This window comes from Chaetodon trifascialis, chromosome 1, assembly GCF_039877785.1.
Source record: "Chaetodon trifascialis isolate fChaTrf1 chromosome 1, fChaTrf1.hap1, whole genome shotgun sequence".
NCBI lineage: Eukaryota > Metazoa > Chordata > Actinopteri > Chaetodontiformes > Chaetodontidae > Chaetodon > Chaetodon trifascialis.
In genome coordinates this window covers 17,782,395-17,893,651 of record NC_092056.1, presented here as the reverse complement: position 1 = coordinate 17,893,651, position 111,257 = coordinate 17,782,395, and the positions used below count along the sequence as shown (strand labels likewise).

The 111,257-nt window shown below is 43.1% G+C and overlaps 2 protein-coding genes across 3 annotated transcripts; one reads left to right on the top strand and one right to left on the bottom strand.

Moving 5' to 3' along the window:
* Window positions 1–42,943: 42,943 nt before the first annotated feature.
* On the bottom strand, window positions 42,944–55,388 carry immp1l (inner mitochondrial membrane peptidase subunit 1). 2 transcript variants are annotated; one of them, XM_070963715.1, is made up of 6 exons: window positions 55,310–55,388; window positions 48,882–48,992; window positions 48,688–48,776; window positions 48,315–48,441; window positions 43,760–43,870; window positions 42,944–43,104 (listed from the first exon to the last, which is right to left on the bottom strand). In XM_070963715.1, exons 2-6 carry the CDS (start codon window positions 48,984–48,986, stop codon window positions 43,018–43,020), a joined length of 519 nt encoding a protein of 172 aa, XP_070819816.1. In that variant the 5' UTR covers window positions 48,987–48,992; window positions 55,310–55,388; the 3' UTR covers window positions 42,944–43,017. The 2 variants fall into 2 exon arrangements, with proteins under 2 accessions (XP_070819816.1, XP_070819807.1); XM_070963706.1 differs by having other exon boundaries at window positions 42,965–43,104; window positions 48,896–48,992; window positions 55,310–55,371.
* Window positions 55,389–55,480: 92 nt separating this feature from the next.
* elp4 (elongator acetyltransferase complex subunit 4) lies at window positions 55,481–110,516 on the top strand. The gene is made up of 10 exons (XM_070961387.1): window positions 55,481–55,673; window positions 57,195–57,230; window positions 61,761–61,882; window positions 63,226–63,360; window positions 64,798–64,934; window positions 67,730–67,814; window positions 70,426–70,614; window positions 75,371–75,479; window positions 77,724–77,830; window positions 108,398–110,516. Exons 1-10 carry the CDS (start codon window positions 55,496–55,498, stop codon window positions 108,524–108,526), a joined length of 1,227 nt encoding a protein of 408 aa, XP_070817488.1. The 5' UTR covers window positions 55,481–55,495; the 3' UTR covers window positions 108,527–110,516.
* The last annotated feature ends 741 nt before the right edge of the window (window positions 110,517–111,257 follow it).

The following is a 111,257-nucleotide window of genomic DNA, read 5'->3' as shown; positions in this document are numbered from 1 at the left end:
CATGAGAAAAGAAAAGAAAAGAAAAGAAAAGAAAAGAAAAGAAAAGAAAAGAAAAGAAAAGAAAAGAAAAAATAAAAGAAAGAAGTGGAAGATTTTACATATAGCTCAGGCAGATTAGTAGACAAATACACATAACACTAAAATACATTTACATTTAACAAACTAATCAATCTTTGTACAGTCATATTAAATACTGCAATATGAAACACTCATGCATGAAAGATTCACCACCCTCATTTCACAACATGGAAAACTGTATGAAAGGTGTCACATCTCAGTCCAGCGTGTGCACCTGTCACATCAATGTGTTTTTCTATTCAACACACAGGGTTTGTTTCCAAGCTTGAATAACTTACTCTCATTGATATATATATATAATGCAATATTAAATTGATCATTAATTGATTTTTTTAAGTTCAGTGACTGCGTTTTCTCTCTATCCATCATAATGTGGCAGCAAACACTCGTCAAAGCCACTAGATGGCAACCAATCGTAGCCAATGCTCCCACTTTCTCTCTCTCTCTTTTTCCATTTCTTACCAGAAGTTGTCCCTTTAAAGCCATAATCCCCCCCAAAAAGAAGAAGAAAACGCTTTAATTTATATCAACCACCGGGCTCACGCTCTGTTCTATAAAAGCTTTTAGCAGGCGCTGAGCTGATGTGTCAGGTGGGTGTGGCAGGCTCATCAGCCCTGACATTTAAGTGCAGTAGTGTTCAGAGCAAAAGGGATTGGAGGATATGAGTAGATACAGATGACAAGCCCCCCTGCGAAGATGATTGCAGTGGAGTGACAAGAGGAGACCAAACAACAGATAGAGGAAGGAGAAGGTGTCGGGAGGGGAGAGATGAAAGGCAAAAGAAAGAAAAAGAGCTTCGAGAAACAATAACTCAACCCAACAATTACAGCTTTCTCAGAATTTAGATTATCTTTCATGAACTTCAAAATTGAATTTTCTCATCTTATTTCAACACATTATTTCATTACAAGTTAATATCTCAACACTCATGAAGCTTCAACAAATCATTTAATCTTACTTTGGCATACAATCAAATCAGTTCTAGGGTCAGGCTCTGGTCTTTAGTAGTACTTAAAAGTGAGCACATACAAGTGAAAGTGTTTAAAATAATGAGCAGGAAAACTGGTTCGCACCTAGCCAGCTGTTAACCGCACAGCCAAAGTTCAGGTCCAAACTGCCAACGTGTCCTTGAGCAAGTTACTGAATAGTTACCCTCTCTGGAGGTGCTGTTTTGAAGCAGGTCTTCACCTCTGACCTTCCTGCAATGGGAAGAGAGTGAAAAGAGATTTAGAGCATGTTACAGCATATGGAAGGTGTTCCTCGCTCGCTCAATATTTAAGACAAAGACAAAACACTGTCAGATCAAGTGAGCAAATGTTCGGCAGCGATCTGCAGGCTACAAAGATGACATGCGTAACGTTATATTTTGCAGGATTAAAGACTAAACAGCTTATTTAGAGATCAACGGCGCACTGCAATTGCACATGACGAGAAATGAATACAATATTACTGGACTATTACCAGCACTTAATCAGTTTTCTTTTCCCTCGGATGTCAAATTATGTTTCGAATAACCTTTTTTTGTGAACACAGGGGAGAAATGATTTCCAGTGTTGCTTGTTAATTTATGAGCACAGGGATCAGACACAGCTCTATGCAGAAAGTGGAGCCATCTAGTGGAAGGCCATTTCCAATTTAACAGTATTTCCCACTTAGTTATCACAGAGTGCTGATGTATGTCGTGCTATATTGCCTGCAAAATAAGGAAAGAAGAATATAGATCCAAATATGGTAGAGAGGGTGATACTGATTTGGCCTTGAAATGTAAAATGCAATCATTCCCTTTTGTATCTGTATCTGTGCCTGTGCTGCTCAACATTGCTCTTCCCTCAAAAAACAGAGTTCCAAAGTCAAGCGATATACACACTCTGACAGCGACGGAGATCCCACCACCTATGGCACTGGGTGGGCACACACACACACACACACACACACACACACACACACACACACACACACACACACACACACACACACACACACACACACACACACACACACACACACACACACACACGGACACCCTGTGGCACTACAGCTAGACCTGCCACTCGGACGTTCACCGAATCAGACGGACAAATCTGCAACAGACGGCTCCTGACAAAGAGATTATCACCGTGACAGGAGAAGTGTGTGCAGCTGTGGGTGGTGGAGTTTACAGCGGGGGAGGTGGGGGTGGGGAGAGAGCTCTTGTACATTCACACATTTGGCTCCTCGCTCTCACCATACCAGTGTTTGGAGTCAAAGTCAAACTTATTTCAGCCTGTGTACGTGCTGACTGTCCATCATATGTATGTGTGAAAGAAGGTGAGGTGAGGATGGTCTGAGATCAGAGTCACACATCTGAGACATGCAGGAGGTTATTCCGCTCCCCACTATCATACTGTACACAGACACATGAAAGCATTTTCTTGGATTAGACTGAACACTAATGGATGGATTCTACACATCACAACCAGCTTAATCCAAGACTGTACTCTGCGTCTGAGACAGCAACAGCCCTCGGTCATCTTGTTCCACGAAACAGTTCGTCACAGCTTGTCTCGCTAACAGTCGGTCAGGGGGATTTCAGCCATCTACATAAGACATGCAGAGCTCCTTGTCTTCCTCTATACTCGTGCAAACTCTTCAGAACTTCAGAAAGGCTTTGCAGAGGAATAATCAGGTTTATACTTGGCGTTCTGCAGCTGCTGTGACTCATCTTCATTCATTAAATCCACTGTGGACACATTCCAGCTAATGCAAACAGTGATTTAATAATTATGACTTCAGTCACACTTTAGATTGCGTGCCTGACACGTAGAAAACAATTCCTCCCAATTTCCAGTGTGATGTTTTGTCCTACCAGTGCAGTATATACTGGTACATACTGGATGTGAAGTTAGGGGTGAGGGGGAGTAACAATGTGGGAACTTAAAATAAGCTTTTTTCCTTTCATTTTACCACATAAACCTGTCCCACCTCAGGCTGCTGAAGTCCACTTGCAGTACAGTGTTGGACCCCAGACGTAGGCCCACTTTACAACAGGCTACCGGCCTACAGTGTTTCCTGACAATACTCTTTTCCCTTGACTTTCATTTGTTCCACTGTAAATAAACAAATGGACAATGCAGTTTTTCAGGGACCACATCGCCTGTCCCCATTTTGTGATGTCTGTATCTCTCCAGTGAAGGTAGTTAGCGCACAATTACTTTAAAATGAATCACATCAGATTTAGAAAATGCTACAGAGCTCACTGTCTCTCTCGAACTTCTACAGTAGCTGGGTTGCTCAGCAGGTCATATTATATCTGGTAATACAGACAGGATACATATTAGTTGAAACAAGCCTACAGCATAAATTCTTTTTCAGTTTCCACATCGTTGCCTTCTTATTCCCTATCTTCACAACTTGTCCCTTTGTACTTCTGTACTTACACTGTAATCTAAAGCATTTCTGGGACTTCTGATACTTCTGATCCATAAGGTAACAAAGAAAACATCTTCGACACTTTGACAACACACTCATCACACTCAAAAAAACATGTTGCAAATAAATGAAATACATGCAAATCAATACAAGCGAATTTAGAAACATATTTAACAATTAAGACATCTATGGCAAAAAATAAAAAAACAAAAAACAACAACAATGCAGCATCTCTACAAGGAAGTTTCTGGAGGACACTAAAAACTGATGAACACAACAGTATTTGGTAAATGGCTGTAGGAGTATGGCTATTGCCTTTAGTGGTATCAGACCCATACAGTCACAATGCTGAAACCAAAATAAACCTCGTTAGCTCATTCACAACATACTGCTGAAGTGGACAACAAATCACACATTGCGTGCTGTGTTTGATCTGCTGTGCATCTACGTGTGTTTTCTGTGTTTCTGTACGACACAGGCAGAGTGTGCTGTTGTAAATGTATGTGTGTTTTGCATTGAGCTCTCAGCCACAACATGAGAGTAATATGAGATTTGTTTGGCAAGTCTGTTGCTTAGAATTTGATGTTTTGCAAAGAGTTAGGATCTTAACAGGGACAGGCATTATCAAGGGACAAAAAATGAGAAAGATGAATATCATGTTATACATGTACAGATAATGTAATCTGTATTACTGTGGTTATTTTTTTAGCCATTTAACTGCACAAATTTGGAAATACACAAAAACTAATGACTTCAGAATTGTCTTTATTACATTAATAATCTATAATCACAAAATATTTTACCAACAATGCCTCCTAATTGCTACCAAGCAGCTACTGTGGACAAAATGGTTGATGGGACACAGTTTGATATTTCCCAACACAGTTTTGATCAAACCACAAATTGCTGCAATAATGGTGATATAATCATATAATCCAAACACAAATACACTCACAAGTCAAAGGTGCCAGTGGAGGATAAGTGAAGCTCTGCAGAAAGTCAATTAATCTTTTCAGTGGTCCCCCTTCCCTCCACCCTGCTTAAAAGCTTCATTTACCTCCTATGGAGAAGAGATAGAAACACCATTAGTAAGATGATGGCAGGACTGGAAAGGGGAAAGGAGAATCTCACAGTTGGATGAGCTGAAACAGTGTAGGCCCCCGTCTCCTCAAAAAGTGTGTGTGCCTGAAAAGGCGAGAGCATCTTTCGCATGGATGGGCTCAATTAGTTTCTATCTTGATTATCAAAGGTAGCTGTGTACAACTTTTAAGGCGGAAGTGTGCCTCAAATCCTGGGGGCTGTCAAAGGGTGGGCTGACCTGCACAGTCTAGCAAGAGTCGCACTGATAACATGGGAGATATGGCTGACGGGCTTTCTGCTGCACAGAGGTGCGATGCAAGGCGTACATTAGGGTGTAAGACCCCGACTATTATTTCCATATCCAAGCCAGTGTCTGTGTGTGTGTGTGTGTCGCATGGGACCCCAGCTGGATAAATGATATTCATGTGTGTTTACATGCACGCGTTTGGGTGTGTGAAATGCCACTGAGCATATAGGCTCCGCTTCACTGAGCTCGGCTGGCTACTGGAGCACAATTGGGGGTCTCTCTGTGTGAAAGAGGTCAGATCACACACACACACACACACACACACACACACACACACACACACACACACACACACACACACACACACACACACACACACACACACACACACACACACAGAGGCACAAACACAAATAAGGAAGTTTGGCTGAATACTCAAGACCCTGATAATCACACAGTATGCAAATCAGCAAGTTCCTTTTCGATGCAGGGAAAAACAATTCCCGTATGAATGTCTGAGTTAGAATAAGTCACACCATGGATGCTATTGAAATTCCCGTCACATACATGTCACAGTATTGTTGCATTATTCTGTATATTTCTTGACATTTCAATTCAAGCCACCTGAGTTCACCAGTTTTAAAGTTATGTCAGCAACATGCTCCCTGCTGATCTTAATTACTGTAAATCTGATCTCAAGGCAGCAGGGTTTTACTGGGGTTAATAAAGTTGCTGCTAAAGGAAGGTCAAGTTGAATCTGTAGGCAGGGAATGGACAGAAATACCCAGGGCTGAAGGCAGGAAGGGGTAGCTTAAGGCAGGAGGCCCAGTCTCTAGCTTCTTAATTACAACAAGCTTCAAGTGTGGACCCTGAGGACAAATACAAGACAATAAACATGCGTGCCGTTCAATATGTGCTCTATTACATGCTGCGTGTAGCTCAGACTCCTTCAGGGGACAGGAGGCCCCAAGCTGACATCAGGACTGGCAAACTAATCACTTAGGAGCCTGTAAATGGCAGCGGAGAATAGCTTTCTTTATGTGAATATGGTACTGTCCCTCCATCTCCTGCCATGTGAATGTGTGTGTGACTCAATGTGTGCCTGTTTGCACTAGTGTAGTGTGTAAACAAATGTTTTGTCCCAGTTAACTAGGTCCCAGTCGGATCAAACCTATTTGGCATTGGTCCGCTGATGCTGGTGTGCATGCATTCGAGTTGCAGGGATATTTACGCGGACATGTGTGTGTTGTGAATGTGGCAGCCGGGGGGACAGCATGCTGCTGCTGCTGCTGCTGCTGCTGCTGTTGCTGCTGCTGACACTGGGCCTGTCTGCCTGGTGTGCCCCTTTCTGCACCAGTAGAGCTGGCACTGCCTCCTGCCTCTGCCCAGCCGATTCGCAGTGCGCCAGCTGGGCGCTACCAGGAGAGGCCCTGCAGAGAGAGGACGCAGGTCAGCCGTGACAGAGGGGTTCAGAGAGAGGGAGAGAGAAAGGTGTGGAGTAAAGTGGCAAGGTTTAGATACAGAGCAGGAATACAGACATAGTGGGAGATGAAAGTTATGCAGGGATTGAATGCAAAGGGCAGGAAGATGGTGTGAAAGCAATAAAAGAAAGAAATGTAGGGGCTGAAGTTAGAAGAGAACCTGTGAATTAAGTCTTATTTTCATACTTAGCGGAAGTACCGTTATTTGGACCACTCTGGTTAGAGCAATTACATTGCACTGAACACTGTAAATATAGTGCACCACAAATGTGATGAGGAAAGTAAATTACTAAGGAATTGTCGCAAAGGAATTACAGTAAATGCATCTTGGCTGGGCTATCTGATATTTACTAACAAAAATCCAGGCACAGCTGTTTAATCTCTAATAATTAAAACCAAACATTTGAACCAATTCACTTTACTTTCACCAATTCATTCACACATTACTTGGAAAATCCTTACCTGTATGAAAATGGTGTAATATATAGATGACTGAACTTTTTTAAAAATTAAGTTGTAGGAATTATTTCAATAATGACATTTCTCAAAACATTATTTCAACATTTCTTAGTGTACATAATCCACTGACGAGTAGTTTTCCACACTGGTTAATCTAATTGAAAGTTCTGTCATATGTAACTACTGTATGTACAAGTAAGCTTGCTGTTTGACCAAACCTGTAGAACACACACACACACACACACACACACACACACACACACACACACACACACACACACACACACACACACACACACACACACACTTGTTCCTTCACTGGATACAGTACGTAAAATAGTGCAGAGAGAAACAATTGGTTTTGTTGTTTATGTCGTTTATGTTTGTTTGAATGGAGTCAAACTGGTTATTAAAACCTGTAACATGGATTGGCACGTTGGTAGTTAGACTGTCAGGCTGGGTAAATGAGCAGTAATTGACCTGAATTCAGCCCCTGATAGAGATGTCTTGTATTGTGGGAAAACATTTGCTCCCTTTAACAGGTTTATTCCGGTTCTATTATTCAATTAGACCAATTTCACGTCACCTCCTCTGTTTGCATATTTGTCGCCTGCTTGCAGCCTGCAGTGAGGTGGGACAGATGAGGACTTATCTTTGAAACAGCTGATGTAAAGGACTCAAAGGGATTGCCACAGATGTCAAGATGGACATTTTTCAAATGACCGCTATAAAGGAATTATGCATCCTATTGCTCCACTCTGGCATTTTCAACTTATAAAAATAAGCAAAGTGAGACACATGAGCTCATTTGATGCTTGGGAACACCTCCAGAGGAGTCACACTCCTGTGTTTCTTGGTTTGCTCATCCATGTGTAAAGAACACTTTTTGCAGTGTACAGTAATTAGAGGAATTAGAGACCTGCTTAAGGAAATCACAGTGTGTCCTCTTCCACCAGTAAGTAGGGCTGTTGCAGTGTACACTGTCAGACACTGATGCTGGGCTGTGTGACTTTTTCACATAATGAGAGAAGCATACTGCTCCTCAGAGGCATTTTGATGTAGTTACTTATACTAACTTTTAATTATTTTCCTTTTCCATTTATTCTATCATTGATTTTTTTTATTCAATAATCTGCTCAATCTCCAAAAGACAGTTTCACATCATAAATCAGGACAGCCTGAAATCATGTCTCACAGTTGCCAACTTATTTTCAGTTACACCTTACATGTATATGTTTGTGCAGAGGAAACAACTGAAACTCTGTTTATCACAGAAGTTGAACAAACACAAGCAAGCATGAACACCTCCCGGTCGGTGTGCCCTTCATTCTTAGTAGCTCAGCCAGTGCGATACATAAATATTTCATTAGCTTGTCTTTTTAACAGCACGTTACTCCAATCATGTGTGGTTCCCCACAGCCAGTGTTTGCCTATATGTGTCCAAAAGAGCCACACGCTCATTTTGTGAAATGAGCGAATTAGTCCGAAATACACAAGTATTACACTCCTGCATCACTAGACCACAGCTCACACTGATCAAATCATTTTCACATTGATTACCTGTGAGCTAGTTTTGTTTACTTGACTTTGTGCGAGCTGATCAGTGAACTTAGACGGCCTGAGTTATAAGAAATCTATGTTTCAATAATGTTTCAAATGTCCTCTGTCTCATGTGTGTCTACAGAATAATTTTAAAGTTGCACATACACATTATTATCTGAATGGAAAAATGGAAGAAGAGACAGTAAAGTTTGCAGTGAAGTATCAAAGGACAAAAAAAAAAGACACTGAGCAGGAGGGAGTGTAACTTAATAAACCTCATCTGGATTTAGACACCAGCGCTTTCATCCCTGTGGTCACTCCACAAACTAATGAGTTTATCAAGGTGACAAAGAACAGCACAGGCATGTCAGAGGTCTCTGACCCTTATAGAGCCTTAATCACAGAGATCTGCAGAGGACGAAATAGAACAAAATCCTCATGAGGTTCAGTATAGCCTCACATTAAAATGAAAAGTGACAGAGCACAGCCTGTCATGTATCCTGGTGTCTTTCACTGCAGACCTGAGGAAGATCAATAGGACCGAAATGTTTGTGTCTCACATGTGCTTGATGAGGAGGAAACACTTCTGACTGAGAAGAGAAACGGACAACCAGGAAAAGACAAGTCACAAAGTTATTTGAAGTTAATGTATGAAACCCCGCTGGCTCAAAGGATACCAGCTGGTCACCTACACCTCTACCATCGCATCCCCACGTCGTCCTGCAGCTCCAAGCCCAACTGTGGCGGCTTTGGCACTGTGGAGCCGCGGGGCTGTCCCTTAAGCACCAGAATCAATGGAGAAGCCATTACACCAGTAAGAGTAAAGGCCCCGAACACCCTCACCTCCTTTCTCCTTCTACTCCTGCCCCACCACAGACACTCTCCAAGCACCCCACCCTTGCCCGCGCCTTCTCCAAAGCGGCCTCTCTCCCGCCCCCTTCTCCTTGGGCCCTGGGTCTCTGGCTGGGGCAGGCTGGCACAGCTGTGCCGGGAGCCGTGCTGTCACAAGCGGTTAGGGTGACAGCCACTCACACTTCATAATGTCCCTCTCACAGGTCACCGAGCGACAAGCTGGGTCACCTCGCTCCAGCAGGCAGCCCCAGGGGAAGCAGAGTGCCCCCCCACCACCACCACCGCTCCATCTAACTGCCGCCCCTCCCCACCTCCACCCCTCCACCCCCCACTGCCCAGGAAAATAGAGAGACGGGGGGGGCAGGTGGAGGGAAGAGGTGCTCTATTGTGCCGGGCCAGGCTACAAGAAGCTCTCCACCCTGGAGACTATGCCAGGGTCACGATTAGGGTGGGCACGCCACTGTTAGTTCCTCCGATACAGATGATGCTGGCAGTGTGGGTTAGGGTCACTGTGAGCTGCTTAGATGGTAATTGTGGACCTCAGAGGAACAAGATGATGTACTGCCACTCCATCATACTGTAGGTCTTTAGGTAAAGATGTGGAATGTAGTGAAAGCAGTTGTCATACAATCAGGTTGTACAATGCAGCTACTAACTGTGATCAAATGAATTAAAAGCTCTATCGCTTATATGTCATTAAAGGAGGAATTCTGTCTTAAATTAGATTTGACTTCCTTGTCATCCTCCCTATGGGTGGAGGGACAGTATGAACTTGGTAATGGCCATAGGAGAGCACCATATGCTCCTGATGTCTGCCATCCAACTGTCATTAATGTGCATTACCTCTGCTCTCAGCCCCACTGTGAAGTCTAATCTGATAGCAATACAAGACTGAACAGACAACATTAAGATTCACATTAATGGGTTCGCAGTGATGCTCTCTCTAATTGGTTTGCCATTTTCACCTAATGCACAGCTTTCAGGTCATCACTGTGAAAACTGTCTGTCTCAATATGTCACTTGAATTAAGTGGTTTGCCTTTAATAATTCTTCAAATGTATAATATTAAATTACCTTTCAATTAAATAGTTTGTTGTCCTGAATGACAGATTTTAAAAATTGGTCAGAGAGGTGTATTGTCTGCATGAGAACCAGAGAACAGAAACTACATACGATGTGTTGTTCATGAAAAGTGTTTTCCTTCTTTATGCACTAACAGACGACAAGTTAAGCATGTGAATTTGGGGCCACATGAGCTAATTGGATGCAATGTCTGCAGTTGGCTTCAGCTGTGAGTGAGAGGCCTCATACCTAATTCCCGTTATTCAAACAGTCACACCCCGAGAGCGGTTAATTCACTGAAGGTGCGTACACACCCACTGAACAATGTGTAGCAATTAATTTCGCTCTCCCTCCCACATCTGGCGCTTCGGTGTGACCCTGCCTCTGCTGTGCCGTGTCGCTCAGGCTAGGCAAGGCTTCGCAATTTCACACGTAAAGGACTCCAATGAAACGTGAAAAGAATATGTGGCATTGCTAAATTGCATTAAAGAGTTTAAAACAGTAGATCTGTGCTGCCCCCCTCCCCCTGCACTCCCAAGAAAACAAAGCAGTAAACGTGCTCCAATGCTCAGTGATGAGATGTGACATAATGCAATATGCACCCAGGATGCGTTTTCACAAAGGGGAGAAATTCATCATGAGGCCTCACCCAATCATGATAAACACCTCGAGAGAAGGATGAGCATGATGCCACAACAGGAATCACACCACAGGGACTGTCGGGCCTCTCTGGGTCATTCATCAACATGGCCCAGTTTATTTTGAGCTTAAAGTATTCACACTGCCTTCAGAGGCTCAATCTGAGAACAGGGAAAGTTCAACAAGCAATCAGAAACCATTAGTCACTTAACTGATGAGCAACAGAAAACAACAATTCTCCCGATCAAAAAGCCATTTATTGAGCAAAAATGATACATTTTGATTGTTTTAGCTCCTCAAATGTGAGGTTTTGCTGTGAAACTGTGTTTTATGTAAAAACAAACTAAAAATCTGTGGGTTTTGGAGCTTTGGTTGACAAAAAATGTGGAGACGTTGAAGGCACTATGTGAAGTCTTGGACGCACTATGACCAGGTTCCAGTGTGCGCACATAAAGGGCATGCATGCATTTGCGCGAACGTCCTTGTGGCATGATAGATGCTCCTTGGTATCACTCTTTTCACTGCCTGGCAGCTATGGTAGGTAACATGAGACAAGAAGTTAAGTGATGTGACAACAAAAGTAGTAAATGTTCGTGAGAAACAATAACCATAAACATAACATGTTTGTTTACAAGAAAACTCCATAGTGCAGTGAACTTGGGCTCTGGAAGTGGATTGCCATGGGCCTTTTTCACTGTTTTCTGACTTTATAAACCAGATGATTAAATAATTAATCAAAAATAATCAAGAGTAATCAATACTGAGAATAATGGTTGAATCCCTGGACGCTACAGTCTGCTGCTGTAGACAGCACAGGCACCTCGAGTGTTCTGCAGGTAACAGCTCATCTGTTGATTTCCTGCATTTGCTTTTCGTATTTCTATTTATTCTTTTCCCCTTGCCCTGTGCACACCATCTCCTCCTCTGCACCACCTCTTCCTCCCTCTCTCTTGGTGCCACTGTGCCAGTCACCCTGCTCTAGGGCTCTGGAGATATTTCAAACATATCTGGGAAATCAATCTTACAGCAAACTGATGGAAAACATCGAATGTCATTGAGCAATAAGTATGAAGCCTGTCAGAGGTAGAGCTGAGAGCTGGGCCTGCGGCGACTTAGGCCTGCCAGTGTCCCAGTGAGAGGCCTCGTCAGCTGGGCCCCCTGCCTCTTCACACACACACGTACACACACACACACACACAGAGACACACATGCAGGCTTGCATAAACACTTCCGACAGAGAAAATTAGACTGCAGTTTATGCTGTTATGGCATTTTCGACTCACACCACTTCCACCGCTGCTCACCCTTTTTGGGATACATATCCCTAAAATACAGGTTTCATATTTTAGCTTGTTATATTATGATTATGAATTCAGTTTCTGAAAGTAAAATTGTAGTGCATCAAATCAATCATCAAAAATTCTATTCAGGCAGCAAATGGCAATTGCTTTCTTAATTGGTTAATTGTTTTGTCGCAATCCACAGTGACATCATGAAATTGCTTGTTTTGCCCAAAACCTTAATGATATTCAACTTAGTTTCATAGCAGACTAATAAACCAGTAAACACCTTTTGGGGCAATTTTGCTTAAAAAATAATGACACAAATGGTAATTCGATTTCAAAAATTATTACTGATTCATTTTTGACCTATTGAGTATTTGGTTAATCAAATAAATGTTCCATCTTTAAGTCAAATAACATAGTATATCTACTTTAAATGGATTTATGTTATGATGATAGGATCATATCATTAGTATACAAAATTCCTGTCCAAATGACTGATTCCAGGCAAGTTTTTGTTCATGTGCAAAGATTTTGGTCTCATGTAAACACTGGAAACAGTTCAGTGTGCAACCCTGATTCTAAAACAGTTGGGACGCTGTGTGAAACGTAAATAAAAACTGATTACAATCATTTCCAAACAAACTGTGTTTTACGAAATGTGTCCCTGTGTCCTTGCTTGTGAATGACTGAGCCTTTCCAGGATGCCCCTTTCATACCCAATCATGATACTATCACCTGTTACAAATCAACCTGTTTAACTGTGAACGTTCCAAACAGTCTTTAGCTGCTCCTGTCCCAACCTGTTTGAAACATGTTGCTGCCATCAAATTCAGAAAAAACATATCTTTACAAAATCAATGAAGCTGATGAGGTCAAACATTAAATATATTATTTTTGTGCTGTTTCCAATAAAGTATCAAAAAAGGACTAGCAAGCTGTCATACGCTGTTTTATTTCTGGTTCACAGTGTCACAACTTTTTGAAGTTGTATGAAACATAAGTTTGATCATTTTAGAAACAATTTTCTACAGACATTTGCCATAATTGCCATATATACTGATATGTGATTTGGATTTCAACCATTACATAACACTGTATCATAAAACAATCCCACGCTCTGAATCTGGATGTCCTCTAGTACATGGTTCAGGGTTATCCTTTACATCTAGCAGAGGCACACTGGCACTTACACTGAAATGGAAAACATGAGAGAGGAAGATGGATTTCAGGAGGCAGGAGGGGAGAAGGGCAGGAGAAAGGAAGAGAGAGCAGGCCTAGACAGACAAGTGAAGGCAAGCAGAAGTTGATGAAACAAGATGTCACCACTGATGGGTCATTACACCCAAGTAAGCATGGGACACTAGCTGGGCCTGTACTGACCCCCCACCTCTCCCTCTTTCTCCCTCTTTTTTGTCTCCCTCCCTGACCAGGAACTACAAGATATGCTATTTCTTCAGTTTCTCAATATTACTCCTCACCGTGCAACAAATCACTGCGGTTCAGTGTCGAAACACTCCTAATTGGCCCTCTTATGTGCACATACACATGTGTTTACATCTCCAGGTCAATTGAATTAGGTCTTATAATGAGCCTGGCTGCTGAATATCTAACACAGCTCAGCACATTGAGGCATAAACTGGCACAAATCAGGTGAATCGAGTTAAGAGTGTCTTCACTTTACAGCACATGCACCCAGTATTTGTCACACGGCCCCTTGTTGCACTCATCCTGTTGCTCATTATCATGACTCCCAGCCTGCATCAACATCAGGCAACGGCGTCTATGATGCCACATCAACGGGTCGAGGATATGAGATCAAAAAGCGACACTAATCTACAGATCCCTAGTTTGAGACTTTAATAGTAAAGCTCAACCATTATTGGCTTTAAAGCTCATTCATTATTTGGTGACTTTGCACTCAATGTCCATATCACACAGCCACTGACCACATCCCAGAGATGGACCAATTAGGACTTGAGGGTGCAGAAAGCGAGATGTTAATATATGGAAGAATTATGTGATCAAAAAAGTGTCTGGATTTGAGTGTGTGAGGGATGAATTAACGATCTGCCAGTGATTTAGAGAGATTGTTTGTGACTGTTGATGGACGGGGGAACCTGGATAAGCGCTGTGGCAGAGTGGGATCGGGATTTGATAGTCCTTAGGCTGTTCAGTGGCAGGGAACAGAGAGGTCATCGTTTAAGTAACAGTACTGGAACAGATCGAGCCACTCGACTGTGAAATGTAAGGTTTTATGTGTGCTCACTGTTTTGCATCAGCTACTCACTCATCATTCTTATTGTATTGTATTGCATAATGCACAGAATATTAACACAGTTTAGTCACGTAAAACCCCAATGACAAGTTTTATGTACTTGCTCTATGCAATTGATTAATTCTCATGTCATGTTTTATGTGTATTTCCCGTTATATATATATAAGCCGGCAGGCATTATTTTGACTTCTCACACAAAATAAAACCATTCAAACAATGCGCCCCAAATATTTCGCACCCAGGCCTCGCCATCTCTATCAATCATATAAAAAATACTAAACTAATGTAGTCAGTGTCGGATGAGAGTGTCAGGTTTTCACACGCTGAGAGGGGAGCGGCCCAGAGAGACCTCACATCAGCCTTGATGTGTGCATTTAGACTACTGACTGGAACTAAAACCTGGCCCGCGAACCAACGCGCCTTAGCTCCATTGGGACACACATAAGCGACAGTAACAACCAAATTAACCATACACATGCAGGCGCCAGTGTGTTGAGCTGATATTGGTGAGCCGTGGGCTCAGTCAGCAGCCCCGGGTCCACTGTGGTCCACTGATTCCAGGCACTACAACGAGCCATCACGCAGCCAGGAATCTGTACTGTGAAATTAGACTGGGGTGTGAAAGTGGAAAAACCAAATAAGCATGAGGTTGGAACACGGTATCACGCTCTCTCGCTTGTCTCCTTCCCACGCCTCAACACTGTCAAACTCCATAAAGAAGAAAATTGTCTGCGATCAGAAGTATCTTGGTTTCTCTGTTGTGACTAATGTGCCATCTTTGCCTCGAGCTTGTTGAAATTCTGTCTCTTTTACCTCTTAACTGAATTATTAAGCCGTGCACATTTCTCTCAGCCATTATACACTCAAAATAGAATAATTAAGTAGTTTGAAATGCAGTGTGAAACTTATTTTTTCTCACTTCTATTTTACTTTGAAGCACCAAAGGTCAAGAGACTGCAACAACATTAATAATGAATGACTTCCTGCAGTGCCACTTTTTTTTAACTTTCTCATAAATGAATTTCTCTTTATTTCTTTGTGTCACTTTTACATTTACTTTGACACAGCTGAAGATCCCTTGGCTGTATTCCCTCCGATTTTTTTTGCGCATCTGAAATCCCCCTGTGACCCTTGACATGCCGCTGCGCTCATGCTGGCAACTCTAATAACATCCCATCCACAGAGACCTGAGTAACACTGCTTGATCCACACAAAGACACACACAAAGACGCACAGGCAAAGTTGACACACATAGAGGTCATAGGTGTGTTCAAAAACAAAGATACACATTTAAAATCAAATTTTTCCCACCAAAGACACTTTTTCTTGCTTTAAAAAACACAACACACTGTGAGGAACAAACACACATGCTGACGCGTCTCCCTGTTACCTTTTGGGCCTTCGGTGTCTTGGTGGCATCTGAAGGTGGGATCTCCAATTTTAGTATCCATGACCACACCCACACACACACACACACACGCAGACATACACCACACACACATACAGTAGCTGAAACAGTCAACATGGACTGGCAGAGAGCTGGTCTACAGCACTCCCACCACACCAGGCCTAGTTATACTCTGCCTGTTTGAGGTACACTGATTACTGATATTACACACACACACAAACACACACACACTACCTTCACTGCAGGGTATGTGTAAACTCACCATGCAGAAGCAGGTCGCTGCATTAAACACAAGCATATGCTAGCAAGGAGTCTTACTATGATCTTGCACACAGCACTTCACTAGACTGGGCTTCAGCACGCTACACTTGTCTGTATTCCACTGCATTACATTGGGCAGAGCTGGCTAATGCTAGCTGATGCACTGCCACAGTGGAACAAGTGCAGGGCCTTGCTAGCAGGATGCTAGGTTAGGCTAAAGCAAATCAAGGCCTCCTGCAGTCATTGGTGTGAGAGCCCATTTTCACAGTTCACACCCGACCTGCTAATGGCTGATCATTCATTCACGCTCTCTGTTGATTGTGCAGGCAGGGGGTTGGCCAATCGTACAGTTTGCTAATGTAGCGTACATAGTGAGGATAATCGGTGAGAGCAATAAGCATGCTAATGTTCCGCTGGCCATGAAAACTGAGGTCTGGTAATACGTTAGAGCAGGTTCATGACTAAGTTGTGCTTCGGGTGGGAGCTGGAGGTCGGGACTGTGATGGACATTATTTTTGATCAAGACACACAACTTTGCATCAGTGAGTGGAAAAAGTGCCTTATCGTTTTCATGGCTACTTCTGATGATAATTTTACTGTTTAAGTTTTCCTGAAGTAGGTCTTCCATCATTTTTGTCATTTCCAGCACATAGAGTTCACATAAGCTATTCTGTTCTAGATGTGATGCTGGGTAGAGATGCAGACCTCTAAAAGACACTGCTTTATTAGTGCCTGTCCTGATTTATCCATAAGCACACTGAAGACACTGTTTATCTCTGAAAACTGTTGCTTGACCTTTAGTTTTGGTATCAACCCTGATAACATAATATATTTCTAAACAATGTTTGCCTCATGAAACTTCTGAGCAAATATTTCGTGAAATCTACTGACAACTTCGTCGTTTAGGAAAACGACTTGTGATTAGGAATAAACATATGAAGCCAGAAGGGTTACTCATGCACATTTAACACTGACTGCAAACTGGATAGATAAATGAACTGAATTGTTACTGTATTGTCAGAGTAAGTGCTCATGTTGAAGCCAGTTTCTTGTCTTTTCTTTAAATCATTTCTGCTTTATTGATAGTGACAGCTGGAGAGAGACAGGAGAGGCAGGGGAGAGATGAGGATGACATGCAGCAAAGAGCCCAGGCTGCGATCAAACCCAGGCCACTGCCATAAAGCTCAGCCTTGATACATGCACATGCTACCAGGTGAGCTGGTCGGGCTATTTGACACTGGAAAATATTTGGCAAATGGCTATTTGGCTAGATCAGGAAAGATTACCAGAAGCCCCAACAGTCAAAAAGCTGCTATGCCTCAACATTTCACTTTCCTCTCTATGTTCAGTTACAAGAATGAACAGCTATTGGAGCTATTAGCCGCTACACCAACTGATTTACAGATTAGCACAACTTAAAGCAGACAGGGGGGAAGTGGTGAGTAAAATCAGCTCAGTGAAAATCAGTGAAAACACAGACTCTTGGCCCTCTGTGGGCCATGCTTATTTCAGCTGTATCATATCATTTATGTAAGCCCCAAATAGCACACCAATAAAGAGACTGCACAACATTTTATGGATCTTAATTGTCTTAATTTAATCAAAAACTAAACCTACTTTATGTCATTAGACTGCTGTTATGTCTTGAGGTTATGTCCTTAATTGAAATGTATTTTTGTGAACCTGTAAAATGTCACACTTCTAAAATCAGTTTTTGCATAGTTGGAAGAATGAAGTCTTCTCTAAAGTAACAGACACTCAAGCTAATCTATGATATTTAGCAAACCTGATGATGTTACTAATTAGTGACTGGGACTGCACAGAGAAAGGAACCTCACAAATAAAACTCTTTTATATTATGAACCCTTATACATTAAGGCAGCATACCTCAGGCAGAATGGGGCTGTTGACAGTAAAAGCACATTTCACTCCCTATAATTAACAACGGAATATATAGATAAATACTGCACACATTCTCCACAGCTTTCCCACTTTCAGAGTATTTAGAAATTCTAATTGACATTAAGCCTGTATCAGTTTAGCATTTTCTGTGTCAGTTAAGAGCTGTGAGGCATGCTGATGTGAAACATGTTGCATCTGCCTCCCTCACAGGTTTTTCACAGTGCATTAGGAGAACCTTGTAGAATCAGTTGTTGAGATCACGGCGCATTTTCTGTGCGACTTCACATCTTTACCCTGTGGATGAGCTCAACTCTGCTACCCTGTCCATCTGGATATCCCAGCTCATCCCAGAAAGTCCAGTTCTGCCAAACATGACAAACTTCCTCAACTAGATTGGATTATTGCACGAGAGGGAGCGTGCAGCCACGACCTCAGACTGAAATGCTCTCCGGGCTAAAAAGAGAGTGATAGAGTTAGTGCCAAGGAAGCATAATTAATGTTCATAATTGGGCCCTTCCTTACAGTGGCGACTGATAGTCCACTCATAGCCAGCCATGGCTCCAGGGCCGCTAACATGCGTTGTTAATGACATGTGTCCTGTGCTTGTCTGATCTCATACAGTTGCTGGCCTTTCTTAGCAAAGATCTGTGTCAGCCGACACTCAGCCGTGCACTGTGCTCAGAGGAGATGCACTCTCAAACATCATCAGACTGCAGAACACAAACTCCTTACGTTTGTTCAGGCAAAACGTGTTTTTCATGCTCCTCAAGCTCACCATGTTTTAAAATGATCTACTCCTGCTGCTGAACGCTGACTTGAGTCATAACCAGTCCCCTCTGTGTTCCTTCTGATTGAGCCTTTGTCCACTACAAGATGGATTTAACCTCCTGAACCTGCTCTCCCCCAGAGGTCTTACTTACAAGCACTCTCCTCCTCCCTCTGACCCATAGGTTAGTGACGTTGAATGGGCAACGAGGTGTAAATCCGTTGCTCTTACAGACCCCTGCCACAGTTAAATCAGGTGTGACACACAAGCCTGTTTGGCTGGGGAAACGTACAGTAGCTATATCGACATGTGCCGAAAGAGTGCGTGCAGAAAGTGCTGCAAAGATTTGTTTTGATGTTTCTGGTGCTGTAGAGGTTAAAGGACTAAATAGATTTAACTTGGGGCGTCTTGGTTGCCTAATGGAGAAGCTGCAATATCCTTGATTTGATTTCAGCTGGAGACCTTTGCTCTATGTCACACTCCACTCTCTCTCCTCATGTTTCCAGTGTGTTTAGAATAGTCAACCATCCAACAAAAGCAATAATCCCCTAAAAGCTTCATAAAAGATAATAATGTAGTGATAAAATAAATAAACATGAATGTTTTTTTTACATGCTCAATCCTGCAAAAAAAAATCAGTCTTTCAAGCGTTTGCCAATATAATGGAATAACATGGATTTATTGAGAAAGACTCTCCTGTCATGTATGATTTATATAGATTAGGAAAAAAGTACAGTGCGTTTTGAAAAGTCAAGGAAAAGACTTTTGTTGACATTAACACAGCCGACTGCTGTTTTTCTGGACAACATCACACCAGCAGGGGTCAGTAGTGCACTGCTCTCAGAGCTCCTTATCACCAGCTAAACGGGTTTCCTCTCCCAATCCAACTGCACCATGCTGGTGCGTGGGTTACACTGATTATTTTAAATATATAAAATATTTTTCCGACATTACTTCATTGTCAGTATTCCACACAGTGGAAAGTGATACTAGACATCACTTGTAAAATCACTTGGACTTTAACGAAAGAACCAAAACACAGATAAAAGATAATTATTTTCATGCTTACGGCTCATATGAAAAATGTCGATGAGGGTCAGCAATTCAGCCATGGAGTGCAGAACTCTCATTTTTCTATCATAATGAACACAGTTTAAAGTATGAGGCTGAGACATCGCTAATGCACAAAGGTAGAGACAGACATTACCTTGTAATTGTTAAATTTAATCATCATTTATAATATTCACCTCAGTGAATTCATATATCTCATGACAATCTGGCCTAAATTTAAATTCACTTTATTCCTGCGTCCAATTAGATACCATCAGAGTGCATCTCTAAATGTCTGTTTTCGCTGCCTCTGCATAAGGTTGTTTATTGTGCAGAACTTGTATTGAGTGACAATTTTAAAATGACAATGAACAGATAAAAATGAGACTTCAAAACAGTCACCTCACATTTAAATAAATGAATAAATAAAGGCCATTTAGCTACATCTGCACATGATTCGGTGTGCTGCTATGCCTCGTTCCTTGGCTTCCATGGTCAGAGGGATGTGGTGGCATCTTAGTGTCCAACACGGAGAGAGACTGACACACTTTCTCTCTGTGTTTTCAGCCTCAGGCAGAGAGCTAATTAAGAAAGGACTCTGGTTTTATTTACTGTCAGCCTCTGGCCTGTGTGTGTATGTGTGTGTGTGTGTGTGTGTGTGTGTGTGTGTGTGTGTGTGTGTGTGTGTGTGTGTGAGTGTGAGTGAGAGCAGGACTGATTTTGCCCTCTCTGAGACCGTTCTCAGTCACACCAGTTTAGTCGGGCTTTGCCATTTTGCCCACATTCAGCCAGCGGCACTATCATAGTATTAATGCTGACCGTTATCCATTAGCTAAAGCTTCTCTTAGAAGGGTATCTCCACAGCGATGCAGGGAGGTGCTGGGCACTGCAGCCAGCCCTGCGGGGGGAAATGTAATTACTATGCCCTCAATATGATACAGATATCATAGATACATCAAAGATGTGATGTGAACATTCACTGTGCATCAGAGTGAGGCCTCACAGCAGAATTAGCAATCTGATGGAGCTCATTTTTGAATCTTAACTCATTGAATGTACAGCACATAATAATTAGGGACATGTCAAAGTATTGTAAATAACGTTAATGCTAAATAATCCAGCTGCTTTTGTCCAACCCACACATTGATCTTTAATTATTAAACATCCAAAGATCTGCTGTTCTTTGTCTGCATCACGTCATTTATCATTCATAGTTTTACCACAATTAGGGAAATCAGTGAGTTAAAATGTCCTCATAGACCTCATCATTGGACTTCTTGAAGTGTGCATAATATGTTCAGTCAGTACATGTCTAAAGTACTTTATCATCATGGGTCGACATAGTTTTAGAATATATTATATTTTAGATTCAGACTCAATCATGTTTTAGACTTCTTGATTGGTCCCCTCTTGAACCTTCTTAGATGATAAAAGCCATTGTTCATCTAAAGCACTTGATATCAGCAATAGTGCACACGTTTTTTTGATTCACATTCAGATTTTTACTCACCTAAGACCAGAGAATATACACAGGTTTACCACAAGTAATAATGTCTCTATCAACATCATTAATGTGCTTCTTCAAGTGCTCCTAATGTTCTAAAGCACCGATGTCATGTCATCTTAACAAGTGCAATATTTTAGATTTAGATTTTTATTATAATTCATGTGTGCAACAAAAAATATCTTAAACAGAGAGGAAGCCACCTAACTTGTGTATGACCACTGGCTTACCCAACTAAAAAAACCAAATGAAAGTCATCCACCACTGAAAAATGTTGCTTTTTGTTGCTTCACTTAGATGTTTGACCATCACTGCAGAATGATGTATGTTTAACACCAGAAGTCTGATTTCACCGTTCATCTGCTGAAAGGGGAAAGTTTCTCTGCGCTCACCTTAAATATCAGTTTAAGATGTGTGTGGGAGAAGGAGTAGATGTGGATTTATGGATTTTTAACTTTAACTTTTTTTAGGTGGAAAAAATCTCACAAAAAATATTATTCAAAGGAGGGTATTATTTTATCTTAAAGCACTGGAGGGGATTTTTAAGCATACTGTAGGTGGATGCTTTAAACAATTTGGGAAGTAATCGTCCCTGCTATACTGTATTCTAAGATTCGTACTAATTTAGATACAGGTCTAGTAGGTCATTTCAATTCTTCATTTCTACCAGTGACCCTGTGGATTCTGATCTTGCTGAAATTCGCCTCTCTCCTCTCCTCCTCTCTAATATTACATGCTCCTCTCTTTAACCTTGCTTAAATATACAGCCACTTATAATAAATACCCACTGTCTGTGTTGACTGTGAATGGTCATTTGTAGTTAAGCTGACAGTGGCCATCCTCCCAACATCCGCTGATGTTGATCAAACAGAACCTGCAGTCCCCCACTGGCCCCAAGCTGATTCAAACAGTACCTCAGCAGGACTCTCTTTACAGGGTTCCACTACAGCTCCATTTGTCTGTGACAGCACTGCTGCAGAGGTGACACACCGCAGTGACAGGGGCAGCCCCCCCACTCCACCCTCTCCACTAACATCCACTCACCCAGCGGTGGTGCCCCAGTGAGCCCTGTACCTCAGCCACGTCAGTCAATAAACCGCAGGCGGCCACACACACACACACACACACACACACACACACACACACACACACACACACACACACACAAACATCGTAGACAACCTGAAAATGTTGAGTGGAACGACAGGACGGAGGGGGAAAGGAAGTGAAAGAAGGGAAGTGATGGATGGATAGATGGAGGAGAGTGTTTCAGTGGTATCTGAACAGCGAGCGCAGCGAGGAGAACTCTCATTATGTGCTGTTGTGTCTGACAGCGACGGTGCTGTAGCTGTTATGGGGAGTTGATGACCCAAGTGACCCAGAAAGCAAGGCGTGGCCCACACAGCTGTGGTCACTGTGGTGATCTCACACAGTGTAATTAATGCACACAATCAGAGGTGTCTGCATACGTGTGTGTGCGTGAACACCCGTGCAGGGGTTTGCCTGCTTATTACAACCAAACAGTGAGTTACAATCTGACAACAGAGAGCTCTGGGTAATTTCCCATCATGCCTCATCAGGAACAGCAGGGGGCCAAGAGCCTCGCCACATCAGCTCACACTCGGACCTGGGTAGAAAATTACCATCATTAAACAGAGATGTGCGAGAGAGAAAGAGGGAGGCAAAAAAAGAGAGTCTGTGATAGACAATGGGATAGACAGACAGGATGGGAGACAGACACTTCATATGAAAGGAATCAGATGAAAGGAAAGAGGGAGATTGGCACAGTGAGTCTACAGTAAATGACAAAAATCAGGATGCACTATTGATCAAGGAAAAACGGAGAACTCGATATCTCAAGACAAATCTATGATACAGTTCCACTTCGACCAAAAAACACAGTTTACCAGTTTCCTTGCCTCATCTTTCCCTCCCTCTGTCTTTTTCTCCCTCTCATTAGCAAGTGGCTCTGATCGTATTGGATTGAACGGTGTCTCTGTATCGATTCGGCCAGGCCTCTGAGGACTAATGTCATCAGTGCCCTCTGCCTCTGCAGGCTGAGAGGCAGGTGGTGGAGGGTGAGATTAGCAGTGAGACAGGTGGGAGAATAGGCAGGAGTCAAGCAGTGAGGATCCCTTATGAACAGCGTATATTTACAGGTTATACATTGTGCTGTGCAAGGTGAAGGAAACACAGAAACACAGCTTTCTTCAGTGGTGGAAGACGTACTTTACTTAAGGAAAAGGAGAGGAGAATTAGCTTCAAAATACACTTCTGGTTCTAATTATGCACATTATTGTATTATGTGTATTTTACCAGCATCAACATGATAATTTTGATGCTGGTAAGAGTGAGTTCTATCAGGCAGTGTAATCAGAATTTATCCTGATTTATTTGCTGATGCAGAGGAGTAAAAAGTACAATATTTATCTGGAGCATAAGGTCACATAAAGCAGATTTCATTTTATTTTTATTTTTGGAAGTTACACAGAGTGAAAGCTCTGCTTGAAGCAAACAGTGGCAGTCTCTTACTTCTCAAATTTCAATCTTTGTTTCGTTCAACTGAAATATAACGTGATGGACAGAGGATCTGAGGGGAAGCTCCGAGCTGAATTCCAGCCCCTGACGTCTTATCTCAAGCTTGCTAAATGAAACAGTGACGTGCAAATATTTGAGCAGAATCCACGAGGAGACATTAAAACAGTTGTCTCCTACTTAAAGACATATCTGTAAAATCACAACCACGCTGTGAGCTGAGACGAGTTCTGGTTGTTTCTTGGAGGAACACAATGTTTCCTGACAGTCTGCAGTCCCGCAGCTCCCCGGCTGTCTTGACAGCTCTACGAGGCCCGTGGCTCTCCTTAACTCCTTCTGTCTTCCTATCTTTTTCTCAGCCCTGTGCTGAAAGTGTTTACCCTCCCATCCCCTACCATTACCTTCAGTGTCCCTGCACATATGTCTGCAGCTCGCTGTAACCCACCTTGACTCTCTCTTGCTCCTCCCCTCTGCCTTTCTACTCCCACAGTGCTCTTTTATTTTCTCTTCTGTCTCTACCTCTTCCTATAGTTCTCTTGTGAAAATAGCAAAAAATAGCATCACTTGATCACTTGACTGAGTGTTCACCTGGCTGCTCTGCTGGCTTGAGATGAGAGGAGGGAAGAGATTAAAAAAAAAACAAATGAGATGGAAAGTCAACAGAGAAAGGAGAGAGAGACTGAAAGACCCAGGAGGAGAGATGGACATATGCAGAACAGAATTCATGTTTTGTTGAGGAGCGGTCGCACTTTGCCCAGCACCCCCAGCCTTTCTATAACACATACTGTCTTTACTAAAGCCCCCCCCCCCCACACACACACACACACACATTCCCCATGTAAAGGCCTACACAGATGCGCTCTTGGTGAGGAGGAGGAGAGAGAGAGCCTTTGCATGGATGACCCAGTTGGGTTTGTGCCAGTTCTGGAAGAGCCTGGAGCCAAAGTGTAGACCTGGAGACACACACACAAAAACACACACACATGCAAGCACACACATGCAAGCACACACACGCACGCACGCACACACACACACACACACACACACACACACACACACACACACACACACACACACACACACACACACACACACACACACACACACACACACACACACACCATCTGGTCCCGTGCCTTTTAATAACTGAAACAAGGCACAAGATGTAGGCAGCATGGTGCATGGTTTCCCATCAGCCTGGCAGCGAGAGAGCAGTAAGTAACAATAGCAACAATAGCCCTGAGAACAGTAAATACACAAAGCATTACAGGTGTAGATGGAAACACAAGGCAGCGGATAAAGCCTTTGTTTGCAGAAAACTGGAGAATTTGTTGAAGGGGAGCATAATGCTTTTATGGGTTTCTAAACACACTTAGTTCAAAAAGCTGCAGCCACGCTTTCTCGCCATACCCAGCATAAATTCTTTCTCTTCCTTTGCTCTCCCTCTCTCTTTTCTTCCTCTCTGTCTTTCCCCCCTGCTGCGTACAGGAGTCAGTCTGACTTTTGATCCTGACATCTGCGTCTTGCAGGAATGTCTGTGTGCTCTCTCTGCCCTCTGATGTAGCTCCAGGAACTAATGGAATGTGAAAGAGACAGACGGGCTTCTCGTCTGAAAAACACTGCCCTCTCTCCATACACGTGTGTATATATGTGTGTGTATGCGTGTCTGCATGTGTGTGTGAGTTGAGAGGGCACTCTTGCTCCCACACATATCTACTGTCTTCTTCAATCCAGCCATTTCCCCAGCATCCCCCAAAATGAAATGAAATGAAAAAGGATGAGACGGGGGAGAGAAGCAATGATAAATGAGTTGAACAGCTCAGTTTATGATGTTGCACATGGCAGTATGGAGCGTGGTTTTACATCGGCTAACCTTTGAGCTGTGGTGTATGGGTTAATCTCACAACTCTTTCACTTTCTCTCCCTCTCTCACTCTCCCTCATTCTGCGGAGAGAGTCTGAAGGTCTAAAAGGGTGTTTACAATTCACTAATCTGACTTCAAAACCAGCTTAACTCTGGGAGACATCAAAGGTGCGCGCGTGATGGCCCCACTGATCCCAGTAAGGGGGGGATGTATGATAGACTGGAAACATAGTGAGAAGGAGTGGGGGGAGAAAAAGGAACTAGAGGAAACTAGATATTTCTGAGATCTTGTGATGACTGTCTCACTTGATCCAAAAAAAGAAAAAAAAAAAGGGAAAAAGAAACAGTTCCAGACTTATGATAAGGCTTAAAAATTAAAAGCACCTCATGAGGATGCCAAGAACACACCATTAGTTTTTGGATCAGTTGATCCAATGAAGTAATCAATCGAACACATTGGTTCATTATCAAGGCTGTAACCTTCGTGACACACACATCTCACAGTCTAGATATAAACTATTTGTACCCCAAAAATAACTGCATCCATCTGGCTTTATCATCCTTATCAAAATCGCTCATGCCTCTGCTTTTCACAAACATATTCATTAAGAATTGATAGCTGGATTTTCAAATACTGTTCCAGGAAGTGGATAGGGAAGTCTTTGTCCTGGTGAGGCTAACTAATGATGAAGAGCTCATTTAGACAAGACTTGCATGAATATCTGCGCAGGAGAAAATGCAGGCAAGGTAAAATTAGTCAGTAATAAATGAAGACTGTGGAAATACATCTGGCATTAATTGTCATCCAAAGGTCACGGTTCATTAAATTACCATTAAAGAGTTTGACAAAATATATTTGGTGCTCACTGAGGTATGCTGGCTTTGTGAAATAAAATATATAAATAACTGTAATAACTATAGCTGTGTTTCTAAGACCTATTAATATCAGATGGAGAGGAGAGGCCTATTCTGCAGGGACATTATCAAGGGATTTGCACTATTAACAGATGTATTTTTCCTCCTCCTTGAACACATAGAAATAATGCAAATTATAATAAATTGTCATGTAATGAATAGTCAGGCCAGAAATGAGGACAGTATGATTTGATGGAGAAGAACTGATTGCAGTCATATTAGTTATTCCGTATGTGTGCTGAATGCATCTCAATGCAAAGTTCTTTTGTGATTTCCAGTTTGTCCCACATTTCTGTGGAGCCATTGCAGGGACGGACATGTGAGACTGCCCCGAGCAAACATCTGCTCACACATGTACGCATATGTATGAACATACACAGGCTGACATACATGCCCACGCCGGACCCGTTGGAGCCCAAACACTTAAAAAAAAACAAGAAAAAGACAAGAACGCAGAAGAGATTGTACAGTAGGCGCCAATTTGATTAAAAGAAGGAGGAAAAGAAGGAGAGAGGAAAGAGAAAAAGAGGGAATGTATGTGTGTGTGTGCGTTCGTGTGTGTGTGTGTGTGTGTGTGTGTGTGTGTGTGTGTGTGTGTGTGTGTGTGTGTGTGTGTGTGTGTGTGTTAGAGAGAGGCAGAGCAACATGAGACAGAGAGACTCGGGTGGACAGACACTGATTCCCCCAGGTGCATGTTGGGTAAGTCTTCAATAATATGGAGTGACAAGGAACAGAAGGAGCCGATTTCTCCCCATGTCATATCCTCTTTCTCTTCTCGCTTCCTGCTTCTTGTCAACAGGACTTTAAACTGGTGTTTGTTAAATTGGATGTCAGGGTCAACAGAGGACTTTGTTACATCGAATGCTTGTCTGTTTGTGTGCATGTGTTACCCTGGGCGTGCGTGAATGTGTGTGTGTATTCAGTGCAGTCGTTTAAACATGGTAACGTGTTGTCGCTTGGTATTAAAGGGTCTGCATCAGAGAATGAAATGCTTGTGAAAGACCCTGACAAATTCCAAACTTAACTTTAATATGTAATGGTACAATACTACAACACATGCGATTTAAGCACAAAAGCCTCCGTGACACTGATTGACCGAGCTCACAAGCACTGCAGAATCCCCACTGTATTGGATGGCAAAGCCCCCGGAGCCTCCACTGTTCAGCCATGCCACTGTAGCAGGTCTGCCCTGCCTTTCCAGGAAGCCTCAGATGAGTAGGAAGCCCCTGGACATCTCTGCTAATCACTCATCCCTAAACAAGCACTTTCTAAATGACCTTAGAGACAAGGAAACAAGAGACAGACAAACCACGCAGCCAAACAAGGCCCCCAGGCCTCTAACCAATTTAAAATCCCAATTAGATTTTTCACATAGTCTCAAGAGGTAAGTTTATGTTTGTTCATGCTTGTGCGTATGTTTGCGTGCACAAGCTTGGACTGTCAGGCAACCAGCTCTGCCGTACAAACAACAAAGGTCATTCCCTGTCTGAGTTGGTATATGTTATTGTTGCGATTAGTGTGTGTGATTTTGTTTTGACTGTTATTGTTGCAATCGTGGAAGCAGCTGACCTTTGACTGTAAAAAATAGAGGATCGCATTATTGTCATTGTCAGAGGGTTTCCAAAAAATTTCCTATCATGCTATAGCGAGTCAATATTGATACTATAAAAGTTTACTGGTAATATAAACTACAGCTGCTTTTAGAAACACTTCAGGTCAAAGGTCGTGCGCGCACACACACACACACACACACACACACACGCACGCACGCACGCACGCACGCACGCACGCACGCACGCACGCACGCACGCACGCACGCACACACACACACACACACACACACGCACACACACACACATTAAGTGTCTATCTTGTAAGCTACAGCGTAACTATACTCAGGATATTAGCTGAATTGTGTCATGCAGGGTTATATATAAAATGTTAAAACATGCAAATTCTTTTATTTCCATTTGCGCCCTCTTACTCACATTCTTCCCACTGAAAGACTTCACAGACTTCAGATATTTTGCCTTCAGTTTATCAGAATATCATGTATATAAAGATGCAGAATAAGAGGATGATGATGATGATGATGATGTGTCTTTGAGACTCAAATCACAAGCTCTATATATCGTAAAATGAGTTCTACATATGGTCCGTTCCCATATTATGGCAGTTACATACATGAAAAGTCACACGTTAGATGAAGATTTTTCATTTATGTTTTAAGTTTTGTGTCATGTGTTTTGATATGAAAGCGACTGTGAATTTCCCCATTGAAGTTTCAAACTGTTTATCATATTTCCATGTCGTTCATGGTAACAGCTGCTTGAAAAATCCATTGGCCTTTTTAATGCCTTTAGATGGCTCCATAAACAAAAGCAGATACACTGACAAACGCACACCAGATGGACACTCCCCCCGCCCTCTCCCACCTCACCTCTTACATTAGGGTCCCTGTGGCAACAGGTCAAAACAGGTCCCACCTGAACAGGGCATTTCTGGTTCACAGGTGAGGCCTCTCTCTTCCTCCGCTTCTCCTTTTCTTTTTAGTCATGTCCCGTGTCTCTGTCTCTCTGATAGCAAATGAGAGCAGGTCAGTATGTGCCGGGTTACTTCTGCAGGCCAGATGGGATTCAACGGAGGTGGCCTTCAGTGGATGACCCACCTGATGTAACCATAATGCAGCTAGAGATGCCTTTCCTTTTGATAAGCACAACAGAGACATGCATGAAAGCAGGCGCACACAAATGCGCACACTCACAAACAAAGCCTCAAATTCATGCTAATAAATACTGTGAAAAGGAAGCCGCACATGCACATAGCTGAGCAGTGGCCTTTGTCATCAACTGTATCAGGACCGAATGACTCTTCGTTCTTGTGCTCCTGCCCCATGTCTCCCCACGCCTCTAGGTGGCAGTATTGTCATATCAACCTCTGAATCCAGTCTGCTGAACAACTCCACAAAACAATCTCAACACTCTTCATCCACAGTGGAATGCTATGACTGCTGCTAAAAGCTGATCATTTACCTTGCACTACATAAAATATTCCATGTGCCAGACACTGCCACAGGGTCATTCTGTGCGCATTTGATCCTGCATAAGAGCTTAAGTTGTTGCAGTCATTTGTTCAAAAAACACTGAATTTACACAAAACCAACAACTTAACATCCATTGGCATGTACATTAACAGGAGAGCATCTTTTTATCAATGTTATAGGCATTTATTACTAATTAATGTTGTTTGAGTGAAACTCTCAGCTGACCTCGTGGAGTAAAAAAAAAAAATCTCTTTCAATTAAATCTCTAATGTAATATAGTACTTGTTCAAGAGGGTGCAGTATACTGTACATGACGCATAAGTGAAGTCATCACGGTGCTGATGGCGATAAAAAAAAGCAGCATCACAACCATGTAGTCATTTCACTGTGTGTGTGCATCTCTCCTCCGTTATATGGAGCAAGGTGTTTGGTTTGAGGCTGTCGGGAGCTTTGCGTGCAGAGCAGCACTTGTTCCGAAGCTGAAAGTGAGTTAGAAAGAGAGGCGATAAGAGCCGCATGATGTGCACAAGTGCAAACACACAATTAGACTCATTATTGTATCCTGGAGATGAGAGAAGTGCAACGTGGGCATTCCCCCGCTGTGACTTGGCACCCTTTGGAGACAGTGAATCATGTACACATGTACACATTTCCCAAAACAATACACCAGAAGCACTTCAAACAGCCTGCCCCATTCATACACTCCTCAGCCAGCCAAGCACACAGTTTACATTTGTCAGTCATTGGGCAAATGGTATTTAGGTTTCTGGCCAACTCACCACTTCACACAGGTAATGGATTCTCAACCGCAGGCCCGTTTTCCATTCGATAATGTGATATGAGCAGCACATCCTGCATCGGCTGATTCAAATCCTTGATACACTCTGGTTTTAATTCTCAAAAAAAAAAAAAAAAAAAAAAAATCTTTCTCCATGTTTACAGGCCTCAATAACATACATGTGGTTAACAGTGGAGATGCAAAGAAAGTGGGCTCCAGCTAATAGCCACCTTTGATACTGTAGTTTGGGTATTTATACACACAGTCTGCAATACGCCTCCTTGTGCCCCTGCTTTACCCTCCTTCCTTGGCTGCAGGAACGTGGGTGCACCTGGACTCCCCCAGCAGAGTGCTGGTCTGACAGCTAACACTGCACTATGTCACGGTGTGCACTGATTGTCTTATCTGCCCATTTATCACAGTTGAATTGGAACCAGCCTTCCCTGAAACCTGCTTTCAGACTTTGTTCGGGTGACTTGGGATGCATGATGCTGCAATTGTTGAGCTTTCAGAAATGGGGGTTCCATTGCAAATGTATTCAGGGTTATTTTAACATACTGGGATACTTCATGTGTTTCATACTATATTTCACTGACCTGAGATAATAGTGACAATTAGACTGGCACCAAGGCATGGAAGGGGAACTGTTACATGTCAGCGGTGCATGCACATTGTCTTGTACCCATGCTGTTTCTGCAAACTGACACAAAATTACTTCCTGACAAGTGAAAGTTGCTCCAGCCTCAAATAGCCTTAAATAGGATCTTGCATGATTGTAAAAAATGCATCAGTGCGGCTGGCTCCATGAGACTGTCCACACAAGCTGTTTGCACACAAACCAGCGCTGATGTCTTCTGTCAGCCCTCATTTTGCTGAACACTGACGTCTACGTGAGGAAATGGAGTGACAGGTGCATGATTGAGGTACTTAAAAGCAGACACTCTCAGCGACTCTCCTCCTCTCTCCTGATCTCCCAGGGTTGCTGTGATTCTCCTCATGTGTTTCTTTCCTGACATTATGTGCTCCAGCTCTCTTTCATCTCCTTCCACATTTTTTTTTTTTTTTTTTGGTCTTGTTTAATCAATGTAAAGCACCTTCTTCAAGCGTTAGTGTTAATTGAGAGATAATGTCAACTCATTATCATTAACAGAGGCAGAATTTCCTGCGTCTTCATTAAAAGAACAGCTTCACTTCTTGGAGATCCAGGTCGAACTTCTCGTCATTCTATCAGGCAGGCACTGGCTTCACATGGACTTTGCCACCTTTTCAAAGACTTTGCTTTACGAACAGGTCCGCTTAAATGAGATCTGTAAAAGATAAACATTAAATATGCATCCAGATCTTCTGCTTGGGCGAGTGGACTGAATCTGTATGAATGGCTAATGTGTTGCTGTGACGGCAAGCAACTAGATTGATCACTCATTACGATATCTGCTCCATTGGCCATTATCACCCGCAAGGAGCCTAACCATGGGCCCCATCACACACCAGGGTTAAATTGAGAGTGAAGAAGTGAAGTGTGCTCGTGTGTGTGTCTGTGTGTGTGTATGGTGGGGGCTGTAGGAAGAGGGGTTGCTGCTTGATCCAAATATGGTCAGCTATAGGCGGCTGCAGGCTGAAAGCTGGGGTGACAGTGTAGGTGAGTGGGTTCAGGTGTCCTGCTATACATAAAAGGTGCAATACATCTCTATAGTTTCTCACTGGGGACTCTGTCCTCTATATTTATCACACTCACTAAGCACATTAGGCCACAATGCTGCAGATAAAAGCGTGGCCATTTACACAGATGGCTCTACAATGAAGGAAAATCATATGTGTAATAATATTAGACATGGACTTCAAACTGCAGCCGCCTGCACTCACATGTGTCCTGCCTGCAACTTTCCCTTCTGGTGGCCTGTTCAGAACAACACATGTAAATGTAAGAGTGAGTCAAGAGGCTCTCCACACCCACTGCTGCAGGGATGTTGTCAAAAGAATAAAACTTAATAAACCCATCCATGACACCTGCACACACACTTTCGTTCTCTCTGTGTCTCTTGAGTTTTCACACACACACACACACACACACGCACGCACGCACGCACACACACACACACACACACACACACACCTGCCTAAGTGAAGGATTTACTTGTATTATACACAGTACATTGAACATGCCAATCACCCAACAGTGCAGCTGTCTGTGTGTTGTCTATGAGCTGTCTGCATTCCTTTAGAAATTAACCGTGCACCTCAAATACTCTCAGACACGCAGCTTTAAATGCTGAGGACAAATGTCGTGACAAGCTGTTCCATCAGTTACATGCCAGAATCACTCAAATACTTTTTAATCACCATAACTGAATGACTAATGCTGACCAGTTTTTGAAAGATATTACATTTAGAATGTAATGATTCATTCAGCACACAAATGAGAGCTGCCCTGCTACTGTGTAGTCCCACACCCCCTCATCGCATGTTAATTCCAAGATTAATTTTGAGATGTCATACCTTTTAAGCTTAGCTAAACCTTATAGTGACAGACAACTGTTGTAATTTCTGCTTCTGAACCGCAGCTGACAATAGTGTTGCTGTAAAATCCACAGGTGGATAAACTGTAAACACTAGTTAGAAGTCCAGCAAAGAAAAACTCATTAAATATATTTGTAATGTATTATCCCAAATACTATGTCGGGTTGTTCTCACATTAAAAACACAAGACTGAAAACATTTAAAACCTGGAGAACTATGATTTGAATGGCACCTTCTTCAACAGCCTCATCACAGACAAATTCCAGAAATGGACCATTTTGACACCCAACAATCGGAAGGCCAGTAGTCGCTTTGAGGTGGCATGTTTTCTGCGGAGATGTCTGAGATGCTAATGTTGACATAAAGCCTGTTTACTCCACTGTGCTCCCTCTGTAAAGATTCTGTCCACAGAGACCTCATACGGGGTGAGGGGACCCCTATTCATCTCCTCCCAAATGGGATAGCATCCTCCAGGGGAGAGGGGTGACACAGGCCCTGCCAAGGCGATGGGGAAGTCCTTCTGCTGATAATAGCAGTCGACGGGGGGAACAACCTCAGCAGGCACCAGGCCAGACAACTGTCAATCAAAGTACCTCTCCTCTTTTTCCACTTTTGGTTGCTGCTGCCCCTCCTCTCTATGCGTCTCTCTTGCTTCCATCTCGACTCCTCTCCTTCACAGTGTGCACACTCCAGAAAACTCTGGTTCAAATCTCCAGCCTGGGGATCCTCACGGTGAACATAATGGCCATGATGCTCTGACAAGGATCGGTCGGGGCACAGATGAAGACAAACATCAGTTACAGATGTGTAACTGTAAATAATCAGGCATTTTAATGGGGCCGCTAATTGCCTATCAGTAAGGACAGCAGCCACACAAAAGCAGAAAACAAACATCAGAACATTCTGTCCAACTATTTTTCTCTCGTTCCTTAGTGCATTAGATGACAAATAACAATCAACAATTGTGGATCCCTTTTACCTAATTAGTAATTACCACAATGATAATTACACGACTGTGCAATGGCATGAAACAAATTGTTATGAGAATAAAGTGCATTCCCCTCTCAATTTGTTTAATTTGTAACTTTGAGTCTGAATCATCCATCCATCTCTTCTGAAAAATAAATAAATAAATAAAAATAAGCTGCACGAGGAAAGAAGAATTATCAGGAAACTGTGACTGATATTTTGAACAATAAATTAATACAAGGGCCCACCTGAAGATTTTATAGGAGTAACCAGTTATGATATTGATTTACATAGCGAAGATAAATAAATAATAAGAAAGAGCTAATAACATTTATAGACAGGAAGGCAAAATCTGAGAAAGGCAACTTTACTGTGGTCAGAGACACAGTTTTACAAAACGGAGCTGCAACAGGCTCAAGCTTTCATTTATTCCATGTATAGTCAGGATGTTGTAAACACTCACTGCTGCAGTTTTAGTTTGCTTTAATCACTTGGACCTCTTGCTCTATCATGTATTGTGTATATACTGTTTCTTGTGTTTATGCTACCTTGCTGCAAAAAGGGTTTCGTCTTAAGGGAGGAAACTGTAAGAAAGAAACAATTGTACATTTTTCTACGCAAAGTTTGTATTTGAACATAACAAAGTGCCTTGATCATAAAGTCATAAAACATTGTTGCTGCAAAAATTTGGGCAAATACATTGAATTATCTTACATTTCATCAGATGGAAAGGTGCTATGAGGACTGTGAGATATTTTCTGGTTTTGAATGTCTGGTTTTTACATAAGGAAGCATAGAAAGGCTGTAGTAATGATGCTTTCTTTGTGGAAGTTAAGCATTTCTCACCCCATCTCTGTGTGTTTTCTCTTACTTGTTTGTTGATTTATTTGTATCTCTTTTAGCTCAAGGCAAGTTTCCCCAACACTGTACATTAAATCACCATAAGATCATTTTTAGAAACACTATATAGCACACATGTACAGTCTCCTGTTGGGAGTATTCTGGTTAAGCAGCTTTATTCTGCTCCATACTAGCTGTTTGTCAGTTTCAGATTCAGTTTCCCTGACAATGACAACTTGTTCACTATTGTTGTACCTTAAAGTGCACCCTGCATTAACACATGGACAAACAAAGATCTATTTGATTGTATTGTAACAGAAACTCCCAGTGTGAATATTCTGAGCGATGAACCAGGGAGGAAAATGCTAGTTGATTAAAGGAGAACTGTCACCATGGCCCAGTAAAAGTGGGAGAGGTAACGCCATTCTGTTGCTGCAAGCCATCTATTAATGAGACATCACTCCATCAGGGGTGGTCTGTTATGACAACTACCAGAGGCATTTTTGTGTGTTTTTGTTTGTTTGTGTATAACGCGCGTGTGTGTGTGTGTGTGTGTGTGTGTGTGTGTGTGTGTGTGTGTGTGTGTGTGTGTGTGTATTTGGGTACTCATAGCCCAAAGCAAACACTGAATAATGCAAATTTCTAGGATTTTTTTTTAAATTGTCAGACTTACAGTAGATTTGTCATGATGGACATGAAAATATTAATAGAAGGGAAGGGACGAGAATAATGATCACACCCTTTTGTGACAGATGACACAATCAGCAGGAAGATTTCATATGCTGTAGAACTGTATCGTGTAAAGAATGCCACGGGAAAATAAAGGATGGACCGCATTAACACTGTGTCTATAAAGTAAATTCGAATTATTTTTTTGCAGTAATTAGGATACGAGTATTGTCACATAAAACATCTTTCATGTTGGGAATATCTACATCAAATACACATGTCCACCAGATTTGCGTGAGCTGCCTGCTGTGCATTATCGAATGAATCCGTCTTCTCGAGGTGGACCAGCCACTTTAAAGTGAGCCTTTTACATTTACTAGTCACTGTATGTGCGTGTCTTAACCAGTTGTATGTATAGCAGGTATTTGCGTGTCTAAGAGTCATATGGTATAAAAAGAAACCCCCAAGACTCATAAAATATATAACACAGCCCATCTTGCAGATTTTCCGATTGGAAACATTGGCACACACACATTCAACACGCACTCACACACTGATATCATATTCTTAAGCAGCAGCTTTCAGAAATGGCCCTTGAAACAGTTCTTGTCAGTTGTACAGCACGCCTGTTAAATCTGTTCTTTCTTACTATGACAAAACACAGCTCATTCATCCTCAGTGTTACTGTAAAGACACGTTATCAACTCTATCAGTGCATGTAATAGATAACTTCTGAGGCTATGCAGAGAGTATGTACAGATGTACAGTTTTCTGTGGAGAGTAAAGAGAATTACTACATGTTGCACAGTAATTATTGTTAATTAACTTGTATACAAACTCAGTCAAGTTCATTTCTTGGATTTAAGATGAATACATTTGACTAAAGGTAGTTTTTTGTGGTATATCACACAGTTAATTTGTTTTATGAATGTGCACTATAATATTGACTTGAGTCACTCAATTGATATCACAATATTAATTTGAATGTATGAATATATTTACACATATATAACAGTATATCTGTAACTGTTACAACTTTTCCAAACTTTATAATTGCAAATGTGATAATCACGTACAATAATCTTTCTGATGCACAAAGCAAAGAACTGTTCTTGATTCAATTCAGTCCTCATAGTCCAAAAATGGTAGGTTTTACTATCGTCTTCTTCAGTTTTTTACAGCTGGAACCAGCACAGACTGATGCTGTTCTGTGACAAAGTCTCTCCTTCGCATCGATCTCTCTATCTCTCCGTCCAGTTCAGAGGCTCCACAGATCTGTGGGCCGCTTGCTCTCTCACAGAATTTCAGCTGACATCACCAAGAACTCATTTTACCAGTCTAGCAAAGTGCTGGGCATCAACAGAATGAGCACAGCAGTCTCTCTTACACAATGGATTTCCCCAAGCCCACCAAAGTCCCATAATGACCAAGTCTCTCAATCCATGGCTGTGGTTGATGTTTGGCTTGCACTGTTGCTGATATTGCCCCCTCCTCCTGCTCTCTTCTTTCAAGTCCACCCATTTGACAAAGTGAAAACAGCAACAAAAACACAAACAAAAACCTCCCCCAAGCTCAGGCACGCACAGCAAAACCTGAGATTCTAATTAGTTTTAAAAGTAATTGCTCGAAATGATTAGTTGAGTTGGGCCACTTTCCCCTGTTACCTCTGAATTGGAAATATAATTGCGGTGGACAGTAATTGGCCAGCGATAGACTGTTGGTTATTGTAGTCTGTTGTGGCCGGCTGCATCATTACCAAGGCTTGGACGCGGTTCAGCTTTTGAACTACAGTGACCGAAGAGGAACACAAACACACACGCACGCAATGCTCTGCTTCTCCATGCCAGCTCTCCATCACCACTCGGGCCCATGCCCCGCTCTAAGGATCTAAGTTGTTTTCCATCCTGACCTCTCTTTTTTCTTTCTTTCTCCTCTCCCTTTCTTTGCCCCCTTCCCTCCTCTACCTCAAGGGCAAATGGACTTGGCTTGTTGAGAGAAAGGGAAGCTGCAAGCTCTAATCCGGAGAGGAGAATCTTCAGCTTGCAGTTAAGAGACGGGGAGTGGAGGAATAAGAGGCAGGACTCGGGTGGACAGCAGAGCGTCATCAGACTTAACAGGGCAGTGCGTTTGCTTTTCTGATCCATGTGGCATATACTCAACCGTGCCTTTCATGTATCATAATTACTATGTCTTTTGTTTGCATATCTACACGTGTGTCTGTGTTTGTGTTTCTTTGTGTGTGCTCTCTCTTGTTATTGCCTGGATCAGCCTGCGTCTGTTTATGTTTGTTGTGCAGAGTTTCCTTTGCTAAATTGTCTGGAAGCCGAACAGCCCCCATCAGTAAACCAGGCAGAAAGGGCTGCGTATCCTGCCACAGGATCCAGGACATGCCAGGGGGACCACATACACACACACAAACACATACACACACACAGTGTACCTTAATCTCTCTGACTCATAAGCACATGCACACAAACACCAACTGACTGACTAATTGACTGACCGTCAGAGAGAAAGACAGACACACGCAGTTAAGCTTGTTTCAGTTATGCAGCCGTTAGACTTCTGATCACGCTGATGACACGCGTGACTTTTTTTGTGTCTGTCACATCAGGATTAACTTGAGACAAGGCCCGTCCGATTAACTTGAGTCTTTTCCAAAGGTGACAAGCAAATTTCCCAAAGAGACTGAAGAGATGAGGAAAACTCCACACCCTTGCTTCCTCCTCCTCTGTTGACCATAGAAAACACTATCCAGAAAGAGAGCACTCTGAACTGCAAATGTGTATCTGCCAATTACTCTCTCCCGCTCTCTATCAAGCAAAGGGGAGATATAGGTCAGGCCTGTCAGACCAAGGCTTCTGTCACCCCCCCGCCCCCTTCCCCACTCTCCCCTCTATGCATCACTCCTTGCCTGAGGATAGAGGTCCCATAGCTTTCCATTAGGACCCTCTGTGAGTGTACTGTATGTACAGCAGTGGCCCCCCACCCCATAGACACACACATAATCCCACCCACGCGCACCATTAGAGGCATGAAGCACTAATAGTGTTAACTGCCTTCAGGGGGTAAAAACACCAAGGCCAAAGGCAGACTATAATGTTGCTCAGCTTCGTTTTTCTTATTGACTTCATTCACACAATGCATTAAAACAAGCAAAAAAGTGCAACTTCTGGACTTCACAATCTCACTTCTTTAATGAAATCCAGCAAAAGTTAAGTTTTGCCTCCTAAATAGTCTTTGTGTTGGGTTGTTTTTTTTATCCATCCTCTTTGATTAGTGGACTGTGAGTATTGACAGCCTGGTGTGTGTGATCATCACAACAAACTGACAGTAGGGAGCTCAATAGCCCTCCTACCCAGCCTCCAATACCATCTGTCTAGTATGGATCTCTGGAGGTTGACGCCTGTTGGCTTGGGAGATGTACACACCGCCAGCCTCAAGGGCTGCAGAACAGAGTTGGAGGACGTGTATCTGCCCCAATTGAAGCTGTTCAGTCATCTTCACACACAGATTAGGGACTGGTAGAGTATCTCCACTCTTTTTCATGCTCTCTTTATCTCTCTCTCTCTCTCTCTCTCTCTCTCTCTCTCTCTCTCTCTCTCTCTCTCTCTCTCTCTCTCTCTCTCACACACACACACACACACACACACACACACACACACACACACACACACACACACACACACACGCACAAACACACCACAGAAAAGCAAGAGTGATCAAACGCTACTGTGATGTCTTAATTAAGAAGTACTAACAGGCTTGATTAAAAGGAGAGAATGAAAGGATCCGTCAATGAAAGGAGCAATTCCCTTATCAGCCAGCAGCTACACAAGTGGACGGGAGAGGAGGGAGTGTAAAGAGAAGGTGAACAGGATGCATCAACAGAACAGAAATATGCAAAGAGAGAGGGAGGAGAACTGAAACATGATTGAATTCATGCAGCAGTGTGACTGATCTGGCTTCAACTTGGACTGACAAGCAAAAGTTGCTTTGATAAAGGCTACATAGGTTTTCAGAAGAGACCTGCTTGTGGTGTGCATTCAGGCTATTTTTGTTTGCAGGCAGCATGAAGAGAGACATTTGGTTTTCAGAGTAATGCTGCAGCATTACTTTTGGGTCACGTTCTCTAACATGGAAATGAAAACAAACAAACCAGGCCATTACCAGTGGCGGGCGGTTCTCTTACTCTTGCTACTCATATCTCACGCTCCCATCTTTCATGTGTCTCTGCACTTTTAAAGGATTCAATTAACCTGAAATGAACTATGGAATCAAGCAAACAGATACTGCCTGTCTTACTGTCTCCGGCCCATATTCGACTATTCTCCACTCCCTCTGGCCCCTTCTGCCCCCTCCAGTTCTTTCTCTTTGTCCTCTTGTTTAACTCCTTTATTTTGTTTGCACAACAGTCAACAGATATTCAGTGGCAAGGGCACGTATGAGGACCCTGTGCTGAGTTCTGATTCACAGTATGACCTAACCTGAAAAGATCTGATAACAAAGGTGGTAACTCTGCTTTTTTGACTCATTGTTGTGGCTTTTAGTAAATATGCGAAAACAAGCCCAAGACAATAAACCTACAGACACTGTTCATTAACTTCATAATGAGCAAATTTCAGGGCAGTTTGCTGTGCTAATGTTGTCTCTGCATGCAATAGGATGATTGCAGTATTATAGAGGAACCCTTTTTAAAAGGCTCGTGCACACACCGTGACAACAACAAAGGGCTGAATTTGCAATGACTGGCTCGACAGGCACTCCAAGTAAATCATAAATGTTATCAATCTACATCAGTGGTTACAGCCAAATGCAAAATGGCATGAAAAGTGAAAAGGTGCCAAAGCCCCAAACTCCTCCCTGTCTCTGATAATGATTTTAATTTGATCAAAAATGCAATACGTTCATGGAAACTTAACTTCTTTCTGTAATGATTTCCACTGCATAAACCGTAAAGGGGAACTCCACTGATTGAGCCTCTTCTGGCTACTCTCCACCTACGAGGCTTGAAGCTACATTAGCCACCACTAGCACAACAAACGCAAATATCCCACCAAACTGCTGGCAGTTGAGCATAAAACACAGTAGGCTATCTCTGGTTCTGCATCAATAACAGAACTAAAGTGATGGAATACTTTTCTAAAAGTTAAGCAATTGGCTTGGAACAAACATGTGATAAGGATTGGGAATAATGTTATTTTCACGTTTCACTTTACACATGGAAAATACAAAACCATTTACTTCAGAATCATACAGAGAACTGAATCTGAATTTCCTCTGCCACAGCAATTACTTACATGAAATAACTTTAACTATTTAGTCAATCCTAGTGCCCTTATGACTTCAGATACTGAGCACATTTCAGACACAACTACACACTGAAGCACCATTATGACAATAAACTTTGGTTCTGTCCCCCTCTTCTCTAACCGAGGCAGCAGACACACCTCAGCCCTGCTGACAGGCCACAGCCTGACTCTGTGGTGCTGCATAGCTCAGCACAGCTGTCTGTTGTCCGTTTCTTCCGATCTCTATCTCTTCCTGCCTCACTCCCAGCTTTGTGCCCACTCAGCATGATAATGATATACACCTCTGCCCTGTCATCTCTTTGAAACTCTGCTCTCCTGTCACAACTCAAAGTATGACAGTGAGAGCAACATACAGGATGTATCTGTATAGCTCATGTAATATGCAGCTCAAATTTAGCCTCTATGTGAGGAGAGTCTGGTCAGGTATACTTGTGACAAATGGCAAGCATTTGAAGATACACTGGTTTCTCCTCAAGAAGAGGAAATAAGACAAATGTTTGTACTACACCTGTGGTGGTGTGAATCCACAATCTTCAGCTTTAGCCTTAAATCCTAAAAAGTTTTTCATCCAATACAGCTTGAGTTACATTAGTAAATGGTCAGAGCTCCCTCTATGGGGCAGTATCTTTAAAGGGACATGCTAAGATTACTTGTGTCAGCTTTTCAGCTGAACACTGGAACTGTGTTGACACGCAGCAGATGAATATTAAACCTTGAGAAACAAAGATGTGCTTGAAGCAAAAGCCTGCATAAATATTTTTCATATGCACACATACACACACTCACACAATCTTTAGCGTCCCTCCCAGCAGGCACAATCACACTCAGGCAGATAATTCAGTGTCACAGGGAGCCTTGTCTCTGACCCTCTGGCCCCCTCCAGACAGAAGAAGCAGCTGGACAGGGACCCACGGCTGCCTGGAACTCACTTCCCCTGGGGAACTCCAAGGAGAAGAGTCCCTCTCTGCCTCGGACAATGACCAGCTGAGCTTCCACGGCTCAGTATGCGATTGTGTCGTTATGTCCCCGTGTCCTGGAAGGTCTGAGCAGGATGAGCAGAAGTTAGAAGCATGCAGCAGTGGAGGGCTTTGAAAAGAATGATATCACAACCAGTTTGTTTTTTCTCTTCTGGCCAGATTATCTGTAAAGTTGCTGCTTTCATGAAGTCGGTCTGCTCTGCTCTGGGCTCTGTGGTGACAGAGAACACTGTGTGTGTGCTTGTGGTGGAGGTAGACACTGCATTACTTAAGACTAATCTATTAGGATTAGTTTTTTGGACACCTCTACACTAATGCCACTTCCCCAGCATGTCTTTGTCATGCAAATGCACTCCTCTTCCTAAACCCTGTTAAAACTTAGTTTAATGTACATGAGATCACAAAGTGAAGTTTCTGGGGCGGAAATCTGAAGTGGCCATATTTACCAATTTTCTCCTCATCCCTTACCCTGACACCAGAAACCACATTTACATGATGTTTGGTTACTATAGAAAGCTGACAATAACTCTGTGTCTTGAGTGCATGTAACATACTGAGTGTGAGACTCAGGTTTGGTTCCACACACACACAATGTATTCAGTGGTGAGCGAAGCCCTTACTAAGTGCTTATTAATATTGTATGCTTAAGTGGGAAATGTTAACATTTTTTCAATTGCCTTGGCAGCCTAATGAAATATTAAACAATAAGAGAGCTTTTGTTTTACCATAATACCAGGAAAGGGTAAACATGAAATTAATAACATCTTTTTTGAGGGAATGAGACATTGATGAGGGCACAGTTTGTACATTTAGGAAGATTACACCACATGTACAAACATCCTGCAAATATGTGGTTTAGGGGCATTTCAGGACCAATTAAAAGTCAGAATACATGCACTGTTGGCTATCACTGGGCCTTCATTTGTTGATTTAAAACTGAATGAGCACAATCATCAACATAAATCTTGTGCATCTCATTCATGCATCTGTCCACTGTCTGCCATTAGCAGTTCCACAGAGACACAGCTTTTCTCATTGCTCACGCAATGCTGATCCTACAGTGCTGCAGCCACAGCCAACGCACAGTAAGACGACAGGGCTGTGACAGTTATTAAACATTAAAATTCATCTAAACATGAAGCATGTATGCTTGCAAAGGGATTTTCATATCTTTAAGTAACTGGACCGAAGACAGATTAACCACAATTAATAACCACTTCAAATAAAAGCTTAAATAAATATCAGCTTTATTAAAAAATGACTGAAAACAAAGTAACAGTACAGTACAAAGTGAATGAGTCAATCTGAGTCTGAGTCACTCTGAGTTTTAATGATCCGTTTTGTTGGGCTTTTACTGAGAGTCCCGACACTGTGCAGCGGCCAGAGCTGTGTAGGACAAAGGGTGCAGAGAAACAATGGGTTAAAAGAGAGCTGAGACTCACATAATAACAAAATAAAGCACTTGCAGCCATTATGTACAACACTTTATCGCACGTCTTGGACACATTTGCTAATGTGGCTTTTAATGATGTGTTTGACTTCATAGAAAAGCTTGTTATTTCATCAGCTGTCGTAATAGGGCCTCCAGTGGAGTGCCGCTGTCCAATCAGATGGACAGAAGGTTGGCTGACCTGTTTCCAGGGTCGTGCTTGCTATGACATCCAGTGACATGACAATACAGCAGAATGGAAAGCTAGACAATATGTTATCCAGGCTTTGGTCAATCAGACACACTTGCTTTGAACTTCCAACTGACTCATGTCTCTGAATTGGGCTTAAAATGGCCATACAGGACTGACAGAAAAAAAACAAACAAACAACAAAAAAAAAACAATGAAGAAAAAAAAAAAAAACATAGGTGGCTCAACACTCATATATGGAAGATTTAATCCAAACTGGTTTTCTGATTTTGCAAAGAAACACAAACAAAACATATTTCTCACATTTTCCATATTTCTATCTTTTTCTTAAAATAAATAAATAAATAAATGAAATAAATAAATAAAAACAAATATCAACATACAGTACACCTCCCCGTTACCTTTAAGCAAACACGCCCTCGGATGAGGGCATAGGGAACTGGGCCATAGCTCCTTGAGTCACTGGAATTGGTAAGGTTATCCCCTTCTAGCCATACATGGCCTTTTGGAACCTAAAAACCACACCACACACAGAAAGAAGGCAGACAATGATTAAGATGTAGACCATTTTACCTCACAACAAAGAGATCAAATGGAAAGTAGCAGTCCTTAACTTTAACATGTAAAAGTGAGTTGACCTATAATGTACTGAGAACCCACCTTAACCCCACCCCGCTACCCCCGACGAGTTGCCTAAGCCATCCCTCCCTCCTCAGCCTCCTCCCCCTGTCCCTCTTTAACCCCGAATCGTCTTAGGAGAGGGGTCATGGGTAACGGGCAGGGTCGGGGGGGATTTAGAAGAACTTCAAACGGGGTCATTAGGCTGTTGGCTGAGATCTGCGCCCCTCTTACCCAGGGAGGGTAAAGCAAGACAGGGGCCTAAGATAGCTGGGCAGAGAGAGAGAGACGGAGGGAGAAAGAGGGAGCTAGAGAGGGCTAAGCTGCGGCTAGCAGCAGTGTCCAAGGGTCTCCACCGCGGTCCGACCTGCCAGTGGGGCGGTCATCCAAGCGGGCTCTAATTCACAGTGACACCAATTATGATTAATCTCATCACTTTAGGAGAGTAGGCTTGTCAAGGCCCTAATTAAGTGCGCTGTCCCCCCTATATGTGCAGACAGGATCAACAACACATTATATTGTCATAATGGGCATCACAATCCACGAGTCTATTTTTGTGTTGCCTAACTTTTTAACGGCAAAAGTCCTCTGGAGGAAAGAGAATATCACGAATAAAGAGACTGAATATTATCCAGACTGAGGTGACGTCACGTCTTCGCCTCTGCTCGGACTCCTGATTCCGATCACCCTGCTCTCTGATTAGAGTCTTCAGTCCTACTGTGAGATGCTGCGTTTTGTTTCATATCCGATAATTGAGACAGATGATGTGACATAATCACGAGCCAGTGACATGTTGACCTAACATGAGGTAAACAACTCGCTGAATAACGACGACACAAATGAATATCATTAAAGGAGTCATCTGAGAACCATATGTCAGCATGCTGGATTCCCACCATTACACCTCATTAACATGGTAACATATGCTGGCTCCCAAGCACAGGAAAAAGAAACACCACCGTTTGTCATCTGCCAAACGAGAACCCCCCGTTTCTCCTCATCTTCTATTTAATAAAAAAAAAAGAAAAGAAAAAGCACCATCTTCGCTTTGCTCATCCTAAAGATGTGGAGATATGATTATGAAAATCCGTCTGTCCAGAATTTGGTGAAACTGCAGCACCCACATACTAAAAGGAGTAAGCCTGTCATGGCAGCTCTTGACATCACCTCTGTTGTATTTAGGATCCCAGCCTAAGAGAAATCACTATGGAGGTTGGTCAATCAGTCCTATCGACAACGCATAAGGAGCACTTTGATTTGGAAAAACGACCTCAGAGAAACTTCAGGATCAACCGGGCCGTATTTCAGAAAAGTGAGAAAGTGAAGAGGTCTGAAACTAGATCTGCTGTACTGAGGCCAGAGCGCGGATAAAAGCTTATGTGTATCACCTTGCAAGTTGCAGGTGTGTGAACAAGGGGGGGGGGGGGGGGAGTGAATCAAAGGCAAACCTCTGAATTAAAACTAGCTGTGCTGTAACCAGATAATGCACCATCCTTGACTATGCTTTTCAAAGATAACTGCTGTCTCAGGCACCCGTAAATAGCCGCGAAACCACTTGACTTTTGCGTGCACATAAATTTTGTGTTGAAGAAGAGCAGCATACACATAGAGCCGTCATCAACACATGTCGTTTCCAGCCACACAGACTTCCAAAGATCCGCGTAGGCCCAGCACAGTGTAGTCAGAAGTGAAGTCGCTTGGATGTGTTCTGGCGTAACGGACGGCAGACACTGCACCCGTCCTGTGCTTGTAGGCTGGGTCGACGCAAGGCATTGTGCACCTGTCAGAGACGTGTCGAGATGCACTGAAACTAGAGCCTCTCCTCACGGTGGAGGTGTGTTGTTTAACAGCCACACCATTATGGTGCTCATTATGTTAACATGATTGAGGCTGTGAAGTATGCTCAGTTTAAAACCACACGGACTTACCGAGTTCATCTGTCACCATATTTCTCTCTGCTTACTGCAAAGATACGAACGTATGGGGACATTTCATCTCTCTCTTGTCACTCTCTCGCTCTCTTTGCTATAATATTAGGGATCAAGTGTCATTGTTTTGACACAATAGCTCTGACACAGAAATGATTCCTGAAAGGTGACAGGGCAATTAGTCTGCTGTTGGATCTCTGAGGGTGGAGAGGACCTGCCTGTCTGTCTGAACAAAAAAGGAGGTGATGACAGGGTCTAACACCGCCTTCCAAAATTCATCTTTACAGGTCCACCCATAATGCCTCACACTCTCCTACCAGTCACAAACAAACACATACATCCTCTGGGGGGGAAGAAAAGTCCCTCAGGGAGCCCAAACATTTATGTGAACAGCGGGTATTTTGTCAGTTACCTCAAACGCTGTCACATAAAGGAAGTGATTTTGCTCCTGGGAGTTACAAAAATTAACATGTGGCAGCATATATTAGGCTGCATGACATTATAAAATGCTTCATGACAGTCAGTTTTGGAAAGACTAGCATAGCAGTTATTTCAAGCTTCTCATCTGCTTTTTTAAGTTCAAGTGTAAAAGTTTAGAGTAGCAAAGTGTTATGATTAAGCATGTCACATTTCCTTCATTTTTCAAGAGGTAGCTGACAAAAACAAGACACACGCTCACACGCTTATCCTTACAATGCCACAATGTCTGTCATCAATACTTCTATGAATTAAGCTCTCTTACATTTTCAAAGATAAGTAGTTCAACAGCGTGCGTGGCAAAAATCCAAAGCAGTGCAAAAACAAAAACAGTCTGATGAGTTTGACACACCGGCGCTGTCGTTCAACAGGTTCTAAACTACAGCTGAAACACATGTAGTCAATTAATCAATCAACAGAAAATGAATCTGAAGCAATTTTGACACTCGATTAATCGCTTCAGTTGTTTGATCAAGCAAAAACATCAAACGTCCAGCTTCTCAAATGTGTTGTTTAATGTCATTGTAAAGTGAGTATCTTTGACTTTTGGACTGTTGAAGACGTCGCCTTGGACTCAGAATCTGTGATGTGTGTTTTTGGCATTTAATATAGAAAATGATTAATCGAGTACTTGTTGACAAGAAGAAGAGTCGTACTGAACAGAAATCTTGCACTGAAGTGTGTCTTTTTTTCACACCATAACTAATACAGATCTACCTCAACTGTAGTTAATCGAAGTGATTTTTTGAACCTTCACGTTGATTCGAGTCAAGTTGCCACAGTACACGCAGCCACAACGGGCGATATGTTTGTCCTGGTATAAGCGAAGAAGAAACATGCTACACGCCACCAAGACATCATTATCTATGGATTGGTTTCAGCGTGCTGAGTGAAGAAGCCTTCAAAATGAATGGAAGTCAATGAGCTTCATCCTAAACTTGATAGACAGACCAAAAATATTGCAGTTGTTCACCTGGTGGCAAATTTGAAAAGGAGTCAAACTGAAACTTCTGTCGCTTCATCCTGGGATCCTGAATCACAACGCAAAGACGTCACCTATTACAAGTTCAGTGCTCCGTATGTGCAGGTGAAGCTAGTAGAAGAGGAAGCCTCTTTATTTCCTGTTTGATTTGCTGACACTTAGGGGCTTGGCCTTATGCTGCGTTTGGCTGAACTCATTCAGCAGTCTGCCCATAGTCTATAAAATACACAAGAAATTCAAAAACATGCAACATAAATGCAACCTTTGGTTTGTGGATGTATGCACACAGACACACTCTCTCACACTCAGTCACACACACCCACACCCACACCCACACACACACACACACACACACACACACACACACACACACACACACACACACACACACACCTCCACCCACCCATCAGTCTGTCCATTCGGCTGGCACTAACTCTAACAGGCTTCAGAGAGATTGCAGGCCTGAGCTGTGGGCGTTGGGGAGAGTAGTAATAGAAAAGCAATGACAGTGGTTTCAGCAGCAGAACCCCTGCTCACTCTCTGGTTTTATCACTGTTCTGAGGAAATATAGGTGTTGTCAAAAGCTGATATTTTGACCAATGACACAAAATGGATGTGTGCGGTCTAAAATGTAAACAACTATGATAGTATATAGGCTGCGGTACACACACACAAAGGAAACCATTGACTGAAAGTTTTGCATTATGCATAGAGATCCTGTCAAACTATCAAATGTTTTGTTGTCCTCATTCAGTCTCTATTTTACTGTATCTTTGGTAACACTTTTTCTTCCAAAGAGACTCTGAGTTGTGGTTGTTGGAAGCGAAATAATAAAGCTGCCACCAGGAGCCTTACTTGGTAAAACAGGTAATCACAAGATGTATAAGAAGGGCAGCTGGAAAGAACGACACTGTCGACAAATAGGGGCTGGTAGGATGTAAACATACTCACATATGTGTGGCTCTTGAACAGACTGGACGAGCCACTAGTGCAGACCTTGTCGCCCTCCAGTCCAATGACTCTTTTGCAAATGTTCATATTTGGGTCAAATGGACTCTTTGCAATTACTATATCACCCCTGAAAAAAAACAAAAACCACAATCAATTTGGAACAATTCACAAGAAATGCCTAATGTCTCGTTTCATCTATGATGCATGCTTGTAGGAAAGTGCCAGTCAATGCTTTCAACTTGAGAAACAAAAAAAAATGAGCACAATTGTTTTTTGCTTTAGGTCAAAAATGGAAATTGTGAAATGTTTATGCATATTCCAACATGTGTGCTCATTTCGCCTGCTGAATACGAATCCACAGACTGGAACCCACTTTTGTATTTTGCAAAGATGACGGCTCATGCGCTCAGAGAAGACAACATCATGGTTGACAATGGTGGGCTCCATGGATGGACCAGAACACTGAAGCAAAACAACAACAAAAAACACACTTTTTCCATGTGCATTGATGAATTAATTTAATTTGAGACAAAAAGTCATGAATTCTGTAATCGTAATTATACGAACCACCACAACTTCACCAATGTATTCGAAGGCACAATGTGCAATGCAACCATACTGGACCGTGTAGCCCACAAACCCCAACGTCTTCCCCAGCACTTTGCGGAACATCTCCACCTATAGGACAAAGCACAACCATAGGTTATGGCACAATGTCAGTGTACATAGCTATCAAAGGCTCTATACATAGAGTGGTGAAGGGATAACTCTGTTCTCCATTTATGGTAGGCGTATGTCCTTCATACGGTTTCTGAAAACAGAAAGTTGTGTGGGGTTACATTTTACAGGTGTGGACAAGGTTGTCACAGTTGGCCTACTGCTGAAATGGCACATTCCCTGGTGTTTCATTCACAGAGGCTGAGTGGCCAGTTGACAGCAGAAAACTGCCCTGAACTTTGATCCTGTGTAGGATGGACCAATCAACACCTTGCGCTCAGGTGATGGACAAACACAGAAGCTGTGACACGTCCAGCCGAGCAGCTCCGCACTGTCTACAGCTAGTCCCTAAACCTGTGTTGCCTCCGCTACGGCCAATCATTAGAGCAGTTATCAGCTTCTGTCAGCACCATAGAAACACAGAGACACCCCCTGCACCCACCCAACCACCCGCCCGGCAAACACTCTGTCGCACAAACACACACGAGGACAATCCGTGTGTCTTCTAAGCAAACATCCCAGCCACACTCAGGTTATTGACTTTTACTCAAGCTGCAACCTGTTGGATGGAGAGAAGAAAGTAAGTCAATCTTTACACACTGTCACACAGAGTGTGTACGCAGGCGCACCTGCACGCATACACACACACACACATGCATATACACAAACAGATTGAAACTGTGTGTTTAGAAAAGAATAGACACAGCTTGACTTAGAGGTTAGTCTGCACTTCAAACATTTTTAACTGAGGCTGCTGTCCTGCCAGTCCACCACGGGGAAAAGAAATCTTTTTCTCTGTCTCTTTCCCCCTCTCTCTCTCTCTCTCTCTCTCTCTGCCTCTCTCTCTTTCTCTCTCTCTCTCTCTGCCTCTCTCTCTCTCTCTCTCTCTCTCTCTCTCTCTCTCTCTCTCGCCTTGCTCTCTCCATGTCTTCTCTCCCTCCCAGGGTATTATTAACCAAAGCAAGCAGAGCGGAAACCAAAGCCCCAAATCCTCAGAGCTCTGGGAATGACTTCCCAAAGATGGACAAGGATTAGACCCCCAATTTCTCCCTTGCCCCACCACCTCCAAGTCCCCACACCCCCCTTCTCCCCAGGTCCCCAACAGACCGGGTGTCAGGTGGCTCTCCCAGCCCTGCCAAAGGTGTTACCCCTAATCCCATTACCCCCCTCCACTCTTCTCTCTCTCTCTCTCTCTCTCTCTCACACACACACACACACACACACACACACACACACACACACACACACACACACACACACACACACACACACACACACACACACACACACACACACACACACACACACACACACACACACACACACACACAATGCTCTCTCATTCATGCCAACTATATTCCACCTATTAAACCCTCTATCTATCTTTCATCCCAAGCGTGGTTTGTCTCTTTGGCCCATTCGCCATCGCCTCTGATCCAAAAAAGACAAACTCCATCCTTTCACCTCCTTATGTATTGCTACTCCACTCTTCCCTCTGCTGCCTGATCACCCCTGGCAACCCTCTGATTTTTGCCGCCCCTGCGAACGAGAGCGCTCGAGCAGGTGAAGGGGGACAGCTATATACACTCAGCACAGGGCCCAAATGAAGTGCCCCTTTCCAGTCACAGCCTGCTCTGGTCTCCTCTCCTGTTCCACAGGAACTATAAACTCAGTTCCTCCCACAGCTGGTTCAGTAACACCTTTGGCCCTATAATTCCTCTATTGGGAAGCAACAGGTCTAAAGGTTAATGTGAATCTCAGGTCTGCACTAAGGCAGCATGTTCAGCTCTATTTGTTTGCTCTCAGCTGCCTCCACCAGCATCTCTGTCATAATGCACTCGCAGATATGATCTCACATGTGCTCTTCCTTCTGCTGGGCTAGGGATCAGGAATCTCTTTGCTAGCACTCATTTGCAAAGCACAGTGGACAGCCTCCCGTACAGCTGCCCTCATATCTCTGTTTCAGCCGCCCCCTCCATTCCACCGTGCATTCATCATAGGTAGGGATTAAGGGACTTTGCATAACAAGATCACACAGCCAGTGACTGATATCAAGAGAGTCCATATGCAGCCGCCTGGTTTTCTGAGGCACCCTCTGTCATTGATATTGTGTGTCTGTGTGTGAGTGCATGTGGTGTGAATGTGCACAGACAATAGCATTACCTATGTGTTTCATAGAAAGTGCATATATGAGCTGCAGTGACTCCTCTGGGAGTCAGAATGAGGTGGACATCCACAGAGACCTCTGATTGGATCTCCATTACGTCCAATTCCCCTGAGCAAAGAGCCAGGCAACACACACACTATCTACTGCCCCTAATACCCAGCCCATGTGTGTGTTGGGAGTACATTAATTGAATGCTGTATTACAGCTGTAAATTAACACAAAGTCTCTCTGTTAATCCAGGATTACACGCCAAACATGTTCAAGAGAAAACAAAGAAAAGTCAGTGCAGCCCTCTCTGCAGAACCATCTGTGGCCACCGGCCTCCCACGGTCACAGCTCAGCGCTACAGCGGGGAGACGAGAGGGATCCCAAACGAATAGCTGCCGATAGAAACACATTATTGTGTGTTTAACTCTGTGATCCTCTTACTGAGGGAGCACTGTTCCACTCAAGGCAGAGCATGAAGATGAATGAGTTTTTCTTTCTTGCAATGCCAACCCTGAGCACAAAGTGCAGCATGATGGGGATGCCCATCACTGCATTCGCCCCAGCTGTTGAAAACATTTGAAGTGTATTATTCAATACACTGCAAAAATAAAATGTGAACAAAGTGTTTTTACTGTGCACTGACATGATAAAAGAGGCTTCCTGAAGACACACATTCACAACGAACTGAGACTGGAAAAGTCGTTGTTTCACATCAGACGTGATGAGAATTTCCATTAAAAAAAAAAAGATATCCATCATAACTTATACTCTGATCATTCTGCTTCAAATCAGCAAAAAAATAGTGACACTGACATTTTGTCTGTGGGTGTTAAGCAGCCAGTTACATTAAGGTTTTTTTTTGCTAATTAATTTAAATACTTTAATGGAAACCCAGCTAACGTAAGAAGAGTAATAAAAAAGTTTTCAAATCAAACTGAAAATAAAGCAAAGTCACGCGTATGAAAACTGATACCTAATTAAAGTCACATTATTGAAGCCATAAGAAAACGTTCGAAAAGGAATTACTGCTCCTGGTCTCAGGAGATTTGAACCTGCCATTGGCTGAGTAGTGTTAATTGATATACATGGCCAGTCTATTAGAACCACAAAGAGAATCTCTATCCACACAGCACATGAGCGCCTTGCAGCAGACTCCTTACACAACTAAATTAGGAAAACATGGGCTGAGAGAGAGCTGGGCAACGGGGGGGCTAAGAGGCTTACAAGCCCCTTGTCAGATATTCTTCTTCTCCCTGAGGATCCCAGATGGAAGGGAGTCTGGAGGAGCAGGCAGCACTGGAGAGGGGACGAATCCCACCTCTGATGTCCTCCTCTGGGCAGCAGAAGGCAGAGGAGGTGGGGCATTAGTCCTGTTGCGCAGAGCTTGATTTGATCTTAATATGAGCTATAAAAAGGAGGAGGTGTAGCAGCCAGGGGGTCTGCTTCAACTATCAGTCCAATCAGAGATTATCCTGCTGATTTAGACACAAGCACCTGGCTGGATGGAGAGTGACAGATGTAGAAGTCCCAGTCACGGAGTTCTATGTCCAGCCCCCATCTTTTCTAGCTTTGCCTTCTATCAGAGGCTTAATTGAAGCGACTGATCTCCATATTGCTCTTTTCATTGTTGCTAACAGCAACACAGCCGTGAAACAGCTGAGCGAGGTTACTATTTGAGGAGGTGAGGGTTTAAACCTACAATCAGTGGGTCAGCCAGAGCAAATAATAGCCAAGTGATATGAATACAACTGCTATGAATTGAAAGGAAGTGTGGGTTGACAGAGTCCCCAGCCAATTACATAGAATGGAAAAATCAGCCACTAAGCCTTATTGTATTGACCACAAGCGAATGCGTGGTGCTGAGAGAATTGAGAGATCTTATCTGGTGTTGTATCAGATTGACAAAGGAGTTTGTGTTTTGCACACAGCAGCTCATGACAAAGCCTGATATATTTTAACACCAGCTCATGACAGACACCTTGACTTAAAGGCAAACCTCTGATTGTTACAAATGCAATTTCCTTTCATTCTAAATGAGAGTTTTATGCATTTTCTAATGTTTTTTCTATCCTGCAAAAAAATTCTCAGGAAATCAAAATAAAGCTGTTCAAAATATGGGATGTTGAATACATGGAAAAAGTCCAATCCTTAGACAAAATTAGCTGTGTACAAAATACATCCTATGCTCATTGTAGTTGTGCCCTTAGAATATTACTTTACTTTCAATGCTAACAAAATAAATATGGTGCATTGTGATGATAATCTTGCATCCCCCGGACACAAGAGGTCTACTGCTTCTTGCAGTCCTCACTGATGGCCGAATTAGACTGACGAAACCAAAACAGGCTGACCAGGAAAAGTCTGACATGTTATGACTGCTGCCATTATATAGCTCAATCAGATACAGAGACTGATAACCCTGACAAAAACACTGCAGAAAAACACACACATGCACAGATGACATGTTGAGGGGAAAAAAAAGGGGGGGGGGGGGGCACGACCATGCTCTTTTTGCACAATTAGGCTGCTGTGTTTACACTACTGCGAACTTGTGCTACAGAGCTCAATAGTTAAAATAGGATTAAAAAAGAATTGGCAATGAGGAGACTGGCACTGTGCAGAGGACGTGGAGAAAGTTTCCACAGCATTGTAGCTGCTCATACATCCTGCACGTTGCACTGCTGAAGCAGCCTCTCCTCCTCCCAAGATGCAGGTCAGTCAGCGCATCTTATTTGTCTCATATGGGCTTTCCACAATGCCCAGTGTTGTCAGTCATGATATATTCCCTTGGTCTCCTGTCAGCACATATAAATCTCAACAGTGCTGTCAAAACAGCAGGACTGCCTCTGCTGAGAGCATTTGTAAAGTGAGCAGTTGGGCTATTGCTTCCTCTGGAGCCCTTACAGTATCCTGTGATCTTGTGCTGCCTCTGGCCTCGCTCTGCCACACAGAGCTTTTTTACAGCTGTCTTAAGGATTACACTGATCTCTCATCAGTCAGCCAGTATTAATAGTAGACATTATGCAGTACAAAAGAAACTGGCCTTTCCCCCACCAGCGGTCTGCCTAATCTGACAAAGCATTCAGAGTGCAAAGGAGGTTTCCATCTTTATTACGCGTATTTCACAGCAAACATTTTGACATGTCATAATAGGAAATACAGGTGTAAGTAATAATATTAATGATGGCTCTGTTCCAAGTGCCCCTGATAGTGTGACAGTGAGCCAGCATGTAAAGTATCAGGACCCTATTACCGAACAGTTGAATGGAATTTATCCATCATTAATTTTATTATTTATACATGATTTTCCTACTGTAGCACATCAAAGTGTGTCCTGTGGAAAAAGATCAGTACCTAATAAGCACAGTGCTGAATTACATTCCTGTTTTTAGTGCTGAAGCTCCCTTACAAACTCATGTATGAGTGGGCCACTCACAATGTGGTCAATTACAGATAGATAGATAGATAGATAGATAGATAGATAGATAGATAGATAGATAGATAGATAGATAGATTTTTTTAACAGATTCTGCTGATATTTTTTGTTGTAAAACAAGCTCAAACAAACTTTCTGCTAGTTAAGGCTGCTTTACATAGAAAGCAATGAATAATGTCACTCATTTCTATGCAGCTGCTGTTGTGTGTGTTAAATCGCTCATGCTACGCTTCTTGTCACACACCCTTTCGACACTTCAAAGCAATTCAGTGTAGCATGTTGATTGTGATTCCTGCCTCCTGAACATAATGTACCCCTTCATATGTGTAGGCTACGTTATGATCATTTACGATAAAGACGTTATAGTTGCGTTTTTATACCCCATGTGTCCCCCTTGATTAGAACACTGTGCGCACCGCTTGTTCAGCTATTACATGCCGTTCAGAAATTACTCTTTGGTTGCTAATAATTATGTGGGCAGCGACTGTAAAGGAAGTAGTTGATTCTGTCAAACAATATACGGGTCAGCAATGTACCAACAAGGTCACAGTCAAAGCCAGGCGTTAAGTGACTTTTTAAAGCATGAAATACCAGCCGGCCGTTGCCAAGAGCACATAGATCCACGTTTATGTAAACAGGACGAATATAAAACAAGCGACTTCTCTCACACAAAGGCGCTTTACTCACCTACTAACTGAAGGTTTCAATGGTCCGACCATGCACTTATCATAACAAACTGAACTTCCTGTTAACGGCGTCCATACGCGACCCCGCTACAATCGCTGCCCTCATTGGTCGAGAGTTAACAATGTCTTCTCTGATTGGACAATACGCTCCAAAACATCAAGCGGCGTCACTGTGTTACTAAGCAGTATGGCAGCTCCCATGAGCAGTGTGGGTAGACCCTCATCTGAGCGTTCATCGTTCAATACCACGAGTTTTCAGAAGAAAACAAGAAGCAAGTTAATCTCCATACCTGGTACCAGACCCTCGGTTCAAAATGGACAACTCTTGGTTTCGACCGGTGTCACGTCACTCGACTTTCTGCTCGGTCAGTGTGCTGTTCGGCTGTAATGCTAGCGCTAGCTGCACACACTTACAGTAGTTTTTTCAATGTAACGATCACTGAAGTTGACGGCAAAATATGAGCGTAGTTAAATTGTCAAAGGGGAAATCTATGACTTGTGACAGAATGTGTTTTGTCACTGTATGGATAAAGCAAAGTCTACTTAGTGTGAAAGTTAACGTTAGCACTATGGATGCTATGGAGGTTTCTGTCATTTTAAATTATCCATGGCACACTAAATTCATTTGTCCATGGCCCACGGAAAGGTTGTTTGAAGCTGTGTCTGTAGAAGTTTTTCTCCTTTAGCTGACGTCAGAAATGTAGCTGTGCCAGTTCTAATTTAGCCATCGAGGGCCAAGATAGTCCAAAAACTGTAATATCCCTGTTTACTCTTAAAGCATTGTAATCTAACAGCAGTAATTTAAAAAAAAAAAAAAAAGTGTGTTCATAGAATTGGCATGAGTGATACAGCTGGGCACTGATAAACTGAGGTGTGATTACTAGTCTGTGTAAATGCAGCAGTATACTGCCAGTGTGGTTTCTGCAAATGTTTTATGAGGAATGCCACTTGCTGGTTGTCCCTAAACTATTATAATCTAAAGAGACCAGTGTGGACACACTGGAAATCTTCAACATGAGGGAATGCAAGATTATCCCTATTCTCATCTTATGTTATTTTGGGCTATATTTTGAGGTAATGTATAGAACATCCCCATCAAGATTTTAAGGCCTATTCCCCCTTAAATTGAGCCAGAAATCTTGTGTCTTTATGTAGTTGTGAGTCCAAAGAAGCTCATTAAATATATATTTGTATGTTTGCCTGTGTGTCATAATCTACTATGAACTGGCACACAGGAGCAAAGTCTATCAGAACCTACTAACATTGTTGGATAAATGAAAAAACAAAAGAAAAATGTTCTGTGTTGACTGAATTTAACAGGGGTAATGAAACTTTTTCCATAATCAGTGTGAAAAGAGACCATCAGAGACCTCTGTTTAGATATCCATCCATCCATCAATCCATCTTCTACACCTGACTATCCCTTTTGGGGTTGCGGGGGGGGGGTACACCCTGGACCGGTCGCTAGTCGCTCTCTTTAGATATCTACTTCTCTAATAGGCCATTTTTGATTGTTGTTCTTGTGATTGTTGACATGTCACAGTTGGAAAATCACAGGTGTAAATAATAAAGTGAGTGATGGCTGAATTCCATTTAACTGCTTCAGATCCAGGGTCCTGCTGTTGTGCTCATTGTCACACTGTCATGGCGTAGTGGGAAACTTGAATAGAACGGAGCCATCATTACTGTTATTAGTAACAGCTGTGATTTTCCTTCCATGATGAGTCAAAATGCCTGCCATGGAAAATGAAGGAAGCAGCAGTGGGTCAAAGGGAGGCTCCGAGTGGTTCACATTGATTCAGATTAAGACAGTGTCTGTAATATGTGACTGAAATGATTTAAAAAGCTGATATTAATGCTTTTTTTTTTTTTTTTTTCACAAACAGGTGGTGGGTTAGCAGTTGGAACGGTACTTCTCATAGGTGAGCCTCTCAAATTTAGCAAACAATGGAAACAATAACAAACAAACAAAACATTTGGATCTCATTAAATGGGACAGTCACTTCCTTAATGTCATGTATTTCCTGTTGGAGCTCAGGTCAAACCAATCAGCTTTAAGTCATGGAGACAAAAGTATTTTGATTGGACAGAATAGCCTTAAAGTAAGGTTGTGGAAACATGATTGATGATCTGCTAAACAGTTGAACTGCCACACACACACACACACACACACACACACACACACACACACACACACACACACACTCTTGCACCTTGTCATTACTCTAGTGTTTTATGCTATTTTTATGCTATTTTTTTATGCTACCTCTATTACTCAAATGTTTTAATTCTGTTTTTATTTTTTATTCTATTTTTGTGATTCCTCTATTTATATGTATTTATTCTGAGATTGCACTGTGAAGTTGAGTTGGCACTAAGCACAAAAACATTTCATTACTGGTGATGATGTTACATTGTCACAAGTACGTGACAATAAAGAATCTTGAATCTTGAAAACTTTATTGTATCCCAGGAAGTTCAAGTACACACTTTATTTGACACTTACTAGCATTATTTTATATTAGCAGATACTATATCTTCTCGTGAGTCATTTTTCTGATTCTTTTTTGGATTCTTAAACTGTTACCAGACAGCAAACTCTCAAAAAGTTCTTCAACGTTTTATCTTTCAGCATATGAGATTAACTTTGAGCAAACACGCATCAGGACACACAGCTCGTGAACAGAGTGTCTGTGACTCACATACACAATAGGTGACGTTTCCTGAGCTACAATTAGCCTTTTTGTCTTCCATAGTTCTTAAAGCAGTGTGTTAATAGCTGAATGCATTTGCTATGACTTGAGCCATAAAAGGCAATTAGTACAACTACAAGCAGTGAACTACTGTTTAAACAGAAGTGTGACAACAGTGCATGCATGTTCATAATGATACATCATGTAGAATATTTAATTCTATAAGACAGAAAGATGCATATATGCTTTTTGGAAACTCTCTCAGTCAACAAGACATATAGATATTAAATGACATGCATTAAGCTATGGCTGGAATGTAGCTCCGGCATACTATCCATATATTCATGCATAATCAAAAATGAAATGCATTCCCATAACAGACCTCAGTAGTCTCCTCTGTCTGTTGCTTTTTGTGGTTAGCGTGTCACTGTTTAGCAGAATGGCAAATAGAGTAATGACCTGAAGGTCTCTAGTTAGAATCCCAGGTGTTCACACTTCCACTGTGATCCTTAATGAATGTGCTCATCTGCAGATGTGTTATAGAAGTTTTCGGGAGTACATTCAAAGCAAGTGGGTTTTCTAGGGACTTAAATGTCTTCCACTGTATTATTATTGTTATTATCATTCATCATAGGCTAGGCTATATGCACTGGTAGACAGTGAGGTTAAGGTAGTCTTGTTTCCCCTTGAAGCTGTAATTTGTGTGTAGCAAAGGCCTATACCAACTGATGATATTGCTTTGCCCTTTAATTCACCCCCCCAATCGATGCAGGAGTCAGTGATTATACACTAATGCGTTCTTCCCTTCCATTTTGTGAATCAATGTACGGTTGGTTTCATCTGGTAATGAGAGACACAGTAAAGGTGAAATGCGTGTGTGAGCTCTCTTGTGTTTGGCTCTGAAAGAGCTGTGTGTGCGTGCGTGTGTGTGCACTGTGCACACTGTGCTGTCTGTTTTGTTGTGTGTGGGTGGGATGGGATGGGATGGGGGGGTTCGGAGTGTGTGTTTGTTTGTGTTTGTTTCAGGCAGTCATCTCCTACAGTCTGCCCCTTTAGCCGTGATGGCCTGTTTGTGAGACACAGACATAAAATTATCAGACTGGTCGTTGTCTGCCTTTGAAGTGTCTTGAGCTGTCCATCCTGATTTGTCAACCAGAGGGGGATCAGCCCAGTATGGCTGCTGTCTGAAGATCTCTCATCTCATGTGTTTTTGTAAGAGAAGGAACAAAGCTTCCCGGCTCTTATTATGGTGACCATGTATGGTTCCAACCATTAGTTTAAATGAATGTTTTTCCTATAACGTGACGCTAATAATTGCTATTAAATTAGGCCTAATTATTGTACATGTTTAAATATTTCAAAGCTTTGGAGTGTCCCTCGAATAAGAATTATCTTAGTCTTGAGCATTGTTTAAATATGTCTGTAAGAGTGTGAAACATATAGTGAAAGTCGTTCATCATAATTGTTATTCTGATAAACAAAGCAGGCCTGATAGTTAGAAAGTACAACAGATGTATATTTAAGTGTAACTACAGCATGTGCAGTGGGAATGTATAGCAATTCTAAACCTGTCGATAAAGGTAGGTTATATTCAGCTGCACGACAGTTACACAGTAGTTCAGTTAAGTTAAGATCTTTACTGACTAACAAGGGGAAATGATTTTTGCAGCAAAGCAGCATAAACACATAAAACATAAACAGGATAAAAAGACAATAAGACAACCGAAGACATTAAAAGTGCTGGTGCTATGTAGAACATAATAAAATGTTTGTAAAAGCAATGATACGTGTGTCTGTTTGAGTCCGCAGGTTTAAATATGTCGAGGCGAGCAATCAAAAATCAACACCATGTGCTTAAGATGAAGCTTAATAACAGAGATATGTCAAACATATACTGTATATGGACCTTGACAAATGCTCCTAATTGGCATTAAACTTAATATAACCCACCTTTTAGCAGTATTTAGAATAGAAAGTCAGTCATTGTCAAGCTGAAGCTTTCAGTGTCTGTATTTTGTTTACCTGCCGTGTGGCCTAAATTAATTTGAGCAGCTCAGTAGAAATAATAGTACTTCATAAAGCAAAGATTCACACAAGGGGGGAAACACTCTGACCTAGATATTTTGTCTCCTCCCCCTGCAGCTTTAGCAGATATGATTCAGGACTCTCGCACTCCCACTCCCCTGTTCGAAGGCAAATCAAGCCGAGCCTTTCCACCCCTTTACCAAACCTTAGTCAAAAAAAAAAAAGAGGAAGAAAAAAATCATCCCATGACTGTCCAGAGTGACTGATCTACCTCAAAGATATGACCGTCCCCCACCCCCTGTTGCTCGTATACCCCGCCACCTCCCACCCCCTCCCTTACCCCCCGCCTCAACAGCCTAATGACTCCTGGAGGTTCCATTTGTAAGGCTCCCATAGAAACACAGCCACAATAGGCCCCATCTTGAGAGGGCCCATCTGGGAGTCTTTGTGGGGCCTGCTGAAAGCCACAAAGGCCTGCTGACCTAGAAACCCATCAATAAGAGAACAGGGAGCCCCACCGACAACAAATTGAAGAGCCATGGAATTTCCTGGGCCATCCTGAGTCCGTAGGTGAGGACATGGACCGGGAACGTGGGAGGAGGAAATTCTCCAGATGTTTGAGGATGACATGTCAGGATGTCATTCCCAAGCTGTCAGCTGCATGGCCGTTACCTTTAACTGTCACTGCTGCCTTTGTCCTTGTGCCCACTGTTTGTCATTGTGTTGAGAGGCCTATGAAATCTTTACAAAATGATGATTGTGACAGGAGGCAGCAGCAGCATGCTGGGTAGAGTTATGTGCCCCGCTTGGAGGGGGCTTCATGGTGATGATGCAGGCTTTTTTTGAGGATTTGGGGTGTGGAATGGCCGGGTGGCCGCTTTGTGTACACTGAGAAAGGCCACCTTTGGGAAAGTATGTTTGTCCATTTAATGTTTGAGAGATTCCTCTAAATGAGAATGTTATGCCATTACTCCAAGTGGAGAATTACCCTCTCTCCATGTGTTTAAAAGTCTAGGACTTGCAGATGCCATCAACCTGCTTTTATGATAATAAATACACCTGATGTAAATGACACTCGAAACCTATTGATGAAAAGATGCCATTGCTGTCAGAACTCACACAAAAAGTAGAGAGATTCAAATGAGCCAGATGCCAGGAAGCATTTTGAGGACAGGCACCATCATATCCCACTTCTGCCTCCTCCTGTTAGTTGTCCTGATAGCTGGGGTACCCTTGTGTTCAAGGGGAGCGGTCAGGTGAATACTTAAGACAGGTGTCTCACTCTTACCTTCGCTGCTGGTTGGAGATATGATAGGTGGAAGTGGACAGGAATCCTGTTAAGACCTTAACAAGAGAGCCGAGGATGTCAACTCCACTTTGATGGCCAGATCACCTGTGTTTCTGTGCCATGTCCAATTGCCACTTCGTCTTTTCCTGACTAAAGGTAGCCCGAATGTGGTCCTTACATCAATTACGGTCAGCAACTGTGATGTGGTCATGAATTGCAGGATCTGTGGAGTGTGAATGAATGGTCAGAATGAGACATGGTCCAACGATAGGCTTGAAGTTGATATATTTTTCATAGGAAAGCTGTAGCTATTTTATCATGAAGCCTTTCCGTAGGCCTCACAGACAGCGTTCGCTGTGTGGTACTGATTGACAGTTTCTTCAGAGTGTATGTTTATTTGAGCTTTCCACTCAAATTCTAATCATTGTCTTCTGTTTCTTTTCTAGAGGAGGACCGATATGAAAGCTACTCTCGTATGATCTTAAAGTACTTCCTGGCAGAAGGGGTTGTGTGTCAACATGAACTTTTTGTGGCAGCCGCTCAAGATAACCCAGATGACATCTTACAGGTATGAGAAGAGGTGCCGTCTGTCTTGTAAACTCCTGGGAATGAAATGTGTTGTTCTGCAAGGTATTAGATTTTTTTCCAAGCGACAAGCCTTGACACACCATCGACAAAGACGCCAAGACGGCCTCAATATGTCTACTTTAACATCATCCCTGTATAAATGCTGCCGAGATGTAAAAGACATTTCTGAAATACTAATGTTTGTTAAGTCACCAGAAGATGTTGAAAATGTTCATCCTACTTTGTCGCAAAATACTAACGAGCTCCCGCTGTACAGTATTCAGCCAGGTTCAGGCTGGCCAGAACATGATTTAGCAGGTATTATAGACGCACAGCTTTCCCCAAGATGTGTCAGGGTCAGCGGGGGTGTCCGAGAGGTCGAGGGTAGCATGGTTGTGGCATTGTTGAAATGTTTCCCGATGCATCATTCTGTGAAGAGGACCGTAGCTCCAGAAGCTGACTGCCACCCATCATACAGGAGGAGGGCCTCTCTCCCACTGATTGATAGTGGGAGGGGTCACAGCCTCACCCTCTCTTTACATATCAAAGACTTATTAAGAGAGGGGGACTCCCAATGGGGATATATCACATCATTTAGTGTTTTCACAGCTACATTCACGGTATGCTAATCTTCACATGCTAAGGTTGTACTTTATGCATTATGTTAACATGCATACAAGAAACCAGCTTATTGGGAGAAATCAGGTTAAAGCAGGAAATTGGAGAATTTGTTTACATGTACTAACCCCAACCCTAAAAACTCATGTTTAATTAGAACAGCCAATCAGATTTCCCATCCACTCCCACTATGTTCTTAAGCCAAGGCTGACAAGATTTTATTCCATTTTGTTGAAACTCTTTTTTTACTAGTTGCACAATGACAGAACAGGCTCTATTATGAGATACAGTGCACATTGGTCTGAATCTTATAAAACAGTCTACTGTTACTCTTCTACTGCTTTAGAAGCTAAGTTTGACTTACTTCAGTTCCAGTTTTGCTCAGACACACTGCTACAAGGATCCTTCATCCCTTCACACTGCTGCCACAGCAATACTTTTCCTGTCTGAAGGCTTTGTCATGCACATGCTCTTGTAAAAAAAAACAAAAACAAAAAAAAACCCATTAAAAACCCAGTTAAGTTTATACATGGCCTAGGAAACAATCTGCTCTCCTGGGAAAATCTCACTGTTTTATTTGGGTTTTTCTTAATTATGGATTACAGGTTTGCTTTCCGTTGACATAACGTTGAAGAAATCAGGTAACTGTCAAAAGATGAGACTTGAGATGACTCTTAGGTCATTTATAAATCAACATATTTGAACTCATTGTGTTATTTTGTGCAGGAACTCCCAGCTCCCATCTTGGATGATGTTGCTCTCCACAAACCAGTGGAGCAACCCCGGCTGTCTTGTGAACCTCAGGACAGTTTGGATGCCATGAAGATCGCCTGGCGCTATCAGAATCTTCCAAAAGTACAGGTGATCACATGACAGTTTATATTGTCTGGCATTGTGGTGATTGCAGCATGGATGGACCAGAATATACAGTAGAATAAAGGTAATTTGTGTTCATGCTATTTTAAATAGAAGTCCTTGTGTCTCTGTTAATGACGGTATGAGAAAGAACAGGACTGGCTCTCTGGTCTTAGTGGTTCGGCAATTGTCTCCACCACTAAATCCATGAGCTTCTAAACTCCTTTGTGGAGTGAATGAGGCCTCAGCCTTTCCTTTCAGTGCTGGACCAGATTACTCACACTTAGCTGGCAATAGGTAGGCTTTTCACTGGTCCCCAACTCACATATACACACATACACACACGCCTGCACCCCTGCTTAGCCTGGGAAACAAGAGTACTTTGCAGTCTGTGCATTGACATGTCTGCTCGCTCAACCCTATGACCCAGACCTGCGCCTCTGTCTTCCCCCAAATCCCTGCCTTTCCCCCTGCTAGGGTCGGCAGCCCTACACTCTTTCTTCCGCTTTGAGAGGTGACCCTCCCCTTCTACTTCTCTGCAGTCTCCCCCCTTCTGTCTATAATCCATATCGCTATGTGGATTAACAGCACACAGTGTGTCCCTGGGGATCCTCTCCCTCTTTCTCTCTCCCTGGAAACTTCTTTATATCTGTGTCCTTTCCTCACCTCTCCCCCTTCCCCTGTAAAATCGTCTTTACAAACCACTAGTAAGCCCCACTAGAGGATTTGCATCCCAAATTCACCCCCAGAGTCAACGCTTACTTTCCCCTTACACACACCTCTCTTGGCATAGCCCACTGTGTCGCTCTCCCGATGAAGACATCAGATCAAAGGTGAGACCATCAGGGCGGGGATGGAACGCTAAGCGGGTTGCCTAGCTCACAAAGAGAAGATGAGCCCCTGACCCCCCTGCCCTGCTGACCCCCTCGTCCCGCCAGGAGAGGGACACACCGGGGGCCCTAATCCAGATTAGAAGTAGATTAAGGGCCCCTCAAACAATGGAATCCCCGGTTTCACTGAGAGAGAAGAGCTAAAACTCTCTCTTTCAGCTACAGGAAAACATCCGCCTTCCCTGGCGTCCCTGACACGTTTGCTTTCACAGCCAGAAGTGGACATTTATGTGAAGAAATGATTAAGAGTGTGGTCGTAGTGGTTATTTAACTTCTCTGCTGAAGGAATGTTGAGGAATGACCCATAAACAATGCAATTGCATTACCATAGTATCGTGAAGCACACTCATTTAACATGTCAGAAAGCCAAATTAGATTATTTTATGTTATGAATTGCTTCATTCTCATCTGAAATTAGTTAAATGCACATCATTTGTTCTCAGAAGTTTAAAGCAAGCAGTAGAGTCAGACTGGGATAATTGAAAATACATATAAGTGCTCTTTAGTGTTACTTTATACTCAAACATGCCCTTGACTTGTTGACCCCCCCCAGAGTGCCTTGGCATCCTCATCCCGGTTCGGCCACTACTATGACGTCTCCAAGACAATGGAGCCAGAAATTCGCCAGGCAGCCAAGTGCCACCGCTTCTACCTTCCAGAACATCCCACCCAGTCTTCACCCACACACAGGTAAAACGACAAGACATCATCCACAGAACACATGGAAACCAATGAGACACCATCTGCAGAACACGAGCACACAAACCCGACATCATCCACAAAACACAGTTCCACAAATAAGACATAATCCGCAGAACACAGGTAAGCAAACATGGCATTGTTCACAGAATACAGATACACCAACACTGCAGACAGTCCAACATAATTTAATGAACACATACTGTATTAACCCTGCAACCAGCAAGTACATAAATGGAAGAAAGACTAGATTGAGCTCTTACCAGGATCATGAAGAGCCTTTTGTTTGAGATGCTCATTTATAAGAATTTTATAAGAACTGGGTTTGAAGTAAGGATTATTTTCATTATTGTTTAATCTTTTCTTGATTTCTCGATGTTTTCTTTATGAAATGTCAAAAAGTAGTAAAAAATGCTCATGACAGGATGATACAAAACAGAAAAAGACAGTGAATCTTTGCATATCAGGAGTTGAAGAAGATGGAACCAGTTAATATGGGACATTTTTGCTTAAAAAATGCTGAAACGATCATCAGAATAGTTGCTAATTAATTTTCTGTCAATCAGCTAATTGATCGGCTAATTGTTTCAGATCTAATAAGCTGTTAAGTGTTGTGTAAGTAGTTACTGTGATTCACCGAATTGAATTGAAAAACAAGAAAAAGTGTGAACCATTACGCCTGAAAGCTAAAGCATCCACTGTTTTCATCATAGTTAAATGAAATGTCTGGTTTCAACAAAACAGTATTTCTTAAAATATTTGTTCTAAAAACTACTATTAAGCAGTTCTGCCCTTTAAACAGCTGATACAAATCAGGTTCAGCCTCTATTCTGGGTATCTTGCCATTGGCCTAAGATATTCAGCCTCTTGGAAAGGTTGTGTATGTCTATTCAAATAAGGGTCTTGTTTGCTCAGCGTCTGTTTGATTTCTCCTGCGTTGAGTGTACTTAGGGTTCAGAGGTCATGCAGGCTCTTTCTCAGAGAGTGCTGCTGAACACACAAGGGCACACGAAGGCACACTCACACACACTGAGTAAATACAGCAATCTGGAGCACAGAGGATGTGGAGGAGGCTTTATAGAATCCCTCTTCTTTTATTTCAGCAAACAGGCTGTTTAACAGAGCACCCATGCAAACACATTAAATGTTGTGGCTGTTCAGCTTAAAGGATACTTTTTCACAAGTGTCGACTGTGAAGTGGATGAAGTATCGGTTCATAACTTAATAATGTCTGTTAAAAGGGAACAAACAAAAGAATGAAATATGTTCTCCATTGATGTAGGCGGCGTTGTGCCGTCTGAATGGGTTATAGGTCTCACAGACATTTTGACAGCAGGAAACTACACCTGCACCACACCATTGTGCCCCCGGCCCCGCCCCAATACTGACACACATACACGCACGCACGCACACACTCGGCACATTACACACGCACATGTACCACACACACTCCTAAACAGGCTACTCCCCCTTGCACGTGTCCACAGCCCCATGTTGATACCCTAGCTGTTAAATTGCTCCGTTTCACTTGAAGGCATAATTGGCACAAATTGCTCTCTAGGTGATACAGATCCTGTTGTTTAAGACCAAGCGTCCCCCCTTCTCTCCTCCTTTCTTCCCTCGTTGAAAGAGGAACACTGAGATAAAGAAGCTTCCCTGTGTATGATCCTAATTAGCTGACGTACTAGCCCCTGTAGCTAAGCACCTAGACCCTTTTGGTACCTGAATGAGGGGTGCTCAGTAGGGGTAGCTAAAACACAATGCCGTCCCACACAATGGCTGCCAACCAGATGCAACCTCCTGCTCAACTGCACGTCAAACCATCCCAGCCCCCTACCTCAGATCAGGGGCATGGGCAGACAGGCCATGGAGGGTAGGTGTCCCTCTTTCACCAAACCAGCTCTATCATTAGGCCCAGCGGGGTCAGGAGGCACCATTGTTGGGCTGAATAACTGAAATAGAGTACATGGATATACTTGGCGCAAGTGTAATCAACACGAGTATGTATTACTGTTCTTTATGCAGGGCTATTGGCGTGTGACCAATCTATGTGTATCAGCTTTTGTAGCCTGCAGGTCGAATTGACAACTGACACAGCAGCCCACTGTGACTCACTATAGAGTGGTCATTACAGTGGTGGAGTGTTCTTGAGTGGGGGGACCTGTGTAAAAAGATAGGCTTAACATTCCTATTGGCCATCCTATAGGCGCATGGAGAGCTCAGCAGTGATGGCTGATGGCTAAATGTTGCTCTGATGGTACTGTATGCCCTTTGTCAGTGGTGCACATCTTACCCCTGATTAAACACCAAAATGCTGTTCCCTGTTTATTTTAGATATCAGCCCATTAATCCCCCCACACCACCACCACCACCACCACTGTTCTGTGTACGTTTGTGCATACACACGTCTCATCTGTCTGTCTGTCTGTCTGTCTGTCTGTCTGTCTGTCTGTCTGTCTGTCTGTCTGTCTGTCTGTCTGTCTGTCTGTCTCTGCACAATCAGATCCTCGGGGAGCTGACAGAGAACCAGTCATGTTGTAATTTAATCAAGCAAATAAATTAATTGGATCTCTTGATATGGATCATCTGTCTGCTTCAGTGGCTCCAGAAAAGCACAGTCAGGAGGAACATACTGCAGTCACAGAGGATTAAGCTACTGCGGTGATAGGCTTGGCCCAGTTTTATCAAAATGGTTTCAGTTACAGTTTACACGTCCTAAGTAACCCTTTTGTGTTTTCTTTCTGGTCATCTTCTCCACTTTCTCCTCTGTCCCGTGCTCTTTTCAGTACCATGCTTGAGTCTTATGCTGCATTGCTGAAGTCCCTTCAGGAGGTCATACACAGGGAGGGCTTTGATGTAGCTGCTCCCATGGTAAGAACCAAGAAATGAATGAATGCTTTGCATTTGTTTCGTTCCACCTGAATTCACACGTTTTTTTTGCCACATATTCCATCGGCAGCCTTCTTCACTGATACGTCCTCTCACCTCTCATCATACTGTGACTCTGTGTGTGTGTTTACAGCTAAAATGGCCGACAGAGCAGTTGAACAAGAAAAGTTTTCCACTTCAGGCCACAAATCTCTTCATGTTAAGTTTTATCACTACCTCATTCCATTAAAGCGTTAAAAATGCTTGATAAGGGCGTAAGATTTGTTTATTGGTTTCACTCCATATTTGATATTTCACATATCAGTTCCTGTAATCAAATCCACAACTTTTAATCAGCATCTTGCTGTTTGTGGGTTTGTTTTTTTGTTCTCTAATTGACAAAAAGCATTGCTGGAATGCAGTAAGGCATGCAGGGAGCTGCTGCGAGCGGTGATGCAACACAGAAGGCAGGTGTGCTTTTTTTCTTTGACATTTGCTGAATGTCATTAAAGGTGAACTTCTTGACTTGCTGTTGTTAATGTGTTCGGGTTGCAAATGTCTGCAGCCTCCCTAATTACTGTGAGCCCAGTCAAACTGTAAAGGAGCATTTTTTTAATGAGATACCAGATCTGCATCTAGCTCTTCTGTCGCCTTCCAACCAACACTTTTCCTGAATCCGTTTACCCCCCTCTCACCTGCTCGGGTTAGTCTCACCTGTGTGTCTCAGCTGTGTGTGTCTTACCTTTGACATACATCTTTTTAACAATCATCAGTCCTCTACAGAATGCCAGGAACATCCATGGCCCCGTCTGTTTTCCACAGGGCCAAGTGTAATCCTGTTAAATCTCTGATATGCCCGTATAGATGTGTATGTATACAGTATTAGTGTGCATGCTTGTATGCGTGGGCGCCTTATTCACCTACATTTGGTGACCCCTCTGCTCGTCACCTGGAGCCACCTCTCCCCCCTGTCACTCACACACAGGATTTACCTCCAGTACCCCCCACCCTCCCTCCCTGAGCGCTGTCACTCACATGCCAGATTAACTGCTGACATCATTAAAGCAGTGTGGCCGCCTGACATGCTTTTGGCACAGTCCAGGAATGCAGACCAGCACAGAGCGACATGGGCTCTGGCACAAGAATGCCCAATATGGGTGATAGTCAGTGTGTGCACGTTTATATGTTTATCTGTTAATCTGCCATCATGGACTGGTAACAAGATGCAGATTTTACATAAACTGTGTTATGTAAATTACAGATTAGAACAAGGATTAAACTCCCTGAAGCATATTGTTGGGAGTCTTTTGAGATGAGTGGGACAGGGGCGGCAGCAGGACTGTGAGCCTCCATAGAGACTGGCTGGTGATTAGGTTGTGGTCCCAGGCTGGCTGCAGCCTATATGGCTGGCCTCTGGTCCTTGGCTGGACTCTACTGGCACTGTTCCCTGATTTTTCTATAGGCTAAACTATAGGAGTTAAGTTTGGCCTCCCCTCCTGATGCCACAGCAACAGTCATGTTACCACAGTTCCCTCCTGCTGAGCTGCAGACATAGAAATAGATTTCTAATTCTGTGCCCCCCCAGACCTGTGTAGGCAAGGCCTGTTAAACAAAGAAAGGACATATCGAAGAAAAACAACGCACTGCACTAATATGTAAGTATAGTAAGGTATAAAGCTGCAGCATTGATGTTGAAAGGTGTAGAAGAGGATGAATGTAGAGTCCAGTGTGAGAGTCCTCCTTTGGGAAACTATGAGCCAACTGTGAAAAGCTCCAGAAACAATGGGGTTTATTTTTCTTAGATGCCTGTGATTCTGATCTAGATCCAAATGAAGCTTAGGTCATACTGTTGGGAGAGGAAGCGACAGGGAGCGGGGCGGAGGAGATGATAGAGAGGGAGGGATAAAGGAGAGGAGAGGCTGGGGGAAAAAAAAGGAAAAAGTGAGCAGATTTTATGCCAGAGCTTTGTTAATCACTCTTGGCTCTCACCTCAGCAATCAGGAACTATCCTGAAGAAAACCCCAAATAAAAGGCAATTGTACCAAAGGTTAAAAACCTCTCACAGTTTAGACAGGCTCCTCCATTCTCTCTGTTTCAGTGATATATATCCCACTACTCTTTGGCCACTTTTTCTTCGTCTTCATGAGAGTGGGTTACTGTTGATCTCTTGTGGTGGGGTGGGGGGATTTCAAGGGAAGGCACTCCACCCTTACCCAGGCCCCCTTGGCTGCAGAGCATCGCTGTTGTGCCAAGAATGTGCTGGGGTTTCTGGGTGGCGGCCATATTGGAAGCCTGTCTGACAGGTCCATTGTGCGTGTGTCAGATGGCCTCTGTGATTGGGCAGTTGTGTCCAGTCACGTTTGGGCACTGTGTTCCGATCGTCTGTGCTGGTGAGCAGACTGTCCAGTCGCTCTCTCCCAGAGTTTGGGAATACTACCCAAAACTGCACCTTTCCAAAATAACCCAAAAGCACCAACTTATTCATCTTTAGATGCACTGTGAGAACTTCAAATCAAACTTCATCAGTGCTTCTGGAGAAAATTACATATTTGCATGACTTTTTACACATTTTTAGTATTTCTGACTTCTTCTCTTTGCTTTGTCTTTCTTATAGTCAAAGTCACGCAACATCCTACGAATTGGGCTTCACTCTCTTGGCTCAGCTCTGTGGGGTGATGACCTGTGTTGCCATGACAACCCTACAAACAGCCACGCCCTCACTACTTTTCTGTATGGACTGCGTGCTTTGCTAAGGTCATCGCTGGCAGTCGCAGTAGTTACTGTGCCCTCACATCTCATCCAGGTAAGACAATGTTTGTCCCATGAGAACATCACAAGCATCAGAATGCACTCACGAGACATCAGCTGATCCGATATGTCACCAGTATATTCAGTGTAAGTTTTGATTAGTGTGAAACAGTTATTATCAGTCATTATTTTCTGAGAGGTGTATTTCTGCAAGAATACCATGATGTTTAAGGTCTAGAAGTCATAACTCATCGTCTCTTGTTGTGTCCTAAACCACTTACCTTAGATTGCCACCAGAGGGATGAATACATGCTAAGCTTCAATCGACTTGGATTTAAAGATAATAGATGGGATTTTTTGTGCGTGGGTTGATGTTTGGCCCATGTGCTTTTGCTTTGTCTTGGTCATTAATGAGGTACAAAGTTTGAAGTCCTTTGTTTTGGGGCCTCCTCTTGACCCTGGGATGCAGTGTCACCCTGGTCTGACTCAGGCCTGCGAGGGGCCTCTTCCCCCACTCAAGAGTCCCCCCAACAGACACAGTCGAGTGCACACTTCATTCAAAAGCCTCTAAATCTATGTTTGTTTGTTTAGGCTTTTAATTACTTGACGCTGCACACAGTGAGAGTGTGTGCCTGTGTGTGCTTTTTATTCTCTTACAAATATCCCTCCTTGTAGCTGTGTGTCTCTGGCTGTGTTTGCGAGTGTGTGTATACGTGTGTGTTTGGGGGGGGTATAAGTCCGCGTGCATGCATCTGTGTACAGTCTGGCCTCTCAGTGTGAAGGTGGAGTCATCTGCTGAGGCATATGGCAAACCACAGCCCTCCCCCAGACAGTCGACCATAGAAACACACTCGCAAGAAAAGCCATCTGAGACTTCCTGCCGAAATGTTTTTATCTGGCCTTCACTTTAAACACCCTACTTCTTTATAGTTGTCATTCACAAGAGCAAGGAAGCTGCATTATCTGTGATCCTTTATACATTGATGTTCGTCATTGCTTAACTTTCAGAACAGCTGTGTTGCCACAACATGCTCTGGCTCCAAGCCTGTAAGCTCAGTGCACAGCGGCCTTGGCCTGGTCAAAAAAAGGTAGAGTGGCTAACTAGCAGATGTCAGCTGTGGTGGGAGCGGTCCCCCTGTCCCTCTCTGGCCTGGTCTCCAAACCCTTAATCTGTCCCCTCCCCCTCCTCTACCCTGGGGAGTGAAGTGAATGAGTGGGGGAAGATGAGGAGAGGGGGAAATTTTGGACTGAATCAGGTGTTGGGTGACTTAGCCAACACAGAGGTAATGAGAGGCTGTTAAGATGGGCACCAATGAAATGACCTTATGATTAGTTTACTCTCACTTGATGTTGTTGTCATAAGAAAAGACTCTAATTGATCAGCTGAGGTCACCAAGGTGTACATGCTGCTCATTTAAGAAGTTACATGTTAGCAGAGCTTCTTTCTGCCAGCGTATTTGCTTAGATAATTAGCTTAGTTAGTGTAGCCTTTGGAAGACTGTCTAGACTCGTAGCAGTGGGCTAGCTGGCCGAGACTGCACTGGACCCTCTATCCATTATTGAGCAGCTTGGGAAGTTGAGCAACTCACTGAAAGCCTCCTCACAGCAGCCCACTGCCACAGTCCATCTGAAACATTAATTAGACTTGTCCCAGCTTGGTCCTCCTCCATCCTACTATCTCCTGCTACCATGCCCATCCCCACAAGTAAACACAAAGCACAAAATACACAGTCTTCCCAAAAATGCACCCATATCCACCTCACCTGCTGCTCAGACTAAGTGGTGTCCTGACCTATGCAAATCTCTAGACTCATATGGATTGGTCAGGTGGAGTTGTTTAGTACTGGGGTGGAGCAACAAAACCAGCACTACAGGTTCTCTTTAATAACCGTCAACCCTCTAGAAAAAATCAGTATTCAGTTTACCTTTTTGTTTAATTTCATGCATTTAGATTTTATGGCTGCAACTAACAATTATTTACATTAGCAAATCATTTCATCTAGCTTAATCGATCATTGTTTAGTCAATGAAATATCAGCCATGAAAGACTTCCCACAGCCAAAAACAACATCCAACAGTCCAAAACCAAAAGACGTTTAATTTGCTATCACATATGACAAAGAAAAGCAGCAAATCCTCTGGTTTACAAAGTTTGAACTAGCAGATGTTTTTGCTTCATTAAATTCGAGTTTTCGTTATATGTGAAATAAATAAATTAAAGCCATGTTTCCACCGCAGGAACTTTCCCCAGGGACCGAGAACCTGTGGAGGATTTCAGTCAATTTTCACCTCAGGGTCAAAATTCAGTTTTAGGGACATTATTTTACCCCCCAAAACGTGCCTAGTACCTGTACTTTCCAAAAGTACGACAACTTTGGGATAAGGCTTGCAGCACTGAACATTTCTGACTGGTCTATTACATGCAGCATTTTATCTCAGCCACCATTTTTTTTGAACATGGAGTTACAGAAGAAAGCATATGACAGATAGGCCGACGACAACGCCCAGGTTTCGTTGTTGTATAGTCACACACAAAAATAAGTGGTGAAAACAGCTGTCTCTTTTTCATATATCAGCAGACTAATGTGCTTCATCTTCGTGGGTCTTCAGACCGCGGTGGAAAGGTAGACGACAATTGGCTGAAGGAACGTTTTAGTTCCTTGAAAAGTGGTTGTTGGAGGTGCTTTGGGTAGAAACCCTGCTTTAGTGGTTGCTTGCAAATTTCCAGATGTAGTTTTTCCATCTCAATCTGTTTTTTATGATTCTGAATTGTAAAATAGCGTCTATATTTTTAAGTATATATACATTGCAGGTCTTAATCCAGATCAAGAACACTAAAAGACAGTACTCATCCTAGCCACAGCCTTCACCCTGCTGCCATATCTGCTGCCGTACCACCAGACTACTTCTTTATTCAGGCTCCTCAATTCATCCTCTGCACTCCACCATAAAAAATATGTTATTTTATGTCTTATTGTTTATTCATCCAGTTATGTCATTTTTGTTTTGTTAGTAGTATAAAGAGACTACAACTTGCATTTCGTTATACAGCCTGGTGTTGTAGAATGATACATAAATGAATCTTGTAACTGATAACTGATCATCATGGTCACTATAACTGTCATGTCAGTTTGATTTGTTTTTAATGGACGAATTGTGTTTGTATTCCCAGACGAAAGCACGTTTTTTAGAGAAAACTCGAAAGCCTTGAAAGTGATGTGCATTTATTTTGTGTCATATATAGGCTCTACTCTCCCAAGACGGCAGACAGATGGAAAAGTCGTCCCTGCCTCCTTTATAGTGATGTACTGAATTTTGGGTCGAGCCTGCGCGCACAGTGACATACATTTTCAAACAAACACACGTACAGCACCGAGCCATACAACTAAACAACACCTGTCGAGCCAGTCAACTGTGATCAAAATTTGTGGTTCCTCGGTAACTGGGCACATGAAGGGACTGTGGTTTAGTCAAGGTGAGATACTGCAGGGTCATCCAGTGATAGTCAGCTAGGCCCTGGGCGTTCAGAGGATTTCCACTGATGGAATCTGAGCTAATTGAGCCAGCGCAGACTTTCGTTACAGTTGAAGTGACTCTTGTTTGAGTCCCTTATCTATTATAAATAAGCTTAAAATAAAGATGTACAGTTGAGGTGAGCGTTTCCCAGATCACCGCCTGAAACTGAAGGAGCAGTGGAGCACATGCATGTCTTACTGCAGTTATGCTGCCCTTCTGCCACTGTACTGAGCAGCTCTGTGTCGACACTTTGGATTCCTCAGACTTTGAAACTTTTGAGTCTTTGTCAAGAGGCCTCATCTTTGTATTTAAGTAAGTATAGAAGAATTATTATGGCCCAGACAAACTAGCACAGATAAAGTTTCAACTCACCGTCTCACTTGCACAGACACCATGGCCATACTGTACCATTAGTGTTTTGAATAATTTGTTATAGCCAAACTCTTACGCTGACTTTAATTGCTGCATTAGGGTGACCTCAGATACCCTGTAAGTGCGGGTGGCCCTGACTGGTGGGATATGCATACTTTAAAAGTAGGACAAAAATGAAAAGGAAGAAGAAAGAGTGGGGAAAAGACATGAAGGCATGAAAACTGCATTAGGCGGTGGCAGCCAACACAGAGAGAAGGATGTGAATGATTCAAGAGGCAGAGGGATTAATAATGCAGGACTCCCTCTTTCCCTCCATCCCAGCGTCCCCCTCTCTCTCCCTCCCCTCCACTCCCTTTAGCCTCTGCCTCCACCCTTTTGTATATTTCTTCTACACTCTCTCTATCTACTGTATTCACCCCTGACTTGTCCTCTTTGTTGTCAAGTCACTAACCTAACCAGTAGGGGGAGCTCTCCCCATCGAGCCTCTGCTGCTGTCTCCCACTTCCCCCCTCTCCTCCCCTGCTGTGTGCAGGTTTGAGACTGTGCACCAACTATGAGCCTTTTCACCAAAATTGTTGTTTGATGAAGTAAAATCATTTGTGTGTTGCCCCGGACTTTCTCCATGCCACCTTTGTAGATGTATGCCTGATGTAAGGTGTATGTCCATTTGCCTTCCCCGCCATCACCTGTAACCCCTATCAGTGCTCTTTCCCCTCTATACCTCATCACTCTCACCTAAGCAAAGGGGCAGAAATGACCTGGCCACGGGAAATGATGACCTAATTTAATTGCAACACTGATGGCCCGTCAGGAGGCTTTTAATTACCTGCTCATGTTTCTCTCTCTCTCTCTCTCTCTCTCTCTCTCTCTCTCTCTCTCTCTCTCTCTCTCCCTCCCTCCCTCCTTCCCTCTCGGTCCTACAGGACAGAGCTCTAATGGGCAGCATAACCAGGCTATGTGACAATGCCATAGCCCTGGAATCATTCAAAGGCTCTGAGAGAGAGACCAACCCACTCTACAAAGATTACCATGGTAAGAACACACACACTCGCTTATCTTTCTGTCTCTTTTCCAACAAACACACACACATACACGCAGGCAGTGCATTAAGACTGGGGCTGGGCTGTGGATGGAGGCAGGGCAGCCCCCTTGCAGGCCAGGCTGTCAGTGCATGTTAGTGTGCTGCTGCTCAATCAGACGTGCTCCTCAGTAGACAGGCCGGGGGGGATTCAGCTGCCACGCTGTACCCCCTCTCCCTCGCACCCTCACCCCCTCCATCCCTGCCTCCCCCCCTCCAGCAGAGCCTCTCCTCCCTCTCCCTCTTTCCTCGCCCCCTCTCCATCCCCAGTCCCATACCCCTGAGGCTTTGGAGCAGAGCAGACCAACACTGGGGAATCGATATTCTCACCATCACTCTCTCTTCCTCTCTGCCTCTATCTCTCTATCCCTCGCTCAATGTCTCCATGGCCAGCATGCACTGCTAATAAATAGAGGGCAAGGCTTTCAGTCAGGGAAGAGGACACCGGTAGGGACGATTGGAGAGACAGAAATGAAGAAAGAGGAGGGGGAGTGCAACATAGATTGTCCCAGCTCTCCCGGTCCTCACCGTCACTTTTCCTTTATGGCCTTACCATTCCCTCTTTCTCCCGTTTGCTTCCCTCTTTTCTATCACTCTATCACACTCTTCACGCATAAAGGTCAGTATAAGCGAGTGGGGTATTTTTAGCTGTGCCTCTCGAACTCTCCCACTCACTCTTGCGCTTTTCCTCTCATTTCTCCCCTCCCTCCCCTCCTCGGGTTAGACAGCCCCGTTGTGACAGATGAAGAGATGAGTAGTAAAAACATTCAATGGCAGATTTTGGTTTCATCCAACAGCGTGTTTTATTTAGTTAATACAGCCCATAGTGATCGCATTCCTCTGCACTGTGAAGGCAGGAGGCATGTAAACCCATTCAACATCCGAGTGTTGTAGTGCATCATTTTTTTTAAATAATGGTGCATTACAAAAATGTTGTTTGGAATTTGCAATTAACATTGTTTGAATTTCTTGTTCAAGAATAATATTTGCCCTCTGTTTAACCAGCCAGAGAAATTCTGGTTGGGTTATGAAATGCATTTATGTGCATGATTGTTTTGATGTGTGTTCATGAGTGCAAACGCATCTGGTACGAGTGTGAGAGTGCGTGCGGGTGCGCGTGCGTGCGTGTTTGCGGCAGCAGTTCAGGGCTGCTCAAAGCATGCTGGGAAGCCTGTCACTGCAAATCAGGCAAGGGGAAATCACCCAAGTGCACAGAGGAGAGAACCCACCATCCCCCACTTTCTCTGTCTGTCTCCCTTTCTCCATTACTCCCTCGATCCCGTCTTTTCTCTCTCACGCTCATTTATACCACCCTACTTCTACAGTGCTTTTTACAGTTTTATGAAATCGTAACTTTGTGGTGACAGGAAATGAGAAGCTAAGGGTAAAAAATACTCCAAAGCTTCCTCCCATTCTTTGCAGGAATCCCGAGCTCGTATGTTTGCTCTCTGTCCCTCATTGCTCTTGTGTGTCCTTTAATTGACAAATTTCCTTTACAGTACACCCATGCTCCAGTCTGTAGGGGAAAATCAATGAGCAGCAATGCCCATATGCTTACTGATATCTGATAACAAGTTATTTCTTCTCAGTTTGTGTCAAATAAACTGAGGAAAATGTTGATTTTAGTGCAACATTGTCAAACACTCAAAAAAAATCCATCAGATCTTCATTTTAATATGCTGACTGTCACACTTGCTTCAAGTAAAAAAACAACTTAGGTATCAAGAGAGAAACAGCTCCCTTCAGACATCACAAAACTGATTTAAATGGACAGTAATTGGAGTAGTATTTTTCATTTGAATTTTCTTAGCAGTTGCTACATGTAAAAAGAAATTATTCTGTATAAAACAAATGAAGACATACATTTTCAAATGTATTTTGCAAGCAGATCATCCATATATGAACTCTATGATGCACCCCTAGACTAGAGTAATCTTCCTTTAAGATATTGTATGTTGAGCGTATATTGAGCAAAATAGTGTTCCTGAATTCTTGTAGTAGTTCATAGTGAATCTTGTGTGTAATTTAAACCCTCAAGATAAGTTGCACTCTTTCAAGAAGTTTTTTTGCATTTTAAAAACAGTGCACACTATGTTGTTTGTGGGCACAGTTTAACACATAACATGCATATTGGGGATATGAGTGCAATATTTTATTTGTACTTTTCTTTTACAATCTGCTTCCACTGACCTTCACAGGTCTTCTACATGTGCACCAAGTACCTCACCTGAACTGTCTGGCGAGTAAACTCCCTGACCACAAGGACCTGGCCTTCAAGCTCAAGAGAAAACAGTTCACTATTGAGGTATGTTGTCAAGGTTACTCAGCATACCCAGGGCTTCTCCATAAACGAGACATGGTGTTCAGAGGTTCTACCCTCTTGTTGTATATTTAATGCTGTCTTTCAGTCAGATTTTTTGTTTTATTTTGTTGCCCCCATTTTCATTTCTCAAATGTGTTTTTATAACTTGCCATGTAACCATTAACCTGAAACAAGAGCTGAATTTAGGCAGTAAGTAATTATTCATGAAGAAAGCCATTACATTTGTTACCATTCTTCATGTTCATATCAGTGCTGAAATTTAGTGCTGATGATAAAGAGAAGTCTCTTCTGTTGGCCAAGTTCTGTCAGCCTGTGTTTCCATTTGTCTGTTATTGGGTGTCAAAATCAAAGGTGAAGCTATTGATTATACACTGTTGCTGCCACACTTACTCCAGTGTGAGTCAAGAGGCAACAGAGTGAGAAAAATGTCTCTATATTCATATGCAAAAAGAGGTGGCAGTTTAAGTTAAATGTATTTCTATTTTTATATACTAAAGAAGTATGAATTAATCAGCACTTATGATACTAATGCATGAACATGTCCCCAGCCATCCAGGATAGACCGCAACAAAGAGAGTCACCCTATTAAAAACATTTTAGGCCACTGTAGCTCTCAAGAGCACAAGATATGTACATGCAGGAGGTCCTGCTTTCTTTGTCTGGCAGGTCGCTGTTCTTTCACTCCCCAGATGGCAACAGCCATGACCACATGAGAAAAAGGAGCAAAAGTAGACAGCAGCTCTACATTTTATTCTAGCCTATAAGCTAATTAAATGCCAGTGTCGTGGTGTTTTTAGGTTGAAAAAGTGGTGGGACAGTCTGCACAGATGCAGGATCAGAAAATGGCACAGTTTTAATAGTTTTATATCCCTTCAATAATGATAATTAATATTTGACTCTTCTGTGGCATGACTACAAGACACTGCAGGAGTAGATTAAATGCGGCAGTGTATAGTCTTACAAACACTGCTTGCACACCGAAGGATAGCAATAGGAGAAGACGAGGAGTGGCATTTGGTGTAAACCCATGTTTGAACTGAATGCGAGAGGGAGGAGAGCAGAAGAGGACTGAAGGACAATGGAGGACATCCCCATGAATAAGGGCAAATAAGTATAGCCGTCATGTTTCTCATCGGAGAATCAGGTCCAAACATTGTCCGGAGTTGCTCGTGTAGCACATAACTGGATATTGTCCGTGAAAAATTGACCTGATGTAATCAGATTGCAAATACTTCCTATACGAGCAAGATGAACTGAAAATCTTGCGATTAAGTGATTCTAAGCTGAAGAGATAAGATTTGAAGAGAAAGGAAAGTGGTCCTTTCTGTGGGCAAACTTTTCAGTAAATCCTGGAGCTGCGCAATCAGCTCATTCCCTGAGAAAAAAGAGCTGTCAGCTAGTTTAGCAGCAATAAGGTGGTCACCCTGTGAAAGTCGCTGCTCAGCCTGTGAGATTAAGATGTTGGACGCCTCGTTCATACAGTAACTGGTGACAGATAGGTGACTCTTCCGTTCGGTTCATCTGAATCAGTTAAAAAACTTGTTTTTGCAGAATGTTGTGGAAAACATACACGTCTGCCATTGAAAATAATTCCAGTAGCAGTGAGAAGGTGCAATCCTTAAAGTTTAGAGAGCCTGAATGCCTCACTGATGGAGGCTTTGTCTTCTCCAAAAACTGCACTGTGTGGAAGGTTGTTCACTCTGCAAAAAACACCCTCAAAATGGTCAACATGGTGACATTCGTAGACATTCCCACTCATCACAGCAGCACCATCATAGGTTTGTGCCATCAACTTGCCCTCTAACTGTGATTCCAGCACCCTTTTGATGGTGCTAGACAGGCTCACATCTGTCTCAACTTGCACAAACTCCAAAAAATGTCAAATATCAATAAATAAAATCTCAATACAAGCATCAGTAATTTGCATGACACGTAAGTCATTTCATTATCATTGAAAAGCAATGGCTGATTAAAACTTCTTGTACAAGTCAGACCTAGCCAAGACAAGGTCAAATAATGGCATCAAGCACATAAACAGGACAATAACATCAAATGACAATAACATCATTAAGTACAAAAAATGATGCATTGCACAATACACTGCAATAGATAATGCAAGATTAAATTAGCCATGATAGTTAGGTAAAGCAACATCTCAGTTTCCTCCCCGTACACCTCTGCAGTTCAGCAGCTCATTCTGAATTGTGCTAGAGGTCCCTTTAAACTGGCTGAGTGTCACAGTGCTTCCTGAGTCTTTAGTTACCCTCACACATGGTTTCAAATATCCATTGGAAAATCCCAGGGTGCAGACAGTGCCATGTAGCACCTTTTCACATTTTCCACACAGTTTAAAAAAGGTTATTACTCCACTGAGCCACCCACCTATTCTCCTCAACTTGTTGATTTTGCTGTTCAATTCCCTGTTTGTGTCTGGCAAGAAAGCCCAATTTTGCCACGTTGTCCAGATGACTCCCACTGCTGTCATGTTTGGAAAGATGCTTGAGACCCTGAAAGTCTGGTCTTGACCAGGTACCATCCCCTCAGAGTAACCCACACAAGAAGCAAAAAAGCACTTAAATTGTGAAATAGTGATACCAGAATTATTTTTTGTAATACACTGATCCAGAATTATACTAATGTCTAAGTTACTCTGCACTAGTAAAACTCTAAAATTGCCAGCAGATTGACCACCAATGCTCCATCGCCCTCGCTAAGTGTGATATCTAGAGGGCATTTGTCACGTCCTCCAAGACACATTGGATGAGGTCTGAGGACAGAAATACCCAAAAAATGCTATAAGGGGTGGTTCAAACTTTTTCATTTTCTATCGTAGTGTAAAATCTCTCAATTAACTCGGCCATTTTCAGTCTGTATAGGGTATGGGGCATACACACAGCACCGGATTGTATGGCCTTTCCCTTTCTTCTTTCATTATGATTTATGATTTCTCACCCTCTTTCTCTTTTTCTTCCTGTCAGAGATGCAATCCGTTTTGCATGTGTCACATCATCACTCTCACTCAGAGTAATCAATCTGTCACTGAACTACCACTCTAGAGACAAATTAAGGGGCCCTCCTCTTAGCTCAGGCTCATGATTGGTCCTCATTACATTATCATTACCTTATCACACCCTCTGGTCCTTGCCTCTTAGTGAGTCCTATTGTCTCAGGCAGGAGGTGAGGGGGAGGAGAGGAATGCCCCCCGCTCCCACAAACCTCCGCCGCATCCCACGGTCAACCCCTTTTCTACCAGCCGTCACCATCCTTCTAACCCTTTTTCGGCCTTCTCCCCCTCCTTTCTGTGACCCCCTGAATAGGCCACTCCAGTATAGATTTATAAGGTCCGTAAAAGTCAAGGTGGTTATCCTCAGTGGTCTTTTAATTAGGCCTCTGTATTGGGCAGGCCAGGGGGCCGAGTTCTAGAGCGACCCTGTAGCCCTGCGGGGCTTGGATACTGTGTCATATATCCCAGCAGCACATTGTAAAATCAATCTTTGTCTGCTTCCCTTGTTTAAGGAGCTTTATTGGAGTTTTTTGTTGTATGGTAACCATACTCTTATATTGCCCACATACCATTACTTTTCAGATTTCTGAAATAGCTTTGATTGTTGACATAAAAGAACACGTATATGAAATGCCAGTCAAATGTCAATCACAATCCTTGGCCATGACACATTGCTATGTGTCAGGGAATTTCCCAGAGAACATTGTATCATATCACCAGTCATGCATCAAATCAATCAAAACAGATTAGTCATTGTTATACACTATTATGCTCTCGTGTTGTGTTCTCTGGCACCGTGATTGGCTGTCATTAATTTGCACCTCACCTTAGCTGGAGGTGTCACAAAGGTATGAGTGCACGTTGGCTCTGTGTCTCTGTGTCAGTATGCCTGTTACGAAGTTTGCATGCAGGAATCCCGTCTGTCTGTCTACGTGGCTCATCATAGACTGTTTGACCTGGTGGTCAGCTGCCTCGGTGGGCTACTGATTGACACATGAGATGGTGATTGGATTCTAAGCCCAGTGTCTGAAGTGTGACAGCTCACACCATCCCTGCTAATCACCTCATTTACTCAAGCTGCAGGACTCCTCTGCCCGGGGCCACATAATACAACATTCTCTTACTGAGTTTTTTTCCACCGTGCTCCCAGTCTGTCTTCTTCCACACATCCATCGTGGTCACGATAGAGCACCGCTCCTGCTGCTTTGCGCTTCCTTCAACTTTTGACTCCTTTTCCATATTTTAAATGCACCGCATCAAGCCTCACTCTGTGTATCATCTATCAGGATTAATTTGTGAAATGCTGGTGGTGAGTGACAGGTGATTGACAGCGCAAGCTCCTCAGCAGTTGGGTCATGCAGCTACATGTCACCCCAGCTGTGCATGGAGCCATGCTGGTAACTAATTTCTTAACTGCTGTTTGACTCATGCTTCTATCACCTAGTGCCTCAGGAACGCGGAAAAGTATTTGTTTGCCATCGCATTGAGCACAGGTTTTGTCAATAAATGTTGCTGTATTCAGTTTTTAGAAGTAATTAATTATTCTTCATTTGAGAGGTTTTACTGCATTCATTCCCAACCCCACACTCAGCACCGTCATCAATGTTCTGTTGGTTCCGTGATAAGGTTACTGCGGTAACAGTTGACGTTTCCGAGAGTTCAAGCTGCGGTTGATGAGCAGTTATTAGCCATGACGCCTGAAGCCAGAATTAACCCATAGCCCTGTCTGAGCAGGTAGGGGAGTGTTAGGTGTTTAGACAAGATTAACACATACTCATAGACACACACAAACATTGCTTACTCCCACACATACAGATATTGACATTCATGCAGCGGCACAAGCACGTACTTATTGAGAAACGCACGCATGCACATATGTAACACGCGATGTGTGTGAGAATTTTCTCACTCATTCATATTAAGCCGACACAGGCCTCTGTCACTCGTTTCACAATGCAAGATGCTTTGAGGATGAAGCTCTGAAGAATGCAGATGGTTCGCAATTACATTCTCCTAACCTTTGTTTGACCCTTTAAACTGACAGGCAATGTGCCTGTGGGGTACCGGGGTGCCAGCAGCAGGTCACAGGGTCAAATACAGTATAAGACAGGGATTTGTGTCAAATTAGTCTTCTCTGAGAGAGGCTATTTGGAGGTGTCTGTTGCACTGACGAGCTCTGTCACTTGGGTGGCTGCGTTGTCTGCACACATGTATTGGCTTTAAGGAAATATTTGTAGGCTTAAGAACTTTCAGTGTTATTTTAATGATTTTCATGTTTGTTTTTCCTGTGTCCTCATTGGAGAGAGTGTGTAAAAGAAAGATGAGTGAGAGCAGGATGACGCATGATGAAGGTCCAAAGCCAGATTTAAACCTCACATTGATAAATGTAGGAGTTATTGTGATCATAGTTTCTGATTTTTTCAGACCAACATCCAAGTCAGAGTTAAAATTAGGGAACCTGAGATTTTCCTGAAAGCTCTGACAAACATGATTCTAAAAAAGTTGGGATGCTGTGTAAAGCTTCACTTGCATTTTACTAAGTGCTCCTGAACCCATGTAGTAATGTCCTTTATACAATCATGTGTTCACAAAGTGGTGAACCTCGCTCCAGCCTTGCTTGTGAACGACTGAGCCTTTCCAGGATGCTCCTTTATACCCAACCAAGATACTATCACCTGTTACCAATGAACCTGTTTACCTGTGGAATGTTCCAGACAGGTGTTTTTGGAGCATTCCACAACTTTGCCAGTCTTTAGTTGCTCCTGTCCCAACTTGTTTAAAAAGTGTTGCTGCATTAAATTCATATCAATAAGCATTTGTTTACAAAATCAATGAGGTTGATGGGGTAAAGCACTAAATATAATGTCTTTGTACTGTTTTCCGTTGAGTATATGTCACAAAGGTTTAGCAAGTTATCATGGTCTGTTTTATGTTTTACACAGCGTTGCAGTTGTATTATCTGGCTTCACTCAGAATGCAGCTGCATTCTAACCGACAGTAGCCCTGCATGAAAAAATGCAGCCCCCTCATTTGTCTCAAACTGGACTACCTGGATTGTATTTCATCATCTCTCCGGTACCTGAACAACAACACACCCCAAATGACGCAGTCCTTGGACTGCTTTAACGCAGGCTGCACATCCTCAAATAAATGCCAAAAAAGCTAAACAAACATGGCAGCCGAAACGCCCTTGTTAAAGATAATCAAGCATTCATTTAGCATTAGATTGACTATGTCCTGTATTACTAACCCTCTGCCATCATTCAAACATCTCGAGTTGTCTTATGACCTTCCATCCCACATGACGTGAACTTGGCATCAGCCAGCTGAGTACGTTTTTAAGCTGAGTGGAGAGGGAGCAGAAAAAGAAGATGAAGATGATGATGATGATGGTGCTGAGTAGAAGAAGACTTAAGGAGAAGAGGAAGCCAAACTGAAAGAGTCCGAGGGAGGTGTGTGTAGTAGGTTAATGTTTCTTGGCATGTCCTCAAAACGTCTTTAAGACAACGCCTGTGTCTGCCCCCTGTTGAAGCCTGTGGGTGCCGAGGGAAGGGTGTTAATGGACCTATGTGAGGAACAGAGCGATGGCTTGGAGAGGAGGGGGGAGGCATAAGCGGAGAGGAGCAGTTAAGTGATTCTCAGGTCAGGTCTAATTAAAATGAGGGCTTTTCCTCAGAGGCACCAAACAGTCTTATTGAGAGAGAAATAAAAAGGGAGGGAAAGAAAGAATTCTGGAATGAAGAATGAGTTAGACAGAGACCAAGTCCCGAGGGCCTGTTTGTGTATTTGTTTATATGTTTGTTTGTATTCCATGCCTGGTCGTATATCTGCCTCCCCATGTCTCAAATAATGTTGAAAAGAACTCATATGGAGAAAGAACTGAAGTGGGTCATTTAATATTTACTTCCATTAGTGCATCACAATGACCACTCACAGACTGAGAGGTAACTAAATACAAACAATGGTCTTATTGGATGTCCTGAACCTATTAGTAGCATGCAAAAAATCCTCACACTCTCCATACATCTGCCTGCGATTCCTACATGCCTTGGGAATCACGATCAGATGGGAATAGACCTTTGGAATAATATTCCAGTTGAATAATTTATACTTCCTCCCTTGGTGCACACCAGCCTCTGTCGCATTTTGGAATGAGGTGTGCTTATGGTTTGTGCGTGTTTGAGAAAGAGAGAGGGAGAGAGCCCGGCGCAGGCCAGCCTGTGGCACGCGATCAGACCCCTCAGCCGAACAATATTCACAACATACATCAGATTTGCATCTATTATTTAACAGCCATTTTATCTATTCTGCAAATGTGCATGTGTGTTTGAAAAGGCCCAGCCCGTAAGGTCCCCATGCTGATTCTTGGGTACGTGTGGGGCGGAGTGCAAACGTGTGCATGTTTTTTTTTGGGTTTGTTTGCTGACTTTGTTAAATCTCTTGATTGGAAAACCTAACCTACTTCACGTATGCCAGATCTCAGGAAGAGGCCACTGAGTTTTGTGGCTGGAAGTGCAAATTTGGCACCCTGCTGTGGCCTGCTGATCAGGTTTGAAGTGTAAGCACAGAGGATGTGCTTGTCCTGATGAGGTCAAGGTTCAGAAATCATGAAGGACACCGGCTAAAACAGTCCAAAAAGAGTTGGAGTTTTTTTTGTAGAACACCCGGGAGAAAAAGAAGTAGCAGTTGTTTGCTGTAGTCTGGGATTTTGCCAAATGTGCTGCCCTCTATACTATATCAACACAATGCCGAAACGTTTCTTGCAAACATGCAGTATTAAAGGAAAACAAAACAGGGCATATGTGCTCCTCCTGCCAGACTGAGTAAGAGCGTGGTCTGCCTGAACTCGCCCTGGAAGTGAAGCTGTTTCGTCAGTGAGCAGTGAACCCTTAACATAGTCCATGCACCACTCAGCCCCCATCAGACTAGACTGGCTACATTGGACTCAGACCTGATTAAAGTAGCCCCAGTTGTCTTCAGCTCCCATTAGACAGAGGAGGGGGAAGAGGCTGTAACTTACATGCCACCCTACATCCATGGGGTTTTGTGGTGCTATGGTGTATGTGTAAGTGCGTTCAGAAAGGACCCACCATTAGCATAATGGTAGTGACTGGGGAACCATAGGCCCCCTGGTGCTTATAAACTGGGTCTTCACTGTATCTTTGGCCTCTGAATTATTTTATTGTTATCTCCTAGGCTTGAGAAAAAAGTGTCTAATTTTGCCTTAGGTCTATATACTTTTGTGCAAGTCTTAAAACTGTTTGAAAGACTGCTAAATTTGTTCACCAAAAATCCTGTGCAAAACCTCTGCTGCTTTTCCTCACAGTCAAACATAATTCATGAGTTTCTTTTGATCCTTGGTTGTGTAAATTTAAGGTCATAAACGGCAGCGAAAATGAATATATCTGCATTTGCACTTTTTCAAAAGCTACACATTGGTATTTGAAAGTTTGAAATCTCAAGTGCTCTAAACAGTGTCCACTCTGAAATTGCACTGAAACAAAGTCAGCATTGATATTGAGATTTGGCTTCATAGTGGCAAAAGGCAGAGGTTGGCCTGTTTTGTTTTGGTGTAATTCTAAACCAAGTTTAAGTCTGAAGCAGCCAAAATGAAACAGTCCCCTCGCTGCTGTGGGTCCACAGACAAAGTTAAAATTGCCATCATGGGCACAAACAGCTCCATGGTCGGAGTGGTTCAAAGGTGGAATGTTGATCCGGAGCAGGAGCATCAAACTCAGGAAGGCTCTCTGCTTGGGTCCTAAAAATAACTTTCCCACACTCTCACCGCTCAGTGTCCTGGGGGGGTCAGGAGGAGGAGTGTGTGTATGTATTTTTCAGTGTGTCTGCTTAGTGTTTATGTATGTTTTGCTGCCTACAATGTGGTCACACTTGAAAACACAGAGAGTGTGTCAAATGGGATGCTGCCCACACAAATGTTCAGATTGTTTTACAAAAGGTTTGTTTTCTAAAATGGTTTTCTTAAGTCTCTTCTTCTTCCTCTTCAGTAGTTTGGGAGGTAACATTTGGCAAAGAGTGCAGTGAAATGGGCAAAAACCTGTTTAGATAGTTATGACCAGAGACTGTACTGTGTTTAAGGAAGGTAAAACCCAGATGAAATCAGATGCACAAAGATTCATCATCAACAGCGCTTGCAGTGTGTGATTGGCTGTATTGACATACCAAATTTGTGATCACACAGTTGGAAGCAACAGAAAGTTGTCCTCAGCAATACTGCTGTAGGAAAGCACTCAGTCATGTCTGTCAAGGTTGACAATCAAATCTCAACATTTCTTAAAAGCTTGTTTTTTTCTGCTTTCACTACAACGTGAGACCACTGTCCTCAAAAAGCCTGTCCTCCTGAGTAGATGTTCTTTTTGTGAGGAGTCAGAGAAAAGTAGGCTCAGATGCCAGATCAGTTCGACGGTTAGTCTTTTCCTCTGTCAGCTATCCCTCAATGAGCCCTTACTTGACAAATTGCGTCTCTGGATCCTCTCTCTTTCTCTTTATCTCCAAGCTCACCATAAAGGCATTTGTTTCAGCTACTCATGGGAGCTAATTAACCCCTGCTACTGTGAATATGGTTGTATTTAAGAAGGATTCACCCAATAGTCAACACAGAGTTGTTTAAAGTGGTGTTGGCCATTGAGTGAGCTGCTGAATGTAGCAGCGCTCATGAATTTTATGAGGGCAAGTGTCCCTGTCCTTCAGAGTTCACAGGTGGCTATTGAAAGGCCTGGCCACATGATGGAGGATAGTTAGGACACATATAGAGCGCTGAATAGACTTTAATTACGCAGAGGGCCATTCGAAGGACAAGCCTGCACTTCAAAAGGCAAGTTAGAGGGCAAGGTGATGGCGCCTTATCAAAAATTGTGTGACCCCATCCATGAATCAGGGTGCATGTGTCAGTCAGTGGTTTTGTCTTTATGCAGCAAAAATAGAACAATTTTCTTTGTGCATTTGTCTGTGTGTGCGTGTGTGTTTGTGTGTGCTACCTAACACACATACGTGAATGTGTGAAGGTGGGGGGAGGCCCTGGGTGGGAGAATACTCCAGTGTGTGGCTTAACCAAACTTTCCTTTTGTCCCTAACAATGATGAGTGATGATGAGTGACAGGGGTGTTAGGAGTGGGATCTGGGGAACAGAATGCACCTAAGCAGTGCTCACCCAAACTCACACAAAAGGCAGCGAAAGGTCAAATCTGAGGCAAGCGTCTTATCCACCGCCATATAATATTGCACCACATTTTGCATCATAGCTTTATTAGCTTTAGCATTAGCTAAAACGTTTCATGCCTCTGCTGTGCTCAGTAGTATTTTTCTCGACCATCCTGTACAGAATTTTGAAAGACTTTTTGAATATACAAATTGCACCCCTATTGATTATCAAAGGCCTTTCTAATCGGAGTCTTATCCCACTGAGCCCCTGAAATACCACTCACCTTTTCTTTTCCCTCATTTTAACCTTGAGATGCTCTCTCTCTCTCTCTCTCTCGCTCGCTCTCTCTCTCTCTCTCTCTCTCTCTCTCTCTCTCTCTCTCTCAGTCTGAAGCAAGCAAGACAACATACACAGTTGTCCTTTTGTTGCACCAAATCCATACATTCTGCTTACACAGCCCGACTGCACACTCAGAAACCCCTCCCTTTACCCCCGCACACACATTATGCCCCACTGCTAGCTGGGGATGAGGAGGACTTGCGTGCAAGTGTTTCCCAGGAGGCAGTTGTAGACTGAGGGTTCTGAGGCCCGGGGATGGCTCTAGATGGCGGTTAGCGAGGAACCAGTATTTTTTCTTTTTTTTTGCCTGCTCTCCTCCTACCCCTCCCCCTTTCTGAGCTCAGGCAGTGATCGTAATGGGGGGTGACAGCTCACCTCTCCCTAGCGTGCCTTCGGTCCTCGGAGCGTTAGACCCCCCCATATAACCCCACCACCACCGCCACCAAGTCCCGGAAGGCCACAAAGGTTACTCCATATGTTAGTCTGAGGATTCTTATGAATCTTTTTTTTTTCCCTCAGACAAGTATATTTTACGTCAAGTCGAGAAAGATTTGCGTGGCTCAAATCAAACCTGGAATATTTCATCTTCATCCCCTAATCATGACAATATTTACCTGGTGTGGAGTCTGTTTCATTGTTTTATTTGTATTTATTTATTTATTTTGCTCTGTCATCCTCTGCTTCCTGTTCTTCTGTGTGAGTTGCGACTCAGTGGTGTGAAAAGATCCAGGGCCCAGAGTTTCACATCTATTAAAGGCTTCATGTTTGGAGAGGGAAGTGATCTGATGGCCTGATGTTGTATGCTCACTTACACAGACTGTTTATGTGGGGATGTCATGTATGCCTGCTTCACCACCCACTCTGAAAGTGCATGTGTGTGTGCGTGCATGCATATGGGTGCGTATGTGTGTGCCTGCGCTCACCATGCATTTAATCCTGTATCCTTACATGCCTTTGCAATGTTGCAGCATTATTTTTGGTTTAAGTCTCTTAAACATTGCGTCATCGCTTTATTTGAGACACACGGCAGCTTAACTGCTAAGTTCAAAAAGTTTGAAGAAATTCTGTATTGTTTGTGCGCTCAAAGTTACGATGGGAATATTTTATGTCTCTGTTGCAATAAATTTTCACTTATTGAGCGACTTCGTTCACTCATATCAGAAATAACCTGCTTACCTCAACAAGAGAAAATATCCCACTGAATGTCCCTCTCCAGATACATCTCATAGGACATGAAAAGTTAATAGCCTCCTTTGATGCACATCCTTAAAAACACTCTGAGTTTCAGCAGTCATCGTTTGAGCTTTCTGCATCAACAGAAGTCTTGCAAGGAGACGGGAGATGTAATGCGCAAAATTATAATTAAATCAGTACAGTGAATTTCTCGCACCCCTCAATAGATAACGCATCTTGGTGTTTGTGTGTACGTGTGTGTCTTTGAATCTTTGCATGAGTGCTTAATGCGTGTGCAAGACTTGGATAACCGGCTAGTGAAATTGTATAATGAGTAGTGTGTGTATTGAGAGGAGGGTTTGCGTGCTTAGATGGGCGAGGAATAGCGCACAAAAGCATGTGTAGTGGTGAATATTAGAGTAGGCAGAGTGTTAGCAAGGTCACTCTGTGTACAGAAAGAAGTGCTTTCCCATCTCAAACTCACTTGCTCCCCCTCTCACCCTTTCTTTTGTCAGAGGCTCCCTCCCTCTCGTCCTCTTTTTTTAATCATAGTGAGCTTTTTAAGAGTGTTGCTCTCTCTACATTCAGAGCCCTCATCCCAACTTAACAGCCTTCACATTCAGCCTTTTCACCTCATTTGCTACCAGACACAAAGTCAACTTGACATCTTATAAGCTGGTGCCTGTTTTAAGATGTTGTAATCATGGCCAGCATTCAATCTAAACTCAATCAATTGCTGACCCCACGCCCCAACAACAACAGCAACAACAAAAAGAAAGAATAGACAGTCTTATTTGGATGCTCGAACAGAAGTGCAGAGACACAGCAGCACCGCTGTGGGAATCAACTTATGTTAGAATATGCGAGATAAGTGCCAAAGGGGGTGTGTGCAACTTCCCGGCATCCTCTCCAAACCCCCTGCAGGCTAAAGTGGAATCCCAGCCACGCCCCACATATCACCCCATATGATGTTTGGGGACACATTCGGCACCTACGTTGGACACGCAACGTTTTTCTGAGCCTTTCCTTTTTTTTCTCGCCACGTTAGCCCTCTATCTTTTCTTAATGCGGTGTACAAGTGCATCACCACTTCTGGCCCTTAATGGCAGCCTACATATCAGAGAGGAGGCACTGGCCTGGTGTAATCTGACTTGTCTTAATTACAGGCAGTATCCAGTAATAGGCTGCTTCCATAGATATCAGCCATTAGAGCAGTGTCTCTGACGGAAGAGGCCTGATTGGCTACGAGGTAGGTGATAAAGAAGCCATGCCTCATTTACCTCCAATTTTTTGTTCACACATCCCTGTATTAAAGTCAAGCGTGAAGATGGCAAAGGACTGTGTTAAACTGATTTATGTGCTCTGCTATGTGGTGGTAGCTAATCTGCTCCCCCTGATTGCATTGTCAGCAATCAGTGCTGCTCTTCAAGTAAATGATTTCACTGGATGGAAGTTGTTTCAGCAAAGTTTCAGTTTTCATTAAATCCTGCCTTTTCTGGACTCATTAAAATTGATATGAGTAGGCCATTGTGACTTATATTCTCTATAAGTTGGGAGCTTATGAAAGGACCCTGCCCTGGCCTCAGGCTTGTCTGTGTGGTTTCACTTCCAAAACCTCGAAAACCAGCAGCACTTGTCTTCTAATTGAACTAAACCGCAAGAAGCGTCCTCAAAAAGACTTTACAAACTTGAACTGGAAGTTCTTCTTTCAGCAGGCTTTTACTGTTTCCTCTCAGCTATCTGCACTTGTCTGCCTTTCTTCTCACCCCACAAGCAGACACACGCCCTCTGACCGCCTCATTGTGTGCTCTCCCTGAGGGTGAGCTTGGACGCTACGAGTTACATTGATGCAAACGATGACCAGAGCGATATTGATGATGCATTCGCAGTCCCTCCATCTCACACGTTCCCTTTGCTTTTGACAGCACCAGAGCAGCATGTGATCTGATGACATGATACGTTTGAGTTATTCCACAGACGGCTTCACCATCCATTTCAAATGCCATAAAACAAAGTCAAACCATTAAGGATAATATACCCATTATTAGTATGGAAATTAGAAATGGAATGCCATAGAGTACTGAAAGCTTGTCACTTGAGTGACAGTTAAAGACACTCCTGGTTCAGTGCACTGTATTTAAGATATGTTTGATGTTTTTCAAACTCCGTATTTGGCATATTATCCTCGGGTGGCGGCTCACACCTTGTTGGTATTTAAGACAGATTTCAACGGATATTACTGGATTGTGGCGGCAGTTGCATTTAAGGGTGCAGCTCCCTCATAACAGGGAGGCGTCGTCTGCTGACAGATCACTGTCTGGATGAGAGAGCACAGCAGCATCCCACCTCATTACCGTAGCAACACACTAACCGAGGGACCGACACACTGCTCTCTGTGATTAAGATGTAAATTTCCTCTAATTGGAATGTAAATTCATACATTTATATGAAGACGTCAGCTGTCAGATTGCAATATTGTGTCCTTTTTTCTCCCTCTCCCCTGTTCCCCAGGCAGGGAGTAGGTGCCTGTAATCTGTATCATTCTCCTGCAGCCCATCCTGGGATTTGCCGTTTGTTTAATGTCGAGCCCATTGTCCTGCATCCAACCCGTCATTGTAATGCTTCCCATTCATGTTTCTGTGTTTTGTTGCAGTCTGATTTGCTCTCGCTACCTGTGTTTGTTCCTCCATGCATGGCTGAGCCGTCAGAGCTTTGGGGACGGGGAGGGACTTTGAGACGGGGCCGGGGTCATTGGGTGGCCGTATTTTGTGTGTGCATCGATTACTTCTGCTGAATGTTCCTCAATGCAAATAAGTCTGCCACTCTGAGAGGAAGCACATGTATCTGAAGTAATTAATTTTACCCTTGAATGCCAGCTGTGGTGTTGGTGTGATGGGTTCCAAATTGAGCTTTCTCACCAAAAAGGTGTTAATTTAGGGATTTGGCAGATGAAGTAAATGTGTTTGCCAACGTATATGGCCCATGTAACTGGGATTTACACTGTGATGTGGCAAATTGAGACCTGCTCTTTTTTAAACTGACACCATACAAAATCAAATGTTAGCCTTGTCTAAATTATGTCATGGTGTGCCTGTCTGTTCAGAGGGCTTTTCTTGAGTGGATGTATAGACGGATGACATACGTTTACAATGTCTGTTAATGATGATAAAACTGATATGTAGTACATCTGACTCAGCCTTGAAAGTTACTTTTCTTGTGTGTTTCCATTTAACAGTTCTAAACATTTCTCTTACTAACTGGGAGAAGAAAAAAGTAAGATATTAGTATTTGTGTAGGAAGTGTTTATTTATATGCATCCTGTCAGTTTAAACACTTAAAATCTCAGACAGGCCACTAATCCCATTTTCACACAACAAGCTTTACTGATACCTGTCTGAACAGGTCATGCTCCTGAACTCATCAGCATGTGCAAAAGAACAATAAGAAAACGTCACACCTGGCATGCTCATACAGAAGTAAGCAAATAAGGAAGTAGAAGAGAGCAAAGACTTCAAAGATGTCCTATGATGGGACCCAGGTTCGATTCCAGCCTGAACCCTTTAATGCTCTTCATCCCCTCTCTCTTCCCTTGCCTTTTCTATCTCTCTTCAGTCACTGTCACTATCATCCCAAAACAGCAGAAAAGGCTCAAAAATTATTATATCACTATCATTAGGCTACCCATGAAGAATTAGGATTCGTCTTGCACTGCAGTGATGTAAAAGTCACATGTATAGCAAAACTTATACAGCTTGTGATGTGACCGTTCAGACTGAGTGCATTGACTTATGATGTTGCATTTCATGGACAGTTACAGACACATAGGAAAGTGCTGTAGGGAAATACAGGTTTCTAAGAATCACAGAAGTGATATGTGCATTACTGTAAGTCGTGGTAAGATGTCACGGGCTAAACATTGAAGCAAGGACATGAAATGTGTTCAAAATATTAAGGCTTCATAATGTTTAACAGGAGCTTCCCTCAGTGAGTGAGTGTTGATGTTTACCAACCACAGACACTGTGAGTTCATCACGAGTGGATAAAATCATTCCCCTTTGTCAAATGTTCATCAAATCCAGAACTGACTGGCGTGCCAGATCCTGCCCACTGGACATGTTTTGATGAATACAAACAAAAGTAGGACGATTTCCTTTTTGTATGTTTGTGGATTGTGCAGATCATCAAGCATTTCTGGGTGTGTACTGGAGGATCATGCATATTTCCTGTACATTCCTCTCAGGCACAGGTAGTGTGTGAATTCTCACAGGTCACGCAAGCCTTTGGAAGCTCAGACGCTGCAGTTAACCAGGCATTTGTACCAGTTTTCACACGCTTTCTGAGAAAGCGTTAGTGCTGATGCATTGAAATGTGTGTTTGTATTCGGGTGTGCCAGCAGACCTTAATCAAATAAAAACAATACGCATAAATCTTAAAGACAATGTGATGTGTTTACAGTATATCAGTGTGTGTGAAGGGTGCTGCAGGGTTTGACAAGCATGTGTAGGTGTTGTAGTGTGCAGGAAATTAAAAACACCGGAGCTCCCACGAGGAACCTCCAGGCCACGTCTAGCAGCGAAGAAGAAGGGAGAAAGGGTGACGGGACCCTTCTATTTTTAGGTTCAGCTGCAGGCCGCTCTGGCTGAACCTGTGTCAAAGACACAGCAGTTAGTGAAAGGCCAATAGGTCTTCACAGACCTTATCTGTTGTGTTGTTATGTGACAGAACGTGGGATTCCCATGCAGTCTGATTCCAGCTGAGGGCTTGAGCTGTACACCAGGAATCCCGACTATGCTGCCACAGCATGTCGACGCTACTCCACCCACCTGTGGCACCAGACCTATGCGGCGTGCCCTCCCTCAATCGGCCCGCTATCAGGAAGGAATCCTAATAAACCTGCTCCTTTCACTTCCACTCCATCCATCACCGTCTGTTTATTACATCGAATCAACAGCTTGGAAAAGTGACACGTTCCCAGCCGTTGTGTCTGTTAATCAGGAATCTGCCTCTGGTCAGGTGAACCGGTCGACTCTGGTCATGTGGGCTTTTTTCAAGTTTGGGATGTGCTCGTGCATCCTGGTGACTGTAGAGGAGCCTATCAGGCATTACATGCTGATGCCCCCCCAATACACACACCCTCAGTGACTTACAGTTCCACCCCTCACCTGACAGCAGAGGAAGTGAATCATCTCTTTTGACTTCTGTTGCCAGAAGTGGCTCTCTCACTGTACAAGTTGCGCCATGATTGAGATTTAGAGTTTTATATATTAAGGATTTTTATTCATTTGAGGCTTTTAAAGACATTATTAATAATGATAACATTGTATGCAGCCTTTCAGTTACTTCCTTAGTCCTCTTTTGCAACCCATACCACATGACTAACCAGGCTTGGCTCGCCGCCGTCACAGCAGACATACGAGTGGAAAGGTAGGCAGGAACTGGGTGAGAGACAGACAGAGGAAGAGAGAGAGAGAGACCATTTTGTCCCCCAGGTATGACAGAGTCACTCATGCAGAAGGATCCCACATGGAGGGAGGTTGGAGAGAGAATGGGGAGGGGGGGCATGAAGAAACTCTTGGCTTCCTCTCCTGGTTCGTACTCACCCCCCCCTCCCTGAAAACACATCTGTCTTCTTTTCTCTGCCACACACCTTTTCTGCATCCTTCGCTCACCTTCTCACTCCAGCAACAGAGACTTTTCGCCGTTAACAGCTTAAAATGTTTTCTCACGTATTGGCCGGCCTGAAAGTGTATTTCTTCAGAGCGTTTCTTGTCACATTGCGTGCCACCTGCCATATTTTGTCAAACTTTCTTGAGATGGAGTTCTTTGGCTGCCAGTCCGGTGTCTTTTCAGCCAATGTCCTTTGGCTTTCGGACACACTGCTGTTACCGTTACCCCAAGCGGTCCGTCTTACATGCAAATATGTGTCAACGCTACAGTAATCACCATTTTAGTCCGCCGCGGAGCTATCTCATGGCTGCATGCATTAAAACAATTAAACTTTGCCCCTCCTCCGCCACAACAATCATTTGCGGATGTGTTGGGTGAAATTTAGCAAGAAATTATCATTTTCTGAATCACTTCACTCTGCTTGCTCGGTGTTTGTTTCATTCTTTCTCTTTCTCCATCTCGTTCTTTGAGCTCTTTAAAAGACTTGGAGCCCCCTGCATGTTCTTCTTTTTGCTTCTTTTCTCTGTACTTTTTTTTCCGTCATTATCCAACAGCACTTTTCTGTGCGTGCAAATGCTTTCTGAACGGCGTCCTTTCTTCCCTTTCAGGCTGGATGTCATTGTTGCTGCCTGTGGGCTGGGTGTATTTATTTAGGGGTAATTGGTGTGTGGATGAGTGAGGTAATGAGGTGCATCCACACTTGGCTGCTCCCCTCCCTGAGAGCCTGAGACAGACGTAGCCTAGCTGGGCTCCGGCTTGAGCTGTACCACACTGCTGTCTTCCTCCACCCAGGCCAGAATGGCTCTTTCATACCCAGGTGGACAAACACAATCACTCGGGCTGATACCTCAATGAGGCGTCTGTAGTTTGAAGTGGTGTGTGTGTGTGTGTGTGTGTGTGTGTGTGTGTGTGTGTGTGTGTGTGTGTGTCTGTGTGTGTGTGTGTGTGTGTGTGTGTGTGTGTGTGTGTGTGTGTGTGTGTGTGTGTGTGTGTGTGTGTGTGTGTGTGTGTGTGTGTGTGTGTGTGCGCGCGTGCATGAGTACATATCCTTGTGTGTGTTAATGTGCATGTATTTGTGGGTGGGAGAAAACAGCCCTTGGTTGAAGGCCTGTCTTGGGTCCTTGTCTGTCTTGCGGCTTGTGTTTGTATAAGTGATTTCCCCTGCGTGTTTGTAAGTGCATGTATATCAGGCTGAGTGGGTGTTCAATTGAGCTCAAGGAGGACCTCTGACTCTCATAGCCTCTTGCCAACCTCAAACTGCCCCTGATGTCCTGCAGAGTTACCTAATGATTTCACTTACACCTCCCTTATCTGTCTGGCCCGTGTGGCAGCAACCGTCTGACGCTTCAGCCTTTACATGCCATTTGCTGCCTCATATCCTGTGAAATTCAATTGCACAGCTCCAACTGTAGCCAGTGTAGGGGGATCTCCCACTCTCTCTCTCTCTCTGTCTCTCTCTCTCTCTCCCCCCTCACGCTCTCTCTCCCTCTGTGCTATCTCCCATATTTGTAGATATAAACATAAACAGTTCCAGCATCACACTTTTTTCATTATTATCTTGGAGCAATGTTGCATTTCCGTGTTTCAGTGCTCTAAAGTTGACACTTCATTTAACTGCAGCGTGTTGGTGACCGACCTTGAATGAGATGTAGAAGTTTTAAACCGGGAAGCTTGGATGTTTGAGGCTGCCCACAGGTGTTCGGCAGATAATATTATGCATAGATTGTTTTGTTGTTATCAGGGTAATTGGTGTAGACCTGCCAGCCTTTGAGAGACACACAATTACTGTATGTGATGCATAAGTGGACTCATTTTAGGGCAGGATTTTGAGTTGCTAATGGTGCATTATTCAGCTTTTGGTCTGTCCCCAAAAGTGCCGGGCCAAATCAAACACGCCGCTCCAGGGTAATTGAGGCCCACTCCGCACCCCCTGCGGTGAGCAAGGCAGAACTGTAATCCCCTGACAACTCTGACTTGGCCCCAATCTGGCAGGCCGCCCATTTCCCAGCAAAACGCCTAACTCGACATCGGGGAGAATGAAGAAGCTGATCGTCACATTTGGAACGCTTTTCAATTTTGTTATTCTTTTCAACTCAACAGCTCTCTGTAGCCATCTCTGTACTTACCCTTACTTTTTATTTTAGACTATACTTCATAGAACATAATTGCACACTAATTACACACTGTCAAACTAATATTCTTACTCATTAGTCTCCTCGAGCTTTTGTGGTTTTGTGATCAAAGGTTTTTGACAAATAAACCCAACTGCTCTAACCACAGAAGGGCTTTCACTTGTCTTTTAAAACGGTTTCTCCTGACAAGTTTCCAGAAACTCTGCCACAAAATGAATCATCAGTAATTACAGAAAATTTGAGCAAAAGTTTAGAGTGAGTTTTGGACTGAAATTCAGCAATTCTGCTCTTTTCATATGCAATTTTGTGAAATTAGGAAAAGAATGTCATCTTAAGTTTGATTGATAGCGACCTCTCTAACCCACCTGCTACTGCAGCATGCCACCTGCAGACACAACAGTTCATACTAAAGCTTTATATTCCTCTATTTCCGAATCCACATCTTCAGACCTTTGGAGGTCTATGTAATTTTTGGGATTTGGATTGTAACAGTATAGCAAAAAAAATCTTCTTATTTTACTTCATTGTAATCCGAAATCACAACTATTTGTTGTACTTTGTTCTTTGTACCTTGATAAATATATTCCTACAGTAGCAGCAGTAGTAGAAGTTAACATCTGTCTCATAATGTGGTCCTCATTTAAAAGTTAACACTGCTTTATATTAGATAGACCTACAACCTGAGCAAAACCCCTGGACAGTTTCTGTGCTTGTTTGTTATCATCTGATTTAAAATCATCTTTCTCAAGACCGTATATAACGTTCCACTTTGAGAAGCTAAAGTCCATATGGACACTCTTTCCTGTTGAGCTGATTCATTACTTTTCTCTCAGCTTCTCACTCTGCTGTCCCACCAGAGCTGCTTCTTCTCATAATTTTATGGCATGGTGCAAAGTACACTTTCAAAGGCTGTCACTTCCCCTGTCCAACCCCTGTAACATAACATATGTATATATAAATATCATGTTTGTGATGAACAGGAAATTCTTAGTCCTGTTGTAACAAGCCTTTAATGGAGGGAATATTTTGTATTTTGTACGTACAGCAGTACGCACTCTTTTCTTTGAGTTAAAAGACTTTCCATATTATGTTCTGTTTCTTGTCTCTCTTTTAAAATCCAGCCGTTCTCTGCAGTACCACCTCTTATAAGGGTCATTTGCAGAGAGGGTATGGCATGTATTTAGCACTGTCTCCCTGATTTTTAACTCCAGCATGCATTCTCCCCAGGCCCTGGCTCACTGTTTTAATGGCTTTAGTAATGCTTCACAATTAACACTCAGCCAGCGCTCTAGGTAAGGTAATGGTTGATGTGTTTCAGGCAATATTAGAAAACACAAAACAAGCATTCCCCATCACCCACAGTGCTTCTAGGACCTAGAGGTTATGGGGGAAATGGAAGGTGGTGAATTTTTTGACAGGGCAGCCGAGGTGATGTCTCATTCCCTCTGACATCTTGAACACCCTAAAGGTGGCTTTGCCAACAGTCTACCCAGGAAGCACCTCACCTAGCTGTGGCTAAATTTACACAACCACCTGCCCACAGGGAGTGGACTAGAGAGGAAAGCAGAGGTGGAGGTGGGGTTGGGGGTGGAGGGCGAATAGGAGAAGAGAGAAGGAGGGGGTGGGAGACTGAAGTGTGTCCGTGTGTCAGAGGATGCAATGCATAATGTGTTTAATAGCTACAGGAATGTAATTTATGTTTTTGAATGAATGATATTCAGCTCAGATTTTAGATTTTCATGCAACATGTTTAGCCGTTTCAGCATTTCTGTTTCGTGTTTAGTCTCTGCTGGTGCGACTCTTCCTCCATGCATATTTTCTCTGTTGTACTGCAAGTTTGCATCAGAGTGATCAGTCAGATCTTGGTTGTCCAGAGTGTCATCAGGAGTTCAGTAGATTAGGAGAATGTTTCAGAGTGCGGCAAACAGCAGTGGTAGAGGGGCAATGAGTGAACTTTCACGTTGCCATATCTAAAGCCTTCTAATGTCCTAACAATTTTGTATTTGGCCTGTTCTGAAACAAACTCATTTCCTTTCTCTTCTATGTTGTTGAGAACATTTTTTTCCTAGAAGACATTTTCAGCAGTAACACCGCTAATTGCTTCTTGGCTTAGTTGTTGCAACTAGTTATTCTGTAGCAGTTCCTTTGTGTTGCATCTTACTAAATGTCTAAAAGTCTAAGAGACGTTGCAAAGCTGCTACTGTTCATTACCCAAGATATCATATTGAACCAGCTGTTTTAGTTTAAGACTCAGATTGAGCTGTTTCATTAAATAGTTTTTATATTGCCATATAAATTCTCAATATTTTTTTTTCAAATTGCTGCATCCACATTTGAATGAATAGGCAAGACTGAAACCTCGCCCTTTAAAACTGTACATTCATGCTTTTTCTAAATTTACTCAAAGGCTGCATATATTGAAGCTCCCAAGACAGACAGTCCAATAGAATGGTAACAATTCTAGATGCTCCCCAGTGGCAGAGTTCAGGCTGTTTGCCTGTGGGCTGATGTGGAGTGAATGGCCTTAGAGGCTCTAGGCTGGTCTATGTGTGGCCCGGCTGGTCCAAGTCAGCAGTAATGACTGGCTTTGGCCAGCATGCCTGTTAATGTGAATGGGGTTACTCTGGGCAACACCTTTTCAGCTGGGTCCTATGAAGTCCCCAGTATGGTGGTCTTTGTCCACACAAGGGCTGTCCTCTCAGCAAAAAGGGCTCCTTTTTTGTGAGGACTATCAACTGGTGATGGATTATACCCACCCCCCTTTATTCATCCGGGCAGACTAACAGACATGGATGCATGCAAACATATACACACTCTCACGCATACATACAACCACAAAGACATCAAAAGCATAAGAAACATATCAGCATATTATCTAATACAGTGGTGTCATAGATAGTTAAGATGTGCACATACAGATGCATGCACCTTTCTTAGGTATACTCCCAACAGGTTGACATCACATGCTTCCACATTGTTCATTAACTGTCTGATTCACTTCAGTCAGACATGAAGGTGAAGTTTCTTCCTCATTAATCTTCTCTTCCTGTCTCGAGTTACAGGGAAACTGTGAATACATCTTTTTTCTTCAACTTGTCTGTCAGTATTTCTTTTTACTTTGCTCCTTCTTGCAGAGAGGTGAAGTACATGAAGGAATCCAGGTACATAATCATTCCCAAGTCTTCTGTGTGATCCGTATAAGTACTTTCATAGTTCCCGAAGCTTTTAAGCTGGTGAACTTGAGTATGTGATCCTGTACCGGCAGTTCCCAGTGAAAAGAATTTCCCAGTGATGCTTAAACACAGCCGTACCTCTCCTCTATGCTATGGTCAGTCTGATTTACTGGGGTGTAAACAGAGGATAATATACACCAGTCAGCCACAACATTAAACCCCTGACAGGTGAGTTGAATAGCATTGATCATCTTGTTTCACTGTTCTGCTGGGAAACCTTGGGTCCTTGCATTCATGTGGATGTTACTTTGACACATACCACCCACCCAAACATTGTTGTAGACCATGCACACCCCCTAATGTCAATGGTATTCCCCAAAGGCAGCGGCCTCCCACAGCAGGACAATACTCCCTGCAACGGCACAAGAACTGCCCAGGAATGGCTTGAGGAACACGACAAAGAGCCCAAGGCGTTGACCCGGCCTCCAAACTCTACAGATCCTAATCTTATATAGCATCCACAGGATGCGCCAGAACAAGCTCGATCCACAGAGGCCCCACCGCAACCCACAGGACCCAAAGGATCTTCTGCCAACATCCTGATACTAGACACCAAATGACACCCCGAGAGGTGCCACGTCCATGCCTCGTTGGGTCAGAGCCTTTTTGATGCCATGAAGGGGACCGACACAATTCAGCAGGTGGTTTTAGTGCTGTGGCTGATGGGTGTATATGCTGTTTTGCGCTGCTCATTTTGGCACTGTGCCAGTAGAAAACAATGTGTTTTTTCTGCTGCTTCCCTCTTTATGGCTCTTGTGCCTTACAGTGTCATAAAACTCAGCGCAGGACAAGTACAAGTAAGAAGGTGGTCGGTCGGAGAGGAGGTTCACAAACTTGACGTGGGAGCTTTAACATCACCACCCTGATACTGGAAATATATATATAAAAACAATATGTTTTCATCTTCTGTTTTCTGTTCTTGTATTTCCAGCTCTGATGTGCTGTATTTTTTGGCTAGCACAACAGCAGACTATTCCTCTGTAAGAGTGGTCGCACCCACCCCTCCCAAAGGGTCAGCCACTTACCCAGGCTGACACAGTAACCTCCAGACGACCTTTGCTTTGCCAAATGTTATGCCTGTAAACTGCGTGAACTCCATCACAGCGCAAGCATCCAGGGAGAGATAGGGCTGTCTGTCGGAGGGAAGGTTGGGTTCACGAAACTCTGGTTGTACTTGCCGGCTTTGTGCGCTCATGTTGTAAATACCTCTGTGTGACACATGCATAGGCAAGTGGCAGTGTGTGTCTGTTTGTTTTTGTACATGGGTGTATGCACTTGTAGACTGAGTGCAACACAGAAGAAAGAATGAATAATATATGACAAATTATCCTTGGTAATGCTCTAGCTTTTATCTTTTAGTGACTAAAGCAGTGACAGAGCCAGTTAGGACAGTGATCTTAAAGGAATATTTCAGCATTTTTGGAAGTACGCATATTTGCTTTAGATCTTTCTAGCTTTCTCCCAGTGAACTCGAGGAAGTCACTTCTCCCAGCCAAGAAATAGCACTGCACAAAAAAAAATAATAAACCACAACTTCTTTATTCACACTTCAGCTTTTGCATGCAGTAAGGGAGCACGTTACTGATATTAATGAGATATTGAAGTGTTCATTAGTCAGCTTGAAAGGTTAGTAGGAAGCTTATTTCTGTAATTTAGACAGAGCCAGATGAGCTGTTTCCGGTCTTTATGCTAAAATAAGCTAACTGACTGCTTATTCAGCTTCATATTCAAAGGATGCATGTCAAATGGACTTGAACTCTCTGTAAGTAAGAGAATAAGCGTATTTCCCAAAATGTCAAACTGTTCCTTCAAAATTATGTTGTCCAAGTATTTGTATTTATTTTAATAAGAATATAAACCCTCAAAGTGGCCTAAAAATATGATTATGGTGAAACAATGGGTTACATTACCTATAGACAGTTGAATAGTAGGTTAAGCTATAGTCTTTTTTTAATCAAGTGTGATTATTATAGCAGGGCATCAATACAGCGCTAGAAAGCTTAGCTTTTACCAAAAGTGTCAGTGGTGTTTTAACCTGAGGACGTTTATATCATAGTCATGCTTTGAGGAGTAAAATGTGTGTTTCAGGGTTGGAGGGCACAAGAGGTCCCCTAGATATGCTGTCATAACCCATGCAGCCACGCTCTTTGCTATGGGCCTATCGGTAGTGAAGGCAGCACTTAGACATGTTTGTACTCTACGCCCTATATTCCTCTCCCTTTCTCCCCAGGCACCCATGTCACTCCAGGGGCGGACCAGCACTCTCTGGCTGTGCCCAAGTCCATAACACCAACTAACCCCCCCCCGTTTTACTACCCACCACCACAAGGGTCAATGTGCCCTCACCCTACAACGCCCACAGTCCATACCAACACTGCCCTCCAAAGAGAAACAAAACTGAACTGAAAAGAGGCAAAATGGCCCCACGCTGCTTCCGCTGTCAAAGCTTTTGACAGGCTCGAGCAGGGGCCCCCAGAGGAGGGTTCAGTTGAAGATGATGACGACGGAGATAACAAGTCAAGTTGTTGTGTTACAGCACAGTTACACTTTGGCCCTCGTTTGTCCATTTGGTTATTCAGAAGCATCGCGGAGCTAACTGATTCCCATGCATGTCATGTTTAGTAACGTGACAGATACTATCAAATGCTGTTTTGCATCAGTCCGTGGAGCGTGAAGGGTAAGTGAGGAGCTAGTTATTCAAGAGAACAGGAATAAGCATTCCATTAGGTATTAAAAAACCTTGAAATATTGTCAGCTAATCAATTTCCTGTTTGGACATGCTCACTTTTAATGAAATTCAGTCAGTTATTAGTCCCTTCCCATTCTTCCAGTGTTTGGGAATATAATTACACTCAAAATGCTTACTCATCCTTCTGCCTGCCTGCTGCCTACTCTGTCAGATGCATTAGCCATGAAGCAGAAGAGATGAGGAGCCTGTGTCTGTATCTGTCTATCTGTCAGTCCGCCTGAATGTCTGTATGCCTGCCTCTCAGATTATCCTGGATCAGGCAGCAGGTGACAAGGGGAGCAGGTGACCATCACCCAATTACCAAAAAGAAACTTGAGAAGAGCTTAAGTGTAGTTAGCATTTGTTTCTTTCTCCTCCCATCTCTCTTATACTCCTTTTATGCCACTCCTAATTACAAAACATCAATCCTGATACAGCATGCATGTCAGCAGCGCAGTGTAGAGTTGGAAAATGGACCCATCCTTGCATGCAATGTACATTTTTAATTTTTGCACTTGATGAATTCAGCTAATGCTGAATTGGTTTAGTAAGTTTACATTCTGTTTTTATCAACATTGCAAGATACTAATAGTGAATGCTGCAAATGCATGCAATGACATTTATTTGTATAATAAGGAATAACAATGAGGAAGATGATTCAAACAACAAAGAGTTTCTCTAAAATTGGCAAAGTCTGAGGGATAAAACTTCCCTAATAAACAGGTTATTCTGAGGGCAAGGTCAGGGATCGTGTTGCACTCTTTGTTTCCGTAAAAAAAAGGAAGGAAGAGCTTCTTCTCTGCTTTTGTTAGGTGCAGGTGGGCTAGAATTACCAGAGTGATGGGATTTATGCTGCGTTGTTTCTGCATTTTTTCTGGCGAGGTAGAGGAAGCGTTCTCTGAAATTTACAGCGAAAATGTGATGATAGTTTGCTTCTCCAATAGAAAAGCACATCACCTCATTATGTGGGTTTTGGTGTGCTGAAGTTACCACCCATTCCTTTAGGTCCAGCAAATGATTTCCCACACAATGCAGTGTAACTTTAGAGGCATGAGGGATTATGGCACTGGGAGGTGAATTAGCTTGGTTTAGTGACTGGATAGACCGGCAAGTCTGGGAAATTTCTACCAATTTCATTCTGCTACCATTTTGACCCTTGGCTGGTTGTAGAAATGGGACTGCAAATGGAGGACATTGACCTGGTGTCATGGACAGACGTCCACATTAGTTTACAGTGGCTGCACTGCAGCTCAGGGAAACAGAATTGGCAAAAGGTATCACCTCTAATGTGACTACTGTCCATGAATATTGGATTAGTGGTATATAAATCCATTCAAACTATATTTTTAAAGATATATCAGCAGGTTATAATGATGCTAATTAATTATAATTAGTGTTACAGTAACTGGGATTTCTTATTCATGCATGACAGCATATGCACATTAGTCGTCATTTCTTCTATTTCATCTAAGTGATACAATGTTGAGTTTCTCTCATTTCACTGACTTAATAGAGCTTATGATATGATGACCTAATTACAACAATGACTGTGTTAAGTAGGTGTTTACGGTAAATATCCTGTCATTTCCATGAGCGTGTTCCAGCATCGGCTAATCTTATTGGAACAGCCAGACCAGTCGTCATGTGTTCCAACAAGGTGTTGGGTTTCCCGTAGTTCTAAGCTGTACAGTGACACGGGCCATTTGAAAGTGTGGCTAAAACCCTATAGAAGAAATGACTCGTTAAATTAGCACCTAATACTCCAGTCATTAGCAAGCCGTTACCACCAGTGGAATGCTTTTGATGGTGCTGCTTTGTGTGAGCAGGTCCTGTTTAAGCTCCACTTGGAGAAGTTTGTCCATGTGAATCTTGGAATATTACATGCTTACATAACATTGTAATGCAACCAAAACATAACAAGAAACCTTAAAAGCTGTCCTTTCGTGTCCTTTCTCAGCCATGAAGCACTGATGTGATATCTACTAAACGCCACTGCTGTATGTGGAGATTGTGAATGGTGAATTGTAGGCAGCATGAAACGCCATATTCCTCAAGAACCGGGTCTTTGGGGTGTTTAGTAAGCCGAAGGGAATTGTCCATTGTGGGGTGATATTAGTAACCCTCTTAGGCAAAGCTAGTCTGTGGGCCGGCCCCGAGGGCTCATTTCAAGTGCTTAGCGCTCGTTTGGAGCTTTGTCACCCCTCACCCTGTTGCCAGCATGGCCCCAGCCCCTCTGGCTGTGGAGCGGAGCTGAACCACAGACCTTTACCCCTGCCCGCCACCAGGGAGGGAACACTGACATCACAACTCTAACACACACTTGCACACACATACACTAACATTGTGGCACACATCCATTTTCACCCCCCCAGTCTACCACAACCAATGGTCTATTTTCCCGCCGTCCACTCCCATCCAACAACCCCCCCCCCCCATTTTTTTTTTCTTTCTCCACCCTCGTGAAGGTTGCCAGGCAGCAGAGAAAGACTTCACACACACATACACCCCACTATGCCTCTGAGGGTTTTCCGGATGTCCTTGTTTACATCATGGAGTGTGCAGGTCGCAGGGAAGCAGACTCAGAGCCTCCCTGGTTATGTCCGTCTAAGTCTTCCACTGACCTCCATTCATTGGGTGTCAATGCAAATGTTCATGGCGGCTCCGCAGTTGGCCTATCACTGCTAAAATAAGTGCACTGCACTTACATCCTATTTGTGTCTAAATTTCAAAATCAGGATGAAAATGAATTAAAATGTTTTACTTGGGTTATCCTCATCGAGTTAATTTGCAATGGCAGTGATTTGAAATGAGTTTATTTGGACTGTAACTGAATATACAGGAAGTTTTTATCGTCCTGATAACCAGTAATAGCTCCAGTATTGGCTGTCACTGATGTGCAGGATGGTTGTTGACTGTTAGCAGGCTGTCTTTTCCCTCGGTGTGTGTCAAACCGATCGATTGGTTTTGTCTGCTCCTCCCTCCAACTTTGATGTTACCATTGATTGTTCTCATCTGCCCCTGAACTCAAAGGTTATAGGAGCTGAGCTGCACTTCTGGATTGCTTTGACCTTCGCTCTGCACATGCTCTGTGGGTTCGCAGAGCCCAGAGCCAAACAGACACGGTGTAGCCAGGCCCGTGGGTGCGTGACAGCCAGACAGCAGTGTGATGTTTTTTTTTTTTTTACTCACCCACTGAGGATGATGTATATGTGATTGATTTTTCTCCCACCCTTCTCTCTACCGTGTTTCCGCTGCAGTGCGCTAAGCAGGACTGAGTCCAGGCTTGATCAATGCATTGTTTTTCTTTTTCAATCACACTCGAGTGAGCTGAAGACACGAAAGGTTACACAGGTGAGGTTTGGCAGGGGTGGAAGCAGAGCAGAGCTTCTGGAGGCCCCCTCAAGGCCAATGTATGAGTTTGCATGGATGTGGGTGTGTGTGTGTGAGTGTGAGTGTGAAAGAGAGCGAGAGAGGGAGTCAGAGAAAGACAGAGAGAAGTTTAATAAACTTATTGCGTGTTTCTAACAACATGATCATTCGTCTTAGTTCATGCTCATTATGAATCTCGTCTTCTCTCCCAGTGGGAATCTTCCAGCCATGCCTCCAAAAGTCCTTTGTAACCTTACCTTTACCACCTTACATTAAATTGCTGTTCCTTCACAATGTCTCCGCGCTCACCTGTCCCAGATAATCTGCAGGGCTGCATGAGGGCTACTCCTCTTGTTTCCTCTCCTCACCTGACAAGCAGCACACAAAGGCAGTGTGTTCAACAGAAAAGAGTCCACTTGAGCATAATGCCCCTCCAACCTGTCAGCCACAGTAGCAGGAGCTCAACGCTTCATATCAGACGCCACCATCAGCGATGTACAAACATTTTCCAGTTCAGACTCAGGTGTTTCAGTGTTCCTACATAAACAGTATTAAGCAAAGGGAGGAAGTAGTCTGCCCTTGAGGGGTAGAGATTGTTGTGTAGTCCTGAATTATCTCTTAGTAATAATGCTGTTAAACCCTGTACCCAAACGCCTAGTCATTAAGAAAAAGATAAGTATCTGTGGGAGTGGAAGGGCTCTCCTCAAGCTGCATGGCTGGAGGGTGTGAGGATGTAGCAGGCAGGGAAGGTTTAGAAGGCTGGGCTGGGGTGGGGTGGGGTAGGGTGGGGTGGGTTGACCAGTGGGTTTCAGATGTCATGGCAGATTCTTTCAGGGGCAAATTACAGGGTTTAGCTTCTCTTGTGCTCGGGATGCCTGTATTCTGATTTAACGTGCTCGATAGACACTTGAGCAACAAGCTACTCAACACCATTATCGGGAGCACACTTGACTCTGGAGATACTTCACCTCCTCTCACGCTGAGCACCACTTCAACACTTTGTGCATGGAGCGCCATTGGCCGCCTTTCTTGCGCCTTGTGGAGAGAGCAGAGCAGCGTAGCCCCTCTTAAGCTTTCTAGCAGTAAGCGTTTTGGTGTTAGGGGGCTTTACATGAGTGGCCCCTCATTAACCTCTTTGTGCTTTGAGTTGGCACAGGGCTGCTCCATAGATGAGCTTTATTATGAAACAGCTAAAAGACTTGATTCTAATGACTCTGGTATCAGCTGAACATAATCATCTGTGTTTCAAACACAGTAAATCAACACAAAGTGCAAATACATCCAGATTTCACATGCACATTTGTGTGTGAACGCACGCTTTTACTTACCTCAGCTCATAAATGCATGCTGTTTTGTCCCATGCACAACTTCTGAAAACACACCTTCCTCACACACACACACACACACACACACACACACACACACACACACACACACACACACACACACACACACACACACACACACACACACACACACACACACACATATTCCCTGTGAGCTGTAACAGACCTAAAGCTCTCTGAAGCATTTAGCAGCACGCTAGCAGGTTTACTCCACGCTGCCAGGGTTGAGAGGAGTGCTGAAGCATCTAATGCAATTTCAACCCAACATGGCTCTCTGTGAATAAACATCACTGAAGTGTACCATCTACTGTATGCTGATCCACTGTAGTGCTTTTCTTTTTTGTCCATACGAGCTGATCTAATACGCTGCCGCTCTCCCTCTCTCTCTGATTTCTGTAGAGACTGCATTTGCCTCCAGACTTGTCTGAGACGGTGAGTCGTGTGAGCAGGGGGGAGCTGGCAGGAGCGACAGTGGTGGCTTCAGCCTGTGGCTCTGGCACTTCCGGCAACAAACACCTGGACTTCTAGAGCTCCTACACAGTCGCCACGGGCAACCAACACCTGGAACGCTGCAGCAGCGTTGCCCTCTTTACCACGGTGACCAGGTTGTTCCCTCGCCCACGTAATGTCAAGCACAATAACCCTGCCAGCCATTACCACCTGCCAACTGTCCCAGCCGGGGGTGAAGATCTAAACATCCACAGCACCTCATCTCATAACGGACACATTTCACCCTTTATGCCCTTTTTTACATACACACCCCTATATGTGATATTTGCACATCCAAAGCTGTCAAATTCATTTAATTTGTGTTATTGACCGAGTTTTTCTAACCACAGTTTGCTTTTTTTTTTTTTTCACTGTAAGTCGCAAAAATTTTGAGCCTTGTGGTATTTTGAAATGTTACGACTGACCGAACCAAATTAAAATCTGAAATGGAGGTATGATCTAAGATCTGGTACATTTTGCTTGCTTTTTGTTTTTCTGTGCCTCTGGGGATTTTCATCACAAATAAAGTGTAATCATGAAATGTTCTTTTAGTCTGCACAGACCCTCAGTCCTCTCAAACATTCAATAATTTAACAGCATTCTCCTAAGCTCCAGGCCTTCTTTGCAGAACATGTAGCCACTCTGGCCTAGCTCCACCGTGTACAGTAGTTTGTTTTCTTGGATAATGCAATGAAATGGGCTTTTGTATAGCTAAATAAAGGAAAATAAATACACAGTACACAACATACGCTCTTAATTCAGTTTTTACTTTATTGCATCCCAATAGCAGCTCTGCACGGGAAGTGGACTACCTGTGAAAGTGTGTCATGAATGACTGATCTCTGGTCTGCCTCACTGGTTTCAGGTTCAAATAAGGGATGCCTCCATCTGACCCTGAGACTGTGCCGGTGAGTGACGTCTACCTCCAGTGAGCTGGAGAGCTGAGCAGGAATGTGGGCAGAGGGTAGGAGAGCTGGATTTGGGTGCAGGCTTCACACCTCATCAGGCATGTTTGCTGGATGAGCTGCTTTGCCATGACAAGCCCAAAAGAACAAATTAGGTCAAATGGTGACATGGAGAAACAGAGAGAAAACAACATGAAAAATTAAATGTTTCATTTTTGTTTTCCTCAGTCTGCTGCTGATGCCAGTTTGAATATTTTTGCCTGTGAAAACTGGCAGTATTGGTAACCATCTGCAGCACGTGTTGGGAGAGGATAGTGTTACCTGACAGGTTCATGCATGAATGGAGTGCTCTTATACCGGCTGTGTGAGAGAGAGATGACATACACAGGTCACTTATACAGGTGAATGAAAGCTTGTGTTGTCATGATAAAAACTGTTTTCCAAATTATTGTTGTCAAAGAGCTGACATATTCAGGGTACGCTTTTAAGGTAGATTAAAATGCAATAAATTCATTTTGGCTGATGTTTATGTTGCCATGCTTCTGGGATGTCTGTTTTCTACACTGGCCATGTCTCTGTGTCACTGCGGGCCTGATCCACATTTTGTGGTCTGTTCAGAGAGTGGATTATTTTTTAAGTTAAAAACCTTCAACAAAATGTTATGATGTCAGTTTCTTCTGTGCACGTCATAAAGAATGAGGGCTCTTATGTGCAGGTGCATTCAGAATGTAGTGAATTGATGCTAGTCTCAGTAGTCACATCCCACCGAGGGTCCTTTATGCACATTCAGTTTCCATATATTATACATGTGCCTCTGCTTGTTTTTCTTTTAAAATGAACATTTAGAATATGACCTCTTGTGATTGACCGTGGATTTGTCTGTGTTCTGCCCTCAGATAAAGTTGATTGTACACGGTTAGACAATGCTGTGTCATGATTAGCCTCACATGCTTCTGTAATGAATATGAATAAGCAATTCAGGTCAATTCATCTGAGCTTTTGAATATAATAACCCAATAACTGGAACGTCACAGTCAGTCATTGCTGTTCAGTGGGATTTTTTTTAAATAAATCATCACATGTGGCTTTTCAGATGCCCTCACCCCCTCCCCCCGTACTTACACATAATTGTTGTCTTGTGTTTTGGATTTTTTCTGTCAGCTTCCTTCTTAGTATTTGTTAGAATCAGAATCAAAATCAGTGATACTTTATTGATCTCTAATCTTGATCATATTTATTATTACATATCATGAAGCAAAATGCCAATATTACATGTAAGGTATTTCCCTTTTTTTTTTTTTTTGTTTGTTAAATTCTAAACATTTTATCTTAATGAAATCTGCAGCAGTAACATGTAAGACAAACCCTCACTAATGGCACGGAGCTGCTTCTTGAAAGCTTCACTTAGCCGTTAGCAAATGGGACTGAGCCTAGAGAATACACTTTTATAGCCATAGCTGTTTTCCTACTCTACGCTTTTTCTGAGGTCTGCTATTGAATGGCCGTCACATTGCAGCACTATTGAAGTAACATATTATGGGATGATGCATATTTACCACATGATATTTTCTGTCAATAACACAACAGACCTGTATTCAAACATGTGCTAAAGATGAAGTAATGATGCTACCATATCTGTCTAATACAGTTTCCAAACTCACAAAGCTGCACTGCCATTTAGTGTATTTACAGTGATGAGGGAAATGTCATTTCATGTTCACTTTAAAGGGCACAGAGCATACAGTTTGACTGCTGACACTAAACAGGACAATGTGAGCTTCTGTTCTGCTGCTGCGCAAATTCAGGTTCAGATTTCCAGGTCAGAGTTTTCTTTTTAAAAAAAGAAGAAAAAAAGTTACAAGTTC

Excerpts from the sequence above, each read along its gene's own strand:
- immp1l (XM_070963706.1), bottom strand. The coding sequence starts at position 55,341 with ATGGTCGGACCATTGAAACCTTCAGTTAGTAG. Across the intron at positions 48,777-48,895 it reads TTGTGCCTTCGAATACATTG|TGTTCTGGTCCATCCATGGA; the intron begins GTGAAGTTGTGG and ends GTTTTGCTTCAG. Across the intron at positions 43,871-48,314 it reads TGTTCAAGAGCCACACATAT|GTTCCAAAAGGCCATGTATG; the intron begins GTGAGTATGTTT and ends TGTGGTTTTTAG.
- elp4 (XM_070961387.1), top strand. The coding sequence starts at position 55,496 with ATGGCAGCTCCCATGAGCAGTGTGGGTAGACCCTCATCTGAGCGTTCA. Across the intron at positions 63,361-64,797 it reads AGAATCTTCCAAAAGTACAG|AGTGCCTTGGCATCCTCATC; the intron begins GTGATCACATGA and ends GACCCCCCCCAG. Across the intron at positions 70,615-75,370 it reads TGCCCTCACATCTCATCCAG|GACAGAGCTCTAATGGGCAG; the intron begins GTAAGACAATGT and ends TCGGTCCTACAG.